The sequence below is a fragment of the Natator depressus genome, chromosome 6, assembly GCF_965152275.1.
Source record: "Natator depressus isolate rNatDep1 chromosome 6, rNatDep2.hap1, whole genome shotgun sequence".
NCBI lineage: Eukaryota > Metazoa > Chordata > Testudines > Cheloniidae > Natator > Natator depressus.
Genome location: NC_134239.1, coordinates 16,367,295 through 16,477,220, shown reverse-complemented (window position 1 = coordinate 16,477,220; position 109,926 = coordinate 16,367,295). Strand labels below are relative to the sequence as shown.

At 53.4% G+C, this 109,926-nt stretch overlaps 8 protein-coding genes across 15 annotated transcripts; 4 read left to right on the top strand and 4 right to left on the bottom strand.

The window, feature by feature from the left end:
* Window positions 1–614: 614 nt before the first annotated feature.
* SDHAF2 (succinate dehydrogenase complex assembly factor 2) lies at window positions 615–3,333 on the bottom strand. Its single transcript, XM_074954642.1, has 4 exons — window positions 3,211–3,333; window positions 2,821–3,044; window positions 1,642–1,751; window positions 615–914 (listed from the first exon to the last, which is right to left on the bottom strand). Exons 1-4 carry the CDS (start codon window positions 3,238–3,240, stop codon window positions 784–786), a joined length of 495 nt encoding a protein of 164 aa, XP_074810743.1. The 5' UTR covers window positions 3,241–3,333; the 3' UTR covers window positions 615–783.
* Window positions 3,266–23,635, top strand: CPSF7 (cleavage and polyadenylation specific factor 7). 3 transcript variants are annotated; one of them, XM_074954640.1, is made up of 10 exons: window positions 3,266–3,367; window positions 3,739–3,856; window positions 13,071–13,289; window positions 14,291–14,394; window positions 14,945–15,090; window positions 17,087–17,492; window positions 17,764–17,882; window positions 17,963–18,131; window positions 18,323–18,496; window positions 21,526–23,635. In XM_074954640.1, exons 2-9 carry the CDS (start codon window positions 3,803–3,805, stop codon window positions 18,489–18,491), a joined length of 1,386 nt encoding a protein of 461 aa, XP_074810741.1. In that variant the 5' UTR covers window positions 3,266–3,367; window positions 3,739–3,802; the 3' UTR covers window positions 18,492–18,496; window positions 21,526–23,635. The 3 variants fall into 3 exon arrangements, with proteins under 3 accessions (XP_074810741.1, XP_074810740.1, XP_074810742.1); XM_074954639.1 differs by having other exon boundaries at window positions 21,470–23,635; XM_074954641.1 differs by having other exon boundaries at window positions 3,347–3,418; window positions 21,470–23,635.
* Window positions 23,636–27,609: 3,974 nt separating this feature from the next.
* Window positions 27,610–33,932, top strand: LOC141989730 (fascin-like). Its single transcript, XM_074956655.1, has 6 exons — window positions 27,610–27,930; window positions 29,512–29,761; window positions 30,213–30,494; window positions 32,353–32,471; window positions 33,143–33,299; window positions 33,834–33,932. The coding sequence occupies exons 1-6, from the start codon at window positions 27,610–27,612 to the stop codon at window positions 33,851–33,853; spliced, it is 1,149 nt and encodes a 382-aa protein (XP_074812756.1). The 3' UTR covers window positions 33,854–33,932.
* Window positions 33,933–35,364: 1,432 nt separating this feature from the next.
* Window positions 35,365–40,454, bottom strand: TMEM216 (transmembrane protein 216). Of its 2 annotated transcripts, XM_074956868.1 has the most exons (5): window positions 40,366–40,454; window positions 37,826–37,927; window positions 37,229–37,321; window positions 36,604–36,805; window positions 35,365–36,031 (listed from the first exon to the last, which is right to left on the bottom strand). In XM_074956868.1, the coding sequence occupies exons 1-5, from the start codon at window positions 40,376–40,378 to the stop codon at window positions 36,016–36,018; spliced, it is 426 nt and encodes a 141-aa protein (XP_074812969.1). In that variant the 5' UTR covers window positions 40,379–40,454; the 3' UTR covers window positions 35,365–36,015. The 2 variants fall into 2 exon arrangements, with proteins under 2 accessions (XP_074812969.1, XP_074812970.1); XM_074956869.1 differs by lacking the exon at window positions 40,366–40,454 and having other exon boundaries at window positions 37,826–38,310.
* A 3,586-nt stretch (window positions 40,455–44,040) lies between these two features.
* On the bottom strand, window positions 44,041–50,977 carry TMEM138 (transmembrane protein 138). Of its 4 annotated transcripts, none has more exons than XM_074954636.1 (6): window positions 50,772–50,967; window positions 50,179–50,324; window positions 49,267–49,524; window positions 48,397–48,568; window positions 45,103–45,178; window positions 44,041–44,771 (listed from the first exon to the last, which is right to left on the bottom strand). In XM_074954636.1, the coding sequence occupies exons 3-6, from the start codon at window positions 49,392–49,394 to the stop codon at window positions 44,659–44,661; spliced, it is 489 nt and encodes a 162-aa protein (XP_074810737.1). In that variant the 5' UTR covers window positions 49,395–49,524; window positions 50,179–50,324; window positions 50,772–50,967; the 3' UTR covers window positions 44,041–44,658. The 4 variants fall into 4 exon arrangements, 3 of the variants coding, with proteins under 3 accessions (XP_074810737.1, XP_074810735.1, XP_074810736.1); XM_074954634.1 differs by having other exon boundaries at window positions 50,183–50,324; XR_012639815.1 differs by having other exon boundaries at window positions 44,717–44,771; window positions 48,286–48,568; window positions 50,183–50,324; window positions 50,772–50,977.
* Window positions 50,978–51,260: 283 nt separating this feature from the next.
* Window positions 51,261–66,689, top strand: CYB561A3 (cytochrome b561 family member A3). The gene is made up of 7 exons (XM_074954633.1): window positions 51,261–51,376; window positions 56,475–56,783; window positions 59,087–59,293; window positions 59,384–59,592; window positions 59,715–59,869; window positions 60,560–60,716; window positions 61,281–66,689. Exons 2-7 carry the CDS (start codon window positions 56,777–56,779, stop codon window positions 61,293–61,295), a joined length of 750 nt encoding a protein of 249 aa, XP_074810734.1. The 5' UTR covers window positions 51,261–51,376; window positions 56,475–56,776; the 3' UTR covers window positions 61,296–66,689.
* Window positions 66,690–69,320: 2,631 nt separating this feature from the next.
* TKFC (triokinase and FMN cyclase) lies at window positions 69,321–79,795 on the bottom strand. 2 transcript variants are annotated; one of them, XM_074954631.1, is made up of 18 exons: window positions 79,690–79,795; window positions 78,841–78,932; window positions 77,808–77,997; window positions 77,380–77,490; window positions 77,111–77,292; window positions 76,025–76,103; window positions 75,541–75,630; window positions 75,113–75,147; window positions 74,952–75,036; window positions 74,787–74,876; window positions 74,207–74,323; window positions 73,558–73,677; window positions 72,738–72,875; window positions 71,903–72,009; window positions 71,530–71,633; window positions 71,290–71,323; window positions 70,863–70,952; window positions 69,321–70,283 (listed from the first exon to the last, which is right to left on the bottom strand). In XM_074954631.1, the coding sequence occupies exons 2-18, from the start codon at window positions 78,844–78,846 to the stop codon at window positions 70,122–70,124; spliced, it is 1,740 nt and encodes a 579-aa protein (XP_074810732.1). In that variant the 5' UTR covers window positions 78,847–78,932; window positions 79,690–79,795; the 3' UTR covers window positions 69,321–70,121. The 2 variants fall into 2 exon arrangements, with proteins under 2 accessions (XP_074810732.1, XP_074810733.1); XM_074954632.1 differs by having other exon boundaries at window positions 79,702–79,791.
* A 39-nt stretch (window positions 79,796–79,834) lies between these two features.
* DDB1 (damage specific DNA binding protein 1) lies at window positions 79,835–102,695 on the top strand. The gene is made up of 27 exons (XM_074954638.1): window positions 79,835–80,036; window positions 80,593–80,741; window positions 80,912–81,028; window positions 81,874–82,095; window positions 88,018–88,132; window positions 88,245–88,342; window positions 89,870–90,028; window positions 90,515–90,598; window positions 91,580–91,696; window positions 92,025–92,127; window positions 92,348–92,423; window positions 92,505–92,613; window positions 92,803–92,981; window positions 93,066–93,229; window positions 93,326–93,433; window positions 93,924–94,131; window positions 94,685–94,780; window positions 95,104–95,215; window positions 95,920–96,043; window positions 96,416–96,580; window positions 97,101–97,195; window positions 97,361–97,531; window positions 98,494–98,603; window positions 98,859–99,028; window positions 99,797–99,899; window positions 101,722–101,845; window positions 102,029–102,695. Exons 1-27 carry the CDS (start codon window positions 79,976–79,978, stop codon window positions 102,110–102,112), a joined length of 3,423 nt encoding a protein of 1,140 aa, XP_074810739.1. The 5' UTR covers window positions 79,835–79,975; the 3' UTR covers window positions 102,113–102,695.
* Window positions 102,696–109,926: the final 7,231 nt, after the last annotated feature.

Below are 109,926 nucleotides of genomic sequence, written 5' to 3'. Positions count from 1 at the left end.
CTTTGGGGCAGGAACTGCCCACTTGGTCTGTGTTTGCACAACCCCTAGCACAATGGGGGCCTGGAGCATGATTGCAACTCCTAGGTGCTTCTGCAACAAAAAATAATCGCACAGGATTCATTGTTGGAAAAGGTTGGAGCGTGCTCAGTTTAAGCAAACCGTTTTCAGCCTGCGGGGTTGGTTGGGCACGTAATCAGTCGTCACATGGGATTGAGCATTGCTGTTCTCTTCCTGGAGCAAGTGTTTTTAAACAGGAGGCTGGGGAAGAGCGTGTGGTGGATACCCTTCCTGCTGAGTGGGTCTATCTTCTCCCCCACGCCCCACCCTTTACACTGAATTTACCCATTGGTGGGCCCTGGCCACAAGGATTTACAAGGAATGGTTAATGGACAGGCTGTAGCCATCAGAGAGGCCTCCACAGTCAAACAACAAGAGGAATTTCACAAGGAATCAAAGCACACTGTCATAACACTATCACCTTCTATTTCTCTTGCACCAAGATGCTCTACAAGCTATATACATACAGTGCTACCGAAATGCAGCCACTTCTGTGGTGGACTGCTGCACCCGTAAAACAGTGGACAAATCCACGTAGAAATTCCTACAGTCAGAGATAGTGCTTGAAACTTTATTCGGTGGGGTTTGGAAACCTGAGTAGAAGCAACCACTGGGTGGAGGATTCCAGGAGCCAGGACCTCAACATTGCAGGCTGCCAAATAGGTCTAGGCACCTCAGCCTCTGCTGCCAGGGATGAGAAGATGATCCTGGAGCAGACAGGGTGCCTCAGCGTGAGGGCTCGAAGAGGTACTCCAGGTCCGGCTGCCGCAGCCTCTGCTCCTTGTTCTTGTTCTTGGTAAACTCCCTCAGCATCACCATGACATCATTCTCAAACACCTCCGGAGTGGGCTTTGCTTCTTCAGGGAGAAAGGACACAGGTTGAGACACAGCACTCCCAACCCCAGTTCTCAGAGTCACCGGGTTCACATCTTTGTGCAGCCAATCAGGAATCACACTGAACCCCGTCTCATATCCCTCTAAAGTTGTAGTGCCTCTTTCAAGTCTGCTTCACTAAATACCATGGGAACTCAGGTCAGAGCAGCTAACCACTCCTCCTAGTGAGACCCATCTCAGCTGTCAACAAACAGCTCTACGATATAGAGGGAGTAAAACTCTACACCCATTCAATTAGTGCAGAACAGGGGAATTCCTTCCTGCCCCCAGTTTATGATCATCTTGTGCCTTGAAGCATGAGGATTGGAAGCCATGGACATTTTCTGAGCAAGAGTCACTGCAGTTGCTATTCTGATCCCCATACTGTATATTGCTGCGTGTGAAACCCAGGTGAGCTGAGACACACTCATCACCCCAGAAAGCTTCCTGCTCCATCTCATCATAGGAGACAGGGCCCAGGGACCAGTTAAAATACTTAGCTCTTGTAGACTTTACAAAGGTCAGTATCATCACCTTATTTTGTGGATGGGAAAACTGAGGCATGGGGAAGGGGAAGTGACTTGTCCAAAGTCACCTAGCAGACCTGTGGCAGATCTGGGAATAGAGCCCAGGTCTCCTGAGCCCCAGCCCACTGATCTATCCTCTAGGCCACACTGCCTCCCCTGAAGAGTGCCCTGTTGCCATCAGTACCTGTTGCCCAGTAGTAAATATCCCAGTCGTTGCTGGGCTCGTTGATCAGACGGTCATAGAGGTTCAGCTGCCGCTCGGTCATGCTGTTAAGATTCTCCTTTGCAAAGAGGCTAAGTGAGGCGAGAGAGAAACCAGGAAGCATGAAGAACATAGGAACTGTCAGGCTCACAGCCAGGGTCTGTCCAGCCCAGCATCCTGTATGACACTGGCCAGTGCCAGCAGCAGGCAGATGTGGGATAATCTACCCCCAACCAGGGCTCATCCAGGTCTCTAGTAGTTAAAGATCAGCTTAACACTGTAGCTGAGATTTAATATCCCTATCAATATTGGTTATCCTTAATTATAACTCTGGATATTTTAGTTATGTATAGAAATGTTAGGTCACTTGGGAATCTTACCATGTTCCTGACTTCACTAACTTCTTGTGGTAGGGAGTTCCACAAGCTAATTAGGCACCGTGTGAAAAGGATTCGCCTTTATCATTTCTAAATTTCCCATCCTTCTATTTAATTGACTGTCCCGTTGTGCTTGTTATTAGACAGGGAGAACAGAAGCTCCCAACCTTGCTTGTCTAGACCAGTCATTGTTTTATCAATTTATGTTCCCTCTTACTGGTCTCCTTTCAGACAATAAGCTCAGTCTTTTCTTTCTCTCTTTGTAGGAGAGTTTTTCCAGGTCCTTGATCATTCTCAACCACCTCTTTTCAGCAATACCCTTTTGGAGAAGGGGTAACAATACAGCATGCCTTAACCAGCTGAGGCCGCACTACTGATGTACAGGACAGCGTTAGAATCTTTTAGCAGCACTGAATTTCACCTGCCATGGTGCTGCCCATTCCCCTAGCTGGGCTCGGGCTCGCTGAAGTTCCACGCAGCCCCCTGTAGCCTGACCAATCTCAGTCACTTCGTGGCCTCTGTGTGTCTGGGACCTCGCCCTGCAGGTCGCTACTTACACTGAACGGCACGGGACCCGGCACGGAACCTAACGGCAAACTCTGTTCCCCGCCATCGGGGAATGGGGAAGCCCGGCAGAGCCAAGGAGGGCCAGGAGAGCTGCTGGGGAGACGGAGACCCTCATGCCCTCCCCAAAGGAGGGGGCAGGAAGCGAATCCACCCAGGGAAAGTAGCCAGCCAGAGGAAGACCCCGATCCGGGTATCCCCGCGCGGGGCCCCCCCTTACCTGAGCAGCAGGCAGTTCTCCAGCATGCCTCGCTTCCTGCTCTCGTACAGGAGCCGGGCTCTCTTGGCCGGCAGCGGCTCGCTGGGGCGCTCCTGCCAGGGGGGCAAGGGGATCTCCAGCAGGTCCTTCCGCGAGTCGGCCGGGGAGCCGCCCCGACAGCCGCGCCGGGCGGGGAGCGAGCTCGGGCGCGGGGCGCGGAGAGCCCGTCGGGAGAGAGACAGGAGCTGCCGAGAGAGCGGGCGCGTGAGAGGAGCCGGGGCCCAGGCTGGGGCGGGGGGGGGGCTGCCTCGTACTGACCCGTCCCCAGCCCGACACCCCGCAGGGCGCCCACCCGGGGCGGGGGTTGTGCCCCAGGCTCTGCCCTCCCCCGCAGAAACTCGCCCGGCTCACCCGAAGCCCCATCACCGCTGCCGCCACCATCCCGCTCCCTGGGCCTAGCCACTCTACTCCGGCCTCTCTATGGTACCCCCGGTCCCGGCGGGCGGGGGGGCGGAAGGGGCGTGGCCTGCAGCGGAAGGGGCGTGGCGTGACGGCGCTGGCTGTGGCGGTGAGCGGTTCGCGCGCTTCGGGCCTGCTCGGGACGCTGGGCCCCTGCGCGGTAACGGGTCGGCGGGCCCCCCCCGGTGACTCGACGCAGCGGGGCCGGCGCGGGGGGGATCGGGGCCGCGGGATTGGGGGGCTGGTCGGCCGGGCCCTGAGGCGGGGGGAGCGCTGGACGGGCCCCCGCTCTCCCGGGGGGTTGGGTGAAGCTGGCGGGGTGATCGTGGGGAGGGCGGTAGATCTAAGCGGGGGAGGGGGAGCCGGGTGGGCAGATATGGGGGAGCCGGGGCGGGTAGGTCCGGGGGGGGGAGAGGGGGGTGTAGACTCAGGCCGGGCGCACATGGCCGGCCCGTGTTACTGAGCCGCCTCTCCCCGCAGTGCACCGCACCTCCTTCCTTCCTTCCTGTGCCCCCGGGCTCTGGCTCCCGCCGCGGCTGGAAATATGTCCGAGGGGGTGGATCTGATCGATATCTACGCCGACGAAGAGTTCAACCAGGTGAGCGGCGAGTGAAAGCCCCACCCCCATCACGGCGGGGATTTGCAGAGAGTTGCTGGGAAGTCTCATGGAGTTGGGGGGGGGGCTATTTGGAGAAGGTGAGCCCCCCCCTTGCGGAGGATATTAAACTCCTGAGACTCGGAGGCTGTGAAGTAGGCTGCAAGGGACCACAGGTGGAATCTGGTTCCTACCCGTCTGGTAAAGGCACGTGATGGGGCTTGTGTGCCAGCAAAGGAGCATTATGGTGCTGAAGGGTGGCTCTGAAAATCCCCACAGAGCATGGGAAGCCTGCAAAGAGGGGGAGTGTTGTTAAGTCATTATCTGGGTCCATGACTGGAATCTGCTGGGATGTTTTTTTTCAGCTGGAGCGAGTGCTTGTCTGATTACAGTCTGTGGGCAATAGGGAGAAAGAAGTGGGCAGTACCTATTGGACTGAAGTGTCCTTTAAGACAGGGAGATCTGTGTTGTTGGAGAAGAGATGGATACAACAGATTGGGAATTTAGCCATCCTCTTCTGCAAAACATGAGGGTAAGAGACAGGAAATGAAACCAGAAGAGAGCTAGATGGGGCAACTACTAGAGATCTCTCTGCGACTGTAGGCACATGAACACAATCTGATTTAGGGTACTCAGGACTTCAGGATGCTGAGCTCTTAAGGAATTGTAGCTGCTTGAATAACTGGGTATTATCAGAGAGGTGCCTAAATTACAAAGAAATTATCCTGATGATACCAGGAACTGAAAATCTATCCTGGATTTACAAGAAGAAAATTATTGTGAATGTGTGAATAATAAGGTAGCTTATGTAGTAAGGAACGTGAATGCAGTGGTCCAAATGTATTAGATTTCATGGAAGCAAATTTTGGAGAGTTAAGAAATCTGGACAGGTGGGTATAATGGAAGCAAGTTCAGCTCCTTGAAGATGAAAATGCTATGGAAGTGCTAAGTCTGAGACCATGGAAGAAGGTTAGAGATTTTTAGACAGGAAACTGCAATGAATCTCGATGACTTTTCAAGAGCAAAATGCAAAGAACAAGAGACTGCCAGTGTGGTCTCATGAGGGGTTGAACAGAAATTTGAAGGCAATAAACTCCTGTTCTGAAAAGGTGGGAGGTTACCAAATGAGACTATACCAGAAGTTGAGCCGTGAGGGAAAAGTTAACACTGGCAAAAAAGAATGTTAACCATGACATGGGTGTTAAGGGAAATGTGAGAGACTTTTACAGCTATCTTGGGAGAAATAGTAGTGCTTGATTGGAAGTAGATGCATTAAATGAGGATGAAATTGAGGATGGTTCTAAATGGGTGATATCTTGAACGCCTTTCTGAAATCTTACCTTTAAAAGAACTGCATAAAAATTATGGTATTTCTGTGCTGTATGACCCCCAATAGCCTGGCTTCATCCCCCACTGAAAGCAGTTTTAACTTTAAAATAACCATTTACCTTTTTTTGGAATCCGCTTGGGACTTTCTGATTGACTGAAAGCATCCTAGAGTGCAGCATGGTTATCCAAGTCTCACTGGATCCCATGCTATAATGATAGGTCAGAATTACATTCTGGGATGTGGCCATTGAAACAGTTCAGTGCAGAAATATACTTAATTTAGTTTCCTTGCAGTTAACCTTTAACAAGCAAAATCAAGAAAGTAGCTTTGGACAGTTGAGTAGTATGAGAACTGAGTAGGTATGAGAGAACTTGGAAAATACGAACATATGCAAATTAGTCTATCAGGATTACAGGCATTCTAGAGTAATGGAAAATGACTGACAAATTTCTTGAGTCATTGGCGATTATTTTGAAAAGCCCTGGGGGAGGAGATGTGCTACCAATCTTCAGAAAAGGGAGAAAGAGTGACCCTGGCAATTACTGTTTGGAAGGTCTATCAGTTCCTAATTAAAATAAAAGTCTGTAAACATCTTGAAGGATAGCAGAGATATGAGCAGTGTAAGCATCATGGAATTATAAAGAAAAAAAATCAAGCCCCTCCCATTTGTTGGCTTTCTGTTATTTTGACTTTAAAGCACTTACTGTGCCACAGTAATTATCCAGGTTTGGGTTGGCTCTGAGTATTTTCACGTGGCTTCAGAAGTGGCTGGAAAAGCAGAAACCAAGAATGGTAATAAAAGGCAATGTATTGAGTTGGGAGGAAGATGTTTACTGGATGCAGAAAAAAAATCTGTATCGGACATGGTCTTACTCAACATCTTCAGTGGTTCTCTGGAAGTAAACCGCATGATAAAAACATTCACGGATAAAACATCTCCCACATACATGAATAGCTGTAGTTTTTAAGTCTAGAAGTGATCATTATGATCCATCTAGTCTAACCACCTGCATAACCAAGGCCATGGAATTTCATTTTCAATGGGAGGAAGAAACCTAGAAAGCAACAGTGCTAAGAGAAAGAGGCTATGGTGTGATTGTGGGTAGTTTGCAGTGTTGTAGCTGTTTTGGTCCACAGATCTTGAGAGATAAGGTGGGTGAGATAATGTCTTTTATTGGACTGACTTCTGTTGGTGAAAGAGACAAGTGTTCGCCACTAGAAGACATTACCTCGTTCACCTTCTGTCTCTAAGGCTACGTCTACACTAGAAACTTCAAAGCACTTCACTTTGAAGTGTGAGTGTGCGCTCTCCCAGCACTCCTGGTCATCCACCTCCCAGCACTTGGAGCCTGTCCACACTAGCGCTTTAAAGCACTCAAATTTGCTGCACAATCACTGATTTTTCACACCCCTCAGCCAGCAAGTTAGAGTGCTATAAAATGTAAGTGTAGACAAGCCCTAATAGTGTCTAGTGAGTTGGGGCTTCTGTATCCTGCTGCATGGTGGATCTCAATTCTGTGGCAGGACACCCCTACTCCTGATTCCTGTGATTAGTTTTACATCCTGTGACAAAGTAAAAATTCTACTGCAGCTATTTGTTCACAAAATAATTCCAGAGCACAAGATTGTAATTAAATCTAAAAATGCACCACTTAATCAATATACGATTAGTCAAGGGCTCAGTCCTTGCAAGGTTCAAATAGACACGGTTGCGGATTTGAGTTGCAGCAGGGAGATCTTAGCTGCAGAACATTGTTGCCATACTTGCCAGGTGGGGATGGGCTGTAAAGTGCTCTCTTTGTCTTACTGAATGAGGTGACAAAGGCAGTCTTTTACAGCCAGCACATGGCAATGTGGGGAAAGGCCCTGAAAAGCCAGTTCTCTTCATGGCAAAGACAGTATTGGGGTGAGATGGAAAAATGAACAAACCTTGGGAAGATCTTTGATCATTTATAGCTGGAGCAGCAGCAAATAGCATAATTAAGGCTTCAGAATGGTTTCCATTCCAACCCCCTATTCTTATGCACTTGTAACTTTCTGAAACTCACCTTTCAGGCTTGGTCTGTGTACAAAGGTGACTTTGTTGGGGGTGGAGAAGGAGTTTAAACAGAAACAGCTGAGCAGTTTTTGAGAATGAGTACAAAAATATTTTCCCTGTTAAAATTCTTGTAACCTTTTTAATCACCTCTGCAACTGAAATAGCTGGGGGCCGAAAATGGAAATTTGGCTTGGAAATAGCCCTTGCTTTTGAGAAGGGCTTGTGTAGAACCTTAACTGGCATTTCCCAACTTCACATTGTCTAACCTTGCAATCTTGGCACTTCCTTTTGTACGGAATGCAGTGTATCTTACTGCTCTTTGCTGCAACCTTAGAGACACATGTCACAGGGTCAGGGCAACTGTATCTGTATTTCCCCTTTGTGGGGCACCCAGTTTAATTTGCAGAGCGCCCCGCCTTGCACTTTGATATCCACAGCAAGCCAGACTGCCTAAGAAGAACAGCGCCTGTGCTCTGCTGTCTCTCTGAAGACCTGTGGCCGGTGTATAGCCAGCAGTTATAAGTTACCATGCAGCTCCTTCTACATTTATTCTTAAAAAGTATTACAGAGAAAACCTATTAAAACAATAAGAAAACCTTACATGACTGCTCAGAAGCTTACCAGAGGGCACCCCCAACTCCCGCCCAGGGCTCTGATAGATTTTAGTCCTTCAAAATCCAGAACTGGGTGCTGGCAGATCAGCTGTTTCTTTATACAGCTCGGTCCTTTGATCTTGGCCTGCTGTAATGGGTAATCAGCAGACACTGACCCTCTGTTCAGGGTAAAAACAACGAGGAGTCCTTGTGGCACCTTAGAACGCCCATCTTTTCATGTACTGTGTATATATACCTGCTACTGTATTTTCCACTCCATGCATCTGGTGAAGTGGGTTTTAGCCCACGAAAGCTTATGCCCAAATAAATGTGTTAGTCTCTAAGATGCCACAAGGACTCCTTGTTGTTTTTGCTGATACAGACTAACACAATTACCACTCTGAAATCTGTTCAGGATGGAGCTTCAAAAGGCTGGGGTTTTGCATAACTGGAGGTGGGGAATTTGCATTAACCTCTCCCTAAGGATTCCCCAGGAAATCGACTTCACACTTATTGTCCCCAAAGTCCATATGCGTCTGGCACATTTTCAGTATAGTCTTTTAAACTCCCAGGTCTCTTATCTGTCACATTACCCCCTTGGGCCCACAATAATACATGAACTTTTACACAAGGCTATTCCAGGAAATTGCCATAGCTGCCTCAACTCGTTACTTTGATTGTCAGATCTTTGGAGGCAGGGACTGTCTTTTTGTTCTGTATATGCACTGTGCCTCGCACAATGGGGTCCTGGTCCAGGACTGGCACTACTAGGCACTACTGCAATATAAATATGGTATCTGTTTATAGTACTGAGAAATACTCTTAGAGCTTATGCTCAAATAAATTGGTTAGTCTCTAAGGTGCCACAAGTACTTCTTTTCTTTTTGCGAATACAGACTAACACGGCTGTTACTCTGAAACCTGTCTTAGTACTTTAGGATTCCAGGCAAGTCATAAGTATGAAAAATACACATTAAGTGGAACTCCACGTATACCCCAGATTAAATATAGCCTAGAGTAATATATTTATATATCTATATATATATATCTCATAAATATCTCATAATTAAATCTAGCCTAGAGCAAGAATTTGAAGGCAGATCTAGGACTGTTCAGTTTTGTGGCTAAGAAACTTCTTCAGTTGCCCGTGAAAGTGGTGATGCTGTTTTTTTCACACCCAAAAATGTATGTCCTATGTAGGGACTACCCTGATGATCAAAATATCAGTCCTCATCCTGAAAGGAAAACTGCACAACGCCTTCAAAAGATGAGCCTGGGAGCTTAAATGTATAACTTTGCTAGATACTGAAAATCATGGGCTCAATAGAAACACTGGACTTATTATGGCTTATTACAACAATCTGTAACCCACTATCTGCACCCCAGCTTCCCCCCCCACTCCCCCCCGCGCCCTGCCCTTTCCTTTCCTTTCCTCCCTGTTACTGGCAGGATGTTAACAAGCCACTTCACCTTGAATAGTCCCTTGAAATACATGTTAACTACTTATGCTTAACAATCTGCTCTACCTTGTATTTATCTGTGACACTGATTACGTTTCCCAGCCCCGAAGAAGAGCTCTGTTCGAGCTCGAAATCTTCTCTCTCTCACCAACAGAAGCTGGGCCAATAAAAGATAGTACCTCCCACACTTTCGCTCTCTAATATCCCGGGACCAACATGACTATAACAGCACTGCATACAACATAGGTAGATCTAACTCAGTAATGATACACTGGACTTTGATGGCAATGAAAACAAATGACAAAATGCTACATCTGTGTGTCTGAGGTTGTAGAAGAGAATTGCCTGCCAGATGCTGCATTTGAGAAGCAGCCTGCAGCCCTGTGCTTGGATTGTGTTGTGAGAGAGGTGAGCAGTGGCACAGGGATGACCTTAGGATGTTTGATCTGCAGAGGTGTTTTGTTTCATTGAGCCCCTGCTCTTTGGTGTTGCTTTGTAAAGGTCAGGGTGTTCTGATTGCTTTTTACCTTAGAAATACCAAGTTTGGCCTGGCTCTGGTCTCCTGGCAGATGTTGAAAGCGCAACCAAGCCACCTTAGCATTCCATTAACTGGGGTTTGCGTGGCACACAGTAGCACCTGGTTAAATTAAATTGGAGAGGGGGTTAATAGAAAAGAGCAACATATTGTAGGCAGAAACTAAAGAGGAAAACCCATGGGGGAGGTTTTCAAAGGCGGGCATCTAATTCCCATTTTCTGCTGATGTTAGGCAACCAACACCATCTGTACCTACGAATATCTCCCCCTATGTGACTGAAAGATAAAGAAAGGAAGAGGCTGGCTTTATAAGATAGGCTCTGCTTTGGGATGCTAGCTGCAATCCTCCTCCTGTTATCACAACAGTAGCCAAAAAGAAAAGGGACTTGAGTCCTCACTTTAGGAAGTATGCTAATGATTGACTGGTTGGAGGGCAGGTATTTTGACTAGGATGGAGAGACACTGGCAGTGTAAAAGGCAGCTGGACATGGATAAATGCAAAGGAAGGGGATTTCTATGTCAGCTGGGGAGAAAACACGTTCTGTGGTGGATTCCACAACTGAAGAATTGTAGCAAATGTGGGGTTCTGGCTGTTGATTCCGAGATTTGAAGTCCAGAAAGGACCATTGTGATGATCTAGTCTGACCAGGTGTACAACACAGGCCAGAGAACTTCCCCAAAATAATTCCTAGAGCTGATCTTTCAGAAAACATCCAATCTTGATTTAAAAATTTTCAGTGATGGAGAATCCGCCACAATCCTTGGTAAATTGTTCCAATGGTTAATTACTCTGTTAAAAATCTATGGCTTATTTCTAGTCTGAATTTAAGCTTCCAGACAGTGGATCACATTCTGCCTTTCTCTGCTAGACTGAAGAGCCCATTATTAAATATTTGTTCCTCGTGTCACTACTGTTCTTATCAAATGTGGAGCTTGCCAAAGCGGTTTGCGGCAGGAATGGATCAGCATTCTCATTGCGTGCCACAGGATTACCTGGTTAATAGTGCGGGTACTGATGATCCAATCCGTGGATTGCATTCAAAGCCCTTTCTAGGGGTGAATCTCGATTACTTGCCAGTCGTCATTCCTGATGTAGATACTTATAGACTGTGATCAAGTCATCCCTTAACCTTCTCTTTGTTAAACTAAGCAGATTGAGCTCCTTGAGTCTGTCACTGTAAGGCATGTTTTCTAATCCTTTAATCACTCTCGTGGCTCTTCTCTGAAGCATCTCCAATTTATCAACTTCCTCTTGAACTGTGAGCACCAGAACTGGACACAGTATTCCAGCAGCGGTTGCAGCACGGCATTTACAGGCACAGCCCATTACAAAGCAGGGAGACAATCTCTGTACAACTCCAGTGATGGGATGACAGCTACAAAGTTCAGTTCTGAGCACTTTGTTATAGAAAAACTGGCAATATATTGAGGGAGGAGGAGTTCAGAAAAGGGCAGAAGAAACGCCCAGGAGCTGGGGAGATTGACTTGTGAGGAAAGATTAAAAAATGTTTGAACGTTGGCTAAGTGATGACTATGGGGAGTCAGAACCGTTTGCAAGGAGCCATGGATCTGAAGATGAATTAGTGGTGGAAGGTCTAGCTAGGACTAATGGAAGGAGATTGAAAGAGGGCATTTTTAGACCAGTTTTAGACTAAGTATCCAAAAAGGTCCCACTGTGGAGACTTCTTTCTATAGGAATGTGGGGTTAGTGTTCCAAGGCAGGAGGATGGTCACCCCTCCTTGGAGAGCTGGACTGGTCCAGGCACTAGGGATCATCTATTCCATCCCCTGGACTAAGGCATGTACCCTCCTGGACTTCCAGGAACTGTAGCCTGGAAATGATGCATCAAGTCAGATCCCCCCCAACTGAACTCATTGGCTGTTTTATCGTTGATTTCATTAGGAGCAGGAGCAGGCCCTTAGATGTGTGTAATAGCTTTAAAATGGCTCTCTTTCTTGAAGGAATTGTCCTCCTGATCTCATGTCTCTGGCCTATCCTGGATGTACACTCCTGCTTATATTGTCTCAGTGCAAGAACAAGAGTGCACTTGATGAATTAAGATAATTAACTTCAAGCATATGAAATGGCTGCTAATGCATAATTAACCTGTGACACTTGCTGCTGCGGGGTGTCAGTAAAGCAAATAGCTTTATAAGAGTTTTGAAAGGACTGTAGCATTTGTTGTAACAGTAACTGGGATAAAATGATAAGCTAAGGGCTCTAATGCTTACAGTCTAATAAGAGCAGTAGGAGGAAATTGCCCCCCACTTAATTGCACTGCTTCCTCAAAAGCCTCATGCCACCTTGGGTTCAAGTCTCCTAAGTTAAGCCTGGCCAGGAGACTGCAGAGGAAGGCCCAGATGCTGCAGTAGGCAGTGCTCTTTCCTCTGAGTGCTGAATCAGTGCCCCTGGGATCAGATGTAAAATGGAGGCCCTGGCCACTCGTGATCAGAAGAGGAGCCCTAGCCAGATTCCGTTCTGCGTTTGGAAGTTCTCCCCATAGTTTCATTTGGATGCAGCGTTCTTCACTTCCTGTCCTAAACTGTTGTCCTTTTTGTGACCCCAAATGAGTCACATCTGCACACTGACACACAAGCTGCTCCCATGAGGCTGCAGAGCCCACACAGCTACAGGAGAGTGAGCCACATTCCACCATGCCTCCTGTGTTGGCCGAATCGTGGTCTCTGTTCCACGGCAGGGGAGGTGGGGCTAGTGAGAACCAATCTGGATTTGAGGTTCTCAGGGAGAGTTGGTGGCAATGAGAAAAGTCCTCTCTGTCATTGAACTCCTTTGTTGTCTGAAATTTATGGCAGGAGCTTTGCAGACACGTAGAGAAACGAGTCCTTGCCAAAGCCACTTAGAGTCTGAACCAGGCGGGAAAAATGTTATACCCAAGGTAATCATTCAGATTTAGGATGTGGAAGACACAGAGAGGCTGAAGAACCAGGAGTGTCCCTGTTACATGGTACCTCAGCCCAGTAGCATTCCTTCCCTTTGGCTTCTGAGAGTGGGTGTTCTAGTGAAACTCAGTCTGGGCAGGAGAGAATGATTCCTTCGCAGGATTGTTTTGTCCTTGGCGTTTAATCTCTTGGGTGCACGGGCTGTTTCCCAGCAGATCAGAAGCACTGGACAGGGCAAACCTCTAGCCTGCTGGAGCCTCCCCCTTGACGTGACTGGCTAGTGATTGATTGTTGCCGAGCTGGTAAACCGGCCCTGTAGGCTTGTCACAGAAATGCTCACTGATCTCTTGTGTGTCCTAGGACTCCGAATTCAGTAATGCTGACCAGATGGATCTGTACGACGACGTGCTAGCAGCAAGCTCGCAGCCACCCGAAAGCCGCACCAGCAGCTCAGAGGCACCGACCGAGATCCGCCAGGAGCAATCCCCCAAGCCAAACAGCAAATCGCCTGCCATCCTGTACACCTACAGTGGCCTGCGCAACAAACGGGCTGCCGTGTATGTGGGCAGCTTCTCCTGGGTGAGTTGGGTCACTGATGCCTGCTGGAAGCACATGGCCTAGTATGACTGTCCTCCACTTACTGGGGACAGATGCGGTGTCTTGAGTGCTTGCAGTCTGCACTGCAATCGTAACTGTCAAGTGAAGTGAAATCAAGGTTGGTCTGTACGTGGATAGGGGTCCTCTAAGGAAACCCATGTTCTGTAGAAAGGGATGTGGGTGTAGGGGGCTCTCTTCCCTTTGTATCAGTACTGAACCAGTGTCCCATCCTGGGCTTGCAAGGGCTGTGCTATCAAACAGTTAGTGAGGTGTGGTAAAACAGAGACCTGGACCACCTGTGGCCAATGGAGATCTCATGGTGCGGTCTGCATGGGACTGGGATATAGAGCCTTTCTAGCTTCGGAGCTAGTGCAGTGGGAAAATGATGGCTCTGCGCCAGCTTATGTGCTCTTGTGGCTGTGGGCTGGCTTATATGACATGAGGTGGTAGCTCTCTGAAGAACAGATGTCCCCACTACACAAATCACTGACACATTTGGGACTAATTGTTCCCTTTGTTGGTAGTCCCTGAGAGAAGCCAAGGACTGAATGGGCCTGGAGACAGAGCTCTGCCCCACAACCCCTGTGATCCTTTTTGCTCCAGACCTGTTAGTTGGAGTGGCTTGTGGGGGAATCTTACCCTGCTGCTCAAACTCTGTAGACAGAGCCCTTCAATCACCACAGCTTTCCATGGTGCCTTTCCCCAGATCTTACGACTGTCATTTACAGCTGCCTCCCTGGGGATTGGTGGCTCCCAGACACTAGGGTTACTAGGCTGGGCTGTATCGCCTTCCCACTGAAAGCATTTGTGGCATCAGAAACTGGAGCCTATGCTAAAGATCCTAGGGGGAGATTGAGTAGGGCGAGCCTTGGTGGTGGTGAATGATCGATAATGCTAGTCCTGGAACAAGAGTGTGTGGCCCAGAGATCCTGCCATAGGGCCTCAGCTGCTAACCCTGTCCTTTTCCACCTGTTCTCACTCAGTGGACAACTGACCAGCAGCTGATCCAGATTATTCGCTCAGTGGGGGTCTACGATGTGGTGGAGCTGAAATTCGCGGAGAACCGAGCCAATGGCCAATCCAAAGGGTGAGAGCTCTGGGGGGGGACCCAAGGCCTTCTGGCATTGGGCCAGTCCGCAGAGGGAGAATTCCCAGGGTCTTCCGGCGGTGGGCCAGTCCAAAGAGTGAACACTGTTGGGGGAGACCCTGGACCTTTTCTCCTATGGGTTTGTCACCATGATCGTCCTTCCTGTACCCCGTGGGCAGGGTGTCAGGAGGCCTTCTTGTGGAGCTGTGTGGAGGCTTGAAAGGTGCTTGTGTGAATGGAGCTAGTGTGTTGAAGCACAGAGGACAAGGTAGCGAAGAGGTGATGGGGAGCTGATGGGAGGCACGTAGGAATGCCGGTTACCCTGCAGTGGTGGGATGGGTTCAGCTGCAGATGGACGTCATTAGCGAGAGGTGAGGATTGCTGCTTTCTATGCTGCCTGGGCCATGGGGAGAGGTGTAGATTGAAGCATCCATGGTTGCCCATTGGGTCGTCCCCACAGATTGTGGTTGGGGGGAGGAGGGCAGGCTTGGTCCCTTGATGTGATGGGGTACTGGTCTGCCATCATCTGCTTGTCTCTGGCTCCCCCCAGGTATGCAGAGGTGGTAGTTGCCTCTGAGAACTCAGTCCACAAGCTCCTGGAGCTGCTGCCTGGCAAGATCCTCAATGGGGATAAGGTGGAGGTGAGACTGGCCACCCGGCAGAACCTGTCGCAGTTCGAGGCACAGGCTCGGAAACGTAAGTGGGACAGGCCCGCCACCAGGGCAGGGCGCAGGGTGCATGAGGAAGGGGAGACTCCCATTGGGCCCTAGAGATCCTGAGCAGAGCTTCAGCGGCCTGAACCAACCAAAACCCTGGGGTGGGGGCTGAATTTCCAGGAGTCTCTGCGTGTTTTTCCTGTTGCTGCCGAGTGTGACCAGATCCTGACCCGAGTCTTTATGATCCCATTTTAGGTGCTCATAGACTGCGAAGATCCCTCGTAGCCTCCTCCTCCTCCTCCTCCTCTCCAAACTGAATGGGCTTAAGCTCTTCAGCCTATCATCATAGCTAAGACCCTCCATATCTATTAGTAGCTCTTCTCTGGACCTTCTCCAGAATTTGTACATCCCTGCGGAGGTAAGGTGCCCAACACTGGACGCAGTACTCCAGCTGGGGCCTCACCATGGGCCTTGTACAATGGCCTTTTTCCTCAGTCTGATGGCCTGGCCCAGTGTCCCAGCCCCGCCCCAGCTAGGGGGCGCGGCTGGCCCAGTGTCCCAGCCCCGCCCCAGCTAGGGGGCGCTGTGCAGCTGGAGGTGCCATCTTTCCAGGGACACACATGATGAAACTGGCCACCTGTGGTCATAGTCAATCCCATGGCACGTTTCGTAAGAAGAGAATTACTGCCCCCTAGTGCTCTGGACAAATTCCAACTGGGTGACTGTCCTGTAGCCTTCACATGCCCCAGGCAGTTGCAGTGGAACACCAAATTTTCCATTGCCCACCCTGAATTGTCAAAAAGAAGTGTTCTGCTCTGTCAGACCACTGCCACCTTCTGCCATGGAGGTGGCTGCATTTCAGTGGCAGGTGAGAGGTTCCTCTGTTCTGTCCCTTACCTCACAGGGCTGTTGTGAGGCTGTTGGCTTTGTCTGCACTGGGGAATTGCCCTGGCTATAGCCATTGGTGTAGCTGTGCTCACCCTGATGGAGCTGACCAATGCCTGGTATGAATGGAGCTTCTACCTGGATGAAACCGGGCCAGCTCGTAGCAGTTTACCATGTACACTAGGGGGTTTGCATCAGTGGCTGTTACAGGACCGCTCACCAGGGCAGGCAAGGCCTCAGTGTGTCTCCAGCCCTTTGATTCTGGGCTGAAAGGGGCTAGAGAAGGGAAAGTTTCCTTGTAGTAGTAATCTCCCTTGGCTTGTTCCCAAAGCTCTTCAGACATAGCCTCAGGTCCTGTCTGTCCCCACAGCTGCAGATGAGCAACATCTGCATGTCTGCTGCAGATTTAACCCCCTCAGACTCAGACTCCCTCATGGTCCGCATCTGGTTACTTGCTCTCCAATACTTGGTAGCCATGAGAGTTTTGGATCCAAGTTGTGTCCCTCTAAGTTTGTTCACCTTATAATCCCGTTAACCCTTTCCAGATCCACTCCCCTAGGGGATTGCAGGCTCTGTGGGTCACGGTCACTTAAAGTATTGGCAGGATTTCAGTCTCTGCCGCTGTGCAGGCTCAAACCAGTTGTATTAACCAATAAACAGGCAAGCTCTCACTCATGCAGTGCTCCACTGCGGCCTCTTGCAATTTGTCAAGGCTTTTGGCTTCTGCCCGGGTAATCAAGTTGCATTGCATCTTCCATCCCCTGTGTTCACCACCGGGGCACTGCCTTGGAAGCTTTCCTGATGTCTTGGTGGAGAGCAATCACGCCCTGGCTGAGGCCCGTGGAAGTGGAGGCTACGTTTGGCTGGCTGGATCTTTCTCTTGGTACCTCAGGCTCCGCTGAAATCAGGCGTGTGGCTGTGGGAGACAGGTGCCCCAATCTCGAGGCGGGGAGGTGTGGTAGGGGCTGGTGCAGGGTCGAGGGGACGATATGTCCCTCCCTCGGTCACTGGGTCATTCCATGTCCTGCCTTCTTCCCCCTTCCCTGGGCTTGTGGGGGCTGCCGCACCAGCTAACTCCCTTCAGGTGGTTTTCCTATGGATAAAGTCACCCCTGTGCTCACAGGCCGTTCCTCTTCTTTGCTGGCTAACAGGGGTGCCACCGAGGGCTCACTCCCGGGACTCCTGGGATTCGATGGATGGCCGAGCCACGCCGACAGAGAATGCCGTGCCGCCCCCTCGTGTGGAGAAGCCCCCTTCCGTGCTGCCTTTCTTTAACCGCCCCCCTGCTGCCATGCCCCTCATGGCCCTGCCCCCTCCCCCGATGCCTCCCCCGCCACCTCTCTCCTCCAGCTTTGGAGTGCCACCTCCCCCGCCAGGAATCCACTACCAGCATCTAATGCCCCCTCCTCCTCGACTGCCCCCCCACCTGGCCGTGCCACCTCCAGGGGCGGTCCCTCCTGCCCTGCACCTTAACCCTGCCTTCTTCCCTCCGCCAAATGCAACGCTGGCCCCCCCGCTGGACACCTACAAGGCCTCTGCAGCATATAACCACAGCAGGTGAGAGCAACTCTAGTCTCTGCTGGACTTGGAAAGGATGGGCTGGAATTGTGGGGGCAGGAGACAGCAGCACCGTCATAACCGTGTGTCAGCCAGATCTGGCCTACTGAGCCCCAAGAGGTCAAAAGGTGTTGCTATGGGGTGCCAAGTGGTTGCCCCTGGGAAGCTCTGCCAGGTGGGCATTGACCCTCAGCGCCTTTTGGGTCAGTTCCAGCGGGTGGGAGCTTTCTCTCCATGCCCAGCTGATAGGCGTGTGCTCTGTTCTGTGCAGTCGAGAGCTGGGCCCACTGCCTCCCCCGGTGAGCGAAGCCGAGTTTGAGGAGATTATGAACAGGAATCGAGCAATTTCCAGCAGTGCCATTTCCAAAGCGGTGTCCGGAGCCAGTGCAGGTAACAGCAGCCCCTTGCCACCTGTCGTCCTCCACTCCCTGCCCAGTCCCTTTCCTCACCCCTCTCCTCATCTCCTGCAGGGGATTACAGTGATGCCATAGAGACCCTGCTCACGGCCATTGCTGTTATCAAACAGTCCCGCGTAGCCAACGACGAGCGGTGCCGCGTCCTCATCTCCTCTCTCAAGGATTGTCTTCATGGGATCGAAGCCAAGTCCTACAGCATGGGTGCCAGCAGCAGCTCCTCCAGGTAAATCCTTGCCAACCAGAGCAGGAGGGGAGAACTCCTTGTTCTCATCTTGGGCCTCTGGTGGAGATTGGGGAGGGGCACAGCTCACTACCCTTTGGGGAGACCTGAGTGGAAGGCAGCAGCCCCTTTGTCTGAAGATCTGGAGGGGAGCACGGCCTGGGAGACACTTAGCGCCTGGCCTTGTCTTCCAGAAAAAGACACCGGTCTCGGGAGAGGTCGCCCAGTCGGTCCCGCGAGAGCAGCAGGAGGCACCGGGACCCACTCCATAATGAGGATCGGCACGAGGACTATTTCCAAGAAAGGAACCGGGAGCATGAGAGACATCGGGACAGGGACAGAGAAAGGGACCGGCACCACTGAGAAAGGTGAGCTGGCCCGAGGCCCTGCTCCTTCTATCCCCCTTGTTCCGCAGGGCCATCTACCTGCTGCCAATGGGGCACACCTTCCCCTAGAGGGACGTGGCAAACTCCTGGGGGTGCAGACTGGACATTACGTAGTCTATTTCCCCTGGCTTTTAGCAGTTGACTCTCCGTGGCTAACATGGCAGCCCCTCCAGTTAGTGTCATAACTACACAGTGGCCGCCTTCTGGATCTCAAGCAACAAATGATCTTTCATTACCTGCAGCGTGTGTTCCAAGAGGGAAAGCCCCAGGGGAGAAGAGAAGGGAATGTTCCCATATCTCCTCTGATGGCTGCTGAATAACCAGCACTGAAGTCCCTCATTGGTGGTTTTCCACTGAAACTGCAACCAGCTTGGTGCTGCTACTTATTCATGTGCATCAGCAGAGTCATTTCCAGCTCCGTTCCTCTCCTTCCTGTGTCTTCACATGATTGAACTGTAGTAGGCTGTGAACCCACATTGCCCGCACTGAACAGCAGAGAGCGAGCTCCTTGCCCTTTGCACTCTGTGCTCCTTTCTAGGTTCAGTGCGGGCAGTGTGAGGACAGGGCTTTCCTTGGTCAGGTATCCTCCAGCTATGGAATTCCCTTCTGGGGTTAGCCTGCCAGAGTCCCTCACTGGCTGATTACAGCACCCTGCAATATCCTCCCTTCCTGTTAACCATCTTCAGAGCCACGAGACATTGAGCTCTGCTGTTTGTGGGTGGCTTGGCTGGGGAGAAGTGGCTTGTTGGATTTTTAGGATGGAAGTGTCAATAGCATGTGTGTGTCCCCCCTCCCCCCAGTAGTGGGGGGACATGATGGTGGTCTTCAAATACTTGAAAGGCTGCCATAAAAAAAATGAAGAAAAGTTGTTCTCTCTTGCTACAGAGGGCAGGACAAGAGGCAATGGGTTCAAGCTATGGCACTACAGATTTAGATTAAATCTGCTTCCTAATTCTGAGAACAGTAGGGCAATGGAACAGACTGTCTAGGGAGGTTGTGGAAGCTCCTTCACTGGAGGTTTTCGAAAGAGGCTGTCTTGGATGGCTTAGACACAACAAATCCTGCATCTTGGCAGGGGGTCAGACTAGAACTAGATGACCCTTGCGGTCCCTTCTAACCCTCTGGGTCTCTGGTTCTATTATAGCTCTACTGGAGAGGGCCATGCGACCTTTTAAATTAGGGCTGATGGGTCAGGGCTGCGTTTCAGACCATGTGCTCCTTTCAGTCCACTATTTCAGAATCACTTGGTGGGTGCGGGGAATGGAGGGCACTGCACAGTTTCCCTTGTGTCTACCCAGATGTACAGCCTCTCCTGCTTTCTGTCGGGGCTTTTGTACAGCACTTAGTCCTAAAGAATTAAAAACAGCTACCCACTAGAATTGCCTTTGAAGGTCTTGACTAAAGCCCAGCAGCGTGACTCATACGCTGCCCCTGCTCTCCTCTGAGAGAGGCCACCACTAAGGAACAAGCTGACTCAGAAATTACAAAGCATCAACCCTGCAAACAAAGCATCCCATGGGAGCTCTCCCAATCCTGCCTGGGCAGCTGGGATAATGCCAGGATTTCTGCTGCCTCCCCTACCTCTAGCCGTACTGAGGTGGGCAGCGTTAGAACTACAGACCAGCCTCCAGTATCCTATCGAGAGCCACGGTGTTTTGGTCCCGTTCCTGCTGTGTGGCAAAGTTCTCTCTGCAGGACTCAGTGCACTGGTTGGGCTGCCTCTGGGTGAGACATAGGATGGCGGTGTCCTTAGTCTGTTGTGGGGGGAGTGCTCTGCGTTCTTTGTGCAGCTGTGAGGATTTTATTTGGCAATGGGCTGGTGCCTCTTAAATGATCTGCCTACTGCTGAAGTGCCTTCCCCTCTGAGCACTGCCACACCCCGACACACTACTGATTTGTACTAGGGTAAGACCGAGAGGCCCCCCACTGCAACTGGATCAGCTGCTGAGAGTTTCTTACCCAGATCAGAACATTGGTCTCCAGGGGAGCCCTGGGTTTCAAACCCACGATTGCCTTATGCTTTTAAACATTCATCCCCCACCCCAAAATGTTTCCAGTGTGAGTATTGTCCAGGCATGATGGGGGCCTGGTGGTTAAAGCAAAGAAAGGGGGTATTGGGAATGGAGCCAAGCTTTCTTTGCCACTGATTAACAATGAACTTTGGCAAGTTACTTCCCTTTTCTGTGCCTCAGTCCCCCCTGCCCGTCTCCAGTGGCCGTAGTATTTGTCTACCTGCCACGTACTTGTGGCTTAACCCATTACCCTTGTGAAGCGCTCAGTTCCTCGGCTGAAAGACATTCTAGAATTGCCCAGTGTAACCTGGTCTTGTTAGCACGTCCTTTGGTGTAGAGAACTGCCTGGGGCAAGTCCCCTCTCAGCAGAACCCATGTGGTTTGCAGGATTTATTCCAGAATGTACATTAAATATTCCAGGTGAAATGACTGCCCTCTAGGTCACTGGTTCCAATCCAGCCTGGGTTGGTCATGACCTTCTGGCGATTTGACCTGTGCAGGTTTGGCTGATCTCAGTCGGGTTCCTAGTGCACAAGAGTCCTCGCTGAAGAGCCCACGATCTGTTAGACATGAATTGGCCTCCTTGGCATTCCCAGCTGTTCAGCCGAGGCCAGAATGGGCCGTGGAGGTGGAGTGCCTGTCTCGCTCCTACAGGTGGCCCCCGGGGCAGGGACAAGGCACCTCACCTGGTGGAGCCTGCCCTGGGGGTGGAGGACTTCCCTCTCCAAGGCCGTTGATGCTGCACCTTGATCCTGTCAACACCAAACTTGCACGAAGACAAATGTTAAAAGGCAGGTCCGTGGGGGGCCTTTGCCTCCAGTGGGGGAGACTGACTGGGCCCCAGGCAGACCCTTGCTGAGCAGTTGGCATCAGCGGCAAATCAGTGCCTGGTCAGCACAGCAGGGAGACTGTGTGACCTGTTGTCTTGTTCTGTCCCTTCCAGGAGTTTGGTTGGCAGTAAGTGTTTTTAATGGACTTGTATCTCCTCACCTCGATCAGGACTGAAGGACGGAGGCCGCTCCACCCCTCTCCTCCCCACTGCCCCCAGCTCCTTCCAGGCACCCAGGGAAAGCCACGTCGCCTGCGGGACTCCAGCTGGCACATGGTGGCCTCGGGACCCACACTCGCTGCTGCTGCTTCCTGGGGAAATGCTGGAAGACGTGGAGTTAGGGAGGGATAGCGTCGGGGCCACTGTGAGCAGGGAGTGCTCCAGTCCACGGATACTCGGACCCAAAGAGAAATGGTGCTTTTCCATGGAAGCTTGTGAGCTCCTTCCTCTCCGTGGCCCTTCCGGGGACAGCTGGAAGGGAATCCATCACCCTCGTGTGTGCTGGGGAGGGTTGGAGGTGGGGACGCAGATATCCCTGCGTGGTGTCTGCCGCCTGGCCTGCTTGGCTCACTGGGGCCAGTATCCATGCCCTCCCATGGTGCACTGTCTTCTCGTCCTGTGTTGGGGAGCTCTCCTGAGGAGTGTGATCCCTTCTCCCAACCAGTTCTAGGTCTGGCTTGTCTGGCCCATTATACTCAGCTTAGATAACAGCATTTCCTCTTCCCCCTGCCTCATGGAGAGCAGGCTGGCTGCTGCTTCCCATCACCTCTTTCTGCTCCCCGTTGCCATTCCTGTAGGCGCCTCTGAGTCCTCTGCGTTCTGCCCTGGCTCCTCTAGGGGGCTTGTCTGGAACAGAGGTGGCCCCTCTCGGCTGGACTCAACACCTCTGGCTCGCCATGCTGATCTCATGCAATAACTGTTCCAGTTCACGTTTTCCCCTACCGCAGGCCCCAGCCACCTGTTTCTCCAGAGCCAGCCTCCTCCCAGAGAGGCTGCCTTCCTTGTTTTAGAGGAAGCGGCATGGGCAGAGACTTGAGTGTTGTGATATCGGTGGATGGAGATGGGGTGGGCTGGGGGCTGGCTGGATGAGCCCAACCACTGATAACCTTCTGAGTTGCTTAGCCTTTTTGGGTGGTGGGAGGTGCATTGATTCCAGGGATGGAGAACTCTGCTGGGGAATCCCACCCCTTCATAAACACTCTAGGAATGGGAGCTCCCATTCGAGTGCTGCGTGGGGGGTTTCTTTAGACAGCACCGCTGCTTGCTATTGCTCTACGGTGCGTGATGGTGAGCAAAGGGTTTGGGGTGGCTGAGAGTTGGTCTGCATCTAGCTAAGGCGCCTTGGTGCCTCTTCCAGCACATGGGGCGGATTGTGTCCAACAGTGCGATGCCTGAAGGGCCGGGGGAAATATAACCACCATTTCCACCACAGCCTTCAGCTGGTGATTCTCGAAGGCTGGTGGGGTAGGTGGTGTGGAAGGAGCCATGTTCCCTCGAGCAAAGGATGCTGTAGGGTACAGGTGGCCAGAGAGCAGCCTGCATGTGTCGCACCAGAGTGGCATCTGAGCAGCAGCCTGTGGAGACTACACATCCCAGCATGCAGTTCTCCAGTCACTTAGCTCAAGCTATAACACATTGCATGCTGGGACCTGTAGTCTCCAGAGCCTGCACCTTTATGTAAGACTGAGGTCAGCAACCACCTGCTGCATTTCATGACATTCAGTGTGGCCCTCCTGGCAAGTTGTGGACACAGCTGGGCAAAACCTGGGCACCATCCCCCCAAGCAGAGGTCTCACGCTCCAGCTGGGCACATCAGAGAGGGTGGCAGGGGCCGAGAGTGCACAGCCTGCCTGGAGGCTGGTGAAGTGAAGTGACACCTCCGTAAGAACTGTGATCAGTGAGCAAAGGCCAGCTCTGGATGTCTTTTTTTTAAAATAAAATGACAAAAAACAGAAACTTAAAGTGAGGTGACATTAAAAAAAAAAGTGTAAAATACCAGAAAACCCTTTGACAGGAGAGTGTTCTGTTTTTTTACGTAATGACACAAATTTTTAGTTTATTTCAGAATAGTGGGGGGAGGGGGGGATGATATAAAATAAAAAGCAACTCCCCAATTCCCCTCCCCCAGTTCTCGGTGATTTGATTTTTGTCTCTTTCTGATAGGTTGGAAATTGTGTAATAAACTTGATGACGTTGTCAATCTTTTATACTGCATTGTATGTTTTCTTTTTTTTTTTTTCCTTTTGTAACAAAATATTTTAAATAATAAATGGGGTGTGAGCTGTTTTATGGAACCTGCATTGCATAAGATTCTCTCTCTGGGGCCATGGTGGTATTGGTGCTGTAAATGGGGATCTAGGGTTTGGGACTCTGGACTCCTGGATTCTTGATCTTGCTTGTGATCTGATTTTCAGAGGCGCTGAGTCCTCAGCACCAGCATTTATTGGTCAGACATATAGGAGGCTGCCAAGGACACTAGGCCAGCTACACCCACCCCCAGCCAAGGCTGCTGCCTGTGCTTCTAAACTATGCCTCCAGCCCAGTCTGCAGCTCCCTGCCCTGCAGCAGTGGCTGGGACTGAAAGCAACTGCTTGGCCATGGCTTCTCTCTGGCTATCCCCTCCCCAGTAGGGGAGATTTCAGGGGTTTCTGACCCTTTAAGGGCACACCTGTTTGGGAGTTGTGGATCTCTGCCTCTCAGCCAGGACAGCATTCAGGGCTGTAGTGCTTTAAAAGCACCACCTTCCAGCACTGACCGTAGGCAGCACCATTGACCTCAGCAGGCCAGTCCCATGCCCTGTGAAGTGTAAGGAATACTGCCCCCACCCCAGGAGGTCAGATCAGTGCCTGTGGGATGCTTTGAGATCCACTCTTCAAAAGGGACAGAGGCAAAGTTTTGCGTGCTTTCCAACAGACCGTGGTTCAGGCTGTACGTCAGTCCTTGCTATCCAAGAGGATCTGAAAGTCGTGGTGCTTAGGGGTGGGTGGAAACCGCGCCATTCTGGGTAGGCCTAAGTTAAGGTTAAAATAATCAGAAGTAGAAAAGTCAGAGGTTTAGAATGAAACCCTAAATGCTCGAGTCTGGAAATAATCACTGAGGTGTACATGTCAACGCAAACTGTCCCCTTCACCTTCCGTTACCCTCCCCTGGCCACCTACCCACTGTTAGCTGTCTTCTCTCTTGAGTGCTCGCATTACAGTAATACAGACTTCTGTTGATGGTCTAGCCCTCTGTATCAAGGGATGGTGGCCTGTATGTCCATGATGAATGTAGGGAAAGTTGGCCGTGGCTTGGATCTGGATTGTTAGGGGGCCTTGGGTCTTTTTGGGAGGGTGACTGGGGCAGAGCTCTTTGTGGTGGATGAGGACAGGTTATTGGATAGATCATGTGTAGGGTAATGGGGGGTAATGTCTCATACTGCCAGCATGGGGGTTGGCAATGTAGTGGCTGTTTTCTGCAGTGTGGTGATGGTCTGTGGTCCATAGCTGAGAAGTAGATAGTGGTTGGGGACACTGTTAAGGTTGGTGACTGTACTTTATAGAATTCCCAAAACAGCTGGGTTCTGTTTCTTTGGACTACAGTGTTCTAAAATCATGCTATTCAAACCTTTTAAACATATCTCCATGTTCTTTGGCTTTCAAGTGCTTAATGATTTCATTGCCAGAGGGCAGCTGCATGGTTCCTTTACAACCTTACCGGGTTGTTTTTTTTTTTGGTTGGGAAATTAAGTTTTTGGCAACGGCTTTTTATAATGTATGGAACTTTCTGTAGATGGAGTTGCAGCCGATGGGAGCAGAGCTGCGCGCCCCCCCCCCCCCCCCCCCCCCCGCCGAGGGGCTGTGACTGCTGTGGAGTTCATAGGCGCAGCCTGCGCCATTCGAAACCACATACAGGTTCCCACATCTCTGCCACGCCTGGTCCTAGTCAAAATCCTCCTCTCCTGACTGCTGCTCAGGGCCTTTGGCTAGGGCTGGAACCCTGCTCTTACAATGGGTGCAAGAGACCTCATCAAATTTAGAAGGGCCATGCAAAATACCAGGTAACCTAAAAACCCTTTTGAGGCTCCCCGAAACTCTTCTCCCTCAAGAACGTCTCTTCTGATCCCTCCCTGAGGCAGCTCTCTGGCAAAAGCAGCTAACGTGAGCTGTGGGGTGGACTGGAGGAGTGTTGGCGGAGCTGGAGGTAGCTCTCAAGCAAGGTATGGCAGCAGGCTAGTTGTAGACTTCCCTATGGAGAGGACCACGCAGAGGTGAGATCTGCAGAACAATCTCCCAGGGGAAGTGGGGGAAACCCCATCCCTGAAGACACCTAAAACTAGACTAGGGACAAATTCCTAGACGACATCTTGTTGGGACCAATCCTGATGGACTAAGTGGGACCTGATTGGCCCCTTCCAAGTTGCATTTCTGGGGTGGTTCCTTGTAAAAGGAAGACTCTTGGCAAATACAGGCTTCTGGCAGTCCTGCACAAGGGGTTGGGACTTGGTGTCAGTTATGAACTGGTTCTTGGTTAGTTAAGCACCGTGTTGTGGTGTGCGTATGTGTGGGGAGGGAGGGAGACCCAAGCTAGAGGGGAAGGAGAGAGTGGAGCACATCCAGTTAGGCTGGTGGTGATGGCCTGGGGCTTACAGGTCAGGCTTGATGATCTGGTGGCCCCTTCTGGCCTTGAACTCTGACTCAATGACTCTATTGGTGGGGGTGGTCCCCTTCCCCATGCTGAAGGAGCTGTGGCCCTCAGCAGGATTTGGGGGAGGAAGATGCAAGGAGGGAAGTATATGCTATGACAGGAGTCAGGTGCCCTGCCTAGCTGTGATTTTGCACCTACATTGACCAGCTACATATGAAGTCTACTGAGAGCCCCCTAGAGTGATAGGTAGAAACTGAATGTGAGTCCTCTGCCACCCTGCTGAGAAAAAGTGGCACCTAGTGGCGTGCTGGGCTGGGTCCCAGGGTACAATACCTTCTTTGAGTTTGGACTAATAACTGAGGTCCTGTGAAGCTGAGGGACATTCAGGTCACATGTGAAATGGGTCCCACCAGGGATGACAAGGGCTGGCTGGTGGCTCCTGCAGAGAAACAGCCTGCCTGCCTCCTAGAGGCATCCTGCTGGCAGCGATTAAGAAAGTAGCCCTGCATGGTCCCAATCTTGCAAGCTGCTGCCCTTTCAGGCTACTCTTTTCCAGGTATGGCTCAAATGCCAGCAACCATCAGACTGTATCCACTAACCCTGCACCATTCAGCCCAGGTGTGGTAGCACGGAGCTTTAGGCCATGGCCAGGTGTCTGTACTCACACTGCTCAGTCTGCTGCCTTTCACCCTGGTGAGTGAAGTCCTGCCTACGAGCGCAGGCCAGAGTGGCTGGGGCAGCCCTGAACTGATTCTGGTTTCAGAGTAGCAGCCGTGTTAGTCTGTATTCGCAAAAAGAAAAGGAGGATTTGTGGCACCTTAGAGACTAACCAATTTATTTGAGCATGAGCTTTCGTGAGCTACAGCTCACTTCATTCTGGGGATTGCAGGGGGCTGAGCAGCTGCAGTTGGTACCTTAAGGCCCTCATAAAGTCTTGCAAGGCTCAATCTTGTCCTCTTCCAGCACTTCTGTGGGGCCATGAGATGCCATGGCTCTGATGTCAGCTATTAGCCCCCCAGCTTTCCATCCCCCCAGTAATTGCGGTTGTCACAGAGATGCTCTGGAGCCTGCAGGAAGAGGGGAGCTGGCTGAGACGCTCTCCTTGGGGTGGCATGTGCACTCTCATTCTCAATGGCTTCACTGCCTCCTGTTCCGTCCTGCTGGGGCAGGGTGTCCTTACCTGCCACCAACTTGGCTTAGCAGTGCTTGGGGTTGGAGTCGAAGACTGCAGCTGGAGGGCCGGGGAGGGGGTGAGGTTCTACTCCTAATGCAGGGTGGGGGTTGGGCTGTGGTCCCTGTGAGGGCTGGGGCCAAAGCCCTTACCAGCAAGTGTAACATCCCCAAAGGTTGTAGGGATGGAGCACTGGTATGGCCCCTCCATTGTGGATACTGCTCCATTAGTGACATGTCCGAGTTGGGGGTGGAGCCATGGGAGCCTGGGGGGGCTCATAATGTGGGGGTGGAGCCATGGTGTGGGTGGGGCTGTGGAGTGGGCGGGGCTAGTGCTGTGGGGTGGGGCCTGTGCAATGACTGCCCAGTTGCCTGGTGTCCATTGTTGTGGGCGTGTCTGAGCAGTACCAGCAGCATAAAGTGGCCCAGGTGGGAGGAGTGGGAGCGATCAGAGCCCCATGGCTGACTCCACTCTACCCCCCTCACTGCCCTGTGGCCTTATCAATGCTGCCAACCGGTACCTGAGCGCCGAACCCTTCCGCTTCCAGGTGGTGGCCACGGGCTCGGTGCTGCGGCTCCGCCAGGTCTGGATACTGCGCTTCATGCCCTCACAGGGAGCCGGGGCTGCCGGGCAGGCCGAGGAGAGCGGGCAGAGGCTGCATCTGCTCAGCTCCCTGCAGCGCTTCCTGGCGGCCGATCCCAACGGCAAAGTCACCTGTGACCAGGAGAGCCCGGGCCCGGGTGCCCTCTTCCTGCTGCGGCAGTACCCAGATGGCAAGGTGTGCAAACTCCACACACACACCCCCGAACTCCCCATTGCCCCCCACCCCAGGCACCAGCTCCATTGAGCCTAGGCCTCCCTCCTGCTGCGGCAGCACCTGGGGGGCAAGGTGTGAGCCCCCAACTGCTCCCGCACCTTGCAGCCCATCTGAAGGTAGAGCCCGCAGCTCCCTGCCCTCCCTATGGGCAATCCCCCAGCACCCCACCTAGGGGGACTTGACAGCTGTGGGAGGAGCAAAGCTGGGTGGGGCTCAGCTGGCAAATACCATCCAAGCCAAGGGGCTCTCCGCGGCTCAGTGGGGGTCCTTGCACTGATCCGGGACATGAGGGAGTGCAGATGAGTTCGGGTGCCGTGTCAAGTCAGAATTCGCTCTCCCACCAAGCAATCTCTGTGCTCTGGCCAAAGCCTTAGGGGCACCACACTATGTTGGAGAGTGGCCATGGCCTCAGCCCACCATTAGTGGGTCTCTACAACACAGGAGGGGTGGGGTCATCCCAGTCCCCCCCCACCATTAGTGAGTTGGGAAGGAAGTTTGTCCTGTGCCTGCTCAGATCCTCTACCCTGCAGCCACCAGGGGGCCACACATCCCCCAAGAAATCCCCCTTTCCGTGGGCACAGTTGCTGTGTCCCTATAGCGCAAGTCCCTGGTGGGATGTGACTGGGTGCTCCCTAGGGGCAGGTCGGCTCGGGGCCTGCTCTTAGGGCGCTGGTCCCACTGTAAGCTCCGTGGAGGGGGAGGAACTTTTTGCCTCCAGGTCAGTGGCTGGAGTCTGGCTGGGGCTGGTAGTGACCAAAAGCCTTCCCCCGGGCCGGCTGCTGAGGGGTCTGGGGCAGATAAGGGGTAGGCATCTCCACCTGGTGGCCCAGTGGGGCAGGCGCCCATGTCTCAGATGCCGTGGCTGGGAGCCTCGGAACAAGCCACGAGGCTGGCGTGGGGGGGGGTGGAGCTCCTGAGCTGGGACTGACTGAGTCACTTTGGATGTGGGCTGAAGCAGAGCCAGGGACAATGATGCCTCGGGGGTCCTGGGGTCAAGAGGGTCCTGCCCATGGGTCGGACGGAGCCAGGGGCTGAAGAGCAGGCAGACGATGAGCCGTCAAAGCTCATGTGTCAGCACCGACAGAGGGACCCAGCTGGGGGCGCTGCTGTGCTCTACGCCCCAGACATCCTCTCCTCAGACACAGGGGGCCTGAGGATTTCCCACCTTCACTTTACCAAGGAAATGCGGGATCCCACAGTTCTCTGGTCCCGCTGCAGCCCAGGTGGGAGAGGTCTACGTACCCCTCTCCTGGGCCCTCTTCCAGTTGGCCCGGCCCCTCTGGCTCCTGAGCATGGCTCATGTGGCAATGCTGGCTTCTCTCCTCCATGTGCCAACACACCCAGGTTTTCCTCTGGCTCCTCCCAGGCTCCCACATGCACACCGGGGCCCTTGATTGCTGTGCTGGGGGCTGCACAGGAGGAGCCAGCACTGCCCCCCGAGCCATGCTGGCACCGGCCCCTCCTTGCTTGGGCACGTGCTCTGCCCACAGGGAAGAGCCGTCTGTGCCTGCCCTGGCACTGACTGGCTGCCCCTCCCGGCAGGTGTCCCTGCAGTGCGAGCTCTCCCAGCGCTACCTGGGTGGGGCCGAGGACAACGTCACCTGCTTTGCCCAGACGGTGAGTGAGGGCGAGAAGTGGAGCCTGCACCTGGCCCAGCACCCCAACGGGCACATGCTGAACCTCGGCAAGCAGCGCTACATGCGCTGTGACCAGCAGACTGGGCACATGCGCTGCGACCGCGATCTGCCCTGGGGGCCCGAGGCCATCATCACCCTCCACTTCGACCTCAAAGGTGGGCAGCCACTCCCTGCTGCCTCAGGGGCGCTCTGCCCTGCTGGGGTGGGGGAGCTGAGGGGAGGTACTGGAGAGTAAGGGGGATAGGGAGCAGGTGGGGTGGGGAAGGTGTTGGGTGTGGGGTGGGTGCCATGTGGGAGCAGATCACAGAGGAGGGGGAAGATGTGAGCAGGGCAGTGGGGCATTGGGCGCTGGGGTGGGTGGGTAAGGATCTGAGGGTGCAAGGAAGGATGTGGGAAGCCAGGGTACTGGGGTGGGATGGGGAATGTAGGTGTAGATGAGGTGGGGGACATGCTGGCCCGTTGCATGTGCCCCACAGCATCACTGGGATTGCCAGTGGCTCGGATACCATACAGCTGGGAGAGCTGTTAGCCCAGCGGCACTGGGCCGTGGTGCCCCAGTGCCGGGGTGACTCTTTCTCTAGTGTTGCCTTCCTGCCCTGTCTCTAGAGAGGAAGTATGGGCTGTGGAGCGGGGCTGGGAGCCTGCTGGCTGCCGACGGCTCACTACAGGCCGAGCTGTCCCCTCAAACGCTTTACTCCCTGGAGCTGCGGGGTGGCCTGCTGGCCCTGCGGGACGCAGATGGCAGGTACCTGACCGGGCGGGAGAACACCGTCAAGACCTTCAAGACGGACAAGCCAGGGCGCGACGAGTTCTTTGCTCTGGAGCCCAGCGCTGCACAGGTCTCGCTGCGCACCTTCACTGGGGGCCACTTTGTCTGCTGCAGGCTGGGTGAGTGGGGCAGGATGGGGAACCCAGTGCTGCACCCAGATGGCACCACCTGCCCTGCTGCTACTGCCACTCCAGACCCGCCCCCCCCTCTGGGCTGCTCTCCGGACGGGCAGCACATGCTGCAGCAGGAGAGGACCTGGCAGCCAGGCTCCATGTACTCTGGGGCATGCGGCACATAGAAAGCCTAGTAGTTGCAGCACTGGACTGGGACTAGATCTGGGTTCATTTCCTGGCTCCCTGTGGGACCTAGCTCAAGTCACTGCATCTCTCTAGGCCTTTGTTCCCTATTTGCAAAATGGAGATAATGTTCCTTCCTTTGTCCTCCGTTTGTGTAGTGAAACAGTCAGATCTGCAGGGCAGGGACTGTCACTGTGTCTGTACAGCCCCTAGCACAATGGGGCCTGATCTTGGTTCAGGCCCCTATTGTTATCTGTTGTCAAGGTTCGTTCCCCACTCTGAACTCTAGGGTACAGATGTGGGGACCTGCATGAAAAAACCCCTAAACTTAGTTTTACCAGCTTAGGTTAAAACTTCCCCAAGGTACAAACTATTTTGCCTTTTGTCCCTGGACCTTATTGCTGCCACCACCAAGCGTCTAACAAAAATAACAGGGAAAGAGCCCACCTGGAAACGTCTTTCCCCCAAAATCCCCCCAACCCCTACACCCCCTTTCCTGGGGAAAGCTTGATAAAAATCCTCACCAATTTGCATAGGTGAACACAGACCCAAACCCTTGGATCTTAAGAAAAAGAAAAAGAAATCAGGTTCTTAAAAGAAGAATTTTAATTAAAGAAAAAGTAAAAGAATCACCTCTGTAAAATCAGGATGGTAAATACCTTCCTTACAGGGTAATCAGATTCAAAACATAGAGAATCCCTCTAGGCTAAACCTTAAATTACAAAAAGACACAAAAACAGGAATATACATTCCATTCAGCACAGCTTATTTTATCAGCCATTTAAACAAAACAGAATCTAAAGCATATCTAACTAGATTGTTTATTAACCCTTTACAGGAGTTCTGACCTGCATTCCTGCTCTGGTCCCGGCAAAAGACAACACAGACAGAGAGAACCCTTTGTCCCCGTCCCCCGTCCCCCCAGCTTTGAAAGTATCTTGTCTCCTCATTGGTCATTTTGGTCAGGTGCCAGCGAGGTTATCTTAGCTTCTTAACCCTTTACAGGTGAAAGGGTTTTTCCTCTGGCCAGGAGGGATTTAAAGGTGTTTACCCTTCCCTTTATATTTATGACATTGGTTCAGGCCCCTATTGTTATCTGTATTAAACTTCGGAGTGATCTGAATTCTGCAGCTAAATCCGGTGGTCTCTGACAAAGATGCAAGTCATTTGCAATATTGTACCCAGTGGAATACAGAAATCTGCATTGTGTTGTTTCTTTTGTGTAAAGCATTGTATACCGGGCTGCCCCCACATGTTGAACATGGCCCATGGGGTTTGGCATTGACAGATAGTCAGTAAGTTTTGTGATTAACAGTCCGTCTAGCTGTCGGATCTGCTGGCACCTCCTTTCCTAGCTGTTGTTTCAGGCTGTCTGCCTGTAGCCTCAGGCAGGTGTCCCTTTGTTAATTACCCTCCATTCATATTTTAAAGGGGGCTCTGCATTATGTGGGCAGCCACAGTGTGCCAGTTAGCCCTTGGGATCTCTTCACAGAGCCAACATATCCCCATGTGCTGTGGTGGATGGAAGTTGCCGTGACTGGAGTAGGTCCGGCTGCAGCCAGCAGAGGGCAGCAGTGATACACATACCAGTCCTTCTGGGCCATGGGGGAGGGCGTTATTGACTCTCCGGGCTGGCACCATGCTGCCCGTCCTGTTACCATGCATCTCTTGCTGCCCGCAGGGGCTGACATCTATGCCAACGCCATGTCCGTTGGCAACACGGAGATTTTCCAGCTGCTGCTGAATGATGTCACCAAGCAGGCCTGCTTTCGCAGCTCCTCCGGCACCTACCTCGCCGTGGTGAGTGTGGCCGGAGCCAGGGGATTGGCACAGATCCCCCAATGGGGGGAGATCGACAGAACCACCGACTTTGTCCTGCAGCGCGTTGCCTGCCATGGTGCAGCTCTGCGATCCTCCAGCAGGGGTGAACACATCCCTGGGACTGAGGGATGTAGGCAACTGCCAGCACAGGGCAGGCTGGCCCTGGCTCTCCCCTGCCCTGCTATCCAATCCCAGCTGCTAGAGTGTGCCCCATTCCAGGAGTGGCCAATTGAGAGGGTGCCAGCAGGTTAGGAGTTAAACCCCCTTGCTTAGGGGCCTGGGCAGGAGGGCTTTGAATCTTGGTCCCTCTGTCCCTCCTCTGCCCAGCCCTGTGCCCAGCTGGTGCCCTCCTTATCCCTGCCCCAGAGCCATGTTCGCCCCTCTCCTAGGGGGGCGTCAGGTGGTGGCAGGGGAACATGGCTCCAGGGTAGGGTGACAGACAGCAAATGTGAAAAATCGGGATGGGGGTGGGGGATAATAGGAGCCTTTATAAGAAAAAGACCCAAAAATCAGGACATCTGGTCACCCTACTCCAAGGACTGGGCCTGTGGCCAGACTCCTGCTGGGAGCTGGAGCAGCTCCTTGTCCCCCCAAAGGGGGAGCGTGAGAGCTGAGCACCTGCCCTGACCCGTAATGCTGCCTCCTTGCAGGGCCCCAACGACTCTGTGGTGAGCACCAGCACCCACGACAAGGGGGTCTGGTTCTCACTCCAGTACCGGGAGCAGAGGGTGACACTGCGAATGGCTGACGGCAGACAAGTGGCCACCAGGCCCAACGGGCAGCTGCTGCTGGTGCCCGAGGCAGCAGGTAGGGGCAGGGTGCAGCCGATACCCCTAATCAGGGAGGGGGGTTGGCAATGCGATAGAGGCCCTTTCTCCTCACTGCCCCATGCTTCCCATCCAGCCCCGCGGCGGTGCTGATAAATCCCTCCCATGCAGTGGCTGTTCTGGGACTCATGTGACATGAGGCCAGGGTATCTCAGCCCAGTTTCCACCTCCCCAGATCACTGGCACTAACTGCCCCCCTTGGCTGCAGCCAGGGTTCGCCCTGGCCTTGGAGCAGGGTCCTGGAGCAGGGTCCAAGCCTGCCCTGCAAGGAGAGTGTCCATTTCCAGGACTTGCTCTCCAGCAGCGATGGTGATTTTGGGTGCACAGAAGCTTTGGCTTCTCCGCTCGATCCCTGCCCTGGAGGGGTGGGAGAGAGGGAGGGTCCAGGGCCCTACTCTGAAGTGTCACCCACCCCCATTCCCCTATCCCCCCCATATACCGAAGGGATGGTTCTCAGCAGCAGCCCTTCCTGACCTGACTTGACTGAGCTTTGGCCCTTTCTGCCTCCGCACAGCACCTCTGCAGGGCCGGTAGCCTCCATCCCGAGCCCCGTGTGGGGCCAGCTGGAGCTAACGCTGCCTGCTGGGATCTGTGCCCTCAGGCAAGAAGGAGGAGTTCCTGCTGCTGCTGGTGAACCGGCCTCTGCTGATCCTGCAGAGCGAGGCTGGCTTTGTGGGGCTGTTCCCTGGGACGCAGCGCCTGGACGGGAACCGGCCAGCCTACGATGCCAGCACCCTGACGCTCAGCGAGGACGGCTTCTGCCACTTCAGAGTCGGTGCGGCATGGGGTTCCTGCCAGGGGCTTGGGCGTGGAGACGCCAGGAGGCTGGGGATACAATGGGCTGGGGAGTACTAGGCATGGGGGGGTACCAGGGTATCCATGCCAGGGGCTGGATTGTGGGGGTGCAGGGTGATGAGGATGTGCAGCCACTGGGGTATCCCTGGGGATGGGGGTACTAGGGGATCCCCACTGGAGGTGGGAGAAGGGGCCCCTGGCCATGTCTTAGGAAGTGGGGTTGCCCAGGGTACCCCTGCCCAGGCTGGAAATGCCCTCCTCCGTCACTGGGGACACAGTCAATGAATTGCTGAAGGCCCCCAGCTCCTCCCCTTCCCATCTGGTGCAGTAGCCAGCACTTCAGAGGAAAGGGGGAAGCGCCCCCTGCCTCTCCCATAATCCTTCGAGGAGCAGAGTCCACGCTGGCCCCAGCTAGTGTCCGCTCTGCAGCAAGGTTCTGGTGTGCATCTCCTGGAGTGATTCCACCCGTAACATCCTGCGGAAGCCTCCCTAGGTTAACATGCACCCAAGTGTGCCTTTCACGCTGGCTGCCCCCTCCGCCATGATCCTCATGTCACCTGGCCCTAACTACCCCCTTTGGCCTGCAGCCAACAAGTACTGGAGTCTGGACAAGGACGGGCTGGTCATGGCGAGTGAAGACCACCCCAGCAACTTCTCCCTCCAGTTCGTCTCCTCCAGCTGCCTCGTGCTCAAGGCTCCCAACAAGAAGTACCTGGTGGTGGAGGCGGGGGGCCGCCTGTGGGCAGGGGCCTCAGACGCAGCCTCTGCTACACCCTTCCGCTACTGAGGGTTGCTAGCCCCTGAAATAAACTTCTCTTCCACTGTCTCAGCCACTGCCAGCCTATTGCTGGGACCCCTCCCCTCTTGCTGCCACCCAGTCATTGCCCATCTCTCCTCACTATCAGTATCCCTCCTGCTAACTGGAGAGTGGGTCCGGGCTGGGGCAGACAGTGCAGGCTGACATGGGCCTGGCCTGCCACCTGGAGCCGGCTGTTGGGAGGAGATGTGGCCCATGGGGAGGGAGGCGAGTTAATGGGGCTTCTCCAAGCCAGAGCAGTGCTATGTGGAGCAGAGAGCATTCATGTGCTCTGAAGTGGGAGGAGGTGGCTGTTGCTGCCCTCTAGTGGACCAGGGAGGGAGGTGCCTTCTTGCAGTCCCCTGGGGGAAGCCCTACTCTAATGAAAAGGCTCCAGGCAGCAGCAGTAGCAGAAAAATAAATATTTATTGGAAAATAGTATTGATTCGGAGGGTGCGAGAGGAGGGGAAAAAGTGCCACGAGTCACTGCTACAGCAAACAACACTGAATCTGGGGGAGCGGGTGCAAGCACCTCCCCATCAGTCACTGCACACATGCGATAGACAGGAGCTTATTAATACTTACAGGGGGGCCCTGGGTGTCTGCCCCTCCGCCCCCATGCTGAAATGGGAGGACACAGCAGGTGCAGGCATGATCCCTGGGGGTGTGGTCTGGGCCAGGGGCCACCTGGCCTTGTGTGCGTGGGCTCGGACAAACTCTAAGCCCTGGCTGTAGGGTCCAGAATGGGATCCATGACACCTCCCAGCAGCCTCTTCCCCCCTTTCCCCCCCAATGCCTGGCAGGTGGGGGAGGGCGGTGCCTGCAGCGGGTGAGTGATGCCTGGGCACATGGAATGGCTGCTTCATGAGGCGCCAGGTCTGGGATGCGAGTTACAGTCTCTCTCCAAGTCGCTGGGCACGCCAGCGGTGGCTTCCTGCCCAGGAGGGGCTGATGTGGAATGAGGCTGTGGCTGGGTCTAGCTCTGCTCCAAGGGGCTGGGACACTGCCATCAGACCAGCTGTGGAGGGAGGGAATGCGTGGCCTCGGTCCCAGGCACTGGGGCAATGCATAGCCTTGTCTGGTCCGGAACAGCCTGGATGGAGCTTTAGTACGAGTCCACCCTAGAGGGAGATAAACAGGAGAGAGCCTGGCCGTCAATAGCAGCCTCTCCAACCCCACCCTGCACAGGGCTCTGGCTGGGGGCAGCTTCCCTCACATCCCTGGGCAACCCTATCACCCCAACTGCTTCCCCACCCTCCCGTGAATCTGTCTTCGTAGTGGGGAGAGGCAGCCAATCAGAGGAGAGGAGTGCAGATGAGGAAACCGAGGCAGGGCAGTCAGGAATGGCACCCAGGAGTCCTGATCCCCAGGCATGTGCATGAGCCGCTTGCCCAGCCTTTCCTGTTTGTATCATCAGCGTTTTCTCTCCCCACGTTCCCTCCCTCACCCTGTCTCCACCACAGCCTCCCTCTTTGCCCATTACCTAGTTATTCCCTCATTTCCACTAGCCCAGGAATGGTCCAGTCTCCCCCAGTCCCAGTGCTTTTTCACCCCTTGGATCCTGTCTCCCTCCCCATCCCAGCTCCTCCCCTGCCCCATGTTACCCCTCCAGACCCTGCCCACACCTGCTCAGTCTCCCACTGCCTCCCAGTGCTGCTGCTTCTCAGGGCAGGAAGGGGCGGGGGTTGGGTACCTAGAGAAGGAGGCCAGGGTGAGGATGCCCAGGAGCAGCTCGACAGCGTAGAAGAGCAGCAGGATGGCATTGAGGATGGCCTCCAGCCGCAGGGCGTAGGTCTGCAGCAGCAGGTAATAGGCCGCCATCACGGCCGCTGGGAATGTCAAGGCCAGGCTGATGGAGAGCGGCACCTTCCGCTGGCACAGGTTCCCCTTGGAGCCTGCCACGTGGCACAGTTAGTAAGGCAACTGATCCCTACCCTGCAGCCAGTCACGCACGCAGCTTCCTGGAGGGGCACGACTGTGGGGACAGACTGCTGGGGGATTGGGATATGGAGCCTATCCCCTCTAGGACACAGGCTCCAATCCAGCCCAAGGGCAGGGAATGGGACATGGAGCCTTTCCTCTCTAGGGCTCTGGCTCCAATCTGGCCCCGGTCCAGGGACCTGGATGGCTCAGGCAAAGAGCTCTTCAGCTCAAGGCACTGATCCATCTCCAAGCTGAGTGAGCAAAAGTCAGTCATGTGCTGGCTGCTTGGCGGCCCAATGAAATCAGGCACCAGTCCAGCCCTCTCAGAGGTGTTTGCCCGCAAGGGGCTGCTCGCCTTGTTGTTCCAGAGCTGGCTGTTAATCTTAGGCACTCACCAAAAAATATCCGAGTGACTTCAATGCCGAGGTAGAGGAAGAGCATGACAAGATCCAAGGCCAGGTTGGCAGAGGGGTATGGTAATAGCAGCCCTGTGAACACAAGTCACCTGTTTCAGGAGGAGTGCAAGGCCCCCAAACCCTCTTTCTGGCATGTCACTGTCCCTCACCCAGGACAGGCTCCTAAGGAAGGGGAGATGGCCGTGAATAGCTAGTGGTTCTCAGCCTGAAGGCCTTCCTCCAGGGACAGCAAGTCTGGGGAGAGCCCCAGAGAGGTGCCAGCAGGACCACAGAAATGCAGCGCAGAGAGAGGCTCATCTAACGGGTCCTGGCCCTTGCTCAGCATCAGAGCCAAATGCTAATGGCTTCCTCTTACTCCTCCTCCCACCAGACGCAGCCCTGCAACGGGCTGGGAGTAGCTGAAACGCATGCATGGGCTGAGAGGCCTGAGGGTCTTGGGTGCAATAAGTCAGCTGGCACACCACTGGGCTTGTCCTGCCTGCCTTGCCCTCAGTCAAGTGGCACTTGATGGCACAGCACAGCGGGCAGCCCTAGTGATCTGAAATGGAGGCTGGAATGGCAGCGGAGGGAACTCACCTTTATAGATGAATATGAAGATCTCCAGGAGGAAGTAAGTGGCATAATACCATCCATTGAGGAAGAGCAGGATTTCCAGGGGTGTAGAGGAGAGCTGGCGGCCTAGGGGATGGGCAAATGAACAGCATGAATGGGCAAGGTGCTGCTCCCCATGCAGGCCTGCCGCCCTCATTCTTCCCTACAAAGGGGGCAGAGGAAGCCAGAAGGGCCTGAGCTGCATTAACCCCTAACTCCCCATGGGAGCCCCGTCCTCGTAGGATGAGGGATTGTCTGTCTCTCTGAGATAGGCTGAACACAAGGGACTGACTCAGAGGATAGGTGGTCAAGGTACTGGCCTGGATCCCTTCCCAGCTCTGCAACAGGCTCCTTGCATGACCCTGGTCAAGCCACTAAGCACAGACTTACAAACAGATGTAGGCACCTAAAGATGTAGAGAGGTGCCCACCTGCCTCTTTAGGCACCTCAAAATCTGACGCTGAGTCTCTCTGGGCCTCAGTTTCCCATCTGTAAAATGAGGATAAGAATCCTTCCTTTCTCCGAGCTTTTGTCTATTTTGTTTCACTGGGACAGGGGCTGGTTCTCGCAATGCATTAGTGCAGCACAATGGAGCCCTGGTCTCAGCTGGGGCTGCTGGGTGCTATTGTGATTTCACAGCGTCTAAGGCCAGAAAGGATCACTGAGTCTGACCTCCTGTATAGCACAGGTTGCCAAGTTACCCCAGAGGCTGGGTGAGCTGCCACTTGGGGCTGACCTCACTTCTGGCATGAGTCCAGTAACGTGTTTGACTAAAGCATCTTCCAGAGAGGTGATGTGAATCCCCCATTTCCCTGGGTCATTTTTGCCCGTGGTCTGTCCCCTCACTGTTGGGAACATGGGCCTACTGTCTAATTTTAATTTGTCCAGCTTCAGCTTCCAGCCGTTGGTTCGTGGTCAGCTCTTCTCTGCTAGAAGCAGGCAGTGTGGGTCTCTAAGCCTCTCCACTTTCTGTCTGCAGGCAGGAGCTTTCCCCACTATATTTTGGTTTTTCTCCCTCTGCTTGGTGCCACTCTTGGCAGGAAGAGGATTTCTGAGAACAGGACAGTGGTATTTAAAAAGAAAACCTGGCAGGGCAGCAGGTCCAGCTAAGATCAAAGAGCTCCTGCACATGCCCAGCTGCACAGTAGGGTGCTACCTGCCCTACTTTACAGCTGGGTGTCAGGCAGCAAGGAGTGAAATTCAGCAGCAGGAGCTGGTTTCGCAGACTCTCCAAGCTGGCTGTTCCTAGTTGCTTGGTGCTTCAGACCAAAGTGAAACATGGACTCCAACAGCAGTGATGTGGCAGACAAGCTGTCAGCTGTGTGGGCTGGTCTTTCAGCAGCAGAACATGATGTTTTGGAAGTAATAAGCCAGAGACCCATAGCTGTTGTCTTCTGTTCTGACTGGGGTGAAATAAAGTTCCCAGGAATATGTCTGTAAAGGGTGGATTCTCTGTGACTTTAAGTATTTAAACCACGATTTGAGGACTTCAGTAACTCAGCCAGAGGTTAGGGGTCTATTTCAGGAGTGGGTGGGTGGGTGAGGTTCTGTGGCCTGCAATGTGCAGGGGGTCAGACTAGATCGGGGGTGAGGAAACTACGGGCCAGAGGCCACATGAGGCCCTTCAAATGTTTTAATCTGGCCCTCGAGCTTCCGCCAGGGAGCGGGGTGTGAAACTTGGCCCATCCTGGACTAGATGATCATGATGGTCCCTTTGGACCTTAAAGTCTATAAGATGACAGAACCCTGTAGTAAGCGGTGTTTTCAAGGTACCGATAGATTGTAATCAGGTTTGTGATGAGAATGGATCTCAGTGCCAAAGCTAACGCTGCCTGACTCCTGACTGTTTTCATCCCAGCCCCTGCTGGCTGTAGCTCTGTACTTTGCATTGAGGCTTCCAGGCCTGGGCTCTGAGGACGAGCTGCTTTTCAGCACCCTTTGAGCCAGCCGGGGGCAGTGGATCTGGGTGGGGAGGTGCCCGGTGCTTTCCTGAGAGAGAAAATCTGCTCATTTCGTTTTTAAGCCAGCTCCTGAAGGTGCAGGAGGGGGCGATTGGGCAGGGACACCCTCTCCATCACCACCTGGGGAGATAGGCTTGGAGGCAATCGGGGGAAACAGGGCTGGGGGGGGGGCACAGTTCCGTCCATGGGGTGGGGGAAGCAGAGGCAGGTGGCCCCCCTGGGATGGAGTGGGGGAAGGGACGTGCCCCTCCCCCCCGTGAAGGGGAAGGTCAAGGACCCTTCCCGCGAGAACGGGGTAACGTGGCAGCCCCAGGGTGGTCAAGGAAGTGGGGGGGGTCACGTGGCACCCCATGTAGCAGGTGGGGCAGGGGGACGTGCGCCCCCGAAGGTGGGGATAGGGAGGTCACGTGTCTTTCCCGCAAGGATTAGGAGTCACGTGGCACAGCCCCCCAGGGATGCTGCCGCCCCGTGCTCGGTGAAGGCTCCTGGGGAGGGTGTCCCACGCACTGGGCTGGGCGGGGGAGGAGGGAAATCTGGGATCCCCTCCCCCAGTCCCGCACTTACTTCTAGGCGCCATCTTCCATCTCCATGGAAACTGCCACCCAGCGCCATCGCTTCCGGGATCGCGGGAGGGGGAAGCGGAAGTGCGGGGCCAGAGCGGCTCGCGCCGCTCCATCCGGCTCAGCCCCGCGGTTCGATGGTGCGGGAGGACCCGCAGGGCCCTGAGCAGCGAGGGCTACGTTGGGTGGCGGAGGCCGGGCTGGGGCTCTGCGTAAAGCTCCAGCTCCCGGAGTCCCGAGATCTCCTCTCGCCCCCGAGCCGTGGGCGGCCCCACGGGGGACTGCAGGCTCAGACGCCCCCCCATTGATTATTGGTTTAACACCTGGGTTCGACGCCCGTCTCCTGTCTGCGCGGCTCGTTCCCTTTGCACACACGCAGCTGGCGACATTGCGATGCTCCCCCGACCTCTTGCCTCGAGGAGCTGGGGGTTTATGGCGAGACTTGGCAACGCTGCGATTGGCTCCTCCTCCTGTCCAGGGGCTGATGGTTAATATTGGGGGCCTCATAGTCCCCAAACGACCCCTGGCACCGCTTCCCAATGATGCCCTGCTCCTGCCTTCGGCACCCCGACCCACAGACCATACAGGTGATTTGGAGATATCCCTCCCCCTGCATTGGTGTAATCCCCATTCCTCACCAGGGACCCCCACATTCCCTTCCCCTAAGCAGCATAGCTGGGTCACTTTCCGACCTCGTCCGCTCAGCAGTGCAGCCTGTCTGGAAAAAGGAAATACCATGCTTCTGAATTATGGAATTTATTTCTGAGTAACTCCCGAGCTGTACTCCCTCTGCTCTGATCACCACCAGACACCATCCAGGTCCCCTGCTCTGGAGCAGGCAGCTTGGAAATAAACCAATTCTGAAAACACAGCTTACTGGCAAGCTGAAGAGTTTCTCCATTCAGCTGAGAACATTAGGCTAGCAAGTGCTTCATGTTCTCGCCCCTCCAAGATTGGGGTGGCATGGGAAACAAGGGCTGTGTTATGTGGGTCTATATGTAACTCTGCCTGCCCTATGTTATGGCACTATTCCCCATACAAACTTCTACCCTGGTCTTTACCAAGACTCTGCACCCTGCCGAGCCCTCCAACACAGGCTGATGGAGGAATTCAGCAGTTGCTTATTCAGTCCATGCAGTAATGCCTACTGTGCAGTAGGAATGCAGACCCTACTGCTTCCAGCGCCAGTCAAGGTGACCAGATGTCCCCATTTTATAGGGACAGTCCCGATATTTGGGGCTTTTTCTTATATAGGCAACAATTACCCCCACCCCATCCTGATTTTTCACATTTGCCATCTGGTCACCCTAACCGGTATTGTCTTATTGTCTCCTGCCTACTGCTTAGATTGTCAGCTCTTTAGGGTGGCAGCCATCTCTGTTCTGTGTTTCTCAAGTGCCTAGCTCAGCAGGGCCCTGATCCATGACTGGGGAACGACTAAACACCACAGAAAGAAAAGGAGTACTTGTGGCACCTTAGAGACTAACCAATTTATTTGAGCATAAGCTTTTGTGAGCTACAGCTCACTTCATCAGATGCATACTGTGGAAAGTGTAGAAGATCTTTTTATACACACAAAGCATGAAAAAATGGGTGTTTACCACTATAAAAGGTTTTCTCTCCCCCCACCCCACTCTCCTGCTGGTAATAGCTTATCTAAAGTGATCACTCTCCTTACATTGTGTATGATAATCAAGGTGGGCCATTTCCAGCACAAATCCAGGGTTTAACAAGAATGTCTGGAGGGGAGAGGGGTAGGAAAAAACAAGGGGAAATAGGCTTGAATAGAGACTGGGAGTGGCTAAGTCATTATGCAAGGTAACCTAAGTTAATTGTATCCAATTTGCAAATGAATTCCAATTCAACAGTCTCTCGCTGGAGTCTGGTTTTGAAGTTTTTTTGTTGTAATATCGCAACTTTCATGTCTGTAATCACGTGACCAGAGAGATTGAAGTGTTCTCCGACTGGTTTATGAATGTTATAATTCTTGACATCTGATTTGTGTCCATTTATTCTTTTACGTAGAGGCTGTCCAGTTTGACCAATATACATGGCAGAGGGGCATTGCTGGCACATGATGGCATATATCACATTGGTGGATGTGCAGGTGAACGAGCCTCTGATAGTGTGGTTGATGTTATTAGGCCCTGTGATGGTGTCCCCTGAATAGATATGTGGGCACAGTTGGAAACGGGCTTTGTTGCAAGGATAGGTTCCTGGATTAGTGGTTCTGTTGTGTGGTATGTGGTTGCTGGTGAGTATTTGCTTCAAGTTGGGGGGCTGTCTGTAGGCAAGGACTGGCCTGTCTCCCAAGATTTGTGAGAGTGTTGGGTCATCCTTCAGGATAGGTTGTAGATCCTTAATAATGCGTTGGAGGGGTTTTAGTTGGGGGCTGAAGGTGACGGCTAGTGGCATTCTGTTATTTTCTTTGTTAGGCCTGTCCTGTAGTAGGTGACTTCTGGGAACTCTTCTGGCTCTATCAATCTGTTTCTTCACTTCCGCAGGTGGGTATTGTAGTTGTAAGAATGCTTGATAAAGATCTTGTAGGTGTTTGTCTCTGTCTGAGGGGTTGGAGCAAATGCGGTTGTATTGCAGAGCTTGGCTGTAGACAATGGACCCCTCTGCCATGTACATTGGTCAAACTGGACAGTCTCTACGTAAAAGAATAAATGGACACAAATCAGATGTCAAGAATTATAACATGCATAAACCAGTCGGAGAACACTTCAATCTCTCTGGTCACGCGATTACAGACATGAAAGTTGCGATATTACAACAAAAAAACTACAAAACCAGACTCCAGCAAGAGACTGTTGAATTGGAATTCATTTGCAAATTGGATACAATTAACTTAGGCTTGAATAGAGACTGGGAGTGGCTAAGTCATTATGCAAGGTAACCTCTTTCCCCTTGTTTTTTCCTACCCCTCTCCCCTCCAGACATTCTTGGTAAACCCTGGATTTGTGCTGGAAATGGCCCACCTTGATTATCATACACATTGTAAGGAGAGTGATCACTTTAGATAAGCTATTACCAGCAGGAGAGTGGGGTGGGGGGAAAGAAAACCTTTTGTAGTGAAAAGAAAAGGAGTACTTGTGGCACCTTAGAGACTAACCAATTTATTTGAGCATGAGCTTTCGTGAGCTACAGCTCACGATGCATCCGATGAAGTGAGCTGTAGCTCATGAAAGCTCATGCTCAAATAAATTGGTTAGTCTCTAAGATGCCACAAGTACTCCTTTTCTTTTTGCGAATACAGACTAACACGGCTGTTACTCTGAAACCTTTTGTAGTGGTAAACACCCATTTTTTCATGCTTTGTGTGTATAAAAAGATCTTCTACACTTTCCACAGTATGCATCCGATGAAGTGAGCTGTAGCTCACGAAAGCTTATGCTCAAATAAATTGGTTAGTCTCTAAGGTGCCACAAGTACTCCTTTTCTTTTTGCGAATACAGACTAACACGGCTGTTACTCTGAAACCTAAACACCACAGACAGCTCAGCAGCTGCAGGGAGAGTGTGTGTCCTGGCCATTGGACTCCTGCCTCCAGTATGGGAATTAGCTGCAATGTGGGCTAGAACAGAACAGTGTTTGGGGGCGGGGGACACATAGGATAGACCAGGGCCTGGGGTAAGGAGGGTGCACCCAAAACATGCACACACAAGGAGGTTTCTGGAAAATGAAGCCAATTTATTGTCTCATAATTTACAAAAATACACAGGTACAAAAGGAGGGTCTACCACCACGACAGGCCTAATGCTGAGCGGCTAGGACAGGCTGAGTCCTGGCATCTCATCCCACCAGATATGCAAAGCGGAGGCCAAATGGAGCCAATACCGACAGGACCCCATTGGTCAGGCGGCGAGTGAGCTGTGCGTAGGGCTGATGGAAGGATTGTTCTGGATGAAGAGGAGCCACGCTGCAGTTACAGGACAGGAGTCCTGAGCCAAACCTGCTTGGCACTTCGGATCACTCCTCAGAGAGGCTGCAGCTGGGTCCAGAGAGAAAGGGGCAGGAGTGGCTCGCTGATCTGGAAGAGGGGAGTGGAATGAGGTCTTGGAGATGAGGGAGAGCCTGAGCGGGCAACCAGGAAAGCAGCAGGTGCGAGGATGACACGTCTCTTGATGGGACCTCTCCAGCCTGTTTAGTTCGTGGGATGGAGCACGAGACCAGGCTTGAGAGACACTGGCTTCTCAGACAGCCGATAGAGAGCACAGGTGGAACAGGGGGCACCATGCCAGCCAGCTGGGAGCAGCCACGGACCAGCCACGGCTCTGGGTCCTGGAGGAAGCCATCAGCTGCGGACCTGAGCAAACTCCTTGCGCAGCCATAGGGAGTCCTGGTAGAAGCGGGGGTCACCCAGGTGCAAGGCCGTCCTCTTGTAGAAGTAGCAGTACAGCACAGCCGCTGGGGACAGCGAGAGGAAGGTGAGACAATACAGCCGGCTCGGGAATGTCCTCTCCCCCACCCCATCCTCCATCTGCTGGATCACCCCAGTGTGCCCTGGGGACCTCCAGGACAGATAGAGCCTCACTGAGATCCAGCACCCATGGGAAGGGGTTGGTACAGCTTATGGGAACGTAGAGCTGCCATTCCCTAACAAACCCACCCCAAGTCCAGCCTGGAGAGACTGCAGGGAAGGCCCATGGGGTCAGCCCACTGCCAGCTCTGGTAGCTCTGCTTTGGGGCTGTTGTCTGTGTTTGTGTGTTGGGGTCCATGATGGAGCTTGGCCCTTACCCAGCCGCTGGAACACAAAGAGGGCCTGCAGCCCGTCCGTCCACACAAAGTGGGTGGCGTTTTTCCAGCGCAGGTTCTGAAGGAAAGAGAGGCACAAGGGACATCAGGGGCAGGAAATGGCCACGCAAGTGCCTGCCCGGCCCACCACAGAGCTCAGACGCTGGGCCCCTTAACTCACTTCCTTGCTCCTCTCTTCTCCGGGCTGCTCCATTCAGTCACCTCCCCCTGTCACTTACTCCAGATCCCCAGTGAGAAGCAGCTCTCTATCTCCCCAGGGCTAGAGGACTCCCCCTAGTGGCTGAGCCCCTCAGCAGAGGGAGAAATGCATCATCACTGTACTGATCCACTTTCCAAAGCAACCTTTTCCCAACAAGAACCATCCCCCTCTCTGAGTCTGTCCCTGGGGCCCAGCTGTCTAGAGATCTCCCTCCTCTTCCCTATGAGCGGGGGTGTGAGTGCCAGGGAGCAGCTCAGGGAGCACACAAAGGTTAATCAGATCAGCGGATTTATACAGAACACCAAGACCTAGTCGAGCTTCCCAACACAGATCCCAGAAAATCCTCTTAAATCCCACTGCCCAGCTATGGCCCATGGGCAGCACCAGCCAGGGGAAGCTGCCAGGCAGACGCCCTCCCAGTTACTTGCATTGGCACCTTAGCGGGATAGGGTCTGGAGGTCTGAGCACAGGACTGGGAGTCAGGACATCTGGGTTGGGTTCCCAGCTCAGCTGCTCACTAACTCGGTGGCTTTGGGCAAGTCACCTAGGCACCTATATACTTCTGAGGAGCTGGGCCTAACTCCCACTGATTTCAATGGGAGTTAGGCACCTAAATACCTTTGAGGATTTGACCCTTAGCCCCTCTCTGTGCCCGGGTGTCACCCTCTGTGCAGGGAGGCAGGTGGGAGATGATGCTTGTGGCTCCCTGTTTCATGGGGGGGGCGAGGCAGAGGGGGACCACGGTGGCTGCTGTGCTGCATTCATGGCAGCAAAGGCAGCTGGTATCTGGCTGGCAGTGCCTCACCATGATGCCCTGCTCCATCGGGTTACGCGCATTAGTGGTTCTTATTACTGATATTCTGCAGCCCCAAATGGTCAAATACAATACAAGTGGCTAGTTTATTATCCAGTGGCTTTGGGCCAGGTACTAGACCCGTCCAGCTGGTCACCCCAGTGCTCAGCCCCAGCGTCTCAGAGCCAAGCAGCAGCCCCAGCAGAGAAATGGGATTTGTGGGGCTAGCCCTTTAAGAGACTGGGAATGTCACAGCAGGTGAGATCAAAGGTGTGTGTGTGTGTGGGGGGGGGTTCAGTGCCTAAGAGACAGGGCAGAAAAGAGTTAACGGGAGTGGCGAGGAGGGGATGGTGGGTGTCCTGAGGGTGCAGGGAGAGCAACCCTCCCTACCCTTCTCCGAGGAGGGCAGGGTACAAGCAGAGCTGTCAGCAGCTGTGCTCGCTCCAACCCAATCTGGGACGGACACTCGCAGCCTGTGGCTCCTGCGACCAGCTGCACCCCTGAGCGCTGGCTCCTGGTGGGGATTTATCCCATGTAATGCCTTGCATGGACATTGGCACTGCTCACCCAAGGATTAGCCTTGTTGGTGGGGAAGCCATTCCAGCAAGACTCTAAAGCAGGCTTCGGAGCTTTCCAGGGCAAGTACCGACCAGGCCAGGCATCCCTGAAAATGCAGCTCCCTAGGGCTCCCGCACAGGATCCAACCCAGGATGCACTTGTTCATCTGTTAGACCCTGATCAGAACCGGTGAGACCAGGAGCTGCTAGTCAGGTGGGAGCAGAAAAGGGAAGGAGGGGGATTTCAAAGGGAAAGGCTCTTGCTGTACCGCCCTTTCATGGGTACCACAGTTAAGGACACAGGTCAGTTTCCACCCTAGCTCCAGCAGTCCCCTGCCAGACAGTGTTCTCTGGGGCCTGGCTTCTGCTGAGCAGTTTTAGATGGAGCAAAATCCTTTTGGGAGGAAGTGATGGGATATCAACAGACTGGCCAATGGCCGGAGCTGTGCCAGGAGGGGGTGGGCTACCCCACTAGATTGATCTGTGTCGCCACTCCACCACCCCTTAAGGAGTGAACACCTCCGATTTCCCCACTGTGAGTATTGTGATCACTCCCAAGACAGCTCCTGAGGGCAGAACTGATGCCTCCGCCATCCTCTGGCCCCAGCCGCCAAGGGAGGAGTTGGATTCAAATGTATTTTTGAATCCCAAACTATCCCCGCTCCAAATAAACTCTCACTGTGGAGTTGCCTCCCCCGGCCACGTTTCCCACCATGGCATCAAGAGAACACAAGGCCCAGGACACCAGCACCTGCCGATGGCCATGAAACAGGCTGCTGTGCGAGGCCCCGATCCTGCTCTCGGCAGTGGGGACTCTGCTTGAAGTGGTTGGGAGGGCTGCTCGCAGACCCAAGTCAGTCAAGTCCCCGAAGAGCCGTAGCTGACTATGCTGCCTAGTGGGAGGAGCAGCTCTCCCCAAATCTGGCAGATGGGGTGGGCTTCTGCCCGGCCCCATGGCCGATATCCAAGAAGAGAGGGGGAGGCTGGGGAGGCACACGTGCCCCCAAAGAAAGGATCTGAGTTGGGGAAGAACAATGCTTTCTGTCACAAGCTGGGAGGAAGGTGCTGGGGAAGGTCTGCACGGAGCCCAGCTGAGCTCCCTCCAAGGGAGAGGAGAGGAAGTGGGGCTTCTGTCCCTCCTCCCCCTCCACTCCAGGCCCAATCCCCCTGCTTCAAACATGGGTGAATCCCCCAATCAGGGAGGGGCCGCGTGTAAGGGTGCTTTGCGGCAGCTCCCGGTACCTCACTCCTCTCCTTAGAGTGCCCCACTCTCTCCAGCGATGCACTGCTGCCTCTTTGGGAGACAGAAACATTCCACAGAGCAGCAATCCTCCCTCTCTGGAGCTGCAAGGCGAGAGGGGCCCTGAGTGAAGCTCTGACCTCTCCAAGCTCAGGGGTCAGCCCTCTTCCCTCAGGATAAGCTGCTCTCCAGAAGGAGGCCAAGACAACACACCACTTACAGAGTGTGGCAGGACTGGCTTGGTGTGCGAGGGGATTTTGGCCCTCTCTAAACCTTCATGCCAAAGGGGGGCTAGCAGAGCAGATGGGCCGGAGTCTAGCTGGGGCAGGACATCCGGCCAGTGGTGGTTCTGAGACTACAAGAATGGGTATCATACCAGATGCACCAGGGTCCCAGGTGCTCCGGAAGAGGGTGAGCTACCCATCTAGACAGATGCGTACAGCTGTTCCTACGCCCCCTGAGACTCCAGAGCCCAGTCCTGCCTTACCATGACCCAGACATGGAAGGCGATGCTCAGAACCAGGTAAGCCGCCGACAGGACAATGGTCCCTTTAAACTTGTGGAAGAGGAGGTTGACCAGGCCGGCTTGGAAGACAAAGGTGTTGAAAAACATGAGGAAGATGATGATGATGTTGAAGAGGATGGCAATATCCTGGATGCTGCGGGGAGACAGATGCCATGAGCACACAGCACTTCCAGAGACCACAGCCCTCCCTGGGGCCATGTGCTGGACACAGTGGTCAACTCAAGCCTTGCCCTCTGCCCCAGGGGGTGTCCCAGCTGTCCTGGCCTACACAGCAAAACACAAAGCCTGTGCTGGAACAACACCGTGCACCAGGCCCCTGGGAGGAGAGGCAGCCAGCTCTGGGTGGTTCCTCCAGCCGAAGCAGCCCCTCCTAGTGCAGTAATTTGCTGCTTTGATAATTGATCTGGGCAGACACAGATGTTCCTCCCCAGATCTTTATGTAACAGACACTTGGCTTAGTGCCAAGAACACAGGCTGTCTCTGGGAATGGAGCCACTGTCCACAGACCAGATTCTCCCTGCAGCTACGCCCCACTTCCCCCCTGGCAGCTAGTAACTGATGCTTCAGAGGAAGGCAGTCAGGTACTGCTGCACACTGCAGGGGAATGAGGACAAAACCTTCTCCAAGTCCTCCCCCTGCACTCCATTGCCTCAGTTTGTCCTCTCTTCCCCCTTCTCCCCATTTACTTGGCCACAGTGGCAGCGAGCCAGAAGAGAACCCAGGGCTCCTGACTCCCAGTCCCCTGCTCTAACCACTAGCCCGCACTCCCTCCCACAACTGAGAAGTGAACCCAGCTCTCCCAGTTCCAACCGCTAGTCCCTGCTGCCTCACATGAAGAGCACGAGCTGGATGACGGGGGCCGTGCGGAGCAGCTCCGAGAAGGAGTTGACAAAGAGGTCATAGACGAGCAGCAGGAACTGCAGGGAGAGCACCAGGCTGTAGTTACTAGTCCGGAGCATCTTCCTTTCCCAGGGCTGCGGGCCCTCAGCGTGTGCATTCCAGAGAACAGAGCCAGCTCATCCTCAGGGCCAGAGGGGCTTAGGCTCCCCTCCTGCACCACAGCCTCTCCCTACAGCTGAGCTCTGGAGTCTGGAAGAGAAGATCAGAAGGGGTCTGTCTCCAGCAGGGCCTGTGGCAAATGCCTACCTGACCTAGGAGTGAAGCTGCAGCTCAACCAAGAGCCCAGCTTGGCCAGGGGTTTCCCCCAAACTGCTTCACATGCCCCCAAACAGTGGGCCCAAATCCATGGCACCTTCTCAGTTTCAGCTACCCAGCACCAAGCTCCGGGCTAGAGAGCAAAGATGTTTACAAAAGGACACCCTTAAGAGTCATAGCAGTAATCCTGGACTCCCTTCACCCAGAAGACAGGTGCTCTCCTACCTAGAGGCTGCAGGCATACCAGGGAGAGGATCTCAGGGGATCCATGCAGAGCCATGCCCTAACCAGGGTGCTCTCTACCCTGTGGGTCATAGTCAGAGGGCTCAAGAGCTCTTGTTCTGTCTGATCAGGTTACTTGAGGGTTATGGCAGAGAATGCATTTGGAGGGGGGTGGGGAGGACATGACCCTGGAGGAAGAATGAGAGGAGACAGAATCTTGGTGGGTTACAGATGCCCATAAGGGAGGAGGATCATAAATACATTTGGGGTTGGGACCCAGCGGGGGCACAGTCACAGTGGTAGTGGTGTGAAGGGACACAGGGTTGAGCAGAGAGCGATGCGGTGATCTTGTTTAGGGCAACTCACGCACAGCCTGAGACTGCAGCAGAGGGATCCTTCCTGGAGACTCGGGATCACCCCAGAGCAGGGTGGAGGAGACAAGGAATAGGAGCTGGGGCACGTTGCCACACCAGGGATGAGGTTTTACCCACCCGTGGGAAGGGGATATGAGTCTGTCCATAGAAGAAAAGAGGAAATGCACTTCAGAGCCAGCCCCCCCACCCGCCTTCTCTGATTGCAACAACGTGGGGGGGGGTAACAAATTGGGTCACCCCCAGGGGGAGGGGCTACAATACTAGGGGATCGCACATAGGTGGGGGCAGGAAGATCAGGGCGAATCCCTGCCAACATTTACGGGGGTGGGGGGGGCGATTCTGGGACATCGCAATTGAATCCCTCTTAATTCAGCGCCTCCGAGGATTCGGGACCCAGGAGCTTTCTGATGCCTCCACACCTAGGGCCCCCCCGGGGTTCCGCCCAGGGAACCCCCCGATTACCGGCCCCCGAGCCAGGGAACCCCGGTTGCACAACCAGGGGGCAACGGCCCAATCGCGCCCCCTACGGTTCCCCTGGGCGCAGCTGCGTTCCCCCCGCCGGCCCAGGCCGGGCCTCGCACGTACCTCGGGCCGCCATCTTCCATCCCCATGGAGACCGCACGGCCATTGGCGACCGGTCCGGCCGGTGGAACCGGAAGCGCTCAGAGAGAAGCCGGGGCACCTCTGGATCCCAATAGGATCATAGAGTGGCGCTGAGTTCTTCCCTTCTGCCCGTTTCTGTGAGTCGCGGAGGCTGCTGGGTGGCGAAGACTCCATTTCCCATAGTGCCGCGGGGAGGGCGCGACCCGGAAGTGCCTGCGCGCGGGGCGGGCCTGCAAGGCGGAAGGCGAGCGGGCTCCGCTGTTCCTCATAGTGAGCCGTCAGGGGTCCGCGGACCCGTGGAACTACCGCTCCCAGCGTGCACCGCGCCAGGCCGGACGACAGGTGCGAGCTGGACGGGGCTGGGGTGGACGCCGGGGAGGGGTCAGCGGACCAGTCTAAAAGGGGCAAAGGGGGTGGAGGGCTGCTGAGGGGCAGGAGGTGACTTCGTGACCCCTCCCCCAGCCCAGTGTCACGGCCCCAGCAGCACTCCCTTGGCACGGGCCCGGCTTTGACCCATGGGGTGGAGGCCAGGGCCAGATTAGCATTTTGCGGGCCCCCACAGGGGCAGTGGAGCATGGCGCGGCGAGGTCAGTCCCCAGGGCGAGGGGCCCGCCAGCCGCATGGCATGGCAGGGGCGGCCCCGCTCCGCCCAGCCCAGTGCGAGGCCACTATTTACAAAGCGGCTGTTGCCAGACGCACAGTGGCCCCGTGGTGCCAGCATGCCCCATCCCCTCGGGGGCGGGCCCATGCCACGCCAAAGAGCCCCCCCCCGCCCAACACCCCATAGCGTGTGCTCAGCACCCATCGGTAGCCCTGCTGATCAGATCCTCCCCCTGGGCCACAGAGCCTCCCGCCCACCGCTGATCAGGTGTCCTGCAGCGGGCAGGAGGCACTGGGTGGGAGCAGGGGCAGGAAGAGGCGGGGGCACTCTGGGGAGGGGGTGGAATGGGGCAGGAAGAGGCGGGGCGGGAGTGGAGCGGGGGCAGGAAGAGGTGGGGGGTAGGCCCTTGGGGGAAAGGATGGAGTGGGGGTGGGGTTGGGACAGACCTGGGGTCAAGCACTGAGGGGGAAATTAGAAATTCAGCACCTCTGCAACACCCCGCCCCCAACTCCCTACGGCCAGAGCCTCCCCAAGACCCCCCCACAAGTGCAGAACACCCTGCACAACCCTGCAGGCTGAGAGGAGCAAGTGGTGGGCGGGGGGCAGCCAGCAACAGAGCAGGCCGGGGCCCCTTCTGAGCATGGGCCCGGCTCCTTGGCGCCATTGTAAACCAAGCACTAGTGGAGGCATGGGGACTGGCCTGGCTGCAGGAAACCCCGGCTCACTGGCGCCCCAGTTTTCAGTGTGTTGGCCTCAGGCCTGTTCCCCGGAGACTGTGCGGATCCTAGGGACCTGGCAGGCTAAAGGGGTTGCTCCCAAGGGGCAAGTTACAGGCTGGGGGATAGGCACCCCCGAATCGCCAGTGCCTTGCCCTGAATCCTGCCCTGTTCAATGGTGCCAGCTCACCACTTTATTGTGAGTCTCATGATTCTTAGTGTTCACTTGTAAGGCCTCAGCTGCTGGAGATTGCACAAGAATCAGCCCTTTTGAGTTAAGTAAGTTTCTAGCCGTCATGGTTGCAGAGAAAATCTTGAAATCGTGACCCTGCATGCACCCGAAGACTCATACAGCACGAGGCAAATACAGTGAGCCTCGCATTCATTCACTTCATTTCTTGACCCCGTTTCCATTTACACAGAGCCAGAGGTGCCCATGCTTCTTTGCCACTCCTTTGGGTCTATGACTTGGGTTCGTAGATCTAGGACTTGGAGTTCCAGCCCTTTTCTCAAACTTCTCTTGACTGACTCTGTTGTATCATTGGTCTTCCGTGGCAGTTCTTGCTGTCCTCTTCCTCCTGTGCTTTCTTCACTGGTCCTTCTCCCATTCTTATCACATGCCCAACCCATCTCAAAAGTGCTCTGGTGCTCTCCTGCCTATCTATCATTGAGAGTCCCAAGTTCAACTTCCCCCTAACTTCTTCCCGTTGTGCTCTGTCTACTCTCTGCTTGCCTGCCATTCTCCTCAGTATAGTATTTTCTGCTACCTGTATGTTTTTTTTCCTCTTCCATCTCTGTAAGACCTACTGTTTCCAACTGTAGAGCAGGCAGGGACAAATGCAGGCAGCATACACTTTTCCTTTCAGCTCGTTTGTTAATTGCCAGTCCCACAGTACTCCTGCCACTTTTTTCACTGCCGCCCATGCACATTGGGTTCTCCCCCTCCCCCCACCTCTCTCCAGTGGTACTAAGTGTATTTCTCAAGTACACAAATTCTTCTGATTCAGCTTCTCTCCTGAAACTTCTGTCAACAGCTCTTCTTCAGCCTTGCCTTCTTGCACAACTTCAGTTATCTTTATGTTTACCTTCAAACAGAGGCCCACTCTATGATATTTACTAATCCCTCTTTGCTGTCAACCAAAAGGGCCAGGTCACCAGCATACGTTAGCTTTCTCTCTCTCTCCACAGACTTGGTTCTCCTACTAATTAACTCCATAACTAGGATGAAGAGAGGTGGACTCAGCATACCGCCTTGTCTTAATCTGATTGTCACCTCAAAATTCTCAAATTGCATGTATTGTTTTCACCTTCGCTGTTGACCCTTGATACAACTCCTCAGTCATCACTTCTTGAACACCCCTGCCCATCTATCTCAATACTGCAAACGCTTTCTCAAGATCAATAAATGCTACATAGCAGTTATGCCCTCCACTTATCATTCTTCTAAACTTCTGTCTCATTGCAGATATTATGTCTATTGACTCCTTCCCTTCCTAAAGCCATGCTGCTCCTCTCCTATATTCACCTTGCACCTCATCCTTGCCTTCAAAATTCTCTCCAGGACTTTGAGGCTGACTTAACAAGGTGATGCTGTAATAGCTGTTCAGATCAATCATTTGCATCACCCTTACCCTTCCAGAGGCACAGTCAACCCTATTCTCCAGCCATCTGGTATCCTAGCTTGATCCCAGCAAACTCTGAGTAATCTATGATGCCACTTTACTCCAGTATCTCCAACTACCTTGATCATACCAACAGTTATCTCATCATCTCCAAATGCTTTAACATTCTTCATCCTATTCAGTGCTGCTTCTGCCTCTTCTACAGCGACCGATACCTTTGGAGGCTTCCCCAAAATTATCAGCAGTGCTTGCACTTGCAACTCTCTTCTCATTTAACAGCCTTTAGAAATATTTTTTCCATAGCTCCTACCACCTGTTTGGGGTTAGGCACCACACAGTACCTATCCTTCACATATGAAGATTTCTTAATTTCTTGTGCGTTAGTGTTCCTCTTTTTTTGCCAACCCAAAAACCGATTTCCTGCCATCATCTTCCTGCAGTTTTCTGTTTAATTCCTCTTCAGCCTCCATTCTTGCCTTAGCAGCTGCCTTTGTAGCCTTCTTTGGCCAGTTTGTGTGCATTTTTTGATGGTCTCATTGTCATGACCTGCTTCCTCAAGCTCTTTTGAGTCATTCATTCTTTTTTGTTTCTTTTGCACTTCAGATTTCTCCCACCAGCTTGTTCTCCCGAAATGTATTTTTTAAAAAAAAGGCCTTATGATTTTTTTAAGCCAGTCTCATGATTTTTCAGGACTGGACCTGTAACTTTTGGATGCTTGGAGTTGGTGCTATTGTGTCAGACCGGACATGGGATTGGGCTTTCTGTGCCTTTGAAATCCTCCCAGGATCTCTGGAGCATCCCCTCCCAAAGGGTTTGGGTTGGAATTGCACCATCTGGGGGAGGGGGGGGCAGCAGGGGTCCTGCCGATCCTCCCTCAGGCTTTGTGGGTTTAGCAGGGGGCTGGGAACCAGCAGGTCCTGGGTGCTGTTCCCAGCACTGCCTTGCTGCATGGGTGTAACAGGCAATATGTTTGTACAGCACCTTCCCTCCAGCTCTCTCAAAGTGCTTTATGCATCCCAGCCCTCCCTGGGCAACAGGCAAGCATCATGATCTCCATTTTTCTGGTGGGGAAGCTGAGGCTGAGGGGCTACAGAGTGAGTCAGGGGCAGAGGCGTCGGTGCAAATGATCATGAGTCTACAGCTATGCATGATTAAAACCAATTGGTCCCTGCCGAGAGGTACTTGCTGTTTTGTCCACTTGCTTAGCAATCTCATCTAACCTCTCAATGCACAAACACATTGAGATCCTGACTAGGAAATGGTGCTCTTCACATACATGCTGAAGACCATTATTGCAGAAGCTCCAATCAGAATCCGGTGTCCTGTTGTGCTGGGCGCTGGATGCAAGTAAGAGGGCATAAAACTTGTCCTAAAGAGCTTTCAGTTCCTAGACCTCTTTCCTGACCTCCAGCCATTTTAACTGCTGACCATCTAGCCAGCAGGATTCCTGTGGCTGCATACATTAAACCCTGTATCACCACATGGTTAGGCCATGTGTGCTCATCTGTATAAACCACAGTGGATAGGACTGAAGGTCCCTGCATCTGCAGACATGTGAGAGGAATGACACTAGACTGGGCTACACAAAGTGAAGCCCAGAGCCTATCGGATTTTGCAGCCACCCACTCCCAGAGAGCATTGGGAGGCTGTAGTGTTTACTGCTGGTAATCTCACCCACGAGTAGCTCTTTTCCTCCCTTGAGGTGGCTGGGTGTATTTTTGGTGGAGGATGCAGATCTCTAAGCAAATGAGGTGCCACCCACCAGTTCTTGTGAACTTGCTAGTGTGCACCTAGTCACAGGGTTAGCGTAACCCTGTGTGGAGAGTCTGTCCCATCGCAGAGAGACAAGTCCCATCGCAGCACAAGGCCAGACTGGGAGTGCTGTAGGGTAGGGCAGTGTTACAAGTTACTTGGTTCCACATGGGGGTACAAGGGAGAGATATAATGGCCTATGTGTGACCCTAAGAACCCTTCAGCACCACTTAGCACGGGGTTACAAGAATATCCTGATGCGTATATTCTGCTTCACCAAAGAATATTGTGTGAGGTCTTAAAGGAAAGCTGGGATCATGCTGGTCATTCATAGCATTGTATGTACATTTCACAGACTGCTTTTTACATAGCGTGTATATTGAAAATGTTTCTGAAGTGTCAAGGCAGAACTGACAAACAGGTGTTTGGCAATGTCCTAGCCATTTGGTCCCAGGATATGAGAGACAAGGTGGGCAAGGTAACATCTGTTATTAGCAGGGGTGAAAGTAACACTCAACACTTACCGGTACGGGGGCCGGGCCTCGGGCAGAAGGGGCGGGGCTGGGGGTCAGCATCCCCCAGCCAAGCCATCTGCGCTGCCTGGCCTGCGCTGCCCGGGGCTCCAGCGGCAATTTAAAGGACTGCTGTGGCAGTGGCAGCAGTATCTAGAGCCCTGGGCCCTTTTAAGTCGCTGGCCCCGGGGCAGCTGCTCCTTCCCCCCCCCCCCCCCATTGGTGGCCCGGGGGGGCAAAAGGGGTAATGATGTTAAAGTGCTGCTGCGGCAAAGGACCCTGCTTAAAGTGTTGCCACAGCAGCGCTTTGACATCGGCTGGTATGGGCCGGTACCAGCGGTCACTTTTTACCAGTGTGCCATACCGGCCTGTACCAGCTTACTTTCACCCCTGTTTATAAGATTAATTTCTGTTGGCGAAAGAGACAAGCTTTCGAGCTGTACCGAGCTCTTCTTCAGGTCTGGGTTTTCTGTTGGACGCAGGATGTCGAGTCACCTGTCTGCTGACGTCTAAATCAAGCAGTGTAAGCTGACAGTGGAAACCCACCGTCACAGAGTCAACAGGGGGATGCGACAACAACAGGATAGCAAAACACAGGACAATAAGCCCCTGGTGTTATCCTGGCTTGGGGTACAAACAGTGAACTCTGGAGAAGGCAAGGAAGACACCCCTTTGTCCTGCACTTAGAAAGTAATTGGGCAGTGTGGTTACTTTCACGAAAATGGGATCACAGCCTTGCCTGAAACTCTGCGAAGGATGTTTGAGTGAGATAAAACGTCTTTAGATGGAAGGTTAGCTTGCTCAGTTTAGTCTCTAGGAATCGTGTTATGATTTTATTTTATATGTAACCCTTTTGTTTCCATCATCCTTACTCACAATCTCTTGAATCTTGAACCTCTGGTAGTTTATCATCCTTATTTCCACTATAAATATATCTCAGTGCTGTGGTATTAGACCAGGAGCTGATCCGGAGCTGGTGAGAGCTCTGGACCCATGGGGACAGCAGAGCTGGTATTACCGTGGGTGTTCAGCGGAGAAGAGGCTGGATATCACAGGGGAAGCTTCGAAGGGACCCAGGGACTGGGGTGCACTGATCGTTAACCTGCAAGACAAAGTGAGGGCTGGCCTAGCCCAGTGGAGATGGTTTGGGTGGCTAACAGGCTGGTGGTGTCAGGGAGCTGTCACCCAGTTAAGCACAAGCGAGGCTCCCTCTGGCTGGCGGCTGGAGGTGACTCAGTCCTGGGCGCCCCAAGAACTCTACCCAGTGTTCCACAGGAAGTCAGACTAGATCAGAGGTTCTCAAACTAGGGGTCGGGACCCCTCAGGGAGTCGCAAGGTTATTACATGGGGGGTTGCGAGCTGTCAGCCTCCACCCTAAACCCCGCTTTGCCTCCTGCATTTATAATGGTGTTTAATATATTTTAAAGTGTTTTTAATTTATAAGGGGTCACACTCGGATGCTTGCTATGTAAAGGGGTCACCAGTGCAAAAGTTTGAGAACCACTGGACTAAATGACCTACTAATCCCTTCTGGCTTTAAAGACTCAATCTCCAGTGCAGGGGGACAGGGCAGGAAAAGTATAGTGGGGTACTGTCAGGAATGGGGTACAGAGCTGGGAGGGGCCTTGTGACTGGAACAGCAGGGGGTGCTGAGGGGCAGGATTGAGCATTGGCTGAGCTAGGCAGGGGGATCAGCTCCACTCCCATGTATGCTGTCCCTCCCCTGGCCCACCCCACAGCGAGCTTTCCACTGTTGGTCTCAGGAGCCTTTAGCTCTGTGCTCTCCCTCCTCCCAGCAGCCGTGCAGTGCTGATCTGAAAGCAGAAGTTGGGAGGGTCTCATGACCTGCTGCTTCCCCACAGGAAGTGCCAAATGCAGGTGCAGCCGCTGGGGTGGCAGGCCAGAGGCTCGGTGACTGTGACGAGGACCCTTCCTTTCTCTCTGGGCGCTGGGGGAGTGGGTGGTGTTTTGGAGCATCTGAAACCCCTGGGCTGGATGTAGCTCTCTCTCTGTGGCTGATCAGGTTGTGTTTTCCACCTGGGAAGGCTGCTGGGCACTGCTTGTGCTTCCGGTGCAAGCCGGGTCCCGGCTGGCGATCTGGCCAGCCCACGGTCTGTGGATACTCGTGGCAACTGGTGGGAGCGCCTTCGGTGCTGCGGGGGCTGGGTCCATGTCAGGCTGGTGGCTGGTGCATGGGCACAGCATCCCCAAAGCCCAGCTCCTGGCTGTTGGGTTTGACTGGCTCAGCACAGGTCGTCAGACTGTGAGTGCTGCAGGACAGGGACTCCTCGGGGTGGAGGGGGGAGAACAGAGCTCTTCTCTACTTGGGAACCTGGGATCCCTGCTGTCCTCCAGGGGAAGGGGAGTGAAGGCTGCAGGATGGGCAGAGGCTCTCTTGCCCTCTGAGCTCTGGCTGCAGGGGTTTGATCATCTCTGTCTTTGGGGACTTTCCCTGCTGGCTCCCAACCAGCAGGATCTGTTCTGGTTGGGCTCAGGGCAGTCGGCTGCTCCTCCCCACCCACCTGCAGCTTGTTACTTAAGGCTGCACTTAAAGCAGCTGTTGATCCAGCTTGATTAACTCTGGGGCTCCGCCCGCTCCTGGTTCTATAACCAGCCTTCTGAGACACGAGGGCACTGGCTGACAGCAGCTGGCAGAGTCTGGTGGAGGTGAGGGAGGGCGGATGAGGAGCAGCAGCCGGAGCCAGGTGGAGGTCAGGGAAGGAGGGGTGGGTGGGCAAGGGTTTGCTGGAGAGCGAAGGAGGGAAAGTGGGTGGTGGAGCCCAGTGGAGAGGCAGCTGGAGCCCGGTGGAGGGGGAGGGATGGACGGAGGGGAGGGTGAGGGGTGGCCAGAGCCCGGCAGAGGGCGAGGGGCAGACGGAGCCCAGCAAAGGGAGGGGCGGATGGAGCCTGGCGGAGGAAGAGGAGGGTGGGCGGGTGAGGGGTGGACGGAGCCCAGCAGAAGGGAGGGCGGGGGAGAGGCAGCAGAGCCTAGTGGGCTGTGCAGGGTCTGGTGTGGGGGGCAGTGATTTGCTCGGAGTGCAGCGGGGCACAGGCTGGGCAGTACAATCAGCTGGTGTGGCATTTTCCCCATCAGGTGCAGTCCCTGCTGCTGGAGTGATGCCCACCTTCCAGTTCTTGCCCTTCTCGGCCCTGCTGGGCACCCTGGGGTTCCTGTGTGTGGTGTTCACAGGGTTCTGGTCCTACCATTGGCGCGGAGGCTTCGCCTGGGATGGCTCCGCCAAGATGTTTAACTGGCACCCGGTCTTCATGGTGACGGGCATGCTGGTGCTGTATGGGGCGGGTAAGTGGGTGCTGTCCCTGGGTGGCGCGTCGGGGGCTGGGACGTGGACACAGGAGTTGCTCTGAGTGTGCCAGCTTCTCTCCCCTGCAGCAGTGCTGGTGTACCGGGTGCCCAGCTCCTGGGTGGGCCAGAAGCTCCCGTGGAAGCTGCTGCACGCGGCGCTGACCCTGACAGCCTTTGTCCTGGTCGTGCTGGGGCTCGTCGCCGTCTTTGGGTTCCACAATGCCACGGGCACCCCCAACATGTACTCGCTGCACAGCTGGCTGGGGCTGACGGCTGTGCTGTTCTTCTCTTGCCAGGTGGGTGCCCAGCCTCCCCCTCTGATGCCCAGCTCTGCCCCCGCTCTCCCTCTTGCTGTTGGCTGCCTGTGCTGTGGCTTGATCCGCTGTGCCCCGAACTCTTCCTTGTTCCCCCATCCTAGTGGCTCATGGGGTTCGCCGCCTTCCTGTTACCCTGGTCCCCTGCCTGGCTGCGGATCATCTACAAGCCCATTCATGTCTTCTTTGGCTCCACCATCCTCGCGCTGGCCATGGCAGCATCCATCTCCGGCATCAACGAGAAGCTCTTCTTCAGTCTGTGAGTGCCAGAGCTGGTGTGGGGTGTGTGGGTCTCCATTCAGCCTAGGACTTCCCCCATCACTCCTAAGAGCTGGGCCAGACCAGGGTCCATCTTGCCCAGTGTCTTGTTTCTGACAGTGGCCCATACCAGAGCTGCGGGGGAGTGCAAAGAACAGGGCAGTAACCCACCCGTCTTCCATTCTTGGCTTACATTAGTCTGGGGTCACCCCAAGCATGGGTAGGGTCACTTCCCCCCACCACACATACACGCTGTGTGACTGAGAGATGCCAGCAAGCAGCTGAATGGTGACAGCCCCAGAAGGGAAGATCTAAGGGTTGGGCAGGTTTGGTGCAGAGAGGACTACTACGAGGAGACTTGGGAAGCATCCCCAGCTCTAGGTAGCTGTTCGAGACCTTGGGAGCTGCTGTTACGGGCAGGAGTGGGTGGTGAAGATGACTGGGCAAGGTGCCCAGGGAAGGGGCTAGAACTTCCTGCTTTGGAGATGGGTTGAGGCATGGCTGGATCTTATAGGACCCAATGGTTGCTCCAGCATGTGGGAGAGGTCCCTCCCCACCCATCTGAGAGGGGTGCTGGCAGGGTTTCCCCACCCAGAGGCTCTCCAGAGGGAGCTGGGATTGTAAGGGGCAAGGGTGCTTGCACTGGTGCTGGCTCCAAATGAAGGCGGTGGCTCCATCTCTTCCCTTTCAGGACGAACAAGACGGTTCCCTATGCCAGACTCCCCCCTGAGGCCTGGTTTGCCAATTTTCTGGGGATGCTGATCTTGGTCTTTGGGTTGCTGGTGCTGTGGGCTCTCGCCACGCCGGCCTGGAAGCGCCCAGAGTCAGAGTCACTGGAGGCCCGACAGGTACCGAGTCCACGTTGCTGGTGGCCCAGGACATGGGCTGTGTGGATGAGTAGCAGCATGGGCAGGAGGGGTTGCCGTGGGATTGGGGATCAGGGAGGAGTTGGGCATGTGGGGTGTTGCAGTAAGGCCAGGTTTAGGGCGGATGTGGGAGGAAAAGAGTGGGTGCAACATTTCCTCTCATTTTTTACATCCGGAATTAACTTTATGTGCACCAATATGGAGGTGATGTGTGGCAGGGGTGGGGCTGAGGGGTTCGGAGTGAAGGGAGAGGTGGTAGGGGAAGGCTGGGAGATGAGATTGGAAACGTGGGCAAGAAATAACGAGTGAACTTGCCGGTGATCTGCCTGGGAAGACACCTGCTAATGTGACAAGAGCCAGGAAACCGGCGGCTCAGCCAGGGGCAGAGATCAGACAGGAATGTCCAGTGCAGGATGGTGGCACTGAAGGCCAGGGCGGTTCTGGAGCCGTCCTGGTGGTGCAGCAAGATGGGGGTGGGCTGTGGTGCTGAGAGCGACTCAGTTCTGAGCGAGGGGGGTGCCTTGCTCACGGCCTCTTTCTCCGCAGCCCCTGCTCCATTAGGACAAGTGAAGCGGCCGCCCGGAAGAGGAGCTGCTGCCCAGACTCTCCGGCGAGAAGGGCAGCTCGGTGCTCCTGCTGTTGGCACTAAGCCGTCTCTGGAGCCTGGCCAGCGCGGAACGGAGGGGAGGAGGCACTCTCCGTGCTCCCTCTCCACCCGGCTGCTCTCGTCACTCCCCTGCCTTCTGCTCTGGGTTCCTGCACGTGCTGCTGCTTCCTGGGATTCACCAGGCAGCCCTGGCCCCTCTTGCCATTGTGCTGCTGTGCCTTAGGGGCCCTGGCTGACACTCCGGCCTAGATCAAGTGGCCTGAACTAAAATAAAAGCCTGCTTTGTGGCGCTTGCCCTGGCATCGGCTCTGCAGGAGGGAGGCAGGTTGTGTGTAAGGAGCCTGTGTTGGCCGCTCAGCTGTAGCAGCGTGCATGTGCCCGGGGCATTAACGTGCCAAGCTCCAGCCAGCTTCCCTTTCCCAATGCCTGCCTAGCTCTGCCACCCACTTTTGCTCTCTGGTGCTGTGCCCTGCAAGTCTGGGAGAGCCTCTGCTAGAGCTCAGAGCATTTGCTCTCCATGAGGTTTGCTTCCAGCCCTGGTCATACTCCCTCTCCCTTCCTGGGGAGCCGTTGTCCCAGCTCTTTGAGTGGAGGAAGCAGTTACATTTCCTCCTGCCAGGAGAGGGCTTCAGAGCAGGAAGCTGTTGTCCGTGCATTGCTGTGATGTTCGGGTGGGCCAGGGAGTCTGGCTGCAGTGCCCCTGACTGCCCTGGGGATGCTAAGGTGGGAGGAGCTGTCCGGGACCATGCTGTTCACTCCTCTGCCCCTCCTTTGCTCAGGATCCACAGATAAACTCTGTACTGAGCGTTTCTGACTAGTAGAACAGCCCAGGCTCAGAATCCACTCACCTGCAGCTCTCCGTTTGGATCTAGGCTGTATTGCCGTCTCTGGGGCTGTAGCACAGCTCCACCGTGCATGGTCCTACAACCCAGGCCGCCTTTCCTACCTTACCTGGGGTGTCTGGCTCGGGCCTCAGTAGCACTGAGAGCCATCCCAGCAAGAATTTCTAAGTGCTTGGGCCTGGAGGCTCTCTAATGCCTGGCCCATTCACAACCTTCATGGCTGGCCTCTCCCAGGTCCCAGCTCAGCACGGGCAGGCACCATGAGCTGTATCTCCTCCCAGTGCCTACGTGCTACCATTGGCATGGTGTGATTTGGGGGCTGCACAATGGACACACACTGCTCTGTTGCCTGACCCAGCCAGCACTTATGACAATGGACTCGTAGCTTATGCATCCTTTGGTGGCATCTGCCACTAGCTGCTCAGAAGCTTTGAGACAAGATACTGTCCATTCTGGGCACTGAATCTGTCAGGGGTGCTGAGGGGTCCCCACGAAGCAGATACTTCACTCTGGTTTAAGGATTCATGTACAGGATTAGGGCTAAATTGTTCACCAGGTCTAGAGCCAGGTATTAATCCTTCCCATCCCCACATTGTGTAACAGGTAGGGACATTGTGGGGAGGGTTCAGTGCCCAAGAGAAGGGCGGACAGGGAGTATGGTTGACTCAATGGGGAATATTTCCCCATGACTGATTGCAGGGGAGCGGGACAGGTGGCCCTTCCTATCCTCTATGGCTATGAGTTCTTCTCGGGGTGTGTGCTATTGCGGTAAATTGGGAGTGAGCCCACGTGGCTCAAGCTGAGATTGTAGGAAGATACTAGAGGCTTCATTAGAAGTGTGTCCAGAGAGAGGCAATTAAATGTATTTGTTGTATGTGAGAAGCTGCCTTCCCAGCCCAGGGGGTTTGATAGCATTCATACAGAGGCTCAGTACACCCTTCTGGAGAGGTGGAATGCAGCTACAGCTGGTTGGAATTTGAGTTTTCTGTCCCCAGGGAAATTCTCAGACTTCCAAATCTCTAGTTTTGTCCTGAGCTGGGATGCTAAATTGGTGGCGGGACTGTGTGACACACAGCACAGTGAGGATTTCAGCTTGACTGTCTCAACACCTTTTGTTTCAATGGGGCAATGCTTCAATTTGGCTTGTTACCTAGAATAGTGAAACGTCTGACAGGGATGATTTCCCCAGATGTCCAGCTAACTCCAGGCATTCCCCAAAATGCTTTGACTTTTTTCCATCAGAAAGAGCTGATTGACACGGTTTGTGGAAAATGTCCAACCAGCTCTGTAGACAGCCTTGAAAAAATCAGGTGGCCCTGGGCAGAAGGGGAAAAAAGGAGGCCAAAGCAGACAGTGGGAGCAATTGGAGCAGCTATTTCTGTACCCAGGAGAGGCAGAGTGCAATCCAGCATCATCCCATTGAGTACTGGGGCTTATGGGAATGAACTAGAGTGACTGTTGCAAAGATAGCTCATGGGATGTAGCCTGGACATCTACCTAACTCCAGGGAGGGGAGCTGGCTGCTGGGTCCTTGCTAATAGAGTTCATAACTTAAAGCTCCAAGCTGGGACATATATTTCCAGCCTGCTGTGTGTCTCTCTCATAAGCTTGGCTGAAGTGTGTGGCTTCTCCAGGGCTTTGTCTCCTATCTCTAGCATTAGCCATATTAATAGCTGGGGTACTTCTGATGTCTTGCTGGGAACCTGAATAGGCTATTCTGAAATGTTGAGGCCTCGGTGGCGGTACTACCCTTTGTTTAATAAATGGTATCCTTTTGGAATTGGAGTCAAGGGGATGTCTTCTTGGGGGAGGGGTGGAAACAGCCTCCTAAAAACCAGCTGTTGCTCAATTTGCTTAGTGCTGGGAGTAACCAGCTGGAGTGCAGCAAAGGCAAGAGGCCTTTCAGGTACATTTCCCCCAGCGAGCTCGAGCAGTCTAGGAGCAAGGACACCCTTACTGATCCGGCTCATCAGAGTGAGGCAGGACAAAGAGCCTAGCAGTGCAGGCTGCCAGGGTAAAGATACCCCTTTTAGCTATTCAACTCCATAAACTGGCTGGTGCCAGCAGGGTGCTCTGATCTGTTGGCTTGATGAATTAGCCCTTTGCCTCAAATGCCCTGTGCTCCTCTGCAAACTTTGCTCCAGGAGAGAGGAAGGGTGTGTGTGTGTATTGCCGCTCTGCCCAGAGCTAGATTTCCTTGTTGCTTTAATTCCAGCACATCGGTTGCTCACTTTCCCCTGTACTAGTTACCTGGGCTCATGTCTCAAACCCCCTCTCACCCCCAGCAGTGCTGCCATGTCATGGCTTAGCTGGAGCTATGAATTGTGCCAGCAGCCAGAAGAACTGCTTCCGGCAGGTAAAAGCTAGTCTCCCTTCTGTGCTGACCCAGGAAAAGGATAATCTCCTTGCTGCTCCTAGGTCCCTTTCAGCCTAGTCCTGGACTCTAGTCAGCTCCAACCCTTCCCCCAGCTGGTGCAGTGTTTGCCTGTGGCATCATCCAGCTGGTCGCTCCATGTGCTGGGCCCTTGCTGGTCCATGGTCCAGGAAGCAGCCCTTGCCTGGTTGGATTCACAACAATGCACACCACACACTGGCAGCACCTCGCCTTGTTTCCTGAACCCCTAGCAGCCTGCAAGCCTTGCCTGCTGGGTGGGTGTGTAGGTGGGGTGGAGGGGAGATGGCCCTTGGCATGGGGCAATCCTCCAGAAGCGCTATGTGGTCTGTGCAGCTGGGCTGGTGCCAGCTCCTGCTCTCCCAGGGCATTGGCTGAGCAGGTTTCTCCTGTGGCAGGTTTCATGGTGGTACATTGGGCTGGAATAACCAGCTCAGGATCCGTGGAATGAGACCTATGCCTGGCCTCAATACTTCTTCCCCCTTGCCCTTGATTCAAGTGACAGAGATAGGGAAGTCCCCTGCTCCAGGCCCTCTATCTCAGGGGGCTGGCCCCTTAAATGAAGGTCCAATATCCCTGAAGACTAAACAGGTGCAGCCTGCTGAGGGATGGAGCAACACCTGCTCAGGACTATACCTAGGGAGGATAAGGGAGCCAAGGGAGAGCTTGAAGAGAGCCCAGGGAAAAGCTCTACCCAGAGGAAAAAGGGCCTGCTAGCCCCTCTGCACAAAGCTAGGCCCTGCAGGGCAGGAATAAACAGTACCGAGCTGTGGGGAGCAGTGTGATCCCTTCAGCAGGGTAAGGCTAGGGAGAACAGAGGCATGGAGTTAAAGTAACCATAAGCCCGAAGAGAGGGCAGGTGGTAACTATTTTTAAGGAGGTGCAAAGCCTGAAACACATGGTATAACAGGCTGGGGCTGAGGAATAAACAAAACCCTAGCAAAGGAGCTGTTATGAAGCATAAAATGTTTGCATAGTAGCCATGAAGGGTCGACAGGGAGTGGAGTCAGATTCATAGATTAAGTCAGAAGGGACCATTATGATCATCTAGTCTGACCTCCTGCACAACACATGTCATGGTGGGGAGCAATGAGCTCCTCAGTCACCTACCCCTGCCAGGGCAAGACTGGCCCTGTGTACTCCTCTGCAGGGACTGGACTCAGCTCCTCTGTAGGGAGTTGGCCTCCACAGCCCACTGGATCTCACTACAAAGCTGAGACACAGCCTCATTCTGCTCTTTCATCCCAGTGCTTCCCACTCGCAGCCCCTGTCCCCTCCTCTCTACCCAGCTGCAGGATATGCAGAGACCCCCCCCCATACCTTGCCCCCCTCCACATCCCTCCCCAGACCTGCTGAGTTGCTGTCCTGAGAATTCATAGCCCTGACATACCAGGGGAACTCCTGCACGGCCCAGGCAGTGCTGAACAAATACACCAGGGGAGCCTGGCTCTCTGCCCGACAGGAAGGGGGAATTGAAGAGTGGGGCAGGGTCCCCACCCCAGGAGCAGTCTGAAGGCACAGAGAGAGGAGACCCCTGCTAGGAGGAGGTGGAGAACACACAAAGATCCCTCCTCAGTACTACCTCGCCCAAAAGCTGCAGGGGGAGAGCAGGAAGAGCTCAAGCCCGTTCCTCATCAGGTGGCAGGAGCCTGTGCTGTGCTTACAGTGAAGTAGCCGTTACAGCTGCTGGAGCATGTGCATGTGGCCCCAGCAACCCTTAGCCAAGCTCAGACAGATGTAAATCTTTCCACGTGCCACCCCCTTCCTCCCATCTGTCACCAGCTTCCTGGTAACAAGGGGCCCTGTGCGCTCTAGGCAGGGTCTTGCCACAGCTCAGCTATGGCTCTCTGTGCCACGGTAGGGGAGGCAGATGAGCACAGCCCCACAACCAATGGCTTTCCTGTGCTCCACTGGAAACTCTGCTGCTCAGTTCAGTGGTTGCCCTGTCCCCTCTTGCTGTAGCACAGGGCCCTGGTAATTGGGCACTGTCATAACCATACAGCTAAGGGTAGCCTAGAATTCCTCCTTACCTGTAAGGGGTTAAGAAGCTCAAATAACCTGGTTGGCACCTGACAAAAAGGACCAATGGGGAAAGAAGATACTTTCAAAGGGGGCGGGGTGGGGGAGGCTTTGTTTGTGTGTTCCCTGGGGAAGCAGAGCAGCATCAGGTCAGAAAACTCCTTCTCCTAAAATCATCCTAAAATGAGTCTCAGTATTGCAAAAAGAGTAAGTAAATAAGGCAAGGCTCGTTAGGTTATCTTTTGTTTTTAGCTTGTGAATTTTCCCTGTGCTAAGCTGGAGGTTTATCCTTGTTTTTTTGTAACTTTAAAGTTTTACCTAGAGGGCAATCCTCTGTGTTTTGAATCTGATTACTCTGTAAAGTTACCTTCCATCCTGATTTTACAGAGGTGCTTCTTTTACTTTTTTTTTCTCTTTATAATAAAGTTCTGTTTATTAAGACTCTGGTTTACCTATTTGGTTGGTAGATTATTCTCAAGCCTGCCCAGGAAAGGGGGTGAAGGGGCTTGGGGGGATATTTTAGGGAAACAGGAACTCCAAGTGGTCATTTTCCTGAATCTTTGTCTAACTCACTTGGTGGTGGCAGCAGTACCCATCCAAGGACAAGGAAGGATTTGTGCCTTCGGGAAGTTTTTAACCTAAGCTGGTAGAAATAAGCTTAGGGGGTCTTTCAGAGTGGTGAGGGAACCCTGACAGGCACACCCAGGTGCATCGTATGAGGAGGCATGGGCCAGGGCTGAAACCTCAGCTCTGGAGCTCAGACCTAGTGCCAGCTCTGCACTGACTCACCATGTGACCGTCAGCGCTGGTTGCCTCAGTTTTCTCCTCCATGCAATAGGGAATCTGGACACCACTTGACCCCGCTTCCTGGGGAGGGAACAATTAATTCACCAACAGCTGGAAGGAGGTGCTTGGAAATCCTCTGGGGGTGGGGGCAGGGGGAGAGGCTACAGCCAGGCACAGCCTGTACTCTCCCTGCTCAGCTGGTGCAATTTATTGCTGTCCATGCCTAAGGGAGTTGAGCCCCAGCAGTAGGAGGCGCCGTTCAGCATCAGAGCGGGGCTGCTTTTAGAGTAACCCCGAAGTCAGAAACACCCCCAGGTGGGGGGGGGGGGGGAGAGTGAAGGGGGAAGAAGCTGTTCACAGAATCATAGAATATCAGGGTTGGAAGGGACCTCAGGAGGTCATCTAGTCCAACCCCCTGCTCAAAGCAGGACCAATCCCCAACTAAATTATCCCAGCCAGGGCTTTGTCAAGTCTGATCTTAAAAACTTCAAAGGAAGGAGATTCCACCACCTCCCTAGGTAACGCATTCCAGTGTTTCACCACCCTCCTAGTGAAAAAGTTTTTCCTAATATCCAACCTAAACCTCCCCCACTGCAACTTGAGACCATTACTCCTTGTTCTGTCATCAGCTACCACTGAGAACAGTCTAGACCCATCCTCTTTGGAACCCCCTTTCAGGTAGTTGAAAGCAGCTATCAAATCTCCCCTCATTCTTCTCTTCTGAACACTAAACATCCCCAGTTCCCTCAGCCTCTCTTCATAAGTCATGTGCTCCAGTCCCCTAATCATTTTTGCTGCCCTCTGCTGGACGTTTTCCAATTTTTCCACATCCTTGTAGTGTGGGGCCCAAAACTGGACACAGTACTCCAGATGAGGCCTCACCAATGTCGAATAGAGGGGAATGATCACGTCCCTCGATCTGCTGGCAATGCCCCTACTTATACATCCCAAAATGCCATTGGCCTTCTTGGCAACAAGGGCACACTGTTGACTCATATCCAGCTTCTCATCCACTGTAACCCCTAGGTCCTTTTCTGCCGAACTGCTGCCTAGCCATTCGGTCCCTAGTCTGTAGCGGTGCATGGGATTCTTCCGTCCTAAGTGCAGGACTCTGCACTTGTCCTTGTTGAACCTCATCAGATTTCTTTTGGCCCAATCCTCTAATTTGTCTAGGGCCCTCTGGATCCTATCCCTACCCTCCAGCGTATCTACCACTCCTCCCAGTTTAGTGTCATCTGTAAACTTGCTGAGGGTGCAATCCACACCATCCTCCAGATCATTTATGAAGATATTGAACAAAACTGGCCCGAGGACCGACCATTGGGGCACTCCACTTGATACCAGCTGCCAACTAGACATGGAGCCATTGATCACTACTCGTTGAGCCCGACAATCTAGCCAACTTTCTGTCCACCTTATCATCCATTCATCCAGCCCATACTTCTTTAACGTACTGGCAAGAATACTGTGGGAGACTGTGTCAAAAGCTTTGCTAAAGTCAAGGAACAACATGTTCACCGCTTTCCCCTCATCCACAGAGCCAGTTATCATAGAAGGCAATTAGATTAGTCAGGCATGACTTGCCCTTGGTGAATTCATGCTGACTGTTCCTGATCACTTTCCTCTCCTCTAAGTGCTTCAGAATGGATTCCTTGAGGACCTGCTCCATGATTTTTCCAAGGACTGAGGTGAGGCTGACTGGCCTGTAGTTCCCAGGATCCTCCTCCTTCCCTTTTTTAAAGATGGGCACTACATGAGCCTTTTTCCAGCCTGTTCTGTGCTGTGAGAACGAGGCGGGTGGGCAAGCGCTGCTGCTACATGTTACGAATTATAGCCGATAGGTCACGCCCACAACTGCTGCGAATTATACCCGATAGGTCACGCACAGTTCGAATCTAGGCTGAGGCACATGAACAAAGTCCACAACTGCAGAGTTCCCAAAAAACACCAAGTTTATTATGCTAGAGCGTGGTGCCCCCCTGCTAGCCAGAATACAGATTATACAAAGGTTATATACCTCTCAGCAAAGCATGTTGCCCTCGTGCATCGGAAACCTTAGCCAATAAACAAACCCTTTTCTTATCTACCACCTATCCCTGCTTGGTGCATTCCTCGTTCTAAACTAGTATGTTAATTACACAGCATGGTCCTAAAGCAATGCAGCAGTAACTTTTATTATCAGGATGGGAGGCCTCACATCAAAGGCCAGGAGATAGGGAGTTAGGGACAGACAAAGAACAGATATCGGGAGTCAAGTCAGGCTGGAGACAAGGAGGAGGGTTTTCACAGGAATGCAGTATCTAAGGAACACTCCTCCTGGTGCATGATGTGCTTGCTTTTAGACAATGGTGGGCCCCAAACCAAAATGGAGTCACATGTGCTAACTTTTCCTTAACATACAGAAGGGAACAGGCCATCATCTCTGGGGCAGGACTGTTTATTACAGCCACCGCACTCACAGCACCCAGTAGCAGGGATGAACTGGGGGGCCAGGGGGCCAGTGAGTAGTGGGCACAGGGATGACCACAGTCTCCCTGCTGGCCCCCATTCCCGCCGATGAGTTCCTGCTCTGGGCAGATCCAGGAGCATTGAGCCAGCTCTTGGCAGGACTCCTGTTAACATCACTTCTGCTTGTCTTGCCTACAAAGGGTGTTCAAGTCAGCACAGAAGGGCCCCAGGGACTTGCAGGGGGAGGAGGGTAAAGTGGGGGAGGTGCTCAGGAGCCGGGGGAGGTGGCAGAGTCACCTGCTCTGGCTCTGTAACCCTTCCAGCACAGCGCGCAGAACGGCTGCTGCTGCCACGGCCCCTGGGTCTGGTAGCTCCAGGCGGGCCGAGCTGATGTAACTGGCCCTGCCAGCGCCTGCTTCCATGTTCTTGGTGGATTCAGCCGCAGCCTCTGCGCTCTGCCAAGAGACCACGGGAGGGAGCAGGTTATGGGCGGGAGTGTCCCCAAGGGACATGGGGAACACAACTGGGTCGGGCATGCAGCCAGTAGTTGGGGGAGAGGGGCTTCCCTCTACAACTCTCCCAATGCCCCTCCATCCTGCCCCCCTGAGCTGTGCCAATGCTCCTCAATCCTGATCCACAGCTCCCTGCTATCTCGGCACCTCCAGAGCTCTGCTGATACCCATCACCCCCTGCTTTTGCAAACTGCACCACAGGAATTTTCCTGTCTGGACATAGCCAGGGCCTGTGTTTTACATTTCCATCAAAGACAGCAGTCCCATGTCTCACGCTAGGCTTTGGCTCAGTTCTTGCTAAGAGCCATTCACCCCCCTTCCTGCCGCTTTCTCAAGGTGCCCAAGGGCTTGCCTGCCCCGACTCTGCTCATGAGACCAACAGGGTCACAGCCCCACATTCAACTCCCTTCATGCGGCTTTGGAATCCGCTCAGGGGCCCATTCAGCTGCAGGCTCCACCCCTTCACTAGCTCCTCCCTGTCCCACTGAAGGGTGGGGCCTGGTGGGAAGTGAGCTCTAATACCTGAACTGCCTTGGCCAAAACTGGGAGCAGGTCGGCGCCAGGGGCCTGCAGGGCACGCAGCTCCTCAGCAGCAGCACAGAGCGAATCCAGCTGCCCAAGACACAAGTGGAAGGAGTGGTGAGGGCAGGGCTCCTGGGAGACGGGGCAAATGGCTGGGGTCGGGGTTACTGAGCAGAGGTTGCCCCTGGATCCCTCTGGGGCTCACTGGGGGGCAGTGCCTGCCTGAGCCAGCAGGGGGCAGTGCCAGATGGGGAATACCCCTGTGTCCGCACTGAATGGCCTCCCTTGCCTTCAGTGTTGCCTGTAGATGGGAGCAGGCATAGCACCAAGAGGGTCCCCAGTGGCAGTGTAACGGGCACGGGCAGAGCTTTGCTTAGTCCCCATCACATCATGTGCCCAGGAGGCAGGGCAGCTGCTTGTCACTCACCATGGTCCTGTCCCCGGGTGCAGCTCCCCCATACCTGGCACAGAAAAGCAAAGGGATCAGTAGCGAGCACGGAGAAGTGTCATGGACCCACCGCGGAGGGGTCACAGGCTGCTGGTAGGGGTGGGAATGCCCCATTGCCCTTCCCACTCAGGGTCCCCCCTCTCCTGGCAGGGCCAGGCACTGCTGCAATTTCCCCCTGGACCCACATGACCCTCCACCCGCTTTGCGGGCTCTACTCACCGCTGCATGGCTTCGATGCCGGCCTCCATGGCAGCAGCCCAGGCCGCGGGGTCACTGCGGCTCTGCAAGGGCTGCGCAGCCGCTGTCAGGAACAGCCCATACAGCTACAAGGGAAACGCCAGGCTGCTAAGTATCAGTGCCGCCCTGACGCAGGGCGATGGGCACAGAGATGGCAGGGCTCCTACTCCCCCGAGGTGATGAAATACCATCCCTCCCACAGGACGATCAGACACAGAATCCATATACCACCCCCAACCTTCCCGCAGGCCTCATATCTTCCCACAAGGGCCATAATGCACCCCCTGCCAAAAGGGGGGGCAGGGATCAGCTCAGCGAGGACAAACCTACCCAAGTCCCCATCTGTGGCACTCACCGCCCCTGAGGACCCCCCCATCTTCTCCAGCAGCAGCCTGGCCAGGGTGGAGAGGAGCTGGGACGGTCGGGCAGGCAGGGGCGTCGAGTTCAACCACTCCTGTATGGCTGGAGACACACGGCACCTCGGGTGAGAGGTGAAGGGGCTGGGCTTGAGAGTTGGCTCCCTCCAACCGGTCCCACCCCAGGAATAGCAAGGGCTTCGGGGGCAGAGGGGCACTGGACAGAGCTCACAGTATGCTCCTGGGGCGCAGGAGGGATCCTGAGATCCAAAGTCCTATGGGGAGCCAGCCTGGGACCCCTGCTCTATTGGGGCCTTTGGGGAGCCAGCCTGGGACCCTGTACCCCTGGAGGGGTGATGTGGGGGAGGGGAGCCCCATGCCCTCCAGGGGGGATGTGCCAGATGGAGGGGAAGGGAGCCCCATGCCCAGGGGATAATGAAGCTGGTTCCTGGAAGTGAGCAGGCAGAGTGCTCTCAGTGGGTGCACCACAGGCAGCGCCAGGGCGACCACCCCTCCCCCAATGCAGGGTGCCTGAGCCCCAAGTTGGCCAGTTCACGTGGCTTTGGGCACCGAGGGGTAGCCAGGAAGCGGATGGAGATCCTCTACCAGAGGGGGCTGGTTTGGTCCGTCCTGGCCAGGGCTGGATCAGAACTGTCCACTTTGGACTGAGATGCTCCCCACCCCTCCGTAAGCTCGCCAGCTCCTCTGCCCTCCCACAGAGGGAAGGAGGCCACCCCCAGAAGCCAGCGAGCTGGGATCCCTGTGCCTGTTGTGAGCCCCAGCCCGGGGGAGCGGCTATGGATTGTGGGATAGATGCTGGCTCCCAGCACTGACCCCTCGCAGCCCGGGCATGGGTGCTGCCGCAATCGCCATCCCCCGCCGCGCGGTCCAGCTCATTGAGCTCCTCCTGCAGGCCCAGCAGAGTACTGCACACCCGCTCCAGAACCAGCTGCACCCGCTGGGAGGCTGGGGCTGAGGGAGAGAGGGGGCTGGTTAGATGTGGGAGGTGCCGCCTGGCTCGGCATGTGGGGCTGATCCTGCAACACTCATGGCTGTGCCCTCGCACACTCACTGCTCGGGCATTAGATCCTGTGACATGCGCATACCCATGCCTGTGTGTCCCACTCAGCCTTGCCCCCATCTCAGCCCAGTGCCCTCTGCCCTGGCATCATACAGCACACTACAAATGTCAGCGAGTCCAGGAGCACAGACCCCCATTTCCCCCCAGCCAGGCAGAAAGGAACCAACAGCACCCTGTCCTACAGATGGCGAAGCTGAGGCACAGGGGAGAAGTAAATTGCCTATGATCACAGATGGTCAGCAGCTTAGATGGGAACACCAGCCCCCATGCTCTAACCACTAGACAATACTCCCTTTCCAGTGCTAGGATAGAACCCAGGAATCCTGCCTCCAGCCCCGCACTCTATCCACTGGACCCAACCCCCAACCTGAAGAGATAACTCAGGAATCCTGATGGCCAGCCCTTCCTCAGCCCCACGCTCCCCCCCTGCAGCAGGCATAACAGGGCTGCTCGGTCTCTCTGTCCCCCTGCCCACTTCCTCTGCCCTCAGCAGGCAGGGCAATAGCAGGGCCTCGGCCAGTGTCCCTAGAGCCCTGTCCAGCGATGACCAGGAGCAGAAGCCCCGCTCTGTACCTCCAGCTGGGATGGGCTCCTCCACCTTAGGTCCCTCCTCAGGTGCAGCCAGCACTCTGCTCCGGCCTGTCACAGGTACTCGAGCCAGGTTGGGCCAGGCCACAGCTGTGGTCTCAGCATCTAGGGGGAAGACAGACGGCAGGGTGAGGCCCAGAACCCTAGCCCCTTGTAGGGCCTGGCTCCCAGCCGTCTGGTTGGGAGGGCTGAGGGATTAGCGCAGGGCAGGCCAGGAAACACAGGGTCCTCTCTGCCTGTGGCCAATCACAGCCCTCTTGACTGCTGGGCCCAGTCAAGGCTCATGGCCCAGCCCCAGGAGATGCCACCACCGTAGGCACTGAGGCCAAGGGCCCAAGGAGCTGGGCATCAGCTACTCTGCCCATGTGTGCCAGAAGGGGTCCCACTGCTGCCAGCCTCTGGCACCCCAAGAGCATCGCTTCCCTCCCATCCCTCTCGTGGGGGAAAGATGGTCCCTTGGCCCCTCACCCAGGGCCATCAACCCCCGTTTCATCCCCAGCCCTGACACCAGGAGGGAAAGCCTCACCTTCCCCACAGCAAAGTCATTCGGCACTGGGGGGTACCTCCCCTGCCCCCATTCCCTGTATAACCCCCAGCCCAATGCCAAGGGGAAATCGATGCCCCAGGGCCTCACCGATTAGTCCCAAGAGGTCATCATCTGCCAGCAGGAGGGTGAGGGACACACCAGCCATTTCCAGCGCCGTCATGAAGGTGCCGACCAGGGCTCGGGCAACGCGAACACCTCGGTCCTCTGGGGTGAGAGGAAAGGGAGACTGTGACGAGCAGAACAGGAACCAGAGCTCAGTGGGGACCCAGCAAGGGGATCGCAGAGGTGATGGAGGAGGGGTTGGAGCAGGGGAGGGAGGGAAGGAGAAGGAAGCAGTCCCTTCTCTTCTTCCCCCCGCTCCCTCCCAGTGGGATGGCAAAGAACAGGACCAGGCAGGGAGATCAGGGGGTGGGGAATGAAAGCTAAAGGACCTCGTGGGATGATCCAAGGCCAGAAATCCAGGGCAGAGAGGTCCAGGGTGCAGTGCCGAGGGGCCCTAGGCACACACCTGGGGAGTATTATACACACAATCCAGGCACAGGCTCTACCCATGGGGAGGAGGAGAGAGACCCCCCTGCATCCCCTCCCATCTGAGCCCCTCCTCCTGCACTGTCCTGTGCCTGTCCCCACCCCACTAGCTCTGGGCCAGGCCAGGCCAGGCACTCACCAAGGCAGTGTACAGCCGCACCGGCCACCACACCCAGCTCCAGGAAGGACAGGCCGCCCAGGTTGTTCACCACCAGCACCACAGAGGCCCCTGGAAGGCAGAGGAGAGTGAGTGTGAGCCCTGCCTTGCACAGGGGGAGGCAGGTCAGGGGAAGGGGTCACTCACCGGGCTCCAAGGCCACGCGCGAGGCGTTGGAAGAGCTGCTCATGTGATCGAGCATCGTCTTGACGATTTTGTCCGCCGGCACCATCTGCAGGGAGAGGAGGAGATGGATGGGAGTGGGGCAGCCAAAGACTTGAGGACAGGCAAGGGGGGAGCCAACCTACCTTCATCCTGCGCACGCCCGCCTCACCATGAATCCCTGCGGAGACAGGAGGGGTCACCAAGGCCTCCGACTGCTCCCTACCCCTATTGCCAGCACCTGATCCCAAACCAGAGATGGGGCCTGGGCCATGGGCACCCACAACAGTGACCAGTGGGAACTGCCTGACCCTGGCCCCTAACCCCCTTCGGGCAGCACGGCCGCCCGGCCCATACCCGGGACCCTAAACAGTGGATTCTTAGGCACCATTGACAATGAACATCTCAGGCCCATGGGCCCTGTAGGTGATGGGTACCTGGACCGCCTTTGGACCCAAACACCCACCCCCAGAGAGACAGCCACAGACTGAAGGGAGACAAGAGCAGAGGGATGCAGCCAAACGCAGGACAGGCACAAGGCAACAGACACACAGACGTGGAGGCAATTCCTCACCCAGGCCCAGCTCCAGCTCGTCCTGAGCCAGCTGAAAGGTAGGCCCCGAGCCAGGGACACTGCAGGGGGACAGGCTCACGCCCAAGGTACCTGCATGGGGAGGGAATGAAAGAGTTAACTTCACCTTCGCTGGTGACAGGCACAGGGATGCTAGGCCAGAGGGATCTTTCCATGTTTTCAGGGAGAATGACTCCAGGCTGTAATCAGCGCCGAGCCCTCTAGAGGGAGGAAGGCAGAGGTTACCTGGCAGGGCTGGGGCTGAGCAGGGGCAGGTGCCAGGTCTCGAAGAACATCTAGGCATGGGGGCACCATCTAGGTTGGGACTTGAGATCTCCTGGCTGAGACATCCCCGGGGGGAGCTCCCTATTGCTGTGGGGCCACACGTCCCTTCCAGACCCCCTCCCTCACCCATCAGCAGCTCCTGGGCACTATGGTGGGAGGTGGTGCCCACCCCAGCCCATGCCAGGAGTCCCTAAGCACTCACCCATGGCTCCTACAGCAGCCTTCACCCTGTGAACAACCTTCTCCAGGCTCGCCCCTGCCTCTGCCAGTGCTCCAGCCACCTGCCAGGAGAAAGGCTGCGTCAGTGCCAACTCAGGATGCTGCTCCTCCCTGTAGCCAGCCCTGAGCCCATGATGCAGGGCCACAGTCAGGGGTAAAACCCAACACGGAGCAAGGCATCTGATTAGCATGCGTGCTACTGTAGCACCCACGGGCCCCAACGTTGGACCAGGCCAACTATGCTGGGCACCACACACACACACCAAAGAGATGGTCCCGCCCTTTGAGAGCTCCCAATACATGGATGAGACGAAGTGGATGCAAACAGACATGGTCTTGTGGCTACAGCACTGGGCTGGGACCCAGGAAACCTGGGTTCAATATCTGCCTCTGCCACAGACTGCCTGTGAGAATCGCTCCAGGTCCCTTCGGCTAAAAAAAAAAAAAAAAAAAAAGACATTTCTTTGGCCTGTCTTGTGCATTTCCATCACGTGTCCTTCAGGGCATGGACTGACTCTGCTTGTGTCTGGGTAGCACCGGGTACAATGGAGCCCTGATCTTTCTGGCCTCTACTTGCTAGGAGATACAAATAAGTCACTGCAGTAGTGACTGCCTAGAGCTAATCATCACAGAGAACCATTCCCCCACAACTTAAAGCAACAAACTCAATGCAGACAGCTCTGTGCCTGAATTCAAACACTCCTGGTTGGGTGGGCAGAGCCTGTAACCCAAACTTCACAGCTTCCTGCTGGCCCCAAAGCCTCTGCTGGACCCTGACTAGATGCACAAGTGAAAGTGACCAGGCTGACTGTCCTGGGAGAGCAAAGATGGGGTCAGCTACAACCCCACCAGAGTCCCTGGCACTGCAACCGGGGCCCTGGATGTGGACAGCTAAATCCCCTGGACAGGAACAGCTGATCAGACCCCTTCAGGCTATCCAGGAGATTTGACTCCAGCAGGCAGAGCTGGATCCAAGGCTGCTGGGAAAGTAATTGAGGGTTGGTGGTTTTGATCTGCAGTGGGCCCTGCACAGTGAATGGCCACTGGGGGGCTGCCCCATCCCACTCACCTTGTGTATGAGCACCGTGCCACACAGCCCTCTTCTCCCCGCTTTCTTCTGCGCGGTGAAAGCGCTGTCGTCACCTACCACCACCATCTGCACGTCGGCCCCCTCCACCCGGGCCTGCTCCAGTGCCAGCCCGAAGTTCAGCCGGTCCCCAGTGTAGTTCTTCACGATCAGCAGCGTCCCGGCTGAGGGAAACAGAAGGAAGCGAGGTGCCCCAGTTGCTCTCTGCCACTCTTAGGAGGGACCTCCCACCTGACACTGCACTTCTGTACCTGAGCCAGCCTGCGTCACTGCCCGGATTGCTGCCAGTATGCTGCCCACTGCGGGAGAGGTGAAGACGGCGCCAGCCACCACTCCGGTGAGCATCCCCTTCCCGATGTACCCTGCGCAGGGGAAGAAAGAGTGTGTCCTGTTAGGGGCCACAGTGGGAGAGCCTCACTTCCAGCATGCACTGCTTCCTGTCATATCTTCAGCAATAGGATCCTCCACTAGCGCCAACCCCGGCATGCTCCCGTATAGCAGGGCCCTGCCACCCACATTCAAAGGCCTGCAGCTGTACCTCCACGCTGCATTAGTGACTCACCATGCTGGACAATGAGATTGTCTCCTGGGCACTGGGCTGGTAACCCACCCTCAGGCTCCCGCGCTCCCCAACCACACCTCCAGCCTGGCCCAACTCCCTGTTCCTGGCACCACATACCTGCATGTGCGGGCTCATGTCCCGACCCTCCTCCAGATAGCAGCGCCACCCGTCCCCGAATGTTCTCCAAGTCGGATCGCAGTGCCACCTGGTGCCCTTGCAGGAGCTGGATGGCCGGGTTACAGGCCACCAGCCCAGCCAGCGCATCGTCCGCGCAGCCTGGCACCGAGTTCACCAGCTTCTTGGAGACCTGGGAGGCAGTGAGAGAAGGAAGTCATGCAGCTCCTGACTGCACTGCTGCTGGCAGGGGGCTGGCCTGGGAGGGTGTTACCTGGGTAGTTAGGGGTAGATGAGTTACTGGAAACAGATGTGCTTTGAATACACAATTGCAGGGGCTCAAACAACATTGCTCTGTTGGGAGGACTGGCTGGCTGGTGGGGGAGAAAGAAATGGACCTTTCCCCTGCCCTGGCTCCCATTCAACCCAGGGCAGCGGGACTGGCTGGCTCAGGGGGCTGAGAAATGGGATACGGTGCCTTTCCCCTGCAGGACACTGGGAGTTCCTTGTTACAAGGGAAGCAGAGGCATGGTTCCTCATAGGTCCCTATTACCGCACCATCCCTATCTCCACACCCTCATATCTTATTGCTCTATGCTGACACTCCCCTCCCTCGCACAACCCTGGGCCTCCCCAATAGATCCCAGCCCTGCTCTGCATGGGGACTGGCCCCCACCTGGCCAGCCTCTGCTCATACAGCCCCACTGTGCCATGCATCTGGGGCATGGCTATACTGCTGCCAGTTAGGGACCAAAGTCCGAGGTCCTTGTGAGGCATTTACTCAAGAAAATCTCCCAGTGACCCAGAGGCCTCAGGAACAGGACCTGGGACCAGAGACCAGTCAAATGCAGCCAGCACAACAACTACTCTGGGATCCCGATCATAGCAGGGTACCAGTACTCCCCATGCTGCTGGAGGGGCACATGGCCAAGTCAGCCCATGCAGGGCAGAGGATTTACACCTCCATTGCAGTGTGAATGGGGCCCCAGCTATAGTCCCCCCACCTATCAAAACCTCCTTTGAGGCTGAGACTCACCTGCATGGGGGCAGGATTGAGGCACCCGCATAGGCAGAGCAAATCCCAGCAAGGAGAAGGGGCCCGATTCCGCCTAGCAGAGCTGCCCTCACCTGGGGCAAGAGATCGGGGGTCAGATAGGAGAAGTAGCTCTGGGGGTGAGTCGGGGGGACTTCTGTCTTGCTCCGGACGGACAGGAAGGGAGTGGGATGCTGGACAGGACAGCAAAGCAGCCCTGTGGCACTCAAAACAGCCTGAATCCTGGCTCCGGGGCCACGGACTTCAACCTAAGTCCTAACTCTGCCTGGCACCAGGAAGAGGATGTTGCAGAGAGGCAGGGAAGGGTGATCCCAGGATACACCCACCTGGCCCTGCTCAGTGCTCCAGTGAGACGGGCGTCCCTACTGCCTGCCATGCTCCCAACCCAAAGGCCAAGCCTGGCACTTGGTGTAAAACACAGTTGGGTGACACCACAACCCTGCTCCCTGGGCCGGCAGGGTCAGGTCCCTACAGGGCAGGGACACAGGGAGAGGCAGCAGGAGGGGAACGCGAGAGGGCATGGTGGTGGGGAAACTGAGGCAGGCGGCCACGGGGCTGATAGAGCGGGCACAGCCCCTCCCATCAGGGGCATCACGGGGCAATGCAGCGGAGATAGCAGCCAGGGTGCTACCAGCATGGGCATGGCGGGAGGGATGAGGCAGGGAGCCACCCACAGCGGGTGTCGGGCAGATGTGGGGCAGCGCGAGGGGCACGGTGCCCCCCACAGGGGATGCCGGGGGCGAGCAGAGGGGCACGGGGCCACCCATTGGGGAGTAGCGGGGGCATGGTGCCATCCACAAACGGGAGGCGTGTCTGCAGCACAGCCCCCACCTTCCTCCTCACCCGCCCGCCCCCCGACTCTTCTGCTCCTAGCGGGTCCTCCGGGAGGGGCAGAGTGTCCTCTTCATCTTCATCCGGCCCCCACTCTGCGCGCGCGCGCGCACCTCCCCTTTACCGTGCGCGCACGCGCGGGTCCTCCCGGCAGCCGTCCCGTGATGCCCCGCGCGGCGGCGGCGGCGGCGGCGCTCTGGCGGCGGTATCTCGCTGGTGCGGGAGGCGGCGGTGAGAGCTGCGCGGGTCTCGCTCTCTGTGTCTCTTCGGCCGCCCCTCCCCCGCCATGTCCTACAACTACGTGGTGACGGCCCAGAAGCCAACGGCCGTGAACGGCTGCGTCACCGGTACCGGCCGTGCGGGGGGGGTGAGGGGCGGAGCCTGGCGGGGGGCCCTATGAGTTGGCGGGGGCTGAGGCGAGGAGTGTCTGCGGGGGCAGGGCTGTGGGGCGGGGGCTGGGAAGGGCCCGGTGGGGGGCGGTGTCAGTCCCTGCAGCCCGAGGGGTGACAGCTGGGCCTTGGCCTCTGTTCGTGGGCAGCGGGGCTTAGTGCGGCTGTTGCCTAAGGGGCTGGGGCGCCGCGCGGGGGGTGAGGACGCGTGGGCTGTGGGGGGCCGGTGGGTGGTGAGCAGAGTGGCAGGGGCTGGGGAGTGGGCAGGCAGTGGGTGGATGGGGGGCAGTCGGTGTGTGTGGAGCGAGTGAACAGGGTTCTGGGGGTGCCAGGAGGTGGAGTGCAATCAGGGTGCTAGGGGAGCAAGCAGGTGGGTGGGGACAAGTGGGTGCAGGGGGTGAGCAGGGTGCTGAGGCGCTAAGCTGGGTGCTTGAGGTGTAGTGTGAGCCCCTCTGTGGAGACAGCTGCTGGATTGCTCCCTTGGTTTGCAGCCTTGTGATGCTTTGTCTTGCAGGGCACTTCACTTCCTCGGAGGACCTGAACCTGCTGATAGCGAAGAACACCCGCCTCGAGATCTATGTGGTCACGGCAGAGGGGCTGCGGCCCGTCAAGGAGGTGGGCATGTATGGCAAGATTGCAGTCATGGAGCTCTTCCACCCAAAGGTGAGTGTGGTGCCTGGTGGTGGGGGTGGGGTATGGTGCTGGCTGGGGTGCTGAAGGGATGAGATTGTGGAATAAGGGGTGAAATTTGTTCTGATTCAGTGCCAGGCGTTTGGGTGGGTTTCCTTTGTATGGAGTTTTCCTGAAAGCATGTTGATGTTCCCTCTTTCTAGGGGGAGAGCAAGGACCTGCTGTTCATCCTGACAGCCAAATATAATGCCTGTATCCTTGAGTACAAGCAAAGTGGTGAGAGCATTGATATCATCACCCGAGCCCATGGCAACGTGCAGGTAAATTGAGTGGGCAATGCAGTAAAGGCTGGTGGGTTCCCTTTGTGAATGCTGGTTTTATTTTGGTGTTGGAATAGACAAACTATAATTACAAGTCTCTGCCTTGTGGAGCTCGCAACCTAAGCTCCTGATCCTGCAACTGACTGTGCCTGGTCTCTTACACTAGTATTCAGACAAAACCCTCCTCACCAGTTGTCAAGCCAAAGCACCTTTCATCTGTTTTCAAATATTGAGGTATAATTGGCAGCTGTGATGCAATGGATTGAGCACAAGACTGGATATCAGGAAATTTGGTCTGCCAGTAAGTTGCTGAGCATGTCCTTGGCCAAGATGCTTTTTTGTGCCACAGTTTTGCCATCTGTAATGTGCTAAGAGATCTACAGATAATACCTAGGTCTCAGTGTTTTTTATCTATAGATTTCAAAGTGCTTTATCATTATTCTCATTTTACTGATGGGGAAACTGAGGCACAGGGTGGTGACATGTCTGAGTCACCCAGGCAGACATGGGAATAGAACACAGATCTTGTGTGTCCCTGTTTGGTGCTCTATCTACAAAGTCATGTTGCCTCTCTAGAAAAGAGACTGCAGAGTGTTTGTGCTACAGGAAACTGAGAGTCAAGTTATTGAGGCTGGCTGTTTTATCTTTGGAGAATGTCATGGCTCATTGGTGAAAAGGACATCTATTTTGGACATGGGATACCCAAGTCACCATTTGCTTGCTGGACAATATGCTAAAGCCTATTAAATGGATTGCAGGAAATTGACTTTGTCTTTTGACCTCACTGAGTGTTCTCTTGGTTCTTTGTTTGGGTCTCTTTTTGATAGTAGTCTCTTCTCTCCCAGGATCGCATTGGTCGGCCCTCAGAGACGGGTATAATTGGCATCATTGACCCTGAGTGTCGGATGATTGGATTGCGGCTCTATGATGGCCTCTTCAAGGTCATTCCTCTGGACCGGGACAACAAGGAGTTAAAGGCCTTTAACATCCGCCTGGAGGAGCTGCAGGTCATCGATGTCAAGTTCCTCTATGGCTGCCAGGCTCCTACCATCTGCTTTGTTTACCAGGTACCCTGGGTGGCTTCCTTGAGTTATCCCTGAATAGAGGGTGTTGGAAATCATTGGGCAGGGCTGGTGTGAGTTGGAGTCCCTGAATGTCCTTGTAATTGTCCAAGTCATTTATGCTGTCCTGGAACCTATGCTAAGCAGCACTGTGGTCTAGTGGTTAGAGCAAGAGGCTGGGAATCGGGACTTGACTGACCGACCGACTTAGGAAAAGCCACCTCACCTCTCTTTGCTTCACTTTCTCTGTCTATGCCACATGGGTATTAGCACTCCATGGGAGGTCAAAGCTTCCCTCTTTAGGAGCATTGAGATTCTTGGATGACTGGTGCTTTTAGATGTGCCTATTTCTTATTAAATGGTTAGCAGAAATGTGTCTCAGCATGCATTGGATAGGTTGCGGAGAGCTCAGATTGGGTTTACAGGCTCTGGCAATTTATATATAGAAGGTGATGTTGGGCCCTGATCTGCCGCCTCCTCAGTGGTTGTGAGGAGTCAGTAAATCTGGGTTCAGCTATAGGTTAAGGCTACTTTTCATTTCTGTAGGCGCCTCAAGCCTGTCTTACTGTTGGGATAGTCTCCCAAAGGGAACATTTTTGAGCACTGTTACATCTCAACTTACACATCTCAAAACAAACTCTGTGGGCTAGCTGGCTGGCTCAGAAAATTGGTGAGAGGACATGGAGTTCTTCGTCTTCACATTGCCAGTGCAAATCTAGCCCAGGCAGATAGACACTGACTGAAAGTAATTGCTGTCTGATGGCTTCTTAGTGCCTGTGTGAAATGAGTTTGGTGGCTTCAGTTTAGTTCTTAATGGCTTGATCAAATACAAGTCATGAACACAAGTAATAATCTAGCTTTTATAATGTGTATTTCATCAGTAGAGCTCCGCACTTTACAAAGGAGGTCAGTAACATTATTCCCATTTTACAGATGGCAAATCTGAGACACATGGAGTCTATGTCACATCTCTCCTCTGTCTGTGTCAGAACTGGGAATGGAACCCATGTCTCATGACTCCTAGTCCAGTGGTCTATCCGCTAGGCCACACTGTGATAATTGTTGGCAGTCTGAGCAGAGAGGCCAAGGTCTGAACAGACCAGAACAGACCAGACAAGGTCTGAACAGACCCTCATCTTTAGCGATGACCTCTTCAGGGCATGTCCATGTAACCCCAGTGATGTTGAACCCTTCCATCATGACATTTGCCTGTAATACTTTTATTATATCTGTGCTCCATAATTTACACATGCTACAGCAATGGGGTTTGTGTAACCATTGCACCCAGTTTGAGATGTTTGTGGCTTCCGTAAAGCTAATAAGTATAAATAATGGCTTTTACACAACACTCTCTGAAGCGCAAATTACCCCGTGAGATAGGAAAGCATTACCCTCGTGCTGGTGGGGAAACTGAGGCAGGGTGCGGCAGTGACTTGATCCAGGTCGTAGAGTCCATGTCACAGCCTTGGTAAGAACTCAGGAATTCCAGGGTTGTACTCAGAACGTCTCTGCTGCTTTGGTAGACAGAGGCACAAGGGGACTTTGGTTATTCATATAGTCAGTAGGAAAACAGGGCTTTGTTTCCACAGATCTAAGGGTTGTAAACATTTCTAATTAAGAGTGAAGCTATTAATGCCCTGTTTATAATAATCAAACAGTTCTGGTATAAGAAGGAAGGGTTGATTTGATTTGTGTCTGCCAACAAACACTTAATGCAGCGCAGTAAATTTTGCCCTTGCAGCAGAGTGAGATGCGCATTCCATCTGACTCATTAATTCTTGCATAAAACATTTGGTTTGTTTTGGTTGCTGTCGCTCTGAATTGTGTGCGTGTAGGCAGGGAGAGGTTTCTGAGTTTATTTTTCATGTCTAATTCTCTCTAAAGTTATTAATCCTGATCAGAGAATTTGGACTGATCAGAATTGCAGTGCATGTTCTTAGATGTTGGTGGGTGTCCTTTTTTTTGTTTTTAACTGTCAAAGGCAGATACCACAAATATGAATAAAATTCCATACAAAAGACTGTTGAGAAAACATACCAGTTGAAAGGACTCTAAATTGGTCCAGAAATCCCAGAGTTAAAATGCAATTTTACTCTGAAAAGCTACTGCTAAAACAGCAGCTTTACACTCAGATCTATTCCCCATTTCTATTCATTGTAACTGTTTCTTGCTTAACTGATAAACTTAAGTTTTTATTGCTCTTTACTTTGATTAACACTGGTTTGCCAGCACAATCAGAAGAGAATCCAGCTCATAAGAACATAAGAATGGTCATACTGGGTCAGACCAAAGGTCCATCCAGCCCAGTATGCTGTCTACCGACAGTGGCCAATACCAGGGGCCCCAGAGGGAGTGAACCTAACAGGTGGTGATCAAGTGATCTCTCTCCTGCCATCCATCTCCACCCTCTGACAGAGGCTAGGGACACCATTCCTTACCCATCCTGGCTAATAGCCATTAATGGACTTAACTCCATTAATTTATCCAGTTCCCTTTAAACCCTGTTATCGTCCTAGCTTTCACAACCTCCTCAGGCAAGGAGTTCCACAGGTTGACTGTGCACTGAGTGACGAAGAACTTCCTTTTATTTGTTTTAAATCTGCTACCCATTAATTTCATTTGGAGGCCCCTAGGTCTTATATTATGGGAACAAGTAAATAATTTTTCCTTATTCACTTTCTCCACACCACTCATGATTTTATATACCTCTATCATATCCCCCCTTAGTCTCCTTTTTCCATGCTGAAAAGTCCTGCCTCTTTAATCTCTCCTCATATGGGACCCATTCCAAACCCCTAATCATTTTAGTTGCCCTTTTCTGAACCTTTTCTAATGCCAGTATATCTTTTTTGAGATGAGGGGACCACATCTGTACTCAGTATTCAAGATGTGGACGCACCATGGATTTATGTAAGGGCAATAAGATATTCTCCGTCTTATTTCTCTGTCCCTTTTTTAATGATTCCTAATATCCTATTTGCTTTTTTGACTGCTGCTGCACACTGCGTGGATGTCTTCAGAGGACTATCCGCGATGACTCCAAGATCTTTCTTCTGATTAGTTGTAGCTAAATTAGCCCTCATCATATTGTATATATAGTTGGAGTTATTTTTTCCAATGTGCATTACTTTACATTTATCCACATTAAAATTCATTTGCCATTTTGTTGCCCAATCACTTAGTTTTGTGAGATCTTTTTGAAGTTCTTCAGTCTGCTTTGGTTTTAACTATCTTGAGCAGTTTAGTATCATCTGCAAACTTTGCCACTTCGCTGTTTACCCCTTTCTTCAGATCATTTATGAATAAGTTGAATAGGATTGGTCGTAGGACTGACTCTTGCGGAACACCACTAGTTACCCCTCTCCATTCTGAAAATTTACCATTTATTCCTACCCTTTGTTCCCTGTCTTTTAACCAGTTCTCAGTCCATGAGAGAATCTTCCCTCTTATCCCATGACAACTTAATATACATAAGAGCCTTTGGTGAGGGCCCTTGTCAAAGGCTTTCTGGAAATCTAAGTACACTATGTCCACGGGATCCCCCTTGTCCACATGTTGCCCCCTCAAAGAAGTCCAACAGATTAGTAAGACATGATCTCCCTTTACAGAAACCATGTTGACTTTTGTGCAAGAATTTGTTCTTCTATGTGTCTGACCATTTTATTTTTTACTGTTGTTTCAACTAATTTGCCCGGTACTGACGTTAGACTTACCGGTCTATAATTGCCAGGATCACCTCTAGAGCCCTTCTTAAATATGGGCGTTGCATTAGCTATCTTCCAGTCACTGGATACCGTAGCTGATTTAAAGGACAGGTTACAAACCATAGTTAATAGTTCCTCAATTTCACATTTGAGTTCTTTCAGAACTCTTGGATGAATGCCATTTGGTCCCGGTGACTTGTTACTCTTAAGTTCCTCAATTAATTCCAAAACCTCCTCTAGTGACACTTCAATCTGTGACAATTTGTCAGATTTGTCACCTACAAAAGATGGCTGAGGTTTGGGAATCTCCTTAATATCCTCAGCCGTGAAGACTGAAGCAAAGAATTCATTTAGTTTCTCTGTGATTACTTTATCATCTTTAAGTGCTCCTTTTGTATCTCAATCGTCCAGGGATCCCACTGGTTGTTTAGCAGGCTTCCTGCTTCTGATGTACTTAAAAAACATTTTATTACCTTTTGAGTTTTTGGCTAGCTGTTCTTCAAACTCCTTTTTGGCTTTTCTTATTACATTTTTACGTTTAATTTGGCAGTGCTAATGCTCCTTTCTATTTACCTCACTAGGATTTGACTTCCACTTTTTAAAAGATGCCTTTTTATCTCTCACTGCTTCTTTTACATGGTGGTTAAGCCACAGTGGCTCTTTTTTTGCCCTTTTACTGTGTTTTTTAATTTGGGGTATACATTTTAAGTTGAGCCTCTATTATGGTGTCTTTGAAAAGTGTCCATGCAGCTTGCAGGGATTTCACTCTAGTCACTGTACCTTTTAATTTCTGTTTAACTAACCTCCTCATTTTTGCATAGTTCCCCTTTCTGAAATTATATGCCACAGTGTTGGGCTGTTAAGGTGTTCTTTCCACCACGGGAATGTTAAGCTCACGCTCCTTGAGTTAGAACATTGCCAACCAAGCGATTTAAGTTCCAACTGCATAATCTTTGTTTAAGTGTGAGCTGGAAAGAACCCAGCTTAACCTTGACTTTGCAAAGCAGGCAGTTAGTAAAAATCTTTTACTTAGAAACTGTTGATTGGATCTGAAAATTGCCAAGACACAGTACACACAGAACCTAACAGTGTCCTTTAACAAAAAAGTCATTTTTCATAATAGAACCATGCTCGCAACCTTAATTCTGCTCTTTTGGGCACCTGCATCATTACAATAGTCTGTAGTTCCTGGATCCCGTACGGTTCCTAAAATAATAGTACTGTATGGGTTTTCTGTAACCTGGTAGTACAGAGCACTATTCTGTGTCTCAGACAAACATCAGTTCAGAAGAATCATTTTTGTGAAAAGTATTAGTAAACTGTGCTTACACAACATACTGCAGAATAATAACTTTAAGTAATAGCAAGAGTTTATGTAACCTTCTACTCAGTGTGTTACATGACCCTCTCTGTGTCTGATCGGCAGGGGATATGAGTTTGTTACAGCTCCAGCTACAGAGCATGAATCTCTGGGTCAATTTTAGCTTTGGAGGTCCCTGGTTCAGTCTGCCTGGTGTGTCAGTCAACGTCCTGGCTGTCACACTAGCTTGCATGTTTGCAGCAGAGTCCATGGGTAAACTGGATAATGGTCAGAGAGTGGGTCTGCTGAGACCACTGCTTTTTATGCTAGCCAGTATCATCTCATCGTTACTGTGTGCTCTTCCATTTGTTGTATCCACCTGTTGTCTCTCAGATTGTTATACTGTAACTCTTTGGGACAGGAGCTGTCTTATGTGTTTGTACAGCACCTAGCACGATAGACCGTTCCATGATTGGGGCCCCAGACACTACTGCAGTACAAATAATGGGTCATAAATATCATAAGAGAAAAGGCGACTTTTTAAAAAAGGCTGTCTGTAAAGAGAAGCCGTGACAAAGAAAATTGTCAACTATATCAAGACAGTCTGTATTATCATTGCCTTCTGGGCATGTCAAGTATTACAGGTCTAGAAGGTTCTGCATGCACATGCAGCTAAGGCTGTAGAATATTATATTGTATTTGAGAGAATTGGATAATATGACTAGGGCATTGCTTAAGCATTTCCACTCTAACATGGTATTGGTTGTAGACGGTCCTATCCTCCCTGCTGTTTTGCGGCCCCTAATCAGACATTGCAGCCCTGCAGCCTCCTTATTACTCTGCAAATAATCTCATTGTGTTCATGATCAAACACACACTTCTGCTTGCCTGCTGCAGTGATTTCTGTTGCTTCTCTTTCTGCAGGATCCCCAGGGCCGCCATGTCAAAACGTACGAGGTATCCCTGCGAGAGAAGGAATTCAACAAGGGTCCCTGGAAACAGGAGAATGTAGAGGCCGAAGCGTCCATGGTAATTGCAGGTCGGTTCTTCCTTATAGAAGATCTTACCTACCACATCTTGCTTCAGTGGTGATGCTTCACCTTGTTACAGGTACTCTCTAACAAGGCTGTCTGCATTCTCCCTTTCTGCAGTGCCCGAGCCCTTTGGAGGAGCTATCATCATTGGGCAAGAGTCGATCACCTACCACAATGGCGATAAATATCTGGCTATCGCTCCACCCATCATCAAGGTGAGAGAGTTTCTTTCTAGAATGCTGTTCCCTAGGGCCTTGGATACGGCTGCTCCTGGGGCCTGGCTCCCTTGCACTTCAGTTTCCACCTTGTGCCTAGGTGCTGCATGTAGTAAGTTCTAAGGCTCACCTGTACTAGGGGGTCTCCAGGCTGGGATTTTAAACTGCTCTCTCACCCTCGCATATCTGTGGGATGGGACTCCTCTACTCCCAAGTGACAGTGTAGGGATGTGCCCTTTGGGTGCATGAATGGGTGTCTGGTACAGTTGTTGATCCCTGTCTTCGGGCACTTGAGGGATGTGTTCTGTGTTGAAGAAGGCGTGTGCCTGGTCCCCTTATAGCCAAATATGGGTGGGGCTGCTCTTTGCTTTGAGTGCCGGGAAGAATGCTGTAAAGCCAAAAGTCTGTTGGGGCTCTGGGGCTGCAGAGAAAGAAATACATTAGGTAGCAGAGTGAGGTTCGGGCATTGGCCCAAGCCAAAGCAGAGATGCAGCTGAAAGGTTCACAGCAAAGGTAGGACCTGTAGCAGTGAAAGATCTGAAGCTTGAATACAACATTGAGTGTGAGAGAATGCTTGGTTTGGCAAGAGGGGAGCCCAGGTGGGGTGTCTGAGCCAGGGGGTGTGATCCTAGTCAGAGGGGTATGATTCCTGGGTGCAAGCTATACAGGAAGCATCAACTAGATCACAGAGGCAACAAGGGGAGTGAGTGTGTGTGTTAGACTGAAAGAAAAGCAGAGCTATGATCAGAAGATCATTTGAAGGCTGAGACAATAATGGGCTAGAATTGTGGAAATAGATCTCTGGGGAAATAGATACAGGCATCATGGCTTGAGTGGCTGACAGGCTGTCAGCTCAGGCTCTTTGGATGCCCATGCTTTGATGTGTGCTGCATTAGTAAGAAAAGTAACATGCTGCCTGGGAGTCTCTCTGGGCCTTGTCCTGCGGACCTAGCACAGGCACATCTGCCCTTAAAATCGATGGGAGATTTGCTTGGATAAGGGCTGCAGGAGCATGCCATTAAATCCCAACCCAAATAGATGATGCCCAGCTTCTGGTCATGCTGTCACTCAGAAAACCACTTGCTCAGAGTCCTGAGACAAAGCTGGCATGCAGCTGTCTGGGCCCAAAACAGCATCGGGACAGTTCATCTGCTGAAAGTGCTCAGTCAGTGGAATGGGGGTTTCTGAGGGGTTCGCTCCTGAGCTGAGAATGGGCCTAAGGCGTTTCAGCCTGACCTGTAATTCCTGAGACAGTTCTGAGTAGTTGATAATGGGGAAGTTCCACCACAGACTCACATATAAGCACTGACACAATATAATCAGTGGGGAGTCAAATCACTGTCCCAAGGAGCGAGCAGATTGCCACAATGGTCAGGGGAATTCACCACCTCATGCAGGATTGTACTGTTGGCCATGTGCGTTGTGGGCGTATTCACTCTTCTCTGCTACATCTGGCATTGGCGGCTGCTGGGAGCTGGATACCAAGCTAGGGAGCCCAGTAACTCCAACCACTTTCTCTGCCTGCAGCAAAGTACAATCGTGTGCCACAACCGTGTGGATCCCAACGGATCCCGTTACCTCCTGGGGGATATGGAGGGCCGTCTCTTCATGCTGCTTCTGGAGAAGGAAGAGCAGATGGATGGCACAGTCAGCCTGAAGGACCTGCGTGTGGAGCTGCTTGGAGAGGTAGTGCTCTTCCCCCTTGCTGCTGTGCTACGTGTTGTCTCTGCCTAGGGAATTCATGAGCTGCAAGCACAGCTCAGGGACTTAAATGGAGAGAAGCGAGTCTCCACTGTGACTGGGATGGGGTGGGGTTTAATTCTCTGCTATTTTCACAGCTCTGAGCCCCCTAAGGCACCAGGATTTATGGGGATTGACCAAGTGTGGGTCCTTTGCTAGCGTCCCCACCTTCAGGGGTTGCATTGTGGCTGGTGCTTCGGTCGGTCATTGAGGGGAGCATGTACTCTTTGATGGTTCTCTAAAAGGATTTTATTTCAGGCTACGGATCTTAACCTCCTTCCAGGGGCTTTCCCATGGAGCTGGAGTTTGGGATTGGTGTTTGCAGGGTAGGGGGCCCTGCTCTGGCCAGGGGCTTTCCAGTGGGCTTGAATTGTATATCTGCTACAGGCCTCTTTCCCCCTAACCTGCTGGTCCATCTGTCTCCTCGCCTAGACATCCATTGCAGAGTGCCTGACCTACCTAGATAATGGTGTTGTCTTTGTCGGCTCTCGGCTTGGGGACTCCCAGCTTGTGAAGGTGAGAAGAAGTCCTCTCCTGATCTAGTTCTATCTGAAGCCACATTTGTTCACCTTTCCCCTCCCTGCTGGATCCCAAGAGGCGTGGATGGATCAGGGGAGTCTCTGCCTTTCTTCCCATTGCCTCGCCCAGGCCTCTCTGCTCTGTTTGTTGGAAGTTTGGTTCTGTTATTGACAACAGGTCGGAAAAAAAAAGAGGAGTACTTGTGGCAACTTAGAGACTAACAAATTACGTTTGTTAATCTCTGAGGTGCCACGAGTACTCCTCTTTTTTTTTTTTTGCTGATACAGACTAACACGGGTACCACTCTGAAACAGGTTGAATAAACAGGCTCAGTCAGTATTTATGAATCAGATTATTAGTTACATATTGATACAGCACAGTACAGAGTACAGAAAGGAAGGCTGTATATTACCAAACTGATCTGCAGAAATGTTCTTGATTCACTCCCAACTAACTCTCAAAACCTCAGCTCCGTATGTGCCTTGGGTCTTTACAAAGAGAGAGAAAGGAATTCCTTTTTCAACAGCCTAATTACTTGTGAAATATCCTTTATGGTATTTCAGTGTACATGATTTGATAAGTCCATAGGCATTTTAAACCAAGTTGTTATTACAGAAAACGTCTCTGACAACAAGCAAATCCTGATGAATTAAAAACATCTCAGTAGTTTATTATCTTATCAATCACAAAACATATCTGCAAGTATCCCTCGTCAGTCACAAGTGGTCTCTTTTCTTGGTTTCCTAGACATCTGATGACTTTTTCTGTGGGTTGACAGGATCACAGCAGGAGATTACACACATTCCATCACTTGGTCACACACAAAGGTTCAGCCTGTGTACAGAGCACCAGCACTTTGATTCATGCCCCACAGTGTTCTGGGACTTACGTACAAAGCGTTATGGGAGTTTCATATCTGCTAGCAACTCTGGGTGCTCCCTGCATTTACTTTGGGAGCTAATGACTTTGTGTTCACAGCTCAGCGTGGACAGCAATGAACAAGGCTCCTATGTAGTGGCCATGGAAACCTTCACCAACCTGGGCCCCATCGTGGACATGTGTGTGGTGGATCTGGAGAGACAGGGTCAAGGGCAGGTAATATTGGCTCTGCTTTCCCTTTGTCGGTGCTGAGTGCGTCTGCTCCAGATGGAGCATGCCCACTGCAAAGGGGGGATAGACTGTGCTCCATGCTGGGCATCCAAGCTGCCCTCATCTGAGCTACTACACAAGGAGATGCTGGAAGGGAGGATAGGTAGCGCTTGTGGGGTATTCTGTGTTAGGAGCAGCGAATGGTGGTGCTTTGAGATCCATTGCGGGAAGGTGCTGTGAGTGCATAGCAGGAGTCTTAGGGTGGCTGCTTCCCAGGGATCCCTTCTCACAAGGGAAGACTAGAGGAAAGTTAATGGGTACCTCCTCTTTCTAGCTGGTCACGTGCTCTGGCGCCTTTAAGGAGGGCTCCCTGAGGATCATCCGGAATGGGATTGGGATTCACGAACACGCCAGCATCGACCTGCCAGGAATTAAAGGTACATAAATCCATCGGGAGCGTAGAGCATACGTGCCAGCCTTCAGCTCTGTCAGCCTGTTCTACAAATCCATGTGGTTGTGACCCACAGCTTCAGAGGGGACTGGGAGATGTGTCCTGCATGCTGGCTGGGCAGGGTGTGGGGTGTGTCAAGGGGCATCTCCCTAAGCTTTTTGCTGAGATGTTTACTCTGAGTAATATTGGGCTCTTTCCTTGTGCAGGCCTATGGCCCCTGAGGTCCGATTCACACCGTGAAACTGACAACACCTTGGTGCTATCCTTTGTGGGCCAGACCAGGTAAGACTCTGGGGTTAATGCTGAGGCAGGCTCTGGGCTTTGCGCTCTGCACCCAGTTAATGAGTTCTTTCCTTCTTGTAGGGTTCTGATGTTAAATGGGGAGGAAGTGGAGGAAACTGAGTTGACAGGATTCGTAGATGATCAGCAAACCTTCTTCTGTGGCAATGTGGCCCATCAGCAACTGATCCAGGTACTGGTGAGGCCAGTGGGAGAGGAGGGGACTTCTGGCTGGAATGGAAAGGGCTGTGAGGTATCATGGGAGGAGGCCTAGAGAATGTGCTCCCAGTAACAGGGATGGTGGCAGCGTTTCACCTGGGCTGAGTGTCATTGACGGTGAGTGTGCCCTGCATCTGAGCTGAAGTGTTTCCCGCTCCTCCAGATCACCTCTGCCTCCGTGCGGCTGGTCACTCAGGAGCCCAAAGCCCTGGTGAGTGAATGGAAAGAGCCCAAGGGGAAGAACATCAGTGTGGCTTCCTGTAACAGCAGCCAGGTGGTAGTGGCTGTGGGGCGAGCACTCTACTACCTGGAGATCCAGCCCCAGGAGCTCAGGCAAATAAGGTGGGTGTGATCCCCTTGCCCTTGTCTCGTTCCTCTGGCCCCCAGCCTGGTTACTGACCTGTCCATTTCCTGCCTGCCTGCTAGCTGCACAGAGATGGAGCATGAGGTGGCCTGCCTGGACATCACCCCACTAGGGGACTCTAATGGCATGTCCCCTCTGTGTGCCATCGGCCTCTGGACTGACATTTCGGCCCGCATCCTAAAGCTGCCCTCGTTTGAGCTGCTGCACAAGGAGATGCTGGGAGGAGGTAGGCACTGTTTGTGGGGCATTCTGTACTGGGAGCAGTGAACAAAGCTATGTGTGTCACTTAATGAGGCCTTCTCTTTTTTCCCAACCCCTGCAGAGATCATTCCCCGCTCCATTCTGATGACCACCTTTGAGAGCAGCCACTATCTTCTCTGTGCCCTTGGAGACGGGGCTCTCTTCTACTTTGGGCTCAGCATTGAGACAGGTGAGTACATGTCCCTTCCTAGTCTGGCTTTTGAGGGGGACGAGACTGATCAGATGCCCTTCTGAATCCTCTCTCTGATCCCAAGTGGGCTGGCCTGTGATGATGATGGCCCCTCCCCGCTCCATCCTGGTCAGGCCACGCCCCGACAGGACAGGGATCTCATCCATTTGTAATAACCCTGACATCCGTTGGGAATCTGACAGGCAGCTTCTGTTCAGATACTCAATATAATCAGGATTCCTGCTACAGGAGGGGGATCACCCCTTGCCTGCTTTTCAAGGGAGGGCTACTCTTCCCTCTCCTGGAGGGGACATGAGGTGGCTCTTTGTGTGAAACGCTTTGACAGCCACCCTCTGCTGACAGCATGGTGTCTCTGGCCTCCATGTGGGCCCCTTCCAGCCAGTGTGCCTCACGGCTTGATCCCACTCTTCCAAAAGCTCCCATCCCCTTTGGTTGGGCAGCTCCTAACACTGCTACTCCCTTACTATAGGTTTGCTGAGCGACCGTAAGAAAGTGACGCTGGGCACCCAGCCCACTGTCCTGAGAACGTTCCGTTCGCTCTCCACCACCAATGTCTTTGCCTGCTCTGACCGCCCCACTGTGATCTACAGCAGTAACCACAAGCTGGTCTTCTCCAATGTCAACCTCAAGGAGGTGAACTACATGTGCCCCCTCAACTCAGATGGCTACCCCGACAGGTGAGCACGCTCACCCCATGTCAGAGGGGAGGGGCTTCTGGACTCTGCACTGGCCCAAGTGAGGTAAGGAGCAGCATGGCTGTAGGGTTCCCAGCTGCATCCTTCTACCTGATCTATTGTCGAAAGGGCACAACACCCCCACGTACATTCCCTGCTCAGGCCTGGCTGACAAGAAGGTGACGGCATGTTCAGTGAGCAGTATACTCACAGGCCAGCTTGCAGCTGCATGGAGAATGGGAAAGGGAAACCCTCCTCCAAATGCGATCAGACCCGCTCCTTTTCCTCACTCACACATAACAGTCCAGCTCTTTTGCTGCCCTGATGGTGTTGAATGAGAAGACACTTGCCATTGCTTACTTTGTCCCTCCCTATATACCGGCACTGGGTTCTTCCGCCCAGGCTGGGTCCCAGTAACCCTTAGTCAGGAGATCAGTGCTGTGTTAGTCTAGCTGTTCTCCCAGCATCCTGGCTATGCAGAGCCCTGGAGTCAGTGGCTTCCTCTCTGGGCACCTGGTTTACAAGCCTAATCACTGACAGTCTCCTTTCTTTACAGTCTGGCATTGGCCAACAACAGCACTCTGACAATCGGCACCATCGACGAGATCCAGAAGCTGCACATCCGCACGGTTCCCCTCTACGAGTCGCCCAGGTGAGCAGTGGGGTGTTAGGGTTTCTGGGTCTGCGCCATGTGTGTGATTGGGGAAGGACGATGGCATGGCTCGTCACTCTTCAAAGAGGAGTCGCCCCACCTTTCCACTGGTGTGTGGAAGTGGTGAGATGGATGAATCAATGAGATTGGTGGCTGGCATTCTGAGAGCAGCCTGGGGGCTGTAGTAAGGAGATGTCTGGGAATTGAGCAGTTTAACAGCCTAGTGTCCCAGGAGCCTCTGTGTTCTCCTTAGCCTCAGACGTGCTCTCTCGCCTCCCGCTGAGGAGTCCTTGCTCACACGGCTTGTTCTGTTTATCCTGCAGGAAAATCTGCTACCAGGAGGTGTCTCAGTGCTTTGGCGTGCTTTCAAGTCGCATTGAGGTGCAGGATGCCAGTGGGGGCACCACTGCACTGAGACCCAGTGCCAGCACCCAGGTGAGAGGAAGCTCTGGGAAGGCATGTGGGCTCGGGAGCTGGGCCACTGGATTAGCGGCTGTTGGAAACATGACTCTTCAAGCCAAATGGTGATACATATTTTCCTTGACCATCTTGTCCTCCCAAGGTTGAGTATGTGGACTCCACTGCCCTACTCCATGGCAGTCTGGGCAGGAGGGACGGTGGGAAAGGGGGAGGGTGGGGACTCTAGTCTTAGACTCTCTTGAATCTTTTTATCTCTAGCAGACTCTGCGGCTTCCCCTGTCACGTGTTCCCCTTTTCTCTCAGCCCAGAGCCCCAGATCTCCTTTGTTTCCCTGAGTCTTACCGTTCAGATTGCTCATTAGATGGGATTGCTGATCCATCCTGGGCTGTTTCCTTCTCACCATGGCTGAGACAAAAGTCCTCTCAGAAGCTGCCATGGAAACTTCCATGTCATCATTCTGTGCCTTTCTTAAAGGTCTCTGAGGGGGAGTCCAATGTGCTCATGTGCCCCTGAGCAGCTGCGTCTGGATTTTTCCATGGGAAGAAATGTTCCCCCCCACATCGGTGGCCCATTTGGCCAAGGGGCTTGTCTGGGATCTCATTCATCTTCTTACCCCTACTCTGCATTTCCAGCTTTCTTTCTCGTTCAGCCTTTCTGCTCTCCCAGTGTGCTAGGCCACTGCGAGTAGCTTGAGGGTGTGATCACTCTCCCTGTCCCAGGCCCTGTCCAGCAGCGTCAGCTCCAGCAAGCTGTTTTCCAGCAGTACCGCCCCGCACGAGACATCCTTCGGAGAGGAGGTGGAGGTGCACAATCTACTCATCATAGACCAGCACACCTTTGAAGGTACCAACCCCAACCACTCCCTTCTTCCTGCCCCAGGAGGTGGCTCAGCTTACCTGCTGAACACTTTCCCTTGCAATGCACATGCAGCAAAGGGGCATGGATGAGACCAGCAGCTCTGTGAAAAAGAGGCTTTATAAGAAGGAAAGGCAAAGGGATGGGGACTCCTGGAGGAGGGTTGGGTGTAAGGCCGAGGGGGTTATACTGAGCGGAAGCACAGACTGGCAAAGAGGGGGTCTCTAGGGAAGTTCTTGGCTCTGTGACTTGGGCACATGGAGCAGGCTCTTAGTTCCTTTTGATAAGCTGGTCCAGTAGCGTGGGAGGGGAGAGGGCTCTTAGCCACAATCCAATTGCTTTTCTCTTTTCTACACCCAGTGCTCCACGCTCACCAGTTCCTGCAGAATGAATACGCCCTAAGCCTGGTCTCCTGCAAGCTGGGCAAGGACCCCAACACTTACTTCATTGTGGGCACGGCCATGGTATATCCCGAGGAGGCTGAGCCCAAACAGGGTCGCATTGTAGTCTTCCACTACTCAGATGGTAAGAGGGAGAAGGCTGAATTCCTGTACAGGGTCCCTATCCTGGCAGAACTCCAATCATCCAAGGGAGGTCACCCCCTAAATCCAGATGATTGGGAATGGACATCACTGCAACAGGCACCTTGGCTTCCCTCACAGACCTGCTGACAGATGGTTGCCAGCTGTCCATGAGAAAGCTTGTGCCCCCAGGCTCTTCTGCTGCTTGGGAGCTTTTGCTCTGCTGTGAACCAACCTCCAAATTATGGTACTTCTCCCCATCTCCCATTAGGATACCATAATCCTTCACCCTTCCTTCCAGAGCTGGAGTCTGAATCCCATGGTCTTTCCAGTCTTACCTCTCACATCCTTCCGCTACTGTCACTGGGCCAGCAGCTGCCCACCAACTGGCTGAGAAATGGACTTCGCCTTTCTAGGGAGGGAACAGACTTGAGTAGAGCATCTTGTTTGGGTTCCACAGAGGGTCTTGTAGCTGCTCTTGGGGGGCACAGAGGGTAACCAAAGAGTCTGTTGGTGCGTTCCAGGGAAACTGCAGAGTCTGGCCGAGAAGGAAGTGAAAGGGGCTGTGTATTCCATGGTGGAGTTCAACGGCAAGCTCCTAGCCAGCATCAACAGCACGGTAAGGCTCTTGCAAGGCCCTGGATATCCCAGGGAAGAGTTTTCTCCAGAGTTGGGAGGCGGCTCAGCCACAAGATTGAAAGAGCTACTGTGCTGTGGTGCACTGGGCTGCTATGTCCCTCTAGTTTTTCTGTGCTGGCCCTGGCTCACATGTCTGTTCCCTCAGGTGCGTCTGTATGAGTGGACGGCAGAGAAGGAATTGCGCACAGAGTGTAACCATTACAATAACATCATGGCTCTCTACGTGAAGACCAAGGGGGACTTCATCCTGGTTGGGGATCTGATGCGCTCCGTTCTGCTTCTTGCCTACAAGCCTATGGAGGGTAACTTTGAGGAGGTATCGATACTCTTTTACCCAGGGTGATCCTAGGGTGGTGGGGGAGGTCTCGATCCTGTGGTACAGCAAGGGGCTTTCAGGAAAGGGAGAGCAGCTTGTGGGGTGAGGAGAGGGCAGTTTGGCCAGAGGAGAGCCAACAGAGCTGGGCTTCCCATTCTTATGGACACTGCGCCTCAAAAAGGATCTACTGAAGCCAGCCCTCAGAGTAGCCGCCGTGTTAGTCTGTATTCGCAAAAAGAAAAGGAGTACTTAGTCTCTAAGGTGCCACAAGTACTCCGTTTCTTCTTGAAGCCAGCCTGTGGCAGATCTCTGTGGGCTCCTGTGAGACAGGCTGCTGGGGGATCTGGTTCAGTGTCACAGGCCTTGAGGAAAGGATGCTTTGTGTGATATCTGGTGCCTGCCATGGGGCTGGGAGGTGGGTTGTCCTGGCTTCCTGTGGTGGGATCCAGGATGGGTAGTACAAGGTGTCCTGATGAGAGACCAGCCCCCCTCACAAGCAACATGGGTAGTCCTGCCAGGATCCTTGTTACGTTCTCGGGGTAGGGAATGTACTGCTGGAGTAGCTGGCTCTCTGGTGTAGTCCTTCCAGGGATCAGCCTGCTTTTCCATCCAAAGGCCCCACCTTCCTAGGCTCCTCCAGAAAGAGCCACTTCTGCATGAAACTGGCACAGAGTCCCTCTCCTGGGGAGATGGGATTGTGATCCCATCAACTGGAGTTTGTGTTGTGCTGCTGCTCCGCCAAGTGGCCTTGTGAACATGCAAACCTCCTTCCTCTAGCTCTGACATGGGCTGGCGCTTCCTCCTTCCACCTGACTTCATTCCTGGGCTCAGAGGGCTGGGTGGGATCCCTCCATGCCATTGTAACCTTGGTGTTGGGTGGGGCAGGGTGGCTCCATGAGGATATCACCTTGGGGGCTCACAGCAGGGCCTGATCTCCCCTGGTGTGTGTCATCCTCTTTAAGATTGCTCGAGACTTCAACCCAAACTGGATGAGCGCCGTGGAGATCTTGGATGATGACAACTTCCTGGGAGCAGAGAATGCTTTTAACCTGTTTGTGTGCCAGAAGGACAGGTAAGCTGGCTCTGGGCATGATGCATTGCTTGGTGGTGGTGGTGTGGTACATCCTATCATCCCCTCCCTTTACAGGTGGGTGTTAGCTGGCAGGACCTGCCTCTGTTCTGTGTGTGGAATGTGGCTGTGGGGAGGTGCATTTGTTAGCTCAGAGTACTGGGATGGGGAGTGTGCTTGCGTGCAGGGGGACATGTCTCTGTGGTGCCTCTGGTCTGTGTTCTTACCCCATTGCCTACCAGGGTCCTTGCATTTCAGTGCTGCCACGACCGATGAGGAGCGCCAGCACTTGCAGGAAGTGGGGCTGTTCCACCTGGGGGAGTTTGTCAACGTGTTCTGCCACGGCTCCCTGGTCATGCAGAACCTGGGCGAGACGTCCACGCCGACGCAGGGCTCGGTGCTCTTTGGCACGGTCAACGGAATGATCGGTAAGGGGAGAGCTCCTTGGCTGCCTCTCGCCCTGCTGCTAGGGCCCGTTGTGTGGGGATCTCAGATCCTGGAGGGGCACTAACATGGGCCTTGAAAAGAAGCTGCCAAAGTGGATTCAATAGCAGAGCCCTCCTGGAGCTATTAGTTGGGTTGGGCAGATTGGTTTTTGCTGAAAAATTTAAAATATTTGCAGTGTCTGCTTTCATCAGCAAACTTTGATTTTTTGGGGGCAATCAAAATACTTCTGTTAAAAAATATATATATATATATGTTTTTATTTAGAAATGCTGCTGCGGTGCTTCATGGGAGATGTAGTTGTTCCAACTCGCTTTCCTTGGCTGGGCTCCCCAGCCTGCCTACATGTCCCATGATGTGCTGCCATCCCTCTCCAAGAGGGGGACACTGTGGTGCATCATGGGAGATGTAGTCCCATCAGGGAGCCCAGCCTATGTGGAATGGGAGCATAAGGTACCTGAACCACAGCTCCCGAGAGGCACCAGCTTTTCTGGATTTTAATCTTTTCGCTTTTGAATTTTTGCTGAAAAATGAAGTTTTCTGTGGAAAATATGAAAGAAAGTGATTTTTTTTTTTCACTTCCATTTAAATTTCCTGAGTGGGGGGAGCACTTGTGACCATCTCTACCCATTAACTGCCAGGCAAGAGCCTGCCATTCCCAGCCTGCTGGAATCTGCAACAGTGTGGCCCAAAGGTTGCCAGGAAACTGCTTCATCCAGCCCTGCCCCTCATTGCCCTCTCCTCTCTTGCAGGGCTGGTGACATCGCTGTCGGAAAGCTGGTACAACCTCCTGCTGGATATGCAGAACAGACTCAATAAAGTCATCAAGAGTGTGGGCAAGATCGAGCACTCCTTATATCCTTCCCTGTCCTCCCGTTCTGTGCCACCTTCTCTAGCAGATCTAGGAGCTTAGCAATGAAGGTGCCTTTTACAGTGGCAGTCACCTAAACCGTGACTGTTAGGCTGTGCCATGAGTGGGATAGAGGCTGACACAGCGAATGCTAGAACGCTGACACATGAATTGATGAGCCAAAGCCTAGAGTGACTTTCAGGAGCCTGGGTGGTGGGAGAATTTATGGAAGTTCACCAGATCTTTGTGTTACTGTGACCCACTGTGGTGAGCTCTGATCACTTGGACATGGTGTCCCTGGCACTTCACATGTATAGTAGGCAGGCAGAGCTTTGGCACCTATACGCTAGGGCAGTGGTCACCAACCCATCGATTGCAATCGACTGGTTGATCCTGGAGTCTTAGCCAGTCATTTGCGACCTCCAGGCTGCTAAAAGTCCAGCGGTGCAGTGGGGCTTAGAGGCTGCCTGCCTGCTATGGTCCCATGCTGCTCCCGGAAGCAGTTGGCTGCTGGCATGTCTCTGCTGCCCCTGGGGGAAGGGGTGTGGGGAGGTGGCTTTGCGCGCTGTCCCCACCCCCAGCATCGTCCCCGTTCCCGGCCAATGGGAGTTGCGGGGGTGGCGCTTGCAGGTGCAGGTAGCGCATGGAGACCCACTGTCCCCCTCCCCCCCAGGGGCTGCATGCAGAGATGTCCCAGCAGCCAGATGCTTCTGGGAGCAGCATGGGGCTACGGCGGGCAGGCAGCCTGCCTGAGCCCTGATACGCTGCTAACTGGGAGCTGCCTGTGGTAAGCGCCTCCGGGCCAGACCCTGCACCTCACACCCCCTCCTGCACCCCAGCTCAGAGCTCCCTCCCAGACCCCGCACCCCAGCCCAGAGCTCCCTCCTGCACCTAAACTCCCCACAAGAGACCCCAACCCCCTGCCCCAGCCTGGAGCCCCCTCCTGCACCCAAATCCCCCCCAAGAGCCCACTCCCCCACCCCCTCCTGCATCCAAACCCACTGCCCCAGGCTCAGCCAATGCACACCCCACAGTTGAGAATGTTGCACTGATTTGTGACAATCCCTGAAGAATTTTCGATCTATAAACCACAAATGACACTAATAATAAGTAAAACTCCATGAAATGTTCAGTGGATTCTATGAGATTAGGTGCAGTGCGACCACATGATCCCTGCACCCAAACATCCTCCCAAGCTTGGACCTCTCACTCCTGCACCCCAACTCCCTGCCCCAGGCTCAGCCCAGAGCCCTCTCCCACACTCCGAGCCCCTTGGCCCCAGCCCAGAGCCCGCAGCCCCTGCCCCAGCCAAGTGAAAGTGAGTGAGGGTAGGGGGAATGGAGTGAGCAGGGTGGAGCCTTGGGGAAGGGAAGAGGCCTCGGGGAAGGGAAGGGGCGAGGTAGATTGTGGGTTGATCTTAAGTTCAAAAAGTGATCTTGTGCGTAAAAACGGTTGGAGGCCACTGCCCTAAGGGACTCTACCAGTGGGTAGGGGGAATTTTTTGAGCTGCTTTGCAGAGTAGCAGGATGAATTGGGCACTCTGTTGTATTGCAGTCGGGGTCAGGGACTCCATTGGGCTTGGCACACAGTCCTTGCCCCAGAAAGCTCACTGTCTGTCTGTCTGTCTCTCTGAAATACTGGGCCATGATGTAAATCAAATGTTGCACTGGTCGTGGATGTCGCATGTATGTGTGGGAAATGGGGCAGTGTGTGTCCTACGAAGCTGCTCTGCATGCCTGGGGGTGGAGTTCTGTTCTGAGTGGTGTTTAAGGGAGTCTGAGGATGGTGCAGTTTAAGTGGGTTTTGTTCCTTGATTCTTGCTTCCACCTGGAGATCATTTCACACTGAGCGCAAGACAGAGCCAGCCACAGGGTTCATTGACGGTGACTTGATTGAAAGCTTCCTGGACATCAGCCGGCCCAAAATGCAGGAGGTGGTAGCAAACCTACAGGTGAGATAGGGTTTGGGTGTGAGAATCGGTGAGCAGCAGAGGATCTTGGGAAACTGATCTCTTTCACTAATCTTTTGAATGGCACTTCTTAACCGTGGTTCATGGAGGGGTGCTTCTGTAGGAGCTCTGTTCCTCCTCTCCCCCCAAGTCATGCTGCTGTAACACATCTGTCCCTTGTTGCAGATTGACGATGGCAGTGGCATGAAGAGAGAGGCCACCGTGGACGACCTGATAAAGATCGTGGAGGAGCTGACCCGGATCCATTAATAGGATTCGGACTCATCTCCTAGCATCTTCCTCCATGGTAGAATATGGAGTCTCTTCCCACCTGCAGCCAGGGGGTCCCCTAGCCAGCTGCACTATGACACCAGAGGCTGCTGTTATCTTCCCGGGTGGAAGGGGAGAACCTCTGAACTGAAGCCATCTCGCTAGGGACTTGGGGATGTGATTTTTGGCTGGGCATCCTGTTGTTTCCTGCTTGGGTTCACCAATCCTGTGGACCTCGGCTCCCAACCCAGGACTGGTCATGGCCGATTGCTCCCATTGGGTAACTGCCAGCGCTTGGCTGAAGGGTCACCCCTTGCCTGGACTTCCCCCTTGACTCACTTGTTCACTGTTGTCTTTAGTATCTTTTTATTTGATTTTTCTTTGATTCAGTGTGTTTTGAAGTGGAAGTCTCCTGCACCCCCTTCTGCCTCTGTAATGAGGATGGGCTGGAGGCTCTTCTCTGGTGCTGGGAAGATGGGGGAGATACCTTGCTGGCTTGGGGAGATGCCTGTTTGTCTGGGTGGTGAAGCTCAAAGGGTAGAGAAGGTCTCTCTCTCTCCACAGGATTTGTGGTGTGCTCAGGGAGGAAAGGTCAGGAAAGTGAAATATCTGTGGTTTGGTTTCTGAGTTTTACCAAATAAAGTAAGAGTCCAAGAGGAAAGGTCTGGCTCCTGCCTTCTCCTTGTCCCTTTGTTCTGCCATGGGGCTGATTTATAGTGCTGTGGGCCATTGCTACAGGAGCCATGTCCCTGCTATGCTCCACAGGGAACTCTCACTCCACATCCCTGTTCTCCATTGCTTTGACCGTTGTCCAGAAACGATCCTTTGGGCTTTAAACTTTCCCCTGCTTGTCTCAGCTCACACACAGTCTGCAGGGGGAGTTGGACAGAGCTGAACAGCTGAGTGGATCGATCAGTTTCTGGGGGAAGAGGAGAGAACCTTTCCCAGATGCATTCTTCTGTGTGCGCACTTTAAAGACAGTCATCTCAGATTTGTCTATGTACTGAGGATTGTGGGCTTTGCCTCTTGCAGAGTGTTTTGAAGGCATTACTGGGCATGCTCCTCTTACAGATCTAGGCATGTACCTAAGCATATGGTGCTCCAACATTACCCAAATACTCAAGGGAAAGGTAAGACTTGGAGACCTTTCTAGAATGTGTCCATCCCCTCTGTAGAGCAGTGTTAAAGTTACCATGGGAATGATCCTGACAATGAATCCCTGGATTTTTTATAGAATTAAAAGGACAGCTTCACAATTACCTTTTTGCACCTATTAAGGGGCTTCCCACCTTGCCCTGCTTCTTGGTTTGCTGTTCTGGCTGTCTCATGCCAAGCTATGTGGGATGAATTTCTTGGGTTCAGTCTGCTGCCAGTGGGGCAGAGGAGCAGTGTGCTCCCATGATGAGATGCCTGAAAAGGCTGTCCCCTCCAGGTTGGAAGCTCTGCCAACAATTCCCAGTAGCATGAGCAAGTGTAAATATCTCTGCGATTAGAAACACTGAGATCATCAGATTGGCTCAGACCCGTGGTCCATTGAGACCAGTGTTCCTCTCTCTGACATTGGCCAGCAGCAGATGCTTCAGAGAAGGTGCCAGAACTCCTGCCCTAACATAGTCCTGGCTCACTTTGCATTGTCTGCTCTGTGGATTCACCCCAGTACCTCAGTCTAGGTCCCCATGTGGCTGAGATAATAGCTTTGTCTATCAAACTGAACTGATTTCACAGAAGCCCATCTCCCTCCAGTCTCTTCGCTTGTGAATAAAATAAAGAACAAACTCTGAGCAGCTCAGCTGGCCCATTGTGCTCCAGTACCTTTCTGCACACTGGCAGGAGCGTGAGGCCAGGGACCCTGCTGTTAGCATCTCCCATGGGAAATGCGTGACAGCAGATCTGGAGGCATGTGTGTCAGGCCGCAGAGTAGCCAGTGTTTCTTCCCTGAGCTAATGAAACAATCCACTGGGCAAAAGTGATTCTGCAGAGGGCAGGATGGTCTAGTGGTTACAGCACTAGCTGGGGCTTGGCAGCTCTGGGTTCCACTTCACTGACTGCCCATGTAACCACAGCCCAATTACTTAGTCTCTTTGGGTCTTCATTCCCTGCCTGTAAAATGGGGATAATGATCTTTCCTTTCTCCATTTGTCTGTCTTTGCTATTAGAGTGTGGGCAGGGACTCTCTCTTACTATGAGTACGTGCAGCACTCTGTACTTTGGGACCGTGATCTCTTCTGGCACTATAGATGTTACCCTAATCCATATAACTCACACACGCGTGAACTCACACAGAAAAACGATAAAAGACAAAAACACAATCTTTCCTTTTGGCAAACACTATCTCTCCTCTCGGTGAACACTTTTCATAAAGTGGTCTCTCCATAGCTGACCCCTCTGTCCTCACCCTCAAAGGAAATTTTCACGATGCCTTCGAAGGATGAGCCTGGGAGCTTACATTTATAACTTTGCTAGATGCTAAAAATCATGGACTCAATAAAGACACTGGCTTTGTGGCTCATTACAACAATCTGTAACTCACTAACTCCCATTTTTGTCCTATAACTGCAGAGGTGTTAACTGCCGACTTCACCTTGAATGGTCCTTTGTGATAACTTCTTGTGCGTGGGTGGCCAGTGACCCGGCTGTTTGGGGAGCCTAGCCCCTGGCCCCTCCTCTTCTGCCTCCCTCCCCACCCCTCCCCGGGAGCCAAGAGAACCCCCACGGCAGCCCCAGTGCCGGGCTGCTGGGGAGGTGAGGCCCCAGGCCTGGTTCTCCGGGTGGCACCACCTCCAGCCCCGGTGCTCCGGGCGCCACGGCCAGCTCCGGGAGGCCAGGCAGCGCAGCCGCAGTAGCACCAGCCCCTCTGACTCCCTGCTGGAGGCAGGTCAGCCAAGGCAGAGCGGGAACTGCAGGAGGGGGGCCTGGCCTTGGGGGCAGAGTGTGGGCAGGGCCACGCTAGGCTGTTTGGGAAGGCACAGCTAACCCTTGCCTATAATACCCGCCGCCCATGTCCTTGTGTTAAACAATCTGTCCCACCTTGTATTTAGCTGTGACACTGAGTACCTTTCCCAGCCCTGAAGAAGAGTTCGGTGTAAGCTCAAAAGTTTCTCTTTCACCAACAGAAGATGGTCCAATAAAAGATGTTACCTCACCCACCTGGTATCTCTAATATTATAAAGTGACTCTTTGGAACACAGGAGTACTCCATGCTAGTTCAGCCTGCTTATCCCCTCCAGGTTGGTATTCTGGCTCTCACCACTCTGGATTAGACCAGCGATCCTTTCTAGTCTGGTATCCGATCTGGTGCCACACTGCATCAGACTCTTGGTCCTATCTACTCTGGTGGCTATAAGTGATGGCAAACTCATCAGATCTTTGTTCCTGTCTATTCTGATAGCCCATCTCCTGCAGTGGTTTAGAACCTGCTACCTCACTCCACTTGCCCCCTTTAATGCACCTCGGCTGTGATCCAGGCTGTCTGAGAGTGGGGTTAACCATTCCTGATCACTTATACACTCACAAAGAGTTGATTACATAGCAGGAGCTGTCCCCAGTTACCCAACAGAGGCGCTTGAGCCTGGAGGAACAAGGTGCAGTTTCTTGGCTCTGCAGCAGTGGGCAGAAAGGAACCAGTCCCCTAGATCTGTTAGGTCAGCAGATTCTTGTGCCTCTGTACAGTGAGCCACATGCATAGGGCCTGGTCTCTGGGCAAACACTATCTAGTGTAGCTATACAATTACTGCTTCGTAGCACAATGGGGTACTGATCTTGGCTGAGGCCTTTGGGCTCTACTCTAATATGAATGAGTAACCCCCCAAATAGGCCCCTCAAAATAGAATCTCCATTTAAAAAGCCCATGTGCATATCACCTAACCAAGATTGATGAGCAGACGGAGACATAGGTGGTGTTTCTGAAACACAAGTTTCTATAAAAGCTTGCAGGTTTGGTTTTACAAATCTGAAATGTTCAGCCAGATCTGCCCTGCCACTGTGTCTTTGAAGAATCTACTATTAAAAAGCCCATATTGGGAAACGTCTTTATTTAGAAAAACTATGTTTAGGGACAGAAAAAAGTGGACCATGACCCTTTGAAAAGTCTGAGTCTGGATTCTGTGCCTAGACAGTCAGGTTGCTCTCAGCCTGTTTTTTTGTTTTTGTTTTATTATCTCTGGCTTTTGATCATTACATTTCCCTCCCCATGGTGACTTTTGACCTGTTTTCTTCATGGTTGCTATGCATGTTGCTTGGTGTAAGATCATTTCTGTAGTTTCCTGAATGACTGGAACTGAGGTCCTCCTCCCCCTTAGGAAAATAAAACCAGTTGTGGCCCCACTTCAGCTCTGCCATACATCTTAGCTACACATCTTAATGCATGCATCTTCAATGCATGCACTCTCTGTGCATTGTGAAACATTGCTGTTGATGTTAATGTGATGCTTCCTCTCCTTCCTTATGTGCTTTAAGCAGTGAATTAGTGATATTGACATTTAAAGCATCATTAGTAGCATCTGAGTGAGTGCCTTTTGAAATGACAGGAGCAGTCACATCTCAGAGCACTTGTTTCAGGCTCTCTGCAAACTCAGGCACTTATTGCTGCATCAGTTATGCACAGATCATTGTTTGGAGGTTTTCTTTGCAACAATAGTTGGTCACTTCCCCTTTATTTTAAATGAAAACTGAGTCACTGAAGGATAACTGACAGATCTTTCAGAGTAGCAGCTGTGTTAGTCTGTATCCACAAAAAGAAAAGGAGTACTTGTGCCACCTTAGAGACTAAGAAATTTATTTGAGCATAAGCTTTCGTGAGCTACAGCTCACTTCATCAGATGGCATGCATCCGATAAAGTGAGCTGTAGCTCACGAAAGCTTATGCTCAAATAAATGTGTTAGTCTCTAAGGTGCCACAAGTACTCCTTTTCTTTTGACAGATCTTTATGTGCACACAAATGAGGGGATGTGCCTTACACTGGAAAATGCTGCTCTCTATGAGACATTGTACTCAACAGAACTCAACCACTGGGCTTTGGATCAGGCCCCAAATCCTCCATGTATTACTCATTAAAGGGGGGGGGAATAAAACTTGGGCTTTTGCCCTTTATGTTTTATGGTAAGAAGAGGGCCTGAAAGGAATTTCGTGTTGCCTGTTTGTTTTGAATTCTTATTGGACTGAATTATCTTTTCGCCCAGATATTTGCAGGGCAGTTGAATTAAATAGAGCTTTAAACAGCCTGAATAAATAAATAAAAAACCCCTTCCACAATTGGCACATCCTTTGTACCTGTGATGTTGTCCAACCACCCTGTTATTCAGTGATCCATAGAGTCTTCCAGGGGAGACAAGATGTGAATTTCTAGTGCAAAACCCAGTGGCAATGAGGAAAAATTTCAGGCCTTTATCCATCGCAAACAAGCTAGAAAAGGGCAAAAGCCCCATTAAGAGTTTCCTTGGCAGGTCACTTGTAGGAATGAATTCTGGAGGAACTTAGCAGCTTGCTTGCTAAGTAGTGTTTATCCTTAGTAACAGTTTTATTGCAGTGGCACTTAGGGACCAAGCCCCATTGTGCTGGACACACCTGTTATAGAGAGAGAGAGATTCTGCACAGCTGAGCAACGACTAACTGTAGAAAGCACCATTCAAAACAAGAATGGGTTCTTGTGTGGATGCTGCATCTCCCTGACATGCTGTTCAGGGCCTGAATTGGACTGAACTCTTAGGCTCCTGTGTGTTCTGTTGGCTCTTATAAGCTAAGCAGGGTCAAGGCCAAGTCAGCACTTGGATGGGAGACAGTCCAGCAAAATCCAGATGCTGCCACCAAAGCAAAAAAAAAAAAAGCTGCCCCCGAAGCGCAAGCGGGGTTTAAGATCTGTGTGTGCACACACATGCACACAGCTTAGGGGGAACAGGGGATGCCATTTTAGGGGGGCCCAATGGATACGGCAGTGGACTGAGACTTGCAAGATGTGGGGTCAGTTCCCAGCTCTGTCATTTATTCCCTGTGTGAGCTTGGGCAAGTCACTGTGCCTCAGTTCCCCATCTTTATGGGAGTAATAACCCTTCCTCTCCTCCCACCCTGTGTCTTGTCATAGAATCGTAGAATACCAGGGTTGGAAGGGACCTCAGGACGTCATCTAGTCCAACCCCCTGCTCAAAGCAGGGCCAATCCCTAATTTTTGCCCTAGATCCCTAAATGGCCCCCCTCAAGAATTGAACTCACAACCCTGGGTTTAGCAGGCCAATGCTCAAACCACTGAGCTATCCCCCTGGTCAGTTTAGGCTGCAAGGGCTGCCAGGCAGGCACTATTCTGTATGATGCGTACAGTGTCTAGTGCAATGCGGTCCAAATCTCGGTTGGGCCTCGAGGTGCTACTGAAATATAAACAGGAGAACACTGACCATCCATCTGCTTGTGCTTGCTGACAGTCCTGCTGTGCTGTTTGCATGGTCAGGGGTGTGTTAATCCCAGTCCTCTGGCCATTTTCCAGTTGGGCTGTTCCCTAAATTTTCTCTGCTGTGTCAACAGGTTCCAAGATCCTTCACTTCCTGTCCCAACCTGTTGAGCTGTGTTGCTGTTAAACAGCTGCCCCATTCCACTCCAGCGGTGGCTGCATTTCAGAGGTGGGTGCAGCATTTCCCCCTATGTAGTTGTGTGATCTCTAGCTGAGCAGTCCAATGGACAATGTCAGTTTCTATTTATAGCTCACTGAGGCTGACCTGCTCTCTGACCCATGCGGAGGAGAGGGGGCCAGCTCGGGGGTCTCGCAGGGCAGCTGTGCAGTCATGCACACTCAAATGCTGCAGAATCCTTCATCCCAGTGCAGAATGCTAGCAGGGCTCTGGTTACAATGTATCCCCTTGCAGAGCTCTCTAGGGCCTTCCAAACCTCTCCCCAGAGCTAGGTGTAATCACCTATTGTACTATGGGCCTAATTTCCCTAGCTGGAATCCCAGGCAGGGATTAGTTATAGAAACAAGACTGTTGGACCCAGTGTTTAGGAGGAGATCCTAAATTCCATCACCCACTCACTGCAAGGCAGGGGAGAGGGACTCAGGCAATCTGGGTTCTAATCCCGCCTTTGGCACTGATCAACTGTAGCCCCTTGCCCCAGTCACTTGTCTCTGCCTGTTTCCCCTCTCACCCGCTGTCTGGTCTGTTTTGGATGTTAGCGCTGCAGGGTGCAGGGACTGTCTTTCACTGTCTGTACAGTGCCCAGCACCACAGGGACATGATCGCAGCTGAGAACTTTGCTCCAATAATACAAATCAAGTGACCTTCCCTACATCCTGCATCGTGGGGAGGGGAAAAAGGCAAGCAAAAAGAGGTAAGGAATGGGGATAGAGTAGGTCAGAGGCAGGAAAAGAAACAGTGCAGATAAAAGCAGGACTAAAAGCACAGATGAGAGAGAGAGTAAATGTCTTGAAGAAAGAGGCTTGGAGGTAGAAATAACCCAAAGAGCTTGCAACACTGGACTGCAAGTTCTTGGGGGTAGCTCCCCACACAAAAGGGCCCTGATCTCAGCGGAGCAGGGCCTGTCTCTTGGTGTGTGTCTGGGCAGTGCCTGGCACAGTGGGTCCCTGATCCCAGCCCTCCCCTTACACTAATAACAATCCTGGCTGCCTGAGCTGGAAACATTGTGCGCCTGCTTTATCACAGGCAGAGGAGCTGGGGACCTGGCTGGGCCAAACTCAAGTGGTGCTCTGACCTCAAGTGCCAGGCTCCATTAACACCAGTCTCACAGCTGGAGAGGTGGGTGTGTTGGGGCTCCTGGGCCCAGAGGTTCAGGCTGCTGGTGGGGTGGGGGAGTGCCTACGAGAGGAAGAGGAGGG

Bases quoted from the DNA above. Each gene is read 5' to 3' on its own strand.
- SDHAF2 (XM_074954642.1), bottom strand. From the start codon at position 3,240: ATGGTGGCGGCAGCGGTGATGGGGCTTCGG. The intron at 1,752-2,820 runs GTAAGGGGGGGC...CGCCTCACTTAG, and splicing joins GAGAACTGCCTGCTGCTCAG to CCTCTTTGCAAAGGAGAATC. The intron at 915-1,641 runs GTACTGATGGCA...TTCTCCCTGAAG, and splicing joins TATTTACTACTGGGCAACAG to AAGCAAAGCCCACTCCGGAG.
- CPSF7 (XM_074954640.1), top strand. From the start codon at position 3,803: ATGTCCGAGGGGGTGGATCTGATCGATATCTACGCCGACGAAGAGTTC. The intron at 14,395-14,944 runs GTGAGAGCTCTG...GGCTCCCCCCAG, and splicing joins GCCAATGGCCAATCCAAAGG to GTATGCAGAGGTGGTAGTTG. The intron at 17,493-17,763 runs GTGAGAGCAACT...TGTTCTGTGCAG, and splicing joins GCAGCATATAACCACAGCAG to TCGAGAGCTGGGCCCACTGC.
- LOC141989730 (XM_074956655.1), top strand. From the start codon at position 27,610: ATGGCTGACTCCACTCTACCCCCCTCACTGCCCTGTGGCCTTATCAAT. The intron at 27,931-29,511 runs GTGTGCAAACTC...CCCTCCCGGCAG, and splicing joins GGCAGTACCCAGATGGCAAG to GTGTCCCTGCAGTGCGAGCT. The intron at 33,300-33,833 runs GTAGGGGCAGGG...GCCTCCGCACAG, and splicing joins GCTGGTGCCCGAGGCAGCAG to CACCTCTGCAGGGCCGGTAG.
- TMEM216 (XM_074956869.1), bottom strand. From the start codon at position 37,997: ATGAGGGCGGCAGGCCTGCATGGGGAGCAGCACCTTGCCCATTCATGC. The intron at 37,322-37,825 runs GTGAGTTCCCTC...TTGTGTTCACAG, and splicing joins CTTCATATTCATCTATAAAG to GGCTGCTATTACCATACCCC. The intron at 36,806-37,228 runs GTGAGTGCCTAA...GCCACGTGGCAG, and splicing joins AGTCACTCGGATATTTTTTG to GCTCCAAGGGGAACCTGTGC.
- TMEM138 (XM_074954636.1), bottom strand. From the start codon at position 49,394: ATGCTCCGGACTAGTAACTACAGCCTGGTGCTCTCCCTGCAGTTCCTG. The intron at 48,569-49,266 runs GTGAGGCAGCAG...GTCTCCCCGCAG, and splicing joins ATCCAGCTCGTGCTCTTCAT to CATCCAGGATATTGCCATCC. The intron at 44,772-45,102 runs GTAAGGGCCAAG...CGCTGTCCCCAG, and splicing joins CTTTGTGTTCCAGCGGCTGG to CGGCTGTGCTGTACTGCTAC.
- CYB561A3 (XM_074954633.1), top strand. The intron at 59,294-59,383 runs GTAAGTGGGTGC...TCTCCCCTGCAG, and splicing joins GCTGGTGCTGTATGGGGCGG to CAGTGCTGGTGTACCGGGTG. The intron at 59,593-59,714 runs GTGGGTGCCCAG...CCCCCATCCTAG, and splicing joins TGCTGTTCTTCTCTTGCCAG to TGGCTCATGGGGTTCGCCGC.
- TKFC (XM_074954631.1), bottom strand. The intron at 72,876-73,557 runs GTACAGAGCGGG...TCTCTCCCTCAG, and splicing joins GGAGCCCATCCCAGCTGGAG to CCCCAGCCTCCCAGCGGGTG. The intron at 71,634-71,902 runs GTGAGTGCCACA...TTTCCCTTGTAG, and splicing joins TGGGGGGGTCCTCAGGGGCG to CTGTATGGGCTGTTCCTGAC.
- DDB1 (XM_074954638.1), top strand. From the start codon at position 79,976: ATGTCCTACAACTACGTGGTGACGGCCCAGAAGCCAACGGCCGTGAAC. The intron at 80,037-80,592 runs GTACCGGCCGTG...TTTGTCTTGCAG, and splicing joins CGTGAACGGCTGCGTCACCG to GGCACTTCACTTCCTCGGAG. The intron at 94,132-94,684 runs GTGAGCACGCTC...CTTTCTTTACAG, and splicing joins TCAGATGGCTACCCCGACAG to TCTGGCATTGGCCAACAACA.